At 38.9% G+C, this 132857-nt stretch overlaps 2 protein-coding genes across 6 annotated transcripts in view; one reads left to right on the top strand and one right to left on the bottom strand.

Moving 5' to 3' along the window:
- bmp1a (bone morphogenetic protein 1a) overlaps positions 1 to 15567 on the top strand; it is a 129854-nt gene extending 114287 nt beyond the window's left edge. Inside the window, exons 16-20 of one of the 3 annotated variants that reach the window (XR_012383809.1) lie at positions 1 to 937; positions 1104 to 2231; positions 5160 to 5373; positions 6904 to 7154; positions 14563 to 15512. The exon at positions 1 to 937 is cut by the window's left edge and continues 81 nt beyond it. Coding sequence is in view for 2 of the 3 variants with exons in the window: in XM_017357365.4 (XP_017212854.1) it covers positions 1 to 45; positions 2104 to 2231; positions 5160 to 5373; positions 6904 to 7154; positions 14563 to 14700 (776 nt within the window). In the remaining variant the exon portion in view is untranslated. 3 annotated transcript variants of the gene reach the window in all.
- A 12952-nt stretch (positions 15568 to 28519) lies between these two features.
- Positions 28520 to 130791, bottom strand: disp3 (dispatched RND transporter family member 3). Of its 3 annotated transcripts, XR_012384797.1 has the most exons (22): positions 130527 to 130791; positions 95275 to 96234; positions 93341 to 93560; positions 90870 to 91006; positions 86844 to 86978; positions 84472 to 84632; positions 83231 to 83370; positions 78159 to 78247; positions 75225 to 75389; positions 71789 to 71950; positions 69867 to 69998; positions 59374 to 59510; positions 54363 to 54532; positions 50811 to 50941; positions 47885 to 48060; positions 46260 to 46386; positions 44928 to 45073; positions 42087 to 42246; positions 41778 to 41891; positions 36465 to 36625; positions 31163 to 32580; positions 28520 to 30618 (listed from the first exon to the last, which is right to left on the bottom strand). XR_012384797.1 is itself a non-coding variant. In XM_073911235.1 (21 exons), the coding sequence occupies exons 2-21, from the start codon at positions 96224 to 96226 to the stop codon at positions 32236 to 32238; spliced, it is 3960 nt and encodes a 1319-aa protein (XP_073767336.1). In that variant the 5' UTR covers positions 96227 to 96234; positions 130527 to 130791; the 3' UTR covers positions 28520 to 32235. The 3 variants fall into 3 exon arrangements, 2 of the variants coding, with proteins under 2 accessions (XP_073767336.1, XP_073767337.1); XM_073911235.1 differs by having other exon boundaries at positions 28520 to 32580; XM_073911236.1 differs by having other exon boundaries at positions 28520 to 32580; positions 75225 to 75341.
- Positions 130792 to 132857: the final 2066 nt, after the last annotated feature.

The following is a 132857-nucleotide window of genomic DNA, read 5'->3' as shown; positions in this document are numbered from 1 at the left end:
GGAGCGGCTTCGTCCTGCATGAGAACAAACACGACTGCAAAGAGGGTGACACACACACACGCGCACACACACACACAAACACAGATAGATAGACAAAAAGATACACACACACACACACACATAGACACACACAGACAAAAAGGCAATATAGTTGATGTTAATTAATGCATTCACCAATTGATAGGAATCTGTGTGTGTGTGTGTGCGTGCGTGTGTGTGTGTGTGCTCGCTGTGTGTTCAGTCTTGTTTTATTTGATCAGTGTATGAGTGCTCAGAAAGCTTCTCTATTGATTTCAGCTCACTGACATTAACCAGCGTCTGGATATTTTTAGAGACGCCTTCCTCTTGTGCGCAGGAATAGAACCAGTGTGATGTGTGTGTGTGTGTGTGTGTGATGTGTGTGTGAGAATGAGTATTATGAGGAACGGGTGTTGGAGAAGCAGAAGCAGCAGTGGATCTCAGCGTCTGTGTGTGTGCGTGTGCCTGCTTCTGTGTGTGCACATACATATGTGTGTGCATGCATATGTATGTGTGTTCGTGTGAGTGTGCAATCGCATGTGTGTGTGTGTGTGTTTGACAGTGTATGGGTGTGTATATATGTGTGTGCATGTGCCTATGTAAGTGTGTGTGTGTGCATTTGAGAGTGTATGTGTGTGTTTATGCGTGTGTCCATGTGTGTTTGTGCAGGTGCAAGTGTGTTAGAGTGCACAGGTGTGTGTGTGTGTGTGTGTGTGTGTGTTTGTGTGTGTGTGTGTGTTTGACAGTGTATGGGTGTGTATATATGTGTGTGCATGTGCCTATGTAAGTGTGTGTGTGTGTGTGTGTGTGTGCATTTGAGAGTGTGTGTGTGTTTGTTTATGCGTGTGTCCATGTGTGTTTGTGCAGGTGTAAGTGTGTGTGAGAGTGCACAGGTGTGTGTGTGTGTGTGTGTGTGTGTGTGTGTGTGTGTGTGTGTGTGTTTGACAGTGTATGAGTGTGTATATATGTGTGTGCATGTGCCTATGTAAGTGTGTGTGTGTGTGTGCATTTGAGAGTGTATGTGTGTGTTTATGCGTGTGTCCATGTGTGTTTGTGCAGGTGTAAGTGTGTGTGAGAGTGCACAGGTGTGTGTGTGTTTGACATTGTATGAGTGTGTATATATGTGTGTGCATGTGCCTATGCAAGTGTGTGTGTGTGTGCATTTGAGAGTGTATGTGTGTGTTTATGCGTGTGTCCATGTGTGTTTGTGCAGGTGTGCGTGTGTGTGAGAGTGCACAGGTGTGCGTGTGTGTGTTTGTGTATGTATGTGCATGTGGGTAGTGTGTGGGTGCATATGTGAGTGTGTTTGGGAGTAAAAAGGATGTGCAGGTGTGTGTGTGCGCATATGTGAGTGTGTTTCTGAGTGTAAAGGTGTGTATGTGTGTGTATGCGCCTGTGTCTGTGCATATGTGTGTGCATGTGCACGTGCACGCATGTGAGTGTGTTTTAAGAGTGTAAGGGTGTGTATGTGTGTCTGTGTGTGCATGTTTAAGAGTGTGTCTGAATGTGTGTGCGTGTGTCTGTCTGTGTGTGCGCACCTAAGTGTGTGTGTGTGTGTGCGTGCATGCATGCATACATACATGTGCATGTGTGCCTGTTTGTGTGTGTGTGAGCATGTGTGTACATGTGCATACAGATGTGTGTGTGTAGCTGTGTGAACATATATAAGTGCATGTGTGTGCATGTGCATGAGTGTGTTTAAGAGTGTAAGGGTGTGTATGTGTGTTTGTGTGTGCATGTTTAAGAGTGTGTCTGAATGTGTGTGCGTGTGTCTGTCTGTGTGTGCGCACCTAAGTGTGTGTGTGTGTGTGCGTGCATGCATGCATACATACATGTGCATGTGTGCCTGTTTGTGTGTGTGTGAGCATGTATGTACATACAGGTGTGTGTGTGTAGCTGTGTGTACATATATAAGTGCATGTGTGTGCATGTGCACGAGTGTGTTTAAGAGTGTAAGGGTGTATATGTGTGTGCGCGTGTCTGTAATTGTGTCTCAGAGTATAAAGGTGTGTGTGTGTTTGTTTGAGAGTGTGAGGATGTGTGTGTGCGTCATGTGTGATCACGTGTTGTTGGTGTCTCTTGCAGCCGGCTGTGATCATGTTGTGAACAGTGTGAGTGGGACCATCACCAGCCCCAACTGGCCAGATAAATACCCCAGTAAGAAGGCCTGCACCTGGGCTCTCTCCACCACGCCAGGACACCGCATCAAAATAGTACGTAGTGTTCAGAGCAGAGTCTGCTTCCATATTCATCACAGTACAGCCTGTTATTACACTGTAGAGCCAGCACGACCTTCAGCTGACCCTCAACAGCTTTAGGTAGTGCTCCAGACCAGCTGAGTGGACACACTGCGTGCATTACAGCAACACTGAACACAGATAAATAAAGGAAAGGATGACCTTTGGAAGGAAAAGAGACCATCAGAGTTTCATCCATCTGTCCAATTTTCTGTTCATTTCTCCACTCATTCCATTCATCTGTCCATCCTTAATTCATCCATATATGTCCACTTTACTTCAACCTTTCAGTTTATCTCTCCATTTATCTTTCTATCTATCCATCATTTGTTTGTCCATCAATTCATTCATCCATCCCCCCATCATCCATCTTTCTGTTGTTACATCCATCCGTCCATCCATCCATCCATCCATCCATCCATCCATCCGTGTGTCCGTCCGTCCATCCATCCGTCCGTCGATTCGTCTATCCATCCATAAATCCATCCATCCATCATCCATCTTTTAGTTCTATCCATCCATCTGTCCGTCCGTCCATCAATCCATCTATTTGTCCATCCATCCATCCATCCATCATCTATCTTTCTGTTGTTCTATCCATCCGTCCATCCATCCATCCATCCATCCGTCAATCCATCCATCCATCCATCATCATCTTTCTGTTGTTCCTTCCATCCATCCATCCATCCATCCGTGCATTCATCCATCATCCATCTTTCTGTTGTTCCATCCATATATCCATCCATCCATCCCTCCATCATCTATCTTTCTGTTGTTCTATCCATCCATCTGTCCATCTATCCGTCCATCCATCCATCCATCCATCCATCCATCCATCATCATCTTTCTGTTGTTACTTCCATCCATCCATCCATCATCCATCTTTCTGTTGTTCCATCCATATATCCATCCATCCATTTATCCATCCGTGCATCCATCCATCCATCCATCCATCCATCCATCCATCTATCCATCTTTCTGTTGTTCCATCATCCATCCATCCATTCATCCCTCATTTTGTCTATCCATCAATTTGTCTGTCTATCTTTCCATCCTTCATTATTTTTCTGCTCAGTCGTCATCCTTTTACCCATCCATTCCCACCCTCATCTATCTAAATATCAATTTAATTTTGAATTTTCTTTTCATGTTTGTTTATTCATCCATCAATTTATTTATTCATCTGTGCGTTCATTTGTCCATTTTTCTATGTATTTATAAGTGCATGCATCCATCCATCGGTCCGTGTGTTCATCCATCCATCCATCCATTCATCCATTTATCCATCCATCTGTCCATCCATCCATCAATTCATCCATCCATGTTTTCTTGTATTTATCAGTGCAGCCATCATCCATCCATCCATCCATCCATTCATCCATTTTTCTATGTATTTTTCATTGCAGCCATCTATCCATCCAACCAACCATCCATCCATCTTTCCAGATATTTTTTAGTACAGCCACTCATCCATCCATGTTCCAACCTTCCATCCATCCATCCATCTATCTGTTTGTCCACCCATCCATCCATTCGTCTGTCTGTTCGTCCATTTGTCCATCCATCCATCCATCTGTCCATCCATCCATCAATTCATCCATCCATGTTTTCTTGTATTTATCAATGCAGGCATCATCCATCCATCCATTCATCCATCCATCTATTCTTCCATTCATTCATTTTTCTATATATTTTTCATTGCAGCCATCTATCCATCCATCCATCCATCTTTCCAGATATTTTTTAGTCCAGCCATTCATCCATCCCTCTTCCATCCTTCAGTCCATTCATCCATCTGTCTGTCCATTTGTCCATCCATCCATCCATCCATCCATCCATCCATCCATCCATCCATCCATCCATCCATCCATCCGTCTGTTTATTCATCCATCCATCCATTCATCTATCCATCCATCTGTTTTTTTCATCCGTCCATCCATCTGTCTGTTTGTCACTTTGTCTATGCAGCCGTCCGTCCATCCGTCCAGCCATCCATCCATCCTTCCATCTATCCGCCCACCCATCCATCCACTAACCCACCCACCAATCCATCCATCCATCCATCCATCCATTTATCCATCTATCCATTTTCCTGTTCATCCATCTGCAGTCCATCATTCAGATACCCTATAGACTTCAAAAACTCCAAATGTAAACATTCAGAACTTTCATCTCTAGTTTCATCTCTAGACTTAGCTTTCCCCCATTGCACTGCCCCGTGTCTTGTCTTATTATTAAAAAAGAAAAAGTAGCCGAGTGTAAACCAGAAGACAGTGATGATTGCTTATTGAGCTTTTCTCTCATAAATGACATTTCGTCCTCGAGTTAAATGAAGTTCAGCCATTTGCTCTCTCTCCTCCACTGCTCTTTCCAATGCGTTTCTACACAAAAACAGATTCTGTGTGCGCAATCTTTTTGCATTCTGCTGTGCAATTGTTCCATGCTTTCAATTTTCAATATCCTCACTTATATTTCCACACATCTATAGCTGCGTTCCAAATAACACTTAAGCTTTTAAAAATCTGTAGATCTTGCATTTGTCTTTTTCTGAATCAAGCTTTTTTTTTCTCAGTTTAAAGGGCTAGTTCACCAAAAAAATGTATAAATGGCTTAGGTGGTTGAACACAAAAGAAGATATTACATTGGAAACCTGTAACTATTGACTTCCATAGTATTTATTTCCATAGTCTTATGGAAGTCAATGGTTACAGGTTTTCAACTTTTTTCAAAATATCTTCTTTTGTGTTTAACAGAAGAAACTCACACTCACTTGAGGAGGAGTAAACAGTGAGTAAATTTTCATTTTGAGTGAACAAACCCTTTAAACCGGTGCTAAGCAACTTCATCAATTATGCTAAACTGCTCGTCTGAGGTTCAGACTTTGACTTGAATCATTCATTTCAGGCTTTTAATGAAATCGACATGGAGCCTCATCTGGAATGTGCTTACGACCACATCGAGATTTATGACGGCCGGGATAGTAAAGCACAGAGTCTCGGACGCTACTGCGGCACCAAGAAACCTCAACCCATCATATCCACCGGAAACAAGATGTTCATCCGCTTCTTCTCGGATAACTCGGTGCAGAAGAAAGGCTTCGAGGCTTCCCATACTGCAGGTCAGCACACCAGTATAACCTGAATGTACACTACTAATACATACTGGAATAATGTGGCATTTCTTATAATGTGAAAGTATAAATCAATAAGCTATAAATGCAGTGAAATGTCTCATTCATAACAACAGACTGTAGTAAAATCGCTGAACAAGATGCATGAGGAAGTCATTTGAGACAATTAATAAGTTAATAATGACTTTTGATAATATTAATAACTACACTCACCGGCCACTTTATTAGGTACACGTGTCCAACTGCTAGTTAATGCAAATTTGTAATCAGCCAATCACATGGCAGCAACTCAATGCATTTAGGCGTGCAGACATGATCAAGATGATCTGCCGCAGTTCAAACCGAGCATCAGAAGAGAGGTGATTTAAGTGACTTTGAACATGGTTGTTGGTGTCAGACAGGCTGGTCTGAGTATTTCAGAAACTGCTGATCTACTGGGATTTTCACGCACAACCATCTCTAGGGTTTACAGAGAATGGTCTGAGAAAGAGAAAATATCTAATGAGCGGCAGTTCTGTGGGCGCAGATGCCTTGTTGACGCCAGAGGTCAGAGGAGAATGGCCAGACTGGTTCCAGCTGATAGAAAAACAATAGCTCAAATAAGCACTCATTACAACCGAGTACTCACCAAAACTGAACAATAAAAGAATGGAGAAACATTACCTGGTCTCCATTTCTACTGCCACATTTGGATGGTCGGGTCAGAATTTGGAGTCAGCAACATGAAAGCATGGATCCATCCTGCCTTGTATGAATGGTTCAGGCTGGTGGTGGTGGTGTAATGGTGTAGGAGATAATTTCTTGGTACACTTTGGGCTTAATAGTAGACAATGAGTTCACTGTACTCAAATGGCCTCCACAGTCACCAGAGCTCAATCCAATAGAGCACATTTGGGATGTGGTGGAACAGGAGATTCACATCATGGATGTGCAGCCGACAAATCTGCAGCCAACTGCGCGATGCTATCATGTCAATATGGAGCAAAATCTCTGAGGAATATTTCTAGTACCCTTTTGAATCTATGCCACTAAGGGTTAAGGCAGTTCTGAGGGCAAAAGTGGGTCCAACCCAGTGCCAGTAAAGTGTACCTAATAAAGTGGCCGGTGAGTGTATAAACCGCATACTTCTGATTATGTCACTATGCTGATACACAGGCATTTGTAGCTCCGCCCTCGTTTAAAATATGCATCTCATTTGAATTTAAAGCGAGAGTCACCAAAACGACACAATTAGGATCGAAGCCTAAAAGGATCAGTTTCAGAGAGTTGTAAAATGTTATTTGTGTGTATTTTGAGCTGAATCTTCATACACTCCAGGGACATCAGAGACCTATTTTACAGCTTATAAAAATAGACATAATAGGTCCCCTTTAAATCCATTACAATTGCCATTGAAAGTATTCTTTACCCCTGCACATTCTAGCAGCAGCTAGCTGTGGTTTTTATATTTGATGTGCGGTGCAATTCATTGTGAGGCACGATTTACCTCACGCCTTGATTTCCCTGTGTGTTCTGCAGAGTGCGGAGGGCGTCTGAAAGCGGAGGTGAAGACTAAAGACCTCTATTCTCATGCCCAGTTTGGTGATAATAACTACCCCGGGGCATCGGACTGTCAGTGGGTGATCACAGCAGAGAAGGGCTACGGCGTGGAGCTCATCTTCCAGACCTTTGAAATCGAGGAGGAGGCCGACTGTGGCTACGATTACATGGAGCTGTTCGACGGAGCCGACACCAAATCACCCAGACTCGGACGCTACTGCGGATCAGGGGTAAAGCACATGTATACATTCGCTACAGGAAAATCAGCACAAAAACCTCAAGGGACAGGTTTAAATGTGTGTGCCATATTGAGCAAAATTGGAACTTTTGGATATTAGGTGTAAGGGGTGGAGCTATAATCCATTACGCGGATGGGGTGGAGCTATTGAGCGCTAAGGTTGGATTACTTAATTTATTTTCAATTGTTGAACCAAAATTCTCCTATGTAAGTGATTATGTCACCTTCCGAGGGTGAATGCTGTTGTTAATACTGCCAGTAGGTGGCAGCAATTGAGTGAATCGTTCATTCCAATGATTTGGTCAAAAGGGCTGATTGATTAGAAACAAAGCAAGTGGCAAGTTGCGTCCTAAATCACTCACTATACACTAGGGTTATCACGATACTGGATTTCGTTACCAATCAATACTGAATTTTTTTTAATTTCCTGCTAACATTTGAACGTGTTCTTAAACATCGCTGATTTGCCGTTGTGTTCATGTGCTCAGCAGAAATGACTGTGATTGGTTGGTGAAGGTCATCAGTTCACTGCTGTTTACTGAGTGTAACCACAGAGACAGAAACACTGGAGCGTTTTAAAGTCACGTCGATCAGCTGGTCTGTTTATAAGCTGACATATGAGCTATCCGCTGATGAATCGACTGATTTTTGCGGCTTTAAAATGCTCCAGTGTCCTTGTATATGTAGTATCAAACAAACCCTGTAGAAAGCAAACAGACAATATGTGTCTAAAGAGTAACTTACTTAATATGAACTTGTTTGTTGAATTTTTGTATAAAATGTATATCACATTTATAATCATACTTCATATTATTTACTATGATTGTTTTTATTATTATTTATTTTGTTTTATTCATTATTTTGACTCATTAATTTATTTAATTACATAACGTTTACTTGGTATGGAGCCAAATCAGTCTTAAAAATAATACATTTACAATTCACAATTCACATTTACAAAATGTAATATGTTAATTCCAAACGCTATTTGTAAATATGCAAAACTAATTGGTAAATTCAAAACACAATTTATTCATGCCAAATCGAATTCGTTAATTCAATACACAATTCATAATTGCGCAAATCCCATTCGTAAATTTAAAAGACAATTTTTTAATGCAAAATCAAATTCGTAGATTTAAAACACAATTCATAAATGCGCAAATCCAATTCATAAATTCAAAACACAATTCATAAATACGCAAATCCAATTCGTAAATTCAAAACGCAATTTATAAATGAGCAAATCCAATTCGTAAATTCAAAACACAATTCATAAATGCGCAAATCCAATTCATAAATTCAAAAATCAATTCATAAATGAGCAAATCCAATTCATAAATTCAAAACACAACTCATAAATGCGCAAATCCAATTCATAAATTCAAAACACGATTCATAAATGCGCAAATCCAATTCGTAAATTCAAAACGCAATTCATAAATGAACAAATCCAATTCGTAAATTCAAAACGCTATTCATAAATGAGCAAATCCAATTCATAAATTCAAAACAATTCATAAATGCGCAAATCCAATTCGTAAATTCAAAACACAAATCATAAAAACGCAAATCGAATTCTCAAATGCGAAACACAATTCATAATGCGCAGATCCCATTCGTAAATTCAAAACAGAATTCATAATGCGCAAATCCAATTTGTTAATTCAAAGCGCAAATCATAAATACGCAAATCCAATTCGTAATTCAAAACACAATTCATAATGGACAAATCCAATTCGTAAATTCAAAACGCAATTCATAAATATGCAAATAGAATTCGTAAATTCAAAACATCATTTAAAATGCGCAAATCCAATTCGTAAATTCAAAACACAATTCATTGCAGCTGTTTCCGCCCCTAACTTTACTTGAGTAAAAGTACACATATTTAAATGTACTCAAAAAGCACTCGTTACCCAATCATTTTACTCAAGTAAATGTAACTCGATACTACCCACCTCTGGTAAACGGGGCCTATGACTTTTGCCCAGTATTGTGTATCAGCTGTTATTGTGATACTGCCGATGGCCTTCTTATCGACTGAGAGATTAGTTTGACTTAAATGGAGAGGACAGTGCACATTTGTCTCTATCGAGTTTTGGTAACTTGCCATTTAATGCACACTTTGAATCCGACGCAACTGATAATTTACTAACAGCAGGAGAAAGTGTCCCCCGAGCGACATGAGCTTAAGTGTGCTGCCGCATTAGGCCGTCACAGCCCAAAATAACCCATTAGGCTTGAACGGAGAAGAAACACACTCTCAAGCTCTTAACATCTTCCAGACTGTTTGCCGCACAATGCCAAATACTCTGAAATTGTATCCAATCCTTTGAGAGACTGCATTTAATTGTGCTTCTCTATATGCCTATTTTATTTAGTTCGTCCAAATGATGAAAACAGTGTCCAAATCCGATTTTTTTTTTTTTTTTTTTTTTTTTTTTTTTTTTTTTAGTATGTAAGAAGATGGTGATAAAACAAAATACTGTTAACTATCAACAACAACAGATGACCATGTCCAAAAGCGTTTGGGTTAAAGGGATAGTTCACGCAAAAATGACAAAATGTTTTTTACTCAAGCTTTACTTGAGTCAAACCTTGAGAACACAATAGAAGATATTTCGAAACATGCTAAAACCCTGTAACCATTGACTTCTATTGTATTGGATTTTCCTACTGTGGAAGTCAATGGTTACAGGTTTTCAGCATGTTTCAAAATATCTTCTTTTGTGTTCTCATAAAGAAACTCATATAGGTTTATATCAAGTAAAGCTCAAGTAAATGACAGACTTCCTTTTTGGGTGAACTATCCCTTTAACGCAAACACTTTTCGACATGGTCATCTGTTGTTGTTGAAGTTACGAGTACTTTGTTTTATCTCCAGCTTCTTACGTACTGAAAAATGGATTTGGACACTGTTTAACTAAATAAAATGGGTATTGGATCTCAAAGTCTGTCATTTACTCGAGCTTTACTTGATTAAAGCTTTTATGAGAACACAAAAGAAATTATTTTGAAACATGCTGAAAACTGGTAACCATTGACTTCCATTGTATTTGTTTTAAGTCAAGTGGATGTCGATGGTTGTCAGCTTTCTTTTTTGTGTTCAACAAACTTGGAACCACTCGAGTAAGAGTAAATATAGTGAGTAAATGTTAATTTGTGGGTATACTGTCCTTTTAAAAGAATACATTTATGCTACTATAAATATAAAAACTTTTTTTTTTGTTAGAACTAGGAGTAGCAGAGTCTATATAAACTTTGTAGCACACAAGTGTCTAAACGTTTGCATTATTTCACAGTTGCTATAACTATTATAGATGGGAATTGAGTAGTTTGCGCTTTAAAACGTGCCACATATTCTCTATAGGAGACGGATCGGGACTGCAGGCAGGCCAGTCAATTACCTGTATCCTCGTCCTCCGCAGCCAGAATGTGGTTTTGCGTTCACTTGTTGAATTTAGAAATCACTTATTTCTGAGTTTATTTGTGTTTTCAATTATCTCCCAACTTTTTCTGATTTGGGGTTGTATATTAGGAAATATTTTTTTAAACAAACAAAAATATTGCCTTGTTATTAGAAATAATAACCCAAAATTTAGTGAGTTTTGCCTTAAATCAAGGTAAATAATCTGCCAATGGTGTAAGCAAAATAATATTGTTTTTAATTTTGATGTGAGATGATTTTGCTTACCCCATTGGCAGATTATTTTACATGTTTTAAGCAAAAAACTCACTTAATTTTGGCTTATTATTTCTATAAACAAGACAATTTGTTTAGCTTGTCTGGAAAGTCTTCCTTGATTTTAGAATTTTTAGATAATTAGACTAGAATATTTACATATGTAAAATATATTAAATATTAAATCATATTAAATAATATTAAATAATAAATATTTACAGTGTAGGAACTAAGCCTGGTGGCTTGTACCTATGGTTGAGGTCCTAAAACCTACTAATTCAATAGCCCTGAATAAACTGAAGCTGCATATAAATGTCCGATTTGGCAGAAAATGTTCAGTCAATTGCAATGGATTTTGTGATCAGCCTAAACCACAAATCCAATAAAGAAGCAGCATTTTTGTTCAGCCTTCGTTGTTGGGAGCACACTTATTATTTATATCAACTTAAAATATTGACTTTGGATGCTAGCTCACTATAACTGACGCAAAAGACAACAATCAAGGCTGGAATACGCCACACGACACATTTATTTTCATAATGGACGGGACGAGGCTTTTGTATTGCAATGCTGAATGATAAAATACTGTAACCTTACAAATTTAAAGGGATAGTTCACCCTAAAATGTACTCACTAAATACCCACCCTCAAGTCGTTACAAACCGTTAAATGTTTATAATACACAAAAGAAAATATGAAGAGTTTAGATGCAAAAACCCTTAGTACCGTCTGACATTATTAGCTAAGATAAGCATTTTCCTCAGGAATGTAATTTTCATTGTCTTTAGAGTAAAATAGCTGAACGTAAACATAGGAGGTTAAGAAAAATGCAAGGTTTAGAGGACATTTTTAGACGGCATTTACAAGTTTTTGCATCTGAACTATTCATAAACAGTTGAGGTCTGAATTATCAGCCACCCCCCCCCCCCCCCTGTTTATTTTTCCCCCAGTTTTTGTTTAACAGAAAGAAGATTTTTTTTCAACACATTTCTAAACATAATAGTTTTAATAACTGGTTCAAGTGTGTTTAATATGCATAGCAACTGAAATCTGCAGGAAGGTGGCTCTCTAGGAACAGGGTTGGCCACCCCTGCTGTAGGCTATCGAAAAATGTATAGCTTAGGGGGCTAATAATTTTGACAATTGAAAAAAAAATGTAAAAACTGCTTTTATTCTAGCCGAAATAAAACAAATAAGACTTTCCCCAGAGGAAAAAATATTATCATACATACTGTGAAAATGTCCTTGCTCTGTTTAACGTCATTTGGGAAATATTTAAAAACTAAATAAAATTCAAAGGGGGGCTAATAATTCTGACTTTAACTGTATAAATATATTTTTATTGAATGTTTTTTTTGTGTGCAAAAACAATAATATAATATCCGTCATTCATATAATTTGAAACCTGACCCAACATGAAAAATTATTTAAAAAAATAAGTTAATTAATTAAATAAAATACAAAAAAATGGACACAAAATACTAAATTATTTTACAAAAAATGTAATTTTTTATGTCCAGGCTGAGTCTAACTGGCAAAAAGAACATATTTTGAAGAAGGCGAAAACCTGTAACCACTGACTTCCACAGTAGGATAAATGAATACTATGGAAGTCAATGGTTGCAGATTCAAAGCTGTCACTTGACTCTCTTAACCGATGTTCAGTTATGCGAAACATGAACCAAATTATCAAATATAACAACGGAGCAATCAAATAATTAAGCTATAAAATGCTTTTAAAAACAGTGTTAAATTAATGTAAGAAAAATATGTTGTTTATGAATCCCAGATTTGATGTTGAACTTATTCAACCCAAAGCGGGAAATTCAACCAAGACAGGTTCTAATGAAGCACTTAAATGAGTTTGTCAGAGCCAGTTTTTTTATAGCCAGACTTTTGTCCCAAGTTCTGGCTCTTGTTTGTGCCTCTTGGTTCACTCAGGGCACTGAATTTCAAAGAAAAGTCCATCATCTGTATGGTATTAAAAGTGATGAGCTGATCCATTTGAGAGTGTCCTTGGCTGTGTTTTGGATCATTGTCTTGCTGAAATGTCCACCCTGGTTTCATCGTCATCCTCCTGCTAATGTAGATGTTGGACTGAAGCAGTATAGTATTCATTTACACTAAAGAAGGGCAGAGGAAAGAAGTACTGAGAGATTTCAGCTGCTGTCTGGGCCTTCACTGCCTTTCTACACCTCCCTTTCTTCATGTATTCAATACGTTTTCACTGCGTCATTTAGTTTTATTACACGTAACTTAATTTGTAAGATATTTAGTTTTGTTTTCTTTGCAGAAATGGATTTCTTTGGTTGTTACCAACATCCGCTGAAAGTTAACAAATACTTTAAAAACATTGCTAAAGTAATGTAAGAAAAATATGTTGTTTATAAGTCCCAGAATTGATGTTGGACTTATGGGGACTTATTCATCACTTCACTTAAATGAGGCCCCGTTTACACTAGTGCGTTTTTGTTTTAAAACGCATAAGTTTTGCTACGGTTACGCCATCCGTCCACACAACGCCGGAGTTCTCGAGCGCCGAAAACGGAGGGTTTTGAAAACACTGAAGAGGCCGTTTTCATTCTGAAACGCTTCTGCTCCGTCTTAGTGTGGATGAGGAAAAACGAAGACATCTGAAAACGGAGGCGGGACTGCTGAGATTCACTACCTGATTGGGGCTATTGTGTCATGGCCTTAGTCACTGTATCCTTCCCTTATTCGTCAAGCCTCTATCACATGACTATAACACATGGCTTTAACGCTACCGAAAGACAGTACTGTAAACAACAACATGGGCACAGAAATGGGAGCGTTGTTTGCACTATTGTTTGTTTTAGGCGGCATTGTGTTATTCATTTGTTACGTTTAGTACAACTCGACCTCGTCGTCTGTCCACAAAAATACCTCTCTTGCTTTCTTTGCCATTGCGTTTAATGTTCAACCGGCGTTTGTTGACTAACAATAACCAAATGCCGAGCATGGTGCATGCTTTCTGTTTATACTAGAACGCGCATGCCAAGAGTGCGCGAATGGTCACGTGATATACGTTTTTGGTGGCGTAGTGTGGACGGAGATATGTTCAAAGACGCTAGGTAACACTAGTGTGGACGCGGATCGTTTTTGATCTAAAACGCCGTTTTAAAACTAAAACGCACTAGTGTAAACAGGGCCTGAGTTTGTCTGAGCCAGTTTATCATATCCAGACTTTTGTCCCAAGTTCTGGCTCTTGTTTGTGCCTCTTGGTTCACTCAGGGCACTGAATTTCAAAGAAAAGTCCATCATCTGTATGGTATTAAAAGAGATGAGCTGATCCATTTGAGAGTTTCCTGGGCTGTGGTTTGGATCATTGTCTTGCTGAAATGTCCACGCTGGTTTCATCGTCATCCTCCTGCTAATGTAGATGTTGCTAACAGTCATTTACTCTGAGGAAGGGAAAAGGGTTGCTGAAGAACTACTGAGAGATTTCAGCTGCTGTCTGGGCCTTCACTACCTTTCTGCACCTTCCTTTCTTCATGTGTTCAATACTTTTAAATTGCCTCATTTCAACTTTACTTGTAGTTTTGTTCTCTTTGCATGTATGGATTTCTTTGGTTGTTACCAACATCAAGTTTACCAATTTCAAGTCAACATCACCTTTAGAAATATGTTTTCTGAGAAAAATGCAGACATGTTCAATACTTATTTTGCTTACATCCTTCTCTGTGCATCCATGCAGCCTCCAGAAGAGATCTACTCAGCCGGCGACTCCATCGTCATCAAATTCCACTCTGACGACACCATCAACAAGAAGGGCTTCCACGTGCGCTACACCAGCACCAAGTTTCAGGACACACTCCACTCCCGTAAGAAGTGACCCCTAGTGGCCGGGAGGGGCCGTGCAGGGCCTAGGGGGAAGCGAAAGGGCCCCAGGGGGAGGTCCTCGCCCATCGCTCGGAGCCCCCCGGCCGCCAGGAACACCCAGACTCGACGGACCAGCCGCAAGAACTCCAACCGCACCTCAGTAGTTCACAGGGGCTCTGGCATCCCCTACTGACTGTGAGGAGTAAAGCCATTTCGCAGTAGACCTTGTTTTTACCTTCTTTTTTTAAACGATTACATTCGTGGGCAAGATGTGGATTAGGGGAGGGGGGGTGGAAAGTATTCAGTCGCTGGATACCAACATAGGGGCGAAATCAAAAGGGAGGGTGGGAAGGGTGGGCATAGCTGATCTGGTTACTAGAATCCCACTTGTCGCCTTTTCATGAGCCGAGAGTGCATACACGAAGGAACTCCCGCAGGAGAACCAACCGGTCAACCAAACTCAAATAGTAGGAAGGGAGAAAGGGGCATTCGGGACGCAAGTTTCCAACGTTGAATGGAGAGATTCACTGCAGCGCTGTGGGGAAACAACCGTCTCTTCTTGACTCTTCATTGCCTTGTTCATGATGGCCACCGTGGGCCAGTTCCTGTGTCGTCACTTGAGCAAATGACACTGTATGTCAAAGAGATGCATGTGGTACAGCTTGAAGGAAATGTGGACGTGATGGTGGCACCAGCATTTGTAATGATAACCCGCTATTTCCCTGGCCAGTAGTCCAGAAGGTTCCCTGCCCCCCCCCAACGAAATGATCAATCTCTAGGAGGTTTTCCAGAAACAGTTATCATATTAAAAGACTTATAAACAAAGTGTGGCCCATGTCTGATGGATGTTAATTGCTTCTGCTTTAAAAAAAAACAAAAACAGAATGATATGTTGTCTATACTTCTTTTTTTAAGGTCCTGATTATGTGCTGCCTTCCTCGTCACAAATCAGGCAGGATAGGCGTTCTTTTGTCCTGAATTCCCAATGCTGTTTTCTTTTAATCCCAGCTTTTTTTTAGCATCTTTTATCGCACAATTTCTAGTTGTTTTGCAAAACAGTATGAAACCGGGCCTCAGTCAGGGTAGACTCCTAAAAAAGTAGAATTACCTGTAGACCTATTCAAGAGTTCACACTTAGCTGATAATCAATAAATCGTATTTGGCATGCTGTCCCGGGAGAGAGCCCTGAGCTCGTAATATCCTCGAGCCCGGGGCTCCCTCCCGTTAGAAGGGCGAGAGGGGAATTCGAGGTCAGGTAGGTCTTGAGAACTCCCCTGCTTGTCAACGTGAGAAGTTTAAACTAAGGTTGTATTGGGTGATAATTTGTTTTAGTCGATTGGCTGTGGTTTATGTTTTTGGACGGTGGGAGGAAACCGGGGAACCCGGGGAAAACCCATGCGAACACGGGGAGAACATGTAAACTCCACACAGAAACACCAGACCGCCCGATGGGGTTGGACCGGCGGTGTTCTTGCTGTGAGGCAACAGTGCTAGCCACTGGACCACCGTGTCGCCCGATCAGAAAAAGGGGGAGGATGTAGGGGTAGAAAGGGGTGGAGCTTCAAGACGAAGATAACTGGAGTGAAAAACTCAGGCTATTTATAATGCTTCCCTAATCATCTAATAGGGCTGATTACGGAGCTAACAAGGAGCCAGCCGTGTTGATTATAAGCACGTGATCCTCTCGAAATTAGTTTATGAATAAACCACACAAAGAGTTGCTTTGACCATGAAATGAAGATTCAGTCATGGTTTACCTCCCCCTCGTGTCATTCCAGACCTGCATGACTTACTTATCTTCGCAAATCACAAAAGAAGCTATGTTGCCCTTGTAGTCAAAGTCAAGAGGGGTCCGAAACGACATAATGATCGACCCTGGTGACTTTCATTGTGTGGGCAAAACAAATCTCTGGAAGTATTTTTCAGAGAGGGAATGAAGGAAAGAAAGACGTGATTTTTTTTTTAGGTGAACTACCAGATTTAGTAACACTTTTTATATTAGAATTTATTCGAATAGAGTTTATTTACTGAACTATAGGCCCTATAGTGGCAGTAAAAATAATTATCACTTGAAGGGGGTGCCATGACATGATGAATATGATTGAGATTTTAAGCATTTTTATAACAACTGTCTCATTCGCTTAGTTTTGTCATTTTAGATGTCTTTGTCATGACAACTTTAACCAAGACCTGTCATAAATCTGTCATAAACATAATCGTCATGAAGCGATTATAAGTGTGTCATGACTATTTTTCTGATCACTTTTTTTTTCCAGTGGAACTGAATGGACATCATTAAAATGTCTTATTAAACGTGTCAACACTTTGACCAAACATATGTGCCATTAACAATAATGACATTTTAATGACATTAAATTATTAACACTGTAGTTGAGGTCAAGAAAACATTAATAGCTTAATGCTGCGTTCACACCAGACACAGATGAAGCGTCAAGCGCGAGGGATTCACATGTTAGGTCATTGCAAATACACGAATAGACTTTCTATGGTGCATGATGCGAATGACGCATGAATGACGCGATTCGTGCAAATGAGATTTGCGTTTTGAAAAAGTTGTTGAAAATCTTGAAAGTCAAAAAAAGCGTAACTTTAACAGACGTTCACGCCGCATTACCCAATCACGGGCTTGCTCTTGTAGGGAAGTGATTATGATGTAGCGCCTGTTGTTGGTATCCCGAGGGGAAAATCCTTCTGCCGATACTGGACAACAGCTCAGTGTGAAGCATCATGCAGGTCCTGTTTATGGAGGAGTGGATGAACTCAGAGCTGGGTGCACCTCTGAAATCAGGATCTAGTGGACTCAGACGGCGAACGAATCTATGATGTTTTTCAGCCTTCCTAAAGCACATAAAGCCTCTACTATCTCAGTAAAATCCATGTTAGCCATTTAGCATTGAAGCTAGAGTCATCAAGCAAACAGAAGCCCCGCGTCTATTGTGAAGAGAATTTGACGCATGAATGAAGCGAGTAAACTCAAAATGTTCAAGCGTCTATTTATGTGCTAATAGCGTGATCTATTTGCGCGTGCCATGTCTGGTGTGAACTCGGCATTATAATAGCAATCATAATGGTTTCATGACAGTCATGTTTATGACAGATTTATGACATGCATTTTAACATGAAGACATCTCAAACAATGTCATCTTGCATTTCAAATGACATAACCGAGTGAATGATACAACGGCTTCTCGTTCATATTCATGACGTGTGTCATGTCATGATTATAAAGGGTTCATGACAGTCTTATCAACACCCCCTTCAAGTTACCAAAAAACCCAGCCTGATCTCACGAGGTACCTATTTTATGTTTGTTCAGTTTATTGGCTAATTCGTATGAATTCGTACAGAGTTCAGACATAAAAAAATATACGAATTTTAAAAGGAGGTGTGGCACCCAACCCCGCCTCAAAACCCAACCATCATTCGGGCATAAGCAAAACATACTAAAATTGTTTGAATGAGATTGTACGAATAAAAACGAATTAGCCACTAAATCAAAAAGTTACGAATTGCTGTACGATATCGCTGAAAAACCCGTATAAACGTTAGAATCAAAAAGCATCAATCATTTATGCGACAAAAAATTTAACCTTCCCATCAGAATTACTCTGGAGGATTATGAGGTAAACAATTAAGTACTTTTGCTAACCTCATGTCATTCGCAATTGCGAATAGTTCCGTTCATATAATGGAATCGTGCTAATAGCATGATCTTGCCGTGTCTGGTGTGAACTCGGCATTATAATAGCAATCATAATGGTTTCATGACAGTCATGTTTATGACAGATTTATGACATGCATTTTAACATGAAGACATTTCAAACAATGTCATATTGCATTTCAAATGACATAACCGAGTGAATGATACAACGGCTTCTCGTTCATATTCATGCTGTGTGTCATGTCATGATTATAAAGGGTTCATGACAGTCTTATCAACACCCCCTTCAAGTAAAGTTACCAAAAAACCCAGCCTGATCTCACGAGGTACCTATTTTATGTTTGTTCAGTTTATTGGCTAATTCGTATGAATTCGTACGAGTTCAGACATACAAAAATGTACGAATTTTAAAAGGAGGTGTGGCACCCAACCCCGCCCCAAAACCCAACCATCATTCGGGCATAAGCAAAACATACTAAAATTGTTTGAATGAGATTGTACGAATAAAAACGAATTAGCCACTAAATCAAAAAGTTACGAATTGCTGTACGATATCGCTGAAAAACCCGTATAAACGTTATAATCAAAAAGCATCAATCATTTATGCGACAAAAAATGTAAGCTTCCCATCAGAATTACTCTTTAGGATTATGAGGTAAACAATTAAGTACTTTTGCTAACCTCATGTCATTCGCAATTGCGAATAGTTCCGTTCATATAATGGAATTTGCTTTGGTCAAAAACATCACTTTGGTCCCTGTCGATTCATAGTATGTCCAAACACCAACCTTTCGTTTTACATCGAAGTAAGAATGGATGGAATGATACCATGGTGAGTACACAACTTTTCGATAAGCGAAGCCGTCAACTTATCGCATTAAATATGGCGCCAACTCTGACTGAGGTCCATTTTTACACCACCTGCTATGATATAGAGTTAACTCTAGAAGGGATTGTATTTTTTAACCAGTCTCCAGAAGCCCCATTGCTAGATAGATGTTGTTTTAACACAGTTGGCGAGGGGAAAAAAGCGCCAGTACTGTACCTCAGCATGTGGTAGAGTGGTGGGATGGTGCTATTTCAACTGCGCCCAGAGGAACTGCTCTGTCTCCATTGAAGTCCAGTTTTAGCAGGGAGAAAAACAGTGTTAGATGTGGGATAGTACCGAGTTTTGAGCTCTCCAGGGCCGATTATTAGATCTGAAGTGTTTCCAGGATCATCTTCATGAAGTTGGCATCTCTTCTAGACTTTTTAGTCCTCCTGCGTTTCATTGGTTGATATCATTTCACACCCGTTTGCCTTCGTGGGTTTACCTAAAAGCTCTTACAAATCTCAGGTTCAGCATATCTGATTGTCATGTACTCCCCAGCGAATCCTTTTAAGACGGCAGATTTGAAGATTTGGGATGCTGTTTTGACTTGGTCGGGGTTTGATTTGCTGTGATGCCTTCTTCCGTCTTTCAATCGGTTGACCTCAAGCCTCGAGTGCTGTGACCAAACGACTTGCTCAATGTACGGCCAGCAGTTTGCGCTAACTTGTATATCCTAGTTCTTCGCATCAATTCTTTGTGTGTTTGTGTGTCCGCCTATATTCAGTTTAGTATATCTGAACATTTATTTGTACATTTCGCTAATCGAATCGCATCCCATTGATGATTTTAATGCCTTGCTTGTTTCTTCCTGTTTGAAAAATGGTGTTTTGTGGGCAAAACAACAACACAGAAGAGAAGTTACCTCAGCATAATAGTGGATGCTTGATCTATTCACCCTGACCGGCCTTCCCACACAAGACTTTGGTATACATGTTTATGCATTTTATCATATGTATGTATGTAAATATGTATTCATCTAAACCATAGACAACTTGACAAGAGCTAATGTGTAACTGCAGGCAAAAAAAGATGCAATTTATTTATATTGTATAGTTAATTTTCACCTATGTACTGCACATAGTGATAAGTTCATCAAATGTTATATATATACTGTATATATATATATATATATATATATATATATATATATATATATATATATATATATATATATATATATATATATATATATATATATATATATATATATATATATATATATATTCCTTTTGAAATGCTTCATGTCACATTTGTCTTGTAGTCTCAGGAATTATGGACTGACCGTTTAATTGAATAAAAGCCCAAATATATCAATTCAAGTCCAGTAGTTAGCACGATATGTACGAAAGCTAATTAAACTCACCTTTAAATGCTTTCAGTGATGTTTTTTCTCTAATTTTAGCCGAACGCCGAAGGGAAAAGGAGTTCGTTTTATTATTTGTTGATGGTTTCTCAAGGTCTTGCGCTCACATTTAAGATTGATCGTTCTGATGACTTCTAAATAAACCGGGTATCAGTGTTGGATTTGCTCTATAACGGTTCATCAATTATGAATGGTCACCACAGTGCATTATTAATGCCTATCTACCCTTCCCAGCATTAAAAATTAAGCAGAATTGATGGGGAGAGCTAAATAAAGTTAGGTTTGAGGTGGGTTAGAGGACTAGCACGCCGAAAAAAAAAAATAAATGTAGGATGATGATGTTTGTTTTGCCTCAGAATTACTGTATATACACTGTTAAAAAATCTGTTGATCGAGTCTTTTTATTACATTTATTTACGCTCATGTGAGCTTGATCTCTGCTCTGTTGACTTCTGATGTTAAGAATTCATCTCTGCAGTTTAAAAAAGTGACTTTTATTGACATTTTAGTAGTTTGAAATAATATAAAAGACTAATATATACAGAATTAATGCTGTAATGTAACAGAAAAAAAGTATATTAGCACATTTTTGTACTGTAATTTACAAACCAGGCAATGTATGACTTTGTTAAAATCAAATTTGTCAATAAAAATCACTTTGTTTAAGTTGTTGGAGGGAAGATCGAGGTCCCATAATGCAATTCAAAAGCATATATGTGACAAAAAGTCTACAAATGGGAATATGATATTGTGTTAGCTCCATCATAAATCTTTCTGGGGTGAGTCTCGCAGAAATATGAGATGTTCAGCTCAAATTAAAAATCGATAACGGAGTGTATTTATTTTTCCACTACGGTAATATATTACGCATAAAAAACAAGCACGTTTGACCATATTCCCATCAAAAGTACAAACTGTTTTTTGGTTATTTAACTTAATAAAATGTTGTCGTTACATACTGACGCTGTCAAACCCAACAGTCAACTTTATCAAATGAAATGAGTGTAGTTAACTCAAAAATGACTGAAAGTTAATTCTACTTATTTGAAAAGAGTTTTGAACTCAGTGAAGAAGGTAATGAGTTAAATAAATGTCTCATTACATCAACTCAAATGGAGTTCACAGTACTCATTAGGATTAGTTTTTGAACCTAAATGGTTTGTTGCAATCAGTTTACTCAAACGGTTTGAGTTACCTGAACTTTTTGGGTTTTAAAGTGTAGCAAATGTTTTTAAATTATTTGCTTATCAAAATACTTTCATTGCCTTTCATAATTAATAAATTAATTATAAAGGGAAAAAAAACAATAAAGCAATAAAAATTATTGCAATTCAGATTTTTTGTTTGTTTGTTTATGAGATCATTTAAAAATGAGATAAATCCAGCTTAAAAATATTTGTTATGTTAAAATAGCAAGAAATAAAGTCAGAATTACATTTTTTGTGTGTAGAAAATGTCAGCCGATTCAAATGTTATAACTTGATGTGGGTTAGAGGACTAGCTTAGTTTACTCAAACGGTTTGAGTTACTTTTAAATGTCAGCTGATTAAAATGTTATAACTTGATGTGGGTTAGCATGCTGGAAAAAATTTAATTTTGGACAATAATGTTTGTTTTACCTCAGAATTACTGTTAAAAAATCGGTTAATTGACAGGTTTCTTTACATTTATTTACGCTCATGTGAGCTTGATCTCTACTCTGTTGACTTCTGATGTTAAAAATTCATCTCTGCAGTTTAAGAAAGTGACTTTTATTGACATTTTAGTAGTTTGAAATAATGTAAATGATTACTATATACAGAATTAATGCTGTAACGTAACAGAAAAAAAAGTATATTAGCAGATTTTTGTACTGTAATTTACAAACCAGGCAATGTATGACTTCAATAAAAACAAATTTGTCAATAAAAGTCACCTTGTTTAAGTTGTTGGAGAAAAGATCGAGGTCCCATAATGCAATTCAAAAGCATAAATACATGACGAAAAGTCTATAAATAGGATTATGATATTATGTTAGCTCCATCATTAATCCTTCTGGGGTGAGTCTTGCAGTAATATCTGTGTTCCAAATGACATCAATGTTTTCAAAGTGCACTGCGAAGGGAGCACAATTGTAAACATGAAGATCGCTAAAACTGAACTGTAAAAATAGTTTGAAAGCACATTACACCTAAGAGAGATGAGCTTAATGCTTTTTTAAGTTTTAATATTTCCAACTTTGAATGTTAGAATGTTCTAAATGAATAGGGCATAGGGGGGATAAGTGGGAATAGAACACAGCCAGGAACCATGTTTCTAACTACAGCTCCAGAGGTGTAGTTTCGAAAGCTCAAGTTTACGGCGCAGTTTGCAAATATTCGTTGGAGCAACGGTTTTGGAAAACTGCAAATCAACAAACTATGTTTGTAATGACGGAACTTGCAACCTTAGTTGGCTAACGATGATTTTGGGAAACGCCATCATCATGGCAAAGATAAAATAAATCAGTTATTAGACATGAGTTTTTAAAATTATTATGCTTAGAAATGTGTTAAAAAAATCCCTCCCTCTCTCTCTCTCTCTCTCTCTCTCTCTCTCTCTCTCTCTCTCTCTCTCTCTCTCTCTCTCTCTATATATATATATATATATATATATATATATTAATACTAATATAAATATATATATATATATATATATATATATATATATATATATATATATATATATATATATATATATATATATATTTAGCCCCCCTGTAAAAAATGTATCCTGTTTTTGTTTAAGGGAAAGGCTTTTCAACACATTTCTAGTCATATTAGTGACTCATTTTTAATAACTGATTTCTTATATCTTTGCCATGATGACAGTACATAAAATATTGCTAGAAATTTTTCAAGATACTAGTATTCTACGGGATCAAACTTAGAACTAGACTTTTGCGTGTTATAATTTCACACGCTATGTCAATTTTTTGATTTACGCACATTATTTTTCAATCCGTGACCACGATACATTTGACGGGAAATGTTTTTTTGATTTGCCGCCAAATGTATCGCGGTCACAGATCGAAAAAAAATAATGCGCGTGTATTGAAAAATTGACATTGCGTGTAAAATTATATTGCGCAAAAGCGAAAATTAAACAGAATAAGAAACAATCGCGTACCGAAATCAAAAATGAAAACACGTTTAGGCAAAATCCGTTTAACCGCTTATATATGAACATTTTGTGTGCTTACTTGACTTTTGGCCAATATAATTTTACACGCTATGTCAATTTTTCGATTTTTGCACGGTATTTTTCAATCCTTGACCATGATAAATTTGGCAGGATATGTTTTTTGATTTGCTGCCAAATGTATCGCGGTCGCAGATCAAAAAATATTGTGCGTAAATTGAAAAATGTACATTGCGTGTAAAATTATAATGCGCAAAAGCAAAAACTAATAATAGAATAAGAAACAATGAGGTTGTGTACCGAAAGATAATGGGCATGAATCAATAATTAAAACACGTTGAGACAAAATCAGTTTAACCGCTCATATTTAAATATTTTGTGTGCTTACGTTTTTTTTTCTTTTCGCTCTTGTTGCCACATTTTGAGAATGCACTTCCAAAAAAATGCAATTCGAGTTTCATTTAAACCACAGGCAGGCTTCAGCATCGTCATTAGTCCACTGGTCGAGACTGACAGTTGCTTCACTAGCCAATCAGACGAAGGGGGAGTTTGACATCCTTCCAATGCTATGCATATTTTTCGATCTGTGATCGTGATACTTTTAACGGGAATTTGATCCTGTAGTATTCAGCGAAAAGTGACATTCAAAGGCTTAACTAGGTTAAATAAAATTAAAGTTAGGGGTAATTAGGCAAGTCATTGTATAATGATGGTTTGTTCTGTAGACAATTAAAACAAATATTGCGTAGGGGGGTTATACTATTGACCTTAAAAAATGGCTTAAAAATTCTAAACTGCTTTTATTCTAGCCGAAATAAAACAAATAAGACTTTCTCCAGAAAAAAAAACAAAATTATCTGACATACTGTGAAAAATTTGTTGCTCTATTAAACATCATTTGGGAAATATTTAAAATTAAAAAAACATTCATACAGTAGCAGGGTGAATAATTTTGACCAACTGTATATGTATGTTTATAAAGACAGATAAATGGCAACGATCAGACAGGATGAAGACTCTTTAAGTGGACTCTTAAGTGGTTAAGTGGATCCACACAGTGTGCAGAATCACGAACGCAAACAAGTGGTTTCACTGGGAATCTTTTAACAAACCACATCAGAAGCACAGCGTTTCACCTCAGGGCTCGGTGTTGGGTCTGTCACAATCGGACGAAAAAAAAAAACAGAATAAAGATTCACCACAGGTTTACACGTTTTATCTTACAAAAGTCCAAGACAATTCCCCTTAACATTTCACAGACACAAAACAAAGCTCTTTTCATCATGTTTACTTGACGGCTAAGTGCTCTAAGCAGCACGATCTGTGCTGAAAGACTCCTTGTTGGCTTTGGACGAATACAAAACAACGTAACCTCTCACAGTAAGGTAGGAAAATGCTTGCTGATAAGAAACAGAGTCTGTTTCTGTTCCTTAAAGTCAACATGAAACCAGAGTGGAGGCTATTTAGCGCACACCCCTGGCTGGACTGAGAGATGTTTGAGATTTTGGACAATTGGTGGTAACCTTGACTCAAAGTGAAGTTTTAATTTATAAAATAATTTCAAGAAGAGCACGTGCTTACAGTGCATCCGGAAAGTATTCATAGCGCTTCACTTTTTCCACATTCTTTGTCCTTGAGTGGCCCAGCCAGAGCCCAGACCTAAATCCTATTGAACATCTCTGGACAGTTCTGAAAATGTCTGTACTCCGTCACTTCACATCCAACCTGATAGAGCTTGAGAGGTACTGTAAAGAGGAATGGGCAAAAATTCCCAAAGACAGGTGTGCCAAGCTTGTAGCATCATATTTAAAAAGACTCGAGGCTGTAATCGCTGCCAAAGGAGCATCAACAAAGTATTGAGCAAAGGCTGTGAACACTGATGTACATGAGATTTTTCAGCGTTTTTATTTGTAATAAATTTGCAACAATTTCAAAAACTCTTCACATTGTCATTATGGAGGATTGTGTGTAGAATGTTAAGGAAATTAATTCATTTAATCCATTTTGGAATAAGTCTGTAACATAAATAATGTGGAAAAAGTGAAGCGCTATCAATGCTTTCCTGATGCACTGTATTGACATTCTTGATGTACAAGCAGATGTTCCACTGTCATTTATTCCACTGATATTTAGACATTAATAACAGCTAAGTAAGCTGCTAGATGTTGCAAAGCAATATTTTTTTTATTATTTTTTTTACCTCTATTGTATAGTCACACTTGTTTGTAGAGCAAAGCACTTTCACCGTTTTCTGCCATTTACTATATTATTCATAGTCCTTTCTGTCATAGGTGACTGAATCGAAAATTTTCAAAAAAATCTCAAAAATCGAGCACACGCTGCACTGCACAGTGCACTTATTTCATGCGGTCGCCATTTTAAAACAGGAAAGCGAGGCTGTGGTGGAAAGAAACACGGGATGTTTAGGACCAGCATTGTAAACATTGCAGCTGGACATGCTGTGGACTAGAGCAGAAGATCTTTCCCCCAACCCGACGGGTTCAGGCTTAATTTCTTTCATTAAAGATGGGGTCGGGCGTGGCTTGGGCTTGCGTGGCTTCACCAAATGCAAAAAAAGATACACGGACACTAGAGCGATTTAAAGCCGCGAAGATCAGTCGAGTCATCATTGAATTGCTCGTCTGTGTTTGCACTTGGTAAACATCGGTGAAGTGCGATGAACTGATGACATTCACGACCAATCACAGTCATTTCTGTTGAGCGTTGGTGAATACTATGGGTTAGCAAGACATTTGTTCTGTTTTTTTATATAAATTTCAGTACTGAAATTTTGTATCATGACAAGTCTAATACAGTAAAAGAATCAGTTCATTAACTTTAGCTTGATAAATGTCATCTAAAACATGTGTTCTGGAAATAAAACGTTAGCTAACTAGTGTCATTTCCCTTAACTTAGCTGAAAATGAGGTCTGATATCCCTTTTTATTTTCACTATCTATTCAGAACGGACCTTCGGGTCACTCGGAAGGTGGTGAAATGATAAATTTGTGTAACTTTCTCTTCGCTGATAACTTAGGGCTCTATTTTGACGGTCCATGCGCAGAGCGCAAAACGCAGGGCGCAAACGCTTTAAGGGCATGTCAGAATGCGTTTTTGCTAATTTAAGGACGGGAAAATGCGCTGTGGCGCATGATCTAAAAGATTTGAGTTTATTTTCTTGATGAGTTGAGGTGTGTTTTGAGAATAAACCAATTAGAGTCTCATCTCCCATTCCCTATAAGAGCCAGCTGCATCACGCCAAGAGCGCATTCGCTATTTACAGGACGCAAAGACAGTCTAAGTGGAAAAACTGAGCATTTCACTAGCAAACAGTTCACAGTTGACAGTTTTTTTTAACAGAAAACTGTTAAACAGAGCATCTACTGCGTGAGAATGAGAGATAATGGATCTACTTTCACTTTCGCTCTTTACTTGAAACCTTTACGCACAGACATCAATTAGTCTATAAATAATTAATTGTGTTTGTTAAGCGCAAATATTTGTTTCAAAACTATTTCTAAATTCAGTTCTAATTTCCAGCAAACGAATAAATGAACAATAATAACAAAATGTGCTCAAAAACCTGAGTTATATCCTAAAACACATGCTGTGCCCCATATGGTCTAAAACCTGACAGGTGGGCAAATCTAAGCTTGTTTTTAATAAAACAAATATAAATATGGATATAATAAATAATACTGCTAATAATAATAACATTATACAAAAGCAAATTGTTATGAATGAACTGAAAAAGCCTCCCGAGATGAAGAAGACATGAAAGCAGTGATTTTTCATATTTATGTAGGCTAGAAAATAATGTTTTGTAATATTTTATTCCATTATATTTATATCCTATATCTATTCTTATTATATCCTATATATATCCTTAATACTTAAATTTTTTTCATATGTAAAGATATTTGCCTATTGCTCTCTTGTGTGTATTAAGCAGTGTGTAAGCGAGGTGCAACTCTGCGCTGGAGTTTAGACCGGGTTAGTTTTGGTCTAATGAAAAATCTATTATAGTTTCTCAAAATAGCAACGCGCCAGCGGTCCGCCTCAGAACGCCTCCCTTTTTAGACCAGAACACCTATGGGCGCACAAAGGAGCGCTAATGCATTTGCTATTTAAACAGCGTAGCGCAACACCTCAAAACCACTCTTGCGCCAAGCTGAAACTACCAAAAGACTATTGCGCCGCGCCTTGCGCCACACTGTGCCGGGTGTATTATAGGGCCCATACAGTCAGGTACACAACATTACTGTGTGACTCGGGTGATACTTCCGGGTTTCTTCCCACCGCAGCCTCGATTTCGCTTTAAAAATGGCGTCCGCGTGAAATTAGTCTATAAGGTCAATAGCCTCTTTAAATGCTGCATTGGTATGGATGCAAATTGTTACCTTTCTTGGTGTGAACATGACTTTAGACCAGGGCTCACCAAACTTGTTCCTAGAGGACCGGTGTCCTGCAGATTTTAGCTCCAACCCTAATCTAACACACCTGAAGAAGCTAATCAAGGTCTTACTAGGTATACTTGAAACACCCAGGCAGGTGTGTTGAGGCAAGTTGGAGCTAAACCCTGCAGGGCAACGAACCTCCTGGAACGGGATTTGGTTGACCCCTGCTTTAGACTATCTTGCTCCTCTAGTTGCTGTCCTGCTCCTCCATGAGAGATGAATTCACAGAATTCACGTTCCTCTCCTGCCGTGCTGACACGAGTCCACTCCACAATGTGAACGAAATACAAAATACCACGAAATAATCAGCTCTTTTAGTCAAACGATAACATAAAACACCAACTCCTGACAGAGCGTACCTTTGTCCAACATCTGTCAGGACTCGCTACTTTCATGCGGACTGTTAACTATTCACATACTGGGTTTCCTAAGTTCTAACAGTGTGCAACAACACACAGTGCTCAACATAATTGTGTACACCCTGTTATGAAACATCCTGTTTTTATCCATTTCTAAGTGTATATATGTCATATATTTATGTGCAATTGAATAAAACAGACTTATTAAATGGATATATTTATTAAAATAACATTTTAGTCACTGAGTATCTTTAGAAATAGATAGATAATAAATTTAAAGGGCAAATAGTTTACCCCTTTTTATGATTTAATATTAATTATGGTTCTGATTGTGATTTTATGTATTATAATGTGTTAAAAAGTGTAATTTAGGGGCCTGTACACAGGTTGCTGTTTTAGGGGCGTGTACACAGGTTGCTGTTTTAGGGGCGTGTACACAGGTCGCTGTTTTAGGGGCGTGTACACAGGTCGCTGTTTTAGGGGCGTGTTGCTTCACATGAAGATTAGTTTCAAATTCCCGCCCGACGTAACAAGGGGGCGGAGCCAGGAGCTCCCTGGCTCTGTGTTTGGCAACAGACAGACAGACAGAGAGAAGCAGCATGAGTGAGAGGATCAGCATTCAGCCGTACATGTACGACTCGGACACAAGAACAAGCAGAGAGTACACAATCATTTGTGTTTTGTACAGTTTTACAGCCAACTGTGTGCTAGTTTCAAGTGCCGAGCTTATACACCGAGACTAATAACTATGCACACTGAATTAACTTTGACCGAGGCACTGGATGACCCTCTTAGAGCCGTGACACGGCACACCAGACACGCACATTAACATGTTATTTAAAACTGAAACCATTCAGATGCCGCTCTGTGGTGTGGCAGAAATATGAAGTGTCCTGAATTGAGGCTGGGCGCCGCAGACAGCTGCCAACTTGAAGCGCCGTTGTGTGTACCGTTTGCTACGCTCTTCTAGTGACTTTAAGAATTTTACTCTGTAAACCTGATGCGATCTGGCGGCACTTCTTTTAGCCACTATGCTCTAAAAGTTTGGAACTGTCTCCCTCTTGAAGTGAAAGAATCCCCTAGTACTCATGTTTTTAAAAAGCGTGTTAAGACATCTTTTTAAAATTGATTATGAATACACAAGCTTTAAAGGTGTATGCATTTTATCTATATTGTTGTAGGTTTATGTGTGTATGAGTGGTGTGTGCTTGCATATATAAGGACTATTGTGTGCGTGATCATGTGGATATATGCTTATATTTTATGTACATGAATGCTTTTATTTGAGTATATGTGACAAGTTTTTGTGGTTTATTTTAATGCTTTTTTGTTGTTGTTTGTGAGGCACTTTGAGTTGCGTGTATGTTGAAAAATGCTATACAAATAAAATGTATTATTATTATTATTATTACCCTGATAGAAACCTATGTTAAGAATTCTATAATGCATGACGCTGCGTGGCCGAGCGGCGCTTCTGATGTGCGACCTGCAGGCAAGTTTGTTATTTTATTTCCAATGGAGCGACACTCACGTGAGGCAACGCGCTCGCACTTTCCAGCTGCACCTAGTAAAGATCACACTCACAGGAAGCTTCTGTGACCGCGAGAAATACAAATGGCTGACGCAATGAAAAATGTACATGTTTGCAAACCTGCCTACAAACAAAGTAAGTTACAAACAATAATTCCGAAAACAATAAGCCCAATGAGCTTTACATCTAAAAATAGAGCAAGGGTGCGTCCGAACTGCCTACTACTCAGTGGGTACTGCATTTGAATTTAAACGTACTACTCAGCCGTTAGAAAAGTACATTCTATACAGGATGAATGTGAAAAGTATGAATGAAATTCGGACGTACTACATCCGCCATTTTGACATAGTCATGTGACGTACCTGCGTAATTTGTGTCGCTTTACTCCAATTCATGAATTTGCTCGCAGGGCATCATGGGATAGCATAGCGTGCATGGGATGCGCTTGCCAGAATCTCGCCGGAAGAAGTAAGTCATCCGGGTACTTCTAGCATACTGTTTTTCGAATTCTATAGCTGCGTCCCAAATGGCACACTATACACTATGCACTCATGCACTATGTACTTATGCACTTACACACTCAACAGGAAAGTATATGTATGTAGTGTTGTCCCAAATGGCACACTAATGTTTTTTTAATAAGCGGAAATTCAAACCGTTTCCCTGATGACGTTTGACGGTTGCCAAATCATTGAAATAAATGACCAAACTATCAAATAAAACCTGCCGTAAGTGTTGCCGCATTCACCATCGGGAGGCGCTATAATCACTCTCGTAGGAGAATTTTGCTTTCACCATCCAAAATAAATAAAGTTATTCAACATGTGCGCCCGATAGCTCCGCCCCTTCCGCTACATGAGCAAAGCTGCGGTCGTTGAGTGCGTGAAGTGTCCATCATTCCACACTTCATTTTAGCGGCTGAATGAGTGCATCATCCGGGTAATTGAAGTGCTCTTATAATTTTTAGTGTTTTCAGTGTGAACACACTACTTACACTATTTATACTACAAAATGGCGTAGAATAGTGCATAAGTATGCGATTTGGGACGCAGCTTATGAATTCGAACATACTACTCGGCTCACATACTGATTTTAGCGTACTATATGGTATGGAAGTATACGGTTTCGGACGCAGCCCAAGGGTGTTCCTTTAGTGACATCGCTTTGACTCGGTAAAGTCTAGATCGGATATGTGGCCGGCCGGATTTGCGATATGCACATTAATAAAGCAGCATTTTTATGACACTGTATAACAATAATTAATATTTTTACAGTACTGTGAGGGTTGGGTTTTAGGGTTGGGATGGGGGTAGGCGGAAAAAATAAATTTTATTGGGTAATTTAATAGATAACATAACTAATACTCTGTACAACAACTGATTTTACATTACTGTGACGGTTGGGTTTAGGGTTGGGGTGGGGGTAGATGTTAATAAAATACAACAAATGAGAAATTTAATAAATAATAGAAATAATTCTCGTTAACTTCCGGCCCCAAACGTATCCGCTCTAGCAACAACCCTTTGACTCACATGCTGAAAATGGCAGACCTGAAATAACTGAGGATATGGTAATGCGCGCCTGTCAATCAATATTGGTGGGCGGGGGGACCGCAATCCTGAGTCAAGTTGCGGTCGACAAATTGGTCCACCGTTTTTATGTTGTTAAATTGGAAAAAAAGGACTGCGTGTGTTTATATCGCCCTAATAAGTTGGTCTATACGGTATACCTGCACATGTGTCTGTCCAAACAACTTGAAAAGTAAATTTTTCACCATTGGTGCGCTTTAAATCCATGCGAAATATTGAGGGAAAAATTACAAGCAAAAATTACAACATTTTCCCCTAATATATTAATTTGGGTGTACTTATTTTGGACTGTTTTCATAAGTTATTTATTAGATTAACTCCGGATTTGGCTTCAGTACTGACTAGTCTAATGTATATGCACACATATAATATTATAAAGCTTCCTATAGGGAATATTTATTTAAATAAGATATTTTGTGAGGGGTGTACTCATATATGTTCAGCACTGTACATTAAATCCTTCATTTTTGTTCATGTATGTCACTTCAAGAGCACTGGGAATCCACCTTCAGGCTGAAACGGATCCGCTGTTTGCTTTTAGTCCAGCATTTCGGGAGCAAATTGTGATCCAGTCCACCACAGCAGACCTCCAGAGACCCCCATGATCAAGACCACCGCTGCAGCTTTGAGTACAGCTCTGGGATGTCGTGTGAAGTCGCTGGGTCCCATCGCTGCCAGTAGTGCGGTGGTGACTGTTAGCGTGAACGCGATGGAAATGGCCGTGTTGATAGCCACGATTTGACCGAATTTAGCGAAAGGCACGATGACACAAAAAAACAGAGGAATGGTTGAAATCACCGTGGTGACGGCACTGGAAACGATGGCGACTCCAACGTGATTGGCTGCTTCCAGGGTCCGAATCTGCCGTTTAATGGAGGGATCCTGCAAGCCATAAACAGAGCTGGATTCAGATTAACATTCACCTCATGTGAGCAAACACAATCGCCTTGCCATGTTTGTTTCTGCTTCACAACACTTTCACATGTGGTATATCCACACAGATTTTTTTAATTGTCAGTCAGTAAAATTGAATATCTGATTTCGTTAAAAATCTGTGATCTTCAATGCCTGATTGATATACGATATAAAGTGTGTGTCAGACCGGACAAAAATCACTGCAATAAGGAAATTTATTTACCCCAGTATTTTCAAATGAAGCTAAAGGAACATTATGAAGTTAAAAACAGTCACATTAACCTTTAACCGAAAGATTATAGTTGGCTGAAAAACACTAGCTGTACATACTGTATATATGCCACTGACTGATGGTAACACTACTATCCTTTAAAGAAAGCATTGTGAATAATGTTTAGCAACCCTGTCAGCAATTAAAGGCACAACACTTGAGAGATGTAAAGCTTGAGGAACCGCTGAATGTAGGATCAGATGTGTTTGTCTAATCAGTATGCTGACATTTCTGCTAGTCAGTGAGTTTGTGTTCAGAAACAGCGGGTTTTCTGCTGAACGCTGCAGTGATCGTGTTCACACTGTTTTGTTTTTTTTTCGTTGAGCCAAAGGTCTTTTGATGAAAATATCTGTAATATTCTAGCCAGTTAGTCTAGCTTGGTGTTTTTGACATAAAATGCAATACTAGAGAAAAGTTGTAAATATTTCACAACATATAGTTGGTCAGAATTATTAGCCCCCCCGTATATTTTTTTCCCCAACACATTTCTAAACATAATAGTTTTAATAACTAATTTCTCATAACTGATTTCTTTTATCTTTGCCATGAAGACATGATTTGACTAGATGTTTTAGATACTATTATTCAGCTTAAAGTGACATTTAAAGGCTAAACTACATAGGTTAATTAAGCAAGTTAGGGCAAATAATTGTATAAAAAGGGTTTGTCCTGTCGACATCAAAAAAAAATATTGCTTAAGGGGGCTAATAATATTGACCTGAAAATGTTTGTTTGTTTTTTTTAAATAGAAAGCTGATTTTATTCTAGCTGAAATAAACTAATTAAGACTTTCTCAAGAAGAAAGGATATTATAGGAAATACTGTTAAAAATTCCTTGCTGTTAAACATAATTTGGGAAATATTTGAAAAAGAAATGTACAGGAGGGCAAATAATTTTGACCAACCATATGAAAACATTTCAGAACATATGGAAAAAAACTGACCTTTTGAGATCAAATTATGCCAAAGTAAATTAATTTTAACCAATCACTGCCATACAAAAAACGACCTGCAGTTGAACTTGCTTTTGTTTGAGTTTTTTTGTCTTAGGAAGTTGCTGTTTTATCCGGGGGCAGCTTATGGTATACCAATATAAATGAGTTCCCTGGAGCATGCCATGATTCAGTGCCTTGCTCTAGGGCATAATAGTGGAAGGAAATCCCAGCGTCTGAACAGTTCAAGTGATGTGCCTAAACTGAGATCCAATCGATCCTAAGGGTTATGTGCGCAGAGTACTAATAATGAGATGCTCAGGGATGCAAACATAATGTAACAACATACAGTATAACGTAACATAAAATAACATAACACAACATAACATCATAACATAACATAACATATAACATAACAACATATAATATAACATAACATAGCATAACATAACATGAGAACGCAACATATAACAACTTATAACATGACTTATGACAACATATAACATAGCATAACACAAATAAAACATAACATAACATATAAAATATCATATAACATAAAATAACACAACATAACATCATAACATAGCATAATATAACATAACATATAACATAACACGACATAACATAACAAAAAATAACACATAACATAGCATAGCATAACATAAAACATAAGACAATACAATATAACATGACATAACAACAACATAATTACATAACAACAACATAAAATAACACAACACAACATATAACATAACATAACATATAACATAACATAGCACAACATATAACATAGCATATACCATAACATAATAGCACAACATATAACATAACATAACAAGATATAACATAATATAAGATAACATAACATAACAACATATAACATAACATCATATAACATATACCATAACATAAGATAACAAAAAATAACATATAACATAGAATAGCATAACACAACATAAAGCATAAGACAATACAATATATACAGCATATAACATAACCACACATAACATAAAATAACAAGATATAACATAACATAAGATAACATAACAACATATAAAATAACATAACATAATATATCATAACGACATATAACATAACAACATATAACATAACATAACATAACATAACGACATATAACATAGCAACATATAACATAACATAACATAACATAACATAACATAACATAACAACATATAACATAACATAACAACATATGTTATGTTATGTTATATGTTGTTATGTTATGTTATATGTTGTTATGTTATATGTTGCTATGTTATATGTCGTTATGTTATGTTATGTTATATGTTGTTATGTTATATGTTGTTATGTTATGTTATGTTATGTTATATGTTGTTATGTTATGTTACATGTTGTTATGCTATGTTATGTTATGTTATGTTGTGTTATATGTTGTTATATTATGTTATGTTATGTTATATGTTGTTATGTTGTGTTATATGTTGTTATGTTATGTTATATGTTGTTATGTTATGTTATTTTATGTTATGTTTTATGTTATTTTATGTTATGTTATGTTATATGTTGTTATGTTATGTTATATGTTGTTATGTTATGTTATGTTATGTTATGTTATATGTTGTTATGTTATGTTATGTTGTGTTATATGTTGTTATGTTATTTTATATGTTGTTATGTTATGTTATATGTTGTTATGTTATTTTATGTTATGTTATATGTTGTTATGTTATGTTATATGTTATGTTATGTTATAACAACATATAACATAACATAACATAACATAACATAACATAACATAACATAACATAACAACATATAACATAACATAACATAAAATAACATAACATAACAACATATAACATAACATAACAACATATAACATAACATAACATAAAATAACATAACATAACAACATATAACATAACATAACAACATATAACATAACATAACAACATATAACACAACATAACATAACATAACAACATATAACATAATAAAAAATAACATAACATAACAACATATAACATAACATAACAACATATAACATAACATAACATAACATAACATAACATAACAACATATAACATAACATAAAATAACATAACATAACATAACAACATATAACATAACATAAAATAACATAACATAACATAACAACATATAACATAACATAAAATAACATAACATAAAACATAACATAAAATAACATAACAACATATAACATAACATAACATAACAACATATAACATAACATAAAATAACATAACATAACAACATAACAACATATAACATAACATAAAATAACATAACATAACAACATAACAACATATAACATAACATAAGACTTTGAGGCCAACACATACAATTAATACACAAATACGCTACATTGAACATGTACATGAGGACATCACCTATATGCTACTGTATATAACTGCGGCTTAGCTTTTTTATATATGCTAACTTTAACTGTTAAAAGCTTGGTTACTAATAAACGTAACTTTTCCGAGTTTGATTGTAATGCAATAATGTGCACCTTTAGTAAAGCTGCTTTGAAACAATAATTATTGTGAATAGAGCTATACAAGTAAACTTGAATTGAATATGGTGTCAACATCACACTATTGTAAAGATAATGAATAAATGTAAATCGTAGCAAACTGATTCACCAGTCCTGAGGTTTCGGTGTCACCCGCCAGTAAATAGCCCTCCACCAGATGCAGGCAGTAGTCCACTGAAGAGCCCACCAATATGGAGAGAGAGATGGCTTCGACTGCTCCCATCTCCCACCCGAGCCAATACATCACTGCCACCACCAGACACACCATACCTGCACACACACACACACATGCAAAATAGCGCAAATTAGTGCAATCTTACGGAAATTCTATGTATCCTAAATATCTATGTTACAAAATCGTTTTGTATATTTTTGTTTCTATGCATGTATGTATGTGTGTGGATCACATATAGATAATAAATATATATAACACACACACATACATTATATCAAAACAAACTTTTATTTTGGATGTGATTAATCGTGATTAATCCTTGCCCAGTACTAGTTGTTTTCTAAATGTCGATAAAAATACATAAATAAATAAAAAAATGTAATTATTGCGCTAAGTTGTGTTTCCATGAACCAATGTTATGCAGCTAAAACATTTTAAAATGTTTAATTTTATTTTTTTTTTTAAGTCTTGACGAGGACTATTGGTAGATTTACATATATATCGCATACTCAATTCTAATTGGTCAATCATGATATTCTAAGATATGTTATTGTTAGATAACAACTTCTAAATAGCAATGGCTCAGCAGAAATTTTTTAATTAAACATGTAATGTACACCTCACAGCAAGAAGATCACTGGTTCTAGTCCTGAATGGTTCTAGTCTCCTTGTGAAGACGTGGGTGGGCCAGGTGCTTTGGTTTCCCCCACAGTACAAACACATGTGCTATTGAATAAACTAAATCGGCCATAGTGTATGAGAGTGTGAATGTAGGATGTTTCCCAGTACTGGGTTGCAGCTGGAAAGACATCCGCCGCAATAAACAAATCCCGAAATAGGTAGCGGTTCATTCCGCTGTGGCAACCCCTGATATATACAGAACTAAGCTGAAGGAAAATTAATTACTTATTGTATATGTGGTGACGCAGTGGCGCAGTAGGTAGTGCTGTCGCCTCACAGCAAGAAGGTCGCCAGTTCAAGCCTCGGCTGGGTCAGTTGGCATTTCTGTGTAGAGTTTGCATGTTCTCCCTGCATTTGCGTGGGTTTCCTCCGGTTGCTCCGGTTTCCCCCACAGTCCAAAGACATGCGGTACAGGTGAATTGGGTAAGCTAAATTGTCCGTAGTGTATGTATGTGTGCAAATGAGTGTGCATGGGTTTCCCAGTGATCGGTTGCGGCTGGAAGGGCATCCGCTGCGTAAAACATATGCTGGATAAGTTGGTGGTTCATTCCGCTGTGGCGACCCCAGATTAATAAAGGGACTAAGCCGAAAAGAAAATGAATGAATATTGTATAGGTAATGGATGTTTTTAATGGAGTGTGTCCAGCACCGTATCCCCAATACATGACGAATGGAAGAGACCCATTCTGTAGATGGTCTTTAACCTCAGACAAGCGTTCATTTTTTCTGCTTACAAAATCAGCCATGTGGATGACGAATGCACCATGGCACAGTGCAAATGACTCAAAGGGAATGGGAGATGAGACTCTGGTTGGTTTAACACATATTATGCTCAAAACACACCCATACCTCATTAAGAGAATAAGCACAACCCTTTTAGACTATGCGTTGAGTGCAACGACAGTTTTTCCCCTCCTTAAAATAGCAAATGTAAATTCTGACATGCTCTTAATACTTCTGCGCCATGCGCTTAAGCCGCCTTTCCACTGCACATGACAAACGACAAGCAGCAGACCGGAAGTCATTCATTTCCAATAGAGAGCAGTCCGGGAGCTGCGTTGAGTTCTAATCATCTCCAAATGCGGAAAATTCGGATCCGAATTGAGCTGCGGATCCTTTGAAATATTTGAACTCTTGCGACTAGACCGCATGCAACCTGCCGACCGGATATGATGTATTCCAGTGTTGTCCAAGCAGGTTTATTTGGTATTTTTTGAATTATAAAAAGTCTATATTAAAGAAAAACTTTTCTGTTCATAAATGTAAGTAAGAAAGTAATAAAAAAAAAAATATATATATATATAATGTTGTCTCCACATTCCCTCCAATATTTTAACGGTCTATGAGTTTCTAGTATTCATTCATTCATCCATGAAACTATCCAAACGCACAGAAAATAAAGGCTCTTGCTTTTGCCCTCCTTTATTTCAGACACCGTGAGAATCAGCTTCTCCCCCATGGTGCACGACCACACTGAAAATACTGTACGGCTGCCACAAGGGGGCGTATTCCGACAGTCGTGTCCTAATGTCGCGTGCAGTGGAAAGGCGGCTTTAGATTGTTCAAATACAGCCCATGATATGTTTAGCCAATCACAGCGCACTGGGTTCAGCTGACCAATCAGAGCACTCGAGGGATACTGGAAGGTGGGGCTCTGTTGAAACCATTCTCCAGTCTGAGAGTTATTACCTACAGCGTGTGGAAAAACAGTTTTTATAAGCATTAAAGATGTTAACCTTTTCTTGTACATCCAATAGGGTGGCACAGTGGCTCAGTGGTTAGCACTGTCACCACACAGCAAGAAGCTCACGGGTTTGAGTCCCACCCGAGCCAATTGGCATTTCAGTGTGGAGTTTGCATGTTCTCCCAGTGTTGCCGTTAGTTCCCTCTGGGTGCTCCGGTTTCCCCGACAGTCCAAAGACATGCGCTATATGTGAATTGGGTGTTTGAGTGTGTGTGAATGTGAGAGTGTAAGGGTGTTTTCAAGTGCTGGAAGGATATCTGCTGTGCAAAACATATGCCGGATTAGTTGGCGGTTCATTCTGCTGTGGTGACCCCTGATATATAAGCGACTAAGCTGAAAGACAAGGAATGAATAAATGTACATCCAATAACCAAAATAATAACCCTTTAAAATGGTGTCTTATACAGCATCCTCTTTAAACATTTGTTTGTGGTCCCATTTTTTCATTATTATTATCCCTTCCTTCCACTACTTGAATTCAAGAGTCGTTGCGCAATTCTGAAATCTATTTCCTCGTTAAGTTGGACACATAGAAGTGGGCTGATTTTCCCAGTCTCTTCTCATTTCACATAATTTGTATATTCGTTCAGTCTGAGTAATCACTTGTAGCGATAATATTCCCGGTTGAAAGCAAGTTAAATTATGTCATGTCTGGCATATTGTATTAACATATAAATGAGATGGGAATAGAGCTCGCATTTCAAAGGCAATGATTTTCACCATCAGTACGTATTACACGAGTCAATTAAATCCAACAGAATGGAGGAAACAGGCATCTGACGGCACCGTCCAAAGGGACATTTAAGTGTCCTCGATGAAAGTTAGTTGGCCGTGACAAATAGTGCTAAAGAGTTAAAAGGAGTGAATCTCATGCAAGCTTGTCCAGGTCACATTTCATACAGAATCGAAATCAATCGTTCTTAACTATAATAAAGTAATATGAAGGGTGGCGCGGTGGCACAGTGTGTAGCGCTGTCACCTCACAGCAAGAAGGTCTCTGGTTCGAGCCTCGGCTGAGTCTATTGGCATTTCTGTGTGGAGTTTGCATGTTCTACTGCAGAAGACCTATTGGAACCCACATGGACCCATAATTTTCACAGATATCAGTCAAGTTTGGTGAAGAAAAAATCATGGTTTGGGGTTACACTCAGTTGGGGGTGTGTGAGAGATCTGCAGAGTGGATGGCAACATCATCAGCCTGAGGTATCAAGACATTTGTGCTGCCCATTACATTACAAACCACTGGAGAGGGACAATTCTCCAGCAGGATAGCGCTCCTTCTCATACTTCAGCCTCCACATCAAAGCTCCTGAAAGCAAAGAAGGTCAAGCTGCTTCAGGATTGGCCAGCCCAGTCACCAGACAATAACATTGTTGAGCATGTCTGGGATCAAATGATAGAAGAGGCATTGAAGATGAATCCAAAGAATCTTGATGAACTCTGGGAGTCCTGCAAGAACGCTTTCTTTCAAGAACGCGACAAGACTTTTGTCAGGTAGTGTATGTGTATATATACAGTTGAAACCAGAACTTTACATACACTCTAAAAAAGGGAGCAGAACCATTTTTAAAAAAAATGTCTGATGGTAAATCATACTAAACATTTACTATTTTAGGTCCGTTAGGATTACCTAAATGATTTACATTTGCTAAATTCCAGAATAATGAGAGATTTTTTTTTGAGAATTTTTGATTAATTTCTAGAGAGTCAAAAGTTTACACACATTTCCTTGGTATTTTTAGCTTTGCTTTTAAACTGTATAACTTTGGTCAAATGTTTTGGGTCTCCTTCCACAAGCTTCTCACAATAGTTTGAAGGAATTTTGGCCCATTCCTCCTAACAGAATTGGTGTAACTGAGTCAGATTTGTTGGCACAAGCTTTTTCAACTCTGCCCACACATTTTCAATAGGATTGAGATCAGGGCTTTGTGATGGCCACTCCAAAAGATTCACTCTATTGTCCTTACAGCACATTTTAACTCATTTGGCAGTATGCTTAGGGTCATGGTCTGTTTGGAAGACCCATTTGTGGCCAAGTTTTAATTTCCTGGCTGATGTCTTGAGATGTTGCTTCAGTATTTCTACATAATGTTCTTTCTTCATGATGCCATCTATGCTGTGAAGTGGACCAGTCCCTCCTGCAGCAAAACAGCCCCACAACATGATGCTGCCGCCCCCATACTTCACAGTTGAGATGGTGTTCCCAGGCTTGTGCACTTTCCCCTTTGTCCTCCAAATGTAGCACTGGTCATTATGGCCAACCAGTTCAATCTTAGTTCCATCAGAGCACAGGACATGCCTCCAAACATTAGTATTTTTCCCAGTGAAATTTAGCAAACTGTAATCTGGCTTTTTTGTTGATTCTGGCTTGTTGATTTTCCCATGTTGTCACACAAGGAAGCAGTGTGTTTGAGGTTTTCCTTAAATACTATTCTATAGTTGTGACTCCAATTAACTCAAATGTTGTCAATTAGCCAATCAGAATCTTCCAAAACCTTGACAGCATCATCTGAGCTTTGTCAGAGGCAGAATAATCTTATTGTATGTAAACTTGACTTTCAAGAAAAGGTATAACAATTTCTCAAAAAAAATATCTCGCTTTATTCTCCTATTAATCATAACGGAAACAAATTCAATCAATCCTAACTTACCTAAAAGAGAAAATGTTTAGTCACATTAACATCTGACTTTTTTTTAAATGGTTATGTGCCCTTTAAACTGGTTTCAACTATATATACATATATATATATATATATATATATATATATATATATATATATATATATATATATATATATATATATATATATAATATGCCATACCCAGAATGCTGAGCAGGATTGGCAGTAGCAGAAGTGGATGAGCAGTAAACACAGCGACTGAAGCGATGCAGATGGCCAGAGACAGCAGAAGACTGTAGAGGGCGCTCTCCACACCTGCAGAAACATACACACACACACGAACACACACATTCACTGAGTCTGACTGCAGATTCATTTCTGTCATGTGCTGAGAGTGAGGTTAATGAGCACTCAGAGCCACAGACTAATCATGCTTCAATTGCTCATTTATTCAAGCCGAGCCATTTTTACCAGCGCTCATTTTTTCTGGGCTATTTTTTGCGCTCTTGCCTATAATTTCCATGAAGATCTGTTTCCAGTGCTGGCAGGTCTGGAAGCCTCTTCTCAAGGCGGACGAGGCAGGAAGTGATGCGAGCTGCTTCTGCAGGAAACTCTCCCATTGGAGGAAGTCAGCGTGAGTTTGAAATGAAGACTTTCCTTTGTAGGTGGTCTGAAAATAAAAAGTGCATAAATAACGAATAAACGTTAAAATTAGACGATAATGCACACCTTGAGATGGACTGGAGCTACAGTGCTCAACCTATATGAGTACACTCCTCACAAACCTCTCATTTAGATTCATATTTTTATGAATAGCTTTACAATATTACCGGCCACTTTATTAGGTACACCTGTCCAACTGCTCACACAAATTTCTTATCAGCCAATCACATGGCAGCAACTCAGTGCATTTAATCATGTAGACATGGTCAAGATCTGCTGCAGCTCAAACCGAGCAGCAGAATGGGGAAGGAAGGTGATTTAAGGGACTTTGATCGAGGCATGGTTGTTGGTGCCAAACGGGCTGGTCTGAGTATTTCAGAAACTGCTGCTCTACTGTGATTTTCACACACAACCATTTCTAGGGTTTACAGAGAGTGGTCTGAAAAAGAGAAAATATCCAGTGAGCGGCAGTTCTGTGGGTGCAAATGCCTTGTTGATGCCAGAGGTCAGAGGAGAATGGCCAGACTGGCTCCAGCTGATAGAAAGGCAACAGTAACTCAAATAAGCACTCGTTACAACCGAGGTCTGCAGAAGAGCATCTCTGAACACACAACACGGCCAACCTTGAGGCGGATGGGCTACAGCAGCAGAAGACCACACCGGATGCCACTCCTGTCAGCTAAGAACAGGAAACTGAGGCTACAATTCACACAGACTCACCAAAACTGAAGATTGGAGAAACGTTGCCTGCTCTGATGAGTCTCCATTTCTACTGCAACATTCGGATAGTCGTGTCAGAATATGGAGTCAACAACATGAAAGCATGGATCCATCCTGCCTTGTATCAGTGGTTCAGGCTGGTGGTGGTGGTGTAATGGTGTGGGGGAGATTTTCTTGGCACAGTTTGGGCCCATTAGTACCAATTAATAATCGTGTCAACGCCACAGCCTATCTGAGTATTGCTGCTGACCATGTCCATCCCTTTATGACCACAGTGTACTATCTTCTGATGGCTACTTCCAGCAGGATAACGTACTATGTCTTAAAGCGCAAATCATCTCAGACTGCTTTCTGGAATATGGTGTACCTAATAAAGTGGCCGATGAGTTTATATTTGTGCATACACATTAAATTAGTCAGTACTGAAGCCAAATCTGGAGCTAATCTAACAAAATAACTAATGATAAGTGTTGGAAAAAAATAATATATTATAATCTGTAGTCACTTAAAAAAAAAAAATAAATGTGATACATTTTAAGGATGCAATGTGAATGTATATGTGCTATGTTATTTTATTGTAATTGGCATTTTTTAACTTTTTTTAAAGAGATAAGGTAGACGTAAGATTGTAATATTTTACGTTTTACCCAACACTGCTTATGATAACAGTCCAAAATGAGTACAACCAAATTCATATGTTATATAGACCTTTTTCATGGCTGCTGCATGGAGGGCGCCATAGCGACCAGCGTCTTCCGGTAGAATGCTAAAAACTTCCGTTTACAGCGTGTTCAACTGGTAATTTGCGCTCCGAAAATGGGTTTCAATGACGTTTTTAATGGATAACAGAGTGTTTTTGTGACACACAACTTAGAAATGTGTCTGTTAAAGCCCTTATAATCTGTCACATGTGGTTCAAGCGCGTCAGAAATACGAGAAAAACGTTCTTCTAGTTCACGTGTCTGCCGTCAGAAATACAGTGTGTGCGTTCCCTGCCTGTCAGCTGTTAGCTCAGCGGCTCTTTAACACACACACACACACACACACACACACGCACACAGAGAGAGAGAGAGAGAGAGAGAGAGAGAGAGAGAGAGAGAGAGAGAGAGAGAGAGAGAGAGAGAGAGAGAGAGAGAGAGAGAGCAAACCAGAGTACTGGCATGAAACTTAACAGGTATGAAAGTCGTGCAATTTACAAAAATGACCAATAAAAGTCTGTTATTGATGCTCTGCTGCTGATTTGCTGTTCATTCTAATCGCGAGCCGTTTGTGTTTTATTTCGTGTGTTGTGTTTTTTCCACGGTTTGTGTTTCTCTGTCATTTGGAAATGACACTAGCCTATATTTTCACGTTGTCACAGTTATTAAATCAGTGTGTCAGTGGCACAGTACAGGCTACGTGTGTGTGTCAAACATTTTGGTGAACTACATTTGTTTGGGCTGGTTATATATTTGAAAGAAAGAGAAAATGTTGACTTTAGCGATGACGAGGCTTCATTTAAACTGCAGAAGATGCCGTCTGACAACGAGGGGGAAACGCCTCACAGCAGCTGTTTTCCATCCTATTAGATCGCAATTCTTTACATGATCAGTCCAGGAGATGCTGCTGATGGACAACAGTGTTAGTTCAAAGAGGATAAAAGCAGGTAAAATAGATTAAAACTATCGTTTCAAAGCTGTCCAAATGTGACTGTTTACACGCATCAGCTGCCGACCGGAAGTTCTTCGCATTCTCCTTGCGCATCATGGGTAACTTTGCGTTCCAAGAAAAAGGTCTATAATATTTAATAATATGAAATATTTTTTCTTAAAAAGAGCCAAATTCAAAAGAAACTAAATAATATTTACATTTTTGTAGTTTGCATTTTTTTTTGTTATGAAAATGCTGAAGGATGTCACAATGTCACACTCTCTTCACCATGAAAATAGTTTGTTTGACTGAACTATTGAAATGCTATAATGAACTCACGGATTCAAATGCCATAGAGATCCAGTGTACCCTGCCGCCCTGCAGGCCCACTGCACCATGGGACAGCTGTCCAGGCAAGAGATTGGGCTCAGGGAGAGAGTGACACTCGGGATGAAGTAAGGGCAGAATGGATGTGAGGCTGTTACCTGAAAGAGACAAGACAGGCTGAAACTGACCAACTATAATAGGCTAAACAGGCTTTTATTTATTATTATTATTCATTATTCTGAGTATGTTTTACTGCTGCACATTTTATATGTCTGTAAAGTGCCTTAAGATGCTACTTTTAAAGGCGCTATATAAAAATAATGGTTATTATTATTATTGGGAGCACAGTGGCGCAGTGGGTAGCACAATCGCCTCACAGCAAGAAGGTCGCTGGTTCGAGCCGTGGCTGGGTCAGTGTAAAGTTTGCATGTTCTTCCTGCGTTGGCGCGGGTTTCCTCCGGGTGCTCCGGTTTCCCCCACAAGTCACATGCGCTATAGGTGAATTGGGTAAGCTAAATTGTCTGTATTGTATGTGTGTGAATGAGTGTGTATGTATGTTTCCCAGTGATGGGTTGCAGCTGGAAGGGCATCCGCTGCGTAGAACTTATGCTGGATAAGTTGGCGGTTCATTCCACTGTGGGGACCCCAGATTAATAAAGGGACTAAGCCGAAAAGAAAATGAATTATTATTATTGTTATTATTATTTATCTGATTCTAGCTCGGGCGGCATGGTGGCTCAGCGGTCAGCAGGGTTTTAGGGACGCTCATGCATATTTCAACAAGACAAGGCAAAACCACATTCCGCACACATTACACATTATAAGTCCTGGCTGTGGAAGAAGGAGATACAGGTACTTGACTGGCCTGCCTGCAGTCCTGACCTGTCTCCAATAGAGAATGTGTGGCGCATTTTGAAGTGTAAAATGTGACAATGAAGACCCCGTACTGTTGGTCACCTGCAGACTTGTTTGCAGGAAGAATGAGACAAAATTACACCTGAAATACTTCGTCACTTGTGTCTTCAGTCCCTAAACACCTTTTAAGTGTTGTGAAAAGAAATGGCAACATTACAAATTCCTAAATTCTCAGTGGCTCAATGGGTGCTCCGGTTTCCCTCACAGTCCAAACACAAGCGCTATAGGTGAATTGGGTAAACGAAATTAACCATAGTGTTTGAGTCTGTGTGCGAATGTAAGTGTGTATGGGTGATTCCCGATACTGGGTTGCGGCTGGAAGGGCATCCGCTGCGTAAAACATATGCTGGAATAGTTGGCGGTTCATTCCGCTGTGTAAATAATGGACTAAGACAAAGGAAAAGGAATGAACGAATGATTCTTGCTCACCTGATGGCAAACACTGAGCTCCTCCAGGCTTCACCAGGTTGGTGTTGGCACTGATGACTTTGCACAGCTTGCACAAGTGGCCGATCTCATTAAAAACATCAAAGTCTTGGTCATAGATCACATTGCCCTTTGAGGAGGAGGAACGTCAACAAATCAGTGCATTAATAATTCATAAATCAGCTTCAAAAGAAAACAATCAATGTACAGTGCACAGATTGGGAGCGCATTGAAATGAGGCCTTTTCTTGCTTTAGAAGAGTCAAAAACGTACATACAGCACCTTTATTTGTTCCCAGTAAAGCATCTTAGTATAATGATATCTCATTTTATGATCAAAGATCTGTACTAATAAAAATGATTGATTATATTTGATATTCACATTATGGAATTTTACTTTTCAGAAAATTAAAGTATATGTTTATATTGAAATATTGCTGACAAAACAAAAGTAATTCGGTAACACTTTACAATAAGGTTCATTAGTTAATGCATTTACTAACATGAACTAATCATGTACAGCTTTTATTAATCATAATTGAACATTTACTAATGCATTATTAACATCCAAGTCCATGCTTGTTAACATTAGTTAATGCACCATGAGTTAACATGAACTAATAATGAACTACTGTATTTTCATTAACTAACGTTTATTAACATGAATAAATACAGTAGTAGATGTATTGTTCATGTTAATAAATGCATTAATTAACATTAACTAATGAACCTTATTGTAAAGTGTGACCAGTAATTCTTCATAAAAAATTAACAAAATGTAATAAATCCCTAGCTGTCTTTACAGTTCTACTAAATATATATTTGAGGGTATATACTAAGGGTGCTTTCACACCTACACTTTTGTTTCGGAACGTGTCTCGTTTGCCCAGTTAGCGCGGTTCGTTTGGCATATGTGAACAGGGCAATAGCGCTCTGTTCCGCGCCAAAGTAATCGCTCCGAGATCGCTTGAATGAGGTGGTCTCGGCTCGATTGAAATGAACCCTTGAGCGGATCGATTGCAGTGAGAAAGCAATCCGATTCGAGCGCGGTTATATCACAGTGTTTTATGGATATGTAATAGGCTTACGGCTATATGAAGAGAGAAATATGAGTAGGGCGGGAAGTTTCGCGAGTCTCCAGATGCCCGCAAACGAGTGATGATCTCCCGGTAATCTCGCGTCTCCCTCCTGGTCCTCAAATAGGCTACGTTGCCTTCTCCCCCCTCCCCACCACATCTCTCCTCAGACACATCGCGCGCGCACCCTGTCAATCAGCATCAAACCACCACCTCTGCTAAATAAACCCTGACACTATGACCAATGTGAGCAGAGTTTACTCGCACCTGACTTGTTTTAGCTCTTTTGGTCCGATTAGAAACTTTGCAATGTGAAAGCGAACCGCTCCAAGAACAAAGAGCAACAATGTAACAATTGTAATCTCTGTTTCGGAACAACTGAATCGATTCACAGGTGTGAAAGCTCCCTAAAATTACAGTATAAAATATAAATCAGACAATAGAGGGAATGTAGTAAATTGCATGCCTATTTTTTTCAGCAAAGTTTGATTATGAATATTCCCAAACATATTTACCAAGTGACTTTCTGAGCTCATTTTCAATTGCTTCTTACCAGGTCTCCAATAACATGGTTGTCTAAGCGTTGAGTGCGGTTCACCCCCAGTATGCCGAACACCACAAACACCATGGCTCCGGTATCCACTAGAGGGCGCACGGCTGGCTTCCCACATTTACCTCCACTGCAGGGGTTAAAGCCTGATGTCCTGGAGATCTTCACCTGGGCAGGAGCTGAGCACATATACAAGAGAATAACCTTACCAGAGAAGGGAAAAAAAAAGCTGACAATAGTTGACAATGTGGAAAACATTTGTTGTCAGATACGTTTTTCTCACACAATGTATAAAGAGATCTCTAAAAATCCAACATCAGTTACTTTAAAGTCCCTCATGGGTTGGCCCTTGTGAAAAATAAGCACACCCCTTGCTCCACCCTGCTGAAAATTCCAGCTCAAACCAGCCTAGGATGGTTGGCTGGTTTTAGTTGGTCGACCAGCCTGGTTTTAGAGGGGTTTTGGTTACTTTAAGACTGGTTTCCAGTCATTTCCAGCCTGGTCTTAGCTGGTCAGGCTGGAAAGTCCCAACTTGTCATTTCCAGCCTGGTCTAAGCTGGTCAGGCTGGAAAGTCCCAGCTTGTCCAGCTAAAACCAGGCTGGAAATGGCTGAAAACCAGTCTTAAAGTAACCAAAACCCCTCTAAAGCCAGGCTGGTCGACCAACTAAAACCAGCCAACCTTCCTAGGCTGGTTTAAGCTGGAATTTTCAGCAGGGCACCTTGTTTTTCCCCAGTTCTGCCCAGCCTAAAGCTGCCTTTCCATTACACACGACATTTGGACACGACTGACGGAATACGCCCCCTTGTGGCAGCCGTACAGTATTTTCAGTGTTGTCGTGCACCATGGGGGAGAAGCTGACGGTGTCCGAAATAAAGGAGGGCAAAAGCAAGAGCCTACATATTTTAATGGATGAATGAATGAATACTAGAAACTCATAGACCGCTAAAATATTAGAGGGAATGTGGAGAAAACATTAAAATATATATTTTTTTATTACTTTCTTACTTACATTTATAAACAGAAAAGTTTTTTATTTTAATATAGACTTTTTATAATTCAAAAAATACCAAATTAAGTCCTATTTCTCATCTCGCGTGCACGGATCTGCTTGGACAACACTGGAATACATCATATCCGGTCGGCAGGTCGCATGCGGTCTAGTCGCAAGAGTTCAAATATTTCAACGGATCCGCAGCTCAATTCGGATCCGAATTTTCCGCATACGGAGATGATTAGAACTCAACGCAGCTCCCGGACTGCTCTCCATTGGAAATGAATGACTTCCGGTCTGTCGCTTGCCGTTTGTCATGTGCAGTGGAAAGGAGGCTAAAGCATCTAGAACAGGGGTGTGCAAACTTGGTCCTGGAGGGTCGGTGTCCTGCAGAGTTTAAGGCTGGTTACCAGTCATTTCCAGCCTGGTCTTAGCTTGTCAGGCTGTAAAATGACCAGATAAAACCATCTAAAACCAGCTTGACCATCCTGGTTTAAGGCTGGACATAGCTGGTTTTAGCTGGTCATCTCCCAGCTTGTCCAGCTAAAACCAGGCTGGAAACCTGCCTGGAAGTGGCCAAAACCCCTCTAAAACCAGGTTGGTCGACCAGCGAAAACCAGTCAACCATCCTAGGCTGGTTTGAGCTGGATTTTTCAGCAGTGCAGTTTGTTTTCCCCCAGTTCTGCCCAGCCTAAGCATCTAGAACAGGGGTGTGCAAACTTAGTCCTGGAGAGTCGGTGTCCTGCAGAGTTTACCTCCAACCATACTCAAACACACCTACCTATAGCCTTATAGTGATCTTGAAGACACCGCATAGCATGTTCTGGTGTGTTTGATTAGTGTTGGAGTAAAACTCTGCATGACACCGGTCCTCCAGGACTGAGTTTACCCACCCTTGATCAAGAAAGTCTCCACAATGGCTTCGCTCCCTGTCATGTAAACTATAGGGTCTTCATATGGCTTGTCTATACTCTCTTCCTTCACCAGCTCTTCCATGGTCTCATTTCCAATCAGCTCCACCGTTGGCTCTTCCTCCACCAGCTCCTCCATTCGATCTTTTTCTACCAGCTCCTTTTTCCAGCAGCTGCTTCATTGCCTCTTTTTTTCCATCAACTCCTCCATGGTCTTCTTCTATGACCTCCACCATGGATTCTTCCTCCATTAGTAAATCAACGAGACTCTTCCTCTTCTGGCTCCTCAATGAGGCTCTTCTTTCTTAAAGTCCTCAATAGGCTCTTCTTCCGTAAACTTCTGTTCCCCTGTAAGCTTCTCAGTAACGGCCTCTACCTATCCCTCCATATATTTGTGAGTGACTCACTTATTAATAAAGTCATCTGGAATGGCAAAGAAAGCGTTCTTGCAGGACTTCCAGAGTTCAAGACTCTTTAGATTCATCTTCAATGCCTCCTCCTTCATTTGACCCCAGACATGCTTAATAATGTTCATGTCTGGTGACTGGGCTGGCCAATCCTGGAGCGCCTTGACCTTCTTAGCTTTCAGGAGCTTTGATGTGGAGGCTGAAGTATGAGGAGCGCTATCCTGCTGGAGAATTGTCCCTCTCCTGTGGTTTGTAATGTAATGGGCAGCACCAATGTCTTGATACCTCAGGCTGTTGATGTTGATCATCCACTCTGCAGATCTCTCACACACCCCCATACTGAATGTAACCCCAAACCATGATTTTCCCTTCACCAAGCTTGACTGATTTCAGTGAGAATTTTGGTCCACGCAGGTTCCAGTAGGTCTTCTGCACTATTTGTGATGATTGGGCCCAGATCAACTGATGATTCATCAGAAAAATCGACCTTCTGCCACTTTTCCACATGATCAACTAGAAGTCAAGTTATTATTTATTGCTCTTACAAATAGTTTCAACGACAAGACTTTTGTCAGGTAGTGTATAGGTTCAAATAGCTTTAAAAAGAAAAGCATATACCAGCAGGTAGCGGTGCGTAGAAACTGCCCTGAGTGGGTCCATCAGGTCCAGAGCTGAACACACAACCCGGTGGCCCTTCACACACACGACTGGGATACGGACTGATCGTGTGCTGCGCAAAATACAGCTTCCTGACACAAACAGACAAACATAAAACAATAAAGTTGTCTCCCCTTAAAGAAGCTTTTTGAGTGTGTGATGTTTGGGTTTAGAGGTAGGAGTAGAGTAAGACCATATAATAAGTGTTTTTTACAGTATAAAATGCATTTTACTTATGGACAGTCCTCGTAAACCATCAATACCAATGTGTATGTGTGTGTTGTTAGGGTCTGGCAATAACACAGATTTGGGTTGAGTGTAAATCCTTCACACACACGACTGGGATACAGACTGATTGTGTCAACCCGGGCTCATTGTGGAAACGTAGCCCCGCGGACGTTTCTGCGGACCGCGATTTACGTCCCGGGAGGTATGTATTCGAGCGTTTTTTTGTTTTCGAGGATCCGCCTCGGGAGCGTGCGGGGTTCGCGCCCGCGCCGTTCTCACGCGAAAAGCCGCCGGATCGGAAAAAAATAATAAAAAAAGCAAAAGGCCTTGTCTTCGATTTCGACTGCGTTTTCGGATCCCGCCGCGTTCTCGCCCTTATTTTTCGGATTCCGTTTTTCGTCTTACCTGATTTCCGGAACCTGCTGTTCCCCGGACTCGATGCCAGTCGTCGTGCACCGCGGCCAGCTCCTCCTCCTCCTCGTCCGGGGCCTCCACTCCGCCGACGCAACGCTGTGAGCTAGGCGGACAAACTGATTGCGTTGGGAAAGCCCTCCACTCGGAGGTGAGCCGTCGGCCGGCGAGTGCGAAGCAGCGTTCGCTCGAAAAAAAACAAACGCGGCCTTTACGTACCTCCGGCCACGTAAATCGCGGTCTCCAGAAACGTCCGCGGGGCTACGTTTCCAGAATGAGCTTGGGTTGGATCGTGTGCTGCAAAAAAATACAATGGAGCCAGATCAGTCTCAAAAATTAAACATTAACAAAACTTCATTCATTCATTTATTTCAATTCGTAAAATTAACACAATTTATAAATTTTGAACATGATTCGAAAATACACAAACCTTTCCCCTTCTACTTACTACTATTATTATTATTTATTATTATTATTATTATTATTATTACTTGTCCTCTCCCTGATTTTCCATCCTCCCCTCAGCTCGACACCTTTGTCATAAATGGTATTACTTTTACTTTTTGTTATCATTATTATTATTACTGTTCTGACTTGTCCTGTTATCTTTTCATTATCATTATTACAAGTATTTATACCATTATCATTATTAAGGTTGCAGTTGTTGTAGTTGTAGCGGTAGTAGTAGTAGTAGTAGTTGAAGTAGTAGTCATTGTAATAGTATCGATTGTTATTCAGTAATTGTTATGGAGATTATTGAAGTAGAAGTTCATGTAGTAGTAGATGTCATTGGTATAGTAGCAGAAGAAGTAGTAATGGTGTGGTTGTTACAGTAGTTGTAGTAGTCATTGTTGGTGTAGTAATATCAGTAGTAGATGTTGTTGATGTAGATGTAGTAGAAGTGATTGTGGTTGTAGTAGTAGCAGTAGACGTTGTTGTATTAGTTGTAGCAAACTCTATAGTAGTATCAGTAGTGGTAGTCGTTGTAGTAGTTTCAGTATTAGTAGACATTGTAGTAGTAATAGCCGTGGTTGTGGCTGTAGTAGAAGCAGTAGTAGTTGTAATATAAGTAACTTTCTGTAGTAGTAGTTGGTGTAGCACTTGTGATTTATTATTATTATTGTCAGTTATACTGTCAGTTAATTACTGTTGTCCTTTCTTTCTTTTTACTTTCATTTTTACTATCATACATTAATAAGCATTGTTGTTACTCCCTTTCTCTGACTGGTTTCTTTCTATATGTTTTATTATATCTGTGACACTTGCTTCATTTATTGACTGTTATTGTTCCTTATGTATGTACTCTGACCTGTCCACCAAGTTACCTTTACATGCACACACACACTCACACACGCACACGCACACTCACGCACATACCAGTACCTGACTATATTGTTGTTGTTGTTGTTTTTTTTTGTTGTTTTGTATTTGTTATTTGTTGATGTTTTCTTGTATTTGTATGATTTTTGCATATTCTAATAAAAAAACACACAAATCTATTTTTTTTTGTGAAAATATTTATGATTTTTACTTGTGAGCTGACAAAGTGTGTGTCGTATTTATGAATTGTGATTTCAATTTACAAATTGGATTTTGAGAATTTGAATTGTGCTGTGCATGTATGTGCATGTATTTCGAGAGGATCACGGGCTTAGGATTGCTTGCAGCCGGCTCCGCATTATTCAATTCATGATTCACCAATCAGATGATTCCTAAGCCACTATAAATACTCCAAGTTCCATATTTCAGCCATCTTCGTTTTGAAGAATCCCCCCTTCCACCCCTACTCCTCCTCCTTTTCTAGATGGGTGGCACGGTGGCCCAGTGGTTAGCACTGTTGCCTCACAGCAAGAACGTCACTGGTTCTAGTCCTTACCAAGCCAGCCAAGGTTTCTGTGCGGAGCTTACACGTTCTCCCCTTGCTCACGTGGCTTTCCCCCGAGTTCCCCGGCTTCCTCCCACCATCCAACCAGTTAATTGACTAATCCAAATCGGCACCATAGACATGCTCCTAGTAAGTAGTTATCTCTTAAGAGCGATCACTATCTGTTCATGAGCTACTACAGCAGGGCAGTTCTCCAGATTTACCTGAGCTCAAACTCCCATCTCGCCTTGCAAATGGGAGGGAGCCCCAAGCTCGAGGATCTTAAGAGCTCAGGGCTCTCTCACGGGACAGCATGCCAAACAAGCTTTTTAATCAATCAGCAGCTAAGTGTGAACTCTTGAAATGATGTTATGCACTGTTGAAGGTGAAATGTCCAAAATTTGAGGAACATTATGTAAACATTTGAATCTTTTTCTCACATATTTGTTTGCAAAATGGTGATCCTCGGCCATCTTTGCTCCTAAAGGACTCCTGTCTTGGGTGCTGCTTTTGTACCAAATCATAATTATAATCACCTGTTGACATCACCTGTTTCAAATCATATCGTTATTTAACCAGTTTACCTGATTACTGCCCTAAGCTGCTCCTGTCCCAGCTTGTTTTGGAGTGTGTTGCAGGTCTGAATGACAGGGATTTATTTACAAATGAAATGAGGTTGACCAGACAAAACATGAAATATGTTGTGCTCATGCTGTCTGCAATGAAATACAAGTCAAAGGACATTTCTAAATCACTACTTTCTCTTTGTATTTGCGTTTTCCATACTGTCCCAAGTTGACTTGTAGTATTTGTGAGACTGATCCGTCTCCATAAAATACAGCTTCCTGACACAAACAGCACATCAATTTCCAGCTCACTTTCAGACATCCTGATGTCAAACTCAGACACACACTGGGTTAAATGTTGCACAGTGAAGAGGCAATAAAAATGATTTCAATCAGTCACGGCTCATCAGTCTTCAGCACACACACACACACACACAAACTCGCCTGCTGCGCTGCTGCTCCACCGAAGCCACGTAAAACTCGAACTCTGCAATCCAGCGTCGGCTGCCGTCACACGAGCGCAGCGTCAGCATCCAGCGGGGCCGCGGGTGATAGGCGTGAGACACACACACGCTTATCCGCGTGCTGAAGTTGCTATGGGGACTGCTGTAGGCCTGTTACCGTGACAACACATCGATCAGCTTTTTTGTCAGCTCAGATAGAATGGGGCTATAAGGGCAACTGAAGCGTGCTGAGGTGATATGAGTAGACGCCACACACAGACACATTACACTCAGGATGATGGAATTCCACAGCTTTGCGATAGATTGTGTACATTGAAAGCTTCTTTTTTTTTCTAGGATGCATTAGCACACAGGCGGTAATGGTTTTTGTCTGTGTAGTGATAATATTAAGCAATGTGAAAAACACATTTGCCAAGCGTAATTATGTAGGCAGGAAACGGCTCATCGCAGCTGTTTGTTTGGTTTAAACTATTGTTTCTTTTTCTTTGCTTAACAAACTATATTAAAGAGCCCATATTATGGGTTTTTGAAAATTCCCCTCCATGTAGTGTGTAACACAGCTATAAGTGAAGTAAAGTATCCAGCTAAGGCTTAAATCTGTTAGTGTACAGTGTTTAAAACTGTTGATTCATCTATAAAAGAGTCGACTCATAGTGCTTCAAACGAGTCACCTTGATACCGATTCATTAGGTGTTTCGCCATGACGTACGAACGAAACCAAGTTATTCACGTGCACGCACAAACCCGGGAGATTTCAAACCTGAGGCCCCGCCCTCTGACGCAGAAACCCAGACACACACACACACACACACACACACAAACATGCCGGTCGATTGAAGTCACACTGCAGATGGATATATTGAGTCTCTACCCAAAGATGAAACATCAGCATTATAGCCAAGCAGTTGGAAACTACTGGAAACTTCTGGAAGCTACATGCTACAAAGAATACTTCATCAGCGTTTGTTAAAGGAAGGATCAGTAAAGAGTAACTTACTGATGGACGTCAGGATGGATTTTTCTTCCTCCATTTCTCAAGTGTAAGTACGTGCGATTAAAGTTGCCTCGATGACTCTAGCTTGCAAATGTATTTAGTTGTGATTTGTTACTTGTAACCGCGTGTACTGTATCAGGTTAACTGGCTATATTCTCATATCGCGTGCAAAGTCACGTTAAAAACGCGACGCGTGCTGCTTTGTTAACGGAGCTCCGTGGACGAGGAGTAGTGTGTGTGTCTGTGTGTGCGCGCGATGTCGTCCGGAGGTGTGTGTGTTTGTGTGTGTGTGTGCGCGCGTTGTCGTCCGGAGCAGGGTTAAGTGCGTGTGTGTGTGTGTGTGTGTGTGCAATATGTGTGTGTGTGTCTGTGAAAAGAGCAGGGTGAGAAGCTAGGAGATCTCCTCAACTGTTTTTGGAGTTTTTGCTCAATAAAATAGTTAGTTGTCTGTATTTTCAAGTCCATATTTACATTGACCCACTGGCAGCTAAAATCCACGCCTACACTATCGAGCGTGTATGAACTGTGATTACTTTTATATTGCTGATTAGCTGTTTGGCATTTCACTCTCTGACTGAAGGCAGTCGACCAATCGCAACAGGCTGTCATCAGTCCAATCAGCGCAGATTAGCTTCGCGCTAAGGAGGGGTTTGGGAACAAATGAATCACTGGACGATTCATACGGGAGTCGCTGGGATAATTAGGTAAAAATAAATGCAGATTATAAGACCACAAAAGTGTTTTTTGACCTTGCATGCATATTAAACTGTTGTTGGAGACCCTTACAACCAAGATATGACCCTATTTCATGTATAATATGGGCTCTTTAAACTGGCAGACGTGTGTGTGTGTGGTTTTTGGTTTAATGACATGGATATGACCTGGCTATTACAATGCTGAGGTGGTTTATGAGGACATGCCTTGTGTCCTCGTAATTCAAAACGGTTTAAAATCATGCTTAACAGGGTCTTTTCTAACCCAGGCTTATTCTGATTACGCAGCCCTATATACATTTCTGGAGAGCGCTAAATACGTTTCAGGAGCTGCGTTTTTGAGCTGCAACAGGTTGCGGTGTACGCTTTTTGAGATCTCAAATTTCCAACAAAGGCTCATTCCGAAAAGTATTCCTATATTCATTTCTGGAGAAGTGCGTCAGTTACGCCAGAAGTGCGTATGGCTGCATTTTGTCTTTAAAACAAACGCTACGGGGTGGTATGACGACGTTCCTTTTCGCGCTTACCAGCTGACCGCTTACCTCCATATTGACGGCTTTCCCGCTGTTACGTTTGTTCAGTGGACAAAGAGTGGTCAATCTGTGCTTTTGAAAACACTATTGGTTGGGTTTAGAGAAGGAGGAGGGTTGGTCAGTCGATTGGTCAGTCATTCAGTCAGTCGACAGTGGCCCCTAGTGGATTTATACGAGCAGGCGCAAATGGCACTCACGAGAGAAATTTGAGATTTCAAAAAGCGAACACAGCAGCGGCCTCTGATGGATTCACAACAAAAACTGCAAAAAAAAAAAAAAAAAAAAACGTAGCTTCTGGGATATATTTGGCGCTCTCCAGAAATGTACATAGCAGTACGTTTTCAGAATGAGCCTGAGTTGCAAATTTCTCTCGCAAGTGTCATTCGCGCCTACTCTTCCCACGTAAATTTACCAAACGCCATTGTCGACTGACTGACCGATCGACTGACCTACCCTCCTCCTTCCCTAAACCCAAACGAGTGTTTTTCAAAGCACCGATTGACCCGCCCATCGCGCTTTCCTAAACCCAACAGACCGTGTTTTCAAAAGCAATCCAGAAAAAGAAAACCTGATTTTTACCACATTTTCCGATCTCACCATATTCTCACCCTGTTAATTACTTGTTTATTTAATTATTTGGCTTTTGTTGTTCTGGAACCGCTATTCGCCGGACCCTAACCTTATCGTCATGGTCAACTTTGATCTACGTCTCAAATACTCCGACGTACACGGCGAGCCACTGAACAAACTGGTAACAGCAGAATAGCTGTCCACACAGGGGTAAGCACAAAAAAGAACGGCGCCATACCACCCCATAGCACTCGTATTAAAGATGAAATGCAGCCGTATGTTCCTCTGGCTACATAATTCCCGATCTCCAGAAATGTATGTAGGGCTACACTTTCACAATGAGCCTGTGCAGGTCTTTTCACCTTCACAATTTGCCACAGGTTTCCTGCACTGTAACAAATACTGGGTTCTACGCAATTGATTTGTGTTGGGATGACATGAAGGAATTAAGTTGGCTTATTAGTAAGTGGACTGAACATAAAACAATTAAGTCATCCCCAGAAAAGTCAAGAATCGTGTTGTTATACCTCATCTGAACTAAGCAATTTGAAGAAAAGCAGCACATGTCATTTTTGAGAGTGTGATGGTTGGGTTTAGAGTAGGGTAAGGCCATATTATAAGTGTTTTTTACAGTACAAAATAATTACGCCTAAGGAGAGTCCTCGTAAACCACCAATACCAATGTGTGTGTGTGTGTGTTTTGTTAGGGTCAGGCAATAACAATTTAGTTGGTGTAAAATCAATAATGGATATGGATAAAAAATAAAAAATAACAAAAAATAAAAATAAAATAAAATAAAATAAAATAAAATAAAATAAAATAAAATAAAATAAAATAAAATAAAAAATAAAATAAAATAAAATAAATTTGGAATAACAAAAAGTAAAAAATCTTCTGAATCTTAGTTCTTTCAGGTTACACAACTTCATTACTTGACTAAACTAAATGCTAGAAACTAAAGGGTAAATAAAAACTAATTAAAGGTAAGTAGAAATATTATACATTTTATTTAAATAATCTACTGCAGTGGTTCTCAAACTTTTTTCACCAAGTACCACCAAAAATTGTCTCTCCAAGTACCACCATAATCACCAGTATTGAAATAAAGTAGCACAGTTGGCCAAATTAAGCAGCTACATCACTGCACAGTTCGAAAACGAGGCAGAGTCATATTCAATTAACGAAATTATATTCCATACTAAATCATACAGATCAGTCGGTTCTTGTCAGGTGACTCATGGTGCGGCATTCTGAAAAGTTAAGATGTTTTCAACTGGGGACACCTGGAATACACAAGCGCGTCGTGCTGCAGTACTCATTTTGCTAGCCTGTGGGTTGAATTTTGGCACTCAAGTGACCGAGAACAAGAGAATGTGGTCATTTTTCAAAATAAATGGTTAAATCGTTCAGACTCAGATTATAAATAAAACGGAATTAATGATTTTTTTTTGTGCGGCCCCGTACCGATTGATCTATAGACCGGTGTCGGTTTATGGCTCGAGGATTGGAGACCACGTATCTGCTCTGCAGGCACCACTTACCTCTTTCTCTAGTTTTGCGTCAATTGAATTGTTTTGTCAGCTGATGACGCGGTGCACTAAAGTAAACATTCTAAGCACAGCGCTTTGATCGTAGGTTTTAGAGAACAGCCAATGCTGATCACAACGGTGTTATCGTACACATCAAGTGAGTAAAATCTTATTCATTTTTTCTTTCATTACTCAGTGATTCATCCGCGAAAACCACTGATCTACTGTAAGTAACACTGCTATGACGTTTGTCGTTCATAATGAATTTAATTCTACTTTATTAAATGCACAATATGTACGATTTTTTCATTAACATATCCAAAAACCAGTGGAACCATGTTATATATTTATATATATGTTATATATATAAAGTAAAATATATATATTCACTACTTTTGTTTTGTGCTGCGCATGTCTGCCATCAACAATTGCTTCAGCGCACTCATTTTCAGTCTTTCAACCTACTCTTTTGTTCATTGTGAATATACACCCTCTAGTGGTGATAAATAGCATACTGTCCTTTGAATCTAAGCTACCATCCTGCATCCCTTTTTCCACATATCAAATAAAATCATATTCAGGAATATAATTAAATTCAGGATGTGTCACGTGTGTTAATGAATGTGTGTAAATGAGTGTGTTAGCACAGACCTGAAAGGATGGCACGTCTCCGTGTGCAGCCGATGAAGCCTGCCAGGGTGCAGGTACACTGGCACTTAGTGAATACCGATAAAGAGGAACGGCGGAGCCCATCTCCAGTTTGAACACATAGACAGTCAGCAGCCCACCTGCAGAATCACAATCACAGCGCTGAACTCATCAGGGTCAATTCAGCACCGCAGATATACTACTGCTGCAAAGTTTGGAGTCTGGAAGATTTGGTTTGACCTACTTTTTATTGAACATCTTAGATGTGAAACAGGCAGTAGGCTACAAATAGCTTTTATTTATTTATTTATTTTTAGACAAAAAACACAACCCGTCATATACATTTAGGCTCTTTAACAGAATATAAATAATATTAAAATAAAATAAAAATAAATAATAATATCAAGTAAAATACTTATATATCCTGGATTATTAGCCCCCCTGCATATTGTGTTCACAATTTCTGTTTAACTAAAATATTTACATAAATATTTACAAAAATATTTTAACACATACAGTAACACATTTCTAAACATAACAGTTTTAATAACTCATTTCTAACAACTGATTAATGTTATCTTTACCATGATGACAGTAAATAATATTTGACTAGATAGGGGGTGGTTGGAGTGGTCTGCGAAATCAGGAGCGGTGGGTGTGTAGGGGTGGGGGGTATGGTTGTGAACTGAAGAGCGTTAGGGGGGATTTGATTCGCGAACTGAAGGACCCAGGGGGGGAATGATTCGCGAACTGAAGAGTTGGGGGGAGATGATTCGCGAAATGTACAGTGGATGGGGATTCGTAAACTGAAGAGCGGGGTATATGTGTTTGTGTGTGTGTGTGGGGGGGGGCTGATTCGCAAACTGTACATTGGGGGGTGGGGGTGTTGTGAACTGTACGTTGGGGGTGGGGGCTGTAAATTACGGGAGTTTTCCGTAAGACAGAACGGGAGATGGGTCTGAAATATGGGACACTCCCGGGAAAAACAGGAGTGTTGGCAGGTATGTCTTTAGGCCTGCATAAGCTTGATTTTTGATCACCTTAATCCGACTTAAGTCAGAAATGAACTAAACAGAAATGGAATTAAGACATGTGGAGTTTGCAGACATTAGTGGCATTATTGAAGTAAACACCGCAATCAAACTATATATCCGACAAGATCCACACAAGCGGCAGTCAGTAAAGGACAGACTCACACACACACACACGAACACACACACACACACGAACACACACACATCGCAAAATGTGGAAGATTTTATTTACATTTGGCATGCGTTAATAAATTCCATAACACTCAAACCAGTCCTTACTCCTTATTTGCGTTTAATACCAAAGTTTCTCACGGCGGCATGAATGAAATGTTCATGAGTCAAAGTCAAACTGCCGAACTGCAGTTAAAGTCAGGCATCCTGCTGATTTGATTCAGAAGGACACTTTTTTTTTCAGATGGCTCTCTTTCTGTGTATATATATATATATATATATATATATATATATATATATATATATATATATATATATATATATATATATATATTAGGGTTGGGCATCTAAGCTATAATGCCGATCCGATACGCATCTCGATTCAAAGAATACGATCCGATATATTAGCGATACATTTGTGACATACAGTATTGCGATGCAACACGATACGATTCACACCCATATCACGATACGATGCGATATTTCAGCACTAACTAATTAGATCAAGTTTATGAGATGATGTGAAAGAGGATGCTGTGCCATTGAATGAGTTTGATTATTTATTAACCAAGCAAAACCAAGACTTTTTTTTACAAACTGGCTTTTCTCTCAGAGCCAGAGTGTCATTTTACAGTAGAGGGCCATTTTAGAACCTATAGCACATATTATTTAAGTATTTTCAAGATAAACAGAATGTATAAGTGCAATAAATATTAAAAAATATGTATATATTTGCACTCTTTCAACATAAATAAATTTAGCATTGCACAACAAGAATTGTGATTTAACTTTTCAACTATGAAAACAAGTTTTACAAAGATATATTTTGCCACTGATTATTCAAAACTTAAGGTCGTGAACTAGCAGTGTTATGCTGCTTTGAAACATCACTGTCACTGTAAACAACAGGCTAATAAAAATATAACAAACCAGCAATCTTCTTGCTGTGAGGTGGTCAAACTACCCACTGTGCCACCGTGACACCCATTATTTTTATCATTATTATTATTAATATTATTATTATTATTATTAAATAAAAATTAACAGGAGGAGGTGTTTAAAACCTTCGTTCTCCGTGACACTAGGCTGAATATCTTTGCAGATGAACAATGCAATAGCATTCGTTATTGGCGTAGAGCGAGCAGAACTGTTGCGCATGGAAAAAAAACTTGCAACGCTTTTCTCACCACTTTTGGAGCTGGTTGAAGCAGTGCGAAAGCCGGGGATGCAGAAACACTGGAAGATGCTTTCACAACAACACCGTGGCGCCGCTTCAAGTGAGAAATCAGATTAGTCGTACTGCCCGCGTATTTTACAGATGCGCGGCACATTTTGCAAATTGCATCTGTCCTGTCATGTCGTCCATCCTTAAATCCATAATGTTGCTTGCCATACTTTAGATTTAAAACTCAGTGGGGAATAAAATGTTTGTTTTGCTTCTCGCGCTTTCTGAGGGCGCACCACTAGCTTCATCCGCACACCTGATACACTGAGTTGTAGTGTGTGCACATCCGCAAATCCGTTGCTAAGGCTTACTTTATGTAGGTCGATTAAATTATGCGCCAAAAACAGGTTGACAACACATGTTAATAAATAAAAAATACATTCTATATTAAAAATATAAGCTGTATCTCGGAAAAATCGATGCATCTCGCAAAACCCGATGCATCTCGATTTGCTTCCAAAATTTCATTCATCCTCTGCTGCTCAACCGATGCACTCGCATCGTGCACGCGCATGACCGCGTATCGATACATATCGGTTAATCTTCCCATCCCTAATATATATATATATATATATTAGGGATGTAACGGTATCAGAATTTCACGGTGCGGTAATACCTCGGTATGAATGTCACGGTACGGTATTTATTGAATCATTTACAGGAAAAAACAAAACTTAAATACTCCAAAAAAGTGCCAAAAGTGTCAATGACATACAAATTAGCCATCTATCTGTAAGCTTTGAAACAGGAACTTCAATTTTAATAACAAAAAAATATTAAACCATGTAAAAAAAATAAAGTTTCAATTTAGTATTGTTGAAAACTCATCACATTCAACATTTAATCACTCACTCACTTAGATAGAGATGGGTTTAAAGGAAAATTATCATATAAATATAATCTGGTAAAAGCTGGTATCTCTGGGTATTTACAATGTCCCCTGCAACAGAAAAAAACCCTCTCATTTGGGACTGAGGTTTCTGGGACAAGAGAGATATGACTTGTGCATTGTCTTTCCCCCACTTGAGAGGACAAACCATGAGTGAGATAGAGATCTCATGTCTGCATCAGTCTGAACAGTGTGCTGTGTTTCTGCAGTCCCCATGACTGATTAGTCGTATTCCCTAACTTGCAGGCACATGCACACACAGTGCTCAACCTGTGCAGTGCACATGCCCTTTTTAGTCTTGGATAGAAAGTTCCCTTCCAAAATGATCAAAAGTGCCCCCGCGACGCGACATACCCTCCGTCCCCGCTTTACAGTACGCGCGCGACAACACAGCTGATAAGAACTCGCGCGACAACACGGCTATTCAGTACGCGCGCGACAACACAGCTGATAAGAACTCGCGCGACAACACCGCTATTCAGTACGCGCGCGACAACACAGCTGATAAGAACTCGCGCGACAACACCACTATTCAGTACGCGCGCGACAACACAGCTGATAAGAACTCGCGCGACAACACCACTATTCAGTACGCGCGCGGCAACAACACCCGCTTTAGGGTTTTCCAGCTCTTTTTGATCCCCGCTTCTAGCAGCACACTCCATTTCCGCATTACTGGATCTGTAGCGACAACAGACCGCAAGGGATTATGGCCAAGCCTGGGCTGATGGGAATTGTAGTTTCCGGTACCTCCCGTTCGCTTCATTCGCCTGAGCAAATTTTCTCAGAAGACCTATAGTTTTACCGAGTCATGCGACTACGGTAATATCGAAAAAAATTAATATTGCGGTATGACGGTATTTACAATACCGTTACATCCCTAATATATATATATATATATATATATATATATATATATATATATATATATATATATATAGGAAAGAAAGAAATAAGGACAAATTCTACTCTTCTGAAAAAATTGTAGTGGTCCATTTTATTTATGTAATTTAAAACATAAAGTTTCGTCACTGTCAAGTGAAAAAAAAAACATATCAGTACAACCTCTTATAGTCTTATTTTTTCTAAGGTTAAATAGTGTAAAAGCTAGCAAAGGCGATTGTTACATTTTTCTTAGTTTTATTAAAACAGAAGGACTGTGGTGTAATACCATATACTGAAACTGCGGTGTCAGGTTCTATATAAGTATTTAATATGTCAGAGAGAAATTAATTTGATTTACGTTTTAAATAAAACCATTTAAACTTTCTTTTAAGCTGTCCTTGATAATCATGATCCCTGTACTTACTATAGAAATCACACTAAATTATACATAGTTACACTTAAGTAACTGCAAACCCAAGCACCATTCTAATGTAATTCATTCATATTAATCAGTAGTTAAATGAATAGTTACAACTGTGACGAGGACACTAAAATAAAGTGTAAACAAAACGATTATTTCATCTATTTTCAGAAAATGTGCATTATATTGATCAAACGGCACAGCAAAGATATTGCAAATGGACAAAACTCATAGATCAATGGAAAGCTTATTTATTCAGATGATAAATAATTGTAATTTCCTCACATATTCAATAACTCACATATTTTAATAATGCATTAGTAAACGTTTAACTATCATTAATAAATGCTGTACAAGTATTGTTCATTATTAGTTCATGTTAGTAAATAAATTAACCAATGAAACCTCATTGTAAACTGTTGTTCAGGGGTGGGACTGGCCATCTGGCAATTCTGGCAAATGCCAGAAGGGCCGGACCATTTTTTAAATGTGGGCCGGTATGCTATTTTAAAATTTTTAAATATATATATATGTATTGTTTTTACATGCAGGCTGCTTTTATCACTTGCAAGATGTGAATATTATGATGATGTTGATCAGTGGTCACCAAACTTGCTCCTGGAGGGCCGGTGTCCTGCAGATTTGAGCTCCAACCCTAATCAAACACACCTGAACAAGCTAATCAAGGTCTTACTAGGTATACTTGAAACATCCAGGCAAGGTGTGTTTAGGCAAGTTGGAGATAAACCCTGCAGGGACACCGGCCCTCCAGGGCCGAGATTGGTGACCCCTGATGTTGATGATGACGATGATAATAGTAATAACAATGATAAATGTTAAGCATTGGCCCATTTGGCAATGGCCGGCTGGTTTCGAGATGGACCGACCCAATCAGAGGTTATGCGGAAGTATTCACAATTGTGGTAAGAATGTTAAACAAACAGTAAGCGCAGCACGAGCTAATTGTCAGAGATGGACTGTAATAAGGAAAGACGAAAAAATTTAAAAAATTAATTTGCTCTAAAATCAGATGCTGCCAAATGCATAAAATTAACTTAAATAGTCTCGAAAGGGAGCAGCACAGTGGGTAGCGCTGTCGCCTCACAGCAAGAAAGTCGATGGTTCGAGCCTTGGCTGGGTTGGTTGGTGTTTCTGTGTGGAGTTTGCATGTTCGCGTGGGTTTCCTCCCGGTTTCCCTCACAAGTCCAAACATGTGCTTTAGGTGAAGCCTAAAACATATGCTGGAATAGTTGGTGGTTCATTTCGCCGTGGCGATCCCAGATTAATAAAGGGACTAAGCCGAAAAGAAAATGAATGAATGAACTACTTGCATGTATAAATGGGTTGTTTTTGTTCCAGTCACATACAATAAATGTTTAAATATCTATTACATGTGGTACTGCTTATATTATTTCACCATCAGAGCACCAATATAAGTAGTGAATGTGCATGTCCGTGGATGTGCATGTCGAGTCCACCTTTGCTGTTGTTTGTGAGCAAATTGAATTCAAGCCTACAGTACTGTACATGGGTTTGTGTAGGAATGATACTGAAATTACTGACATCTCATTTCAGGTAGTTGTGCATCACTTCAGTCTTTTAGGATAAAACAACTTCATCCATCTGCACTTTGATCTTTAAAACTGCACAACTTCAAAAAACAGCTCTATTAGTCACTACATTAAAGGTAATATCCAAAAAGGCCCAATAGGGGCACTTTAATATGCAGGGAAGCACAACCAGCATAGCTCTTACTCGATGGGGGCGGTAAAGGACCTGGATGATGGATAAGAGCTGCTGGTCAAAAACTGAACTGAGAACCACTTTGCTAGACTATATCCACAGTCACAATTATTATTAGCCTTCCTGTGAATTTCATCTCATCTCATCTCATCTCATCTCATGTCATTTTTGTCCACTTTTCTGGGGCTGGTTCGCGGAGGCAGCAGTCTTAGAGAGAACTCCAGACTCCCCTCTCCCCAGACACATCCTCCAGCTCCTCCAGGTAGATCCCGAGGTGTTCCCAGGCCAGCCAAGAGACTTAGGGCTCTATTTTGATGGTCCATGCGCAGAGCGCAAAACGCAGGGCGCAAACGCTTTCAGGGCATGCCAGAACGCAACTTTGCTAATTTACGGATGGAAAAATGCGCTTTGCGCCGCGGCGCATGGTCTAAAAGGGTTGAGTTTATTTTCTTAATGAGTTATAGGTGTGTTTTGAGGATAAACCAATCAGAGTCTCATCTCCCATTCCCTTTAAGAGCCAGCTGCGTCGCGCCATAAGCGCATTTGCTATTTACAGGATGCAAAGTAAGTCTGAGTGGAAAAACTGAGCATTTCACTAGCAAACAGTTCACAGTTTTTTTTTAACAGAAAACTGTAAACAGAACATCTACTGCGTGAGAATGAGAGATAATAGAACTACTTTCACTTTTGGATAGGGAAACCTTTACGCACAGACATCAATTAGTCTATAAATAATTAATTGCGTTTGTTAAGCGCAAATATTAGTTTCAAAACTATTTCTAAATTCAGCTCTAATCTCCAGCAAACGATTAAATGAAGAATAATAACGAAGTGTGCTCAAAAACCTGACTTCTATCCAAATACACATGCTGTGCCCCATATGGTCTAAAACCTGCAGGTGGGCAAATCTAAGCTTGTTTTTTATAAAACAAATATAAATATGGATATAATAAATAATACTGCTAATAATAATAACATTATACAAAAGCAAACTGTTATGAATGAACTGAAAAAGCCTCCCGAGATGAAGAAGACATAAAAGCAGGGATTTTTTATATTTATGTAGGCTAGAAAATAATATGTTTTGCAATATTTTATTCATTTATATTTATATCCTATATCTATTCTTATTATATCCTATATATATCCTTAATATTTAATTTTGTTCATATGTAAAGATATTTGCCTATTGCTCTCTTGTGTGTATTAAGCAGTGTGTAAGCGAGGTGCAACTCTGCGCTGGAGTTTAGACCGGGTTTGTTTTGGTCTAATGAAAAATCTATTTTAGTTTCTCAAAATAGCAACGCGCCAGCGGTCCGCCTCAGAACGCCTTCGTTTTTAGACCAGAACGCCTATGGGCGCACAAATGAGCGCTAATGCATTTGCTATTTAAACAGCGTAGCGCAACGCCTCAAAACGTCTCTTGCGCCAAGCTGAAACTAGCAAAAGACTATTGCACCGCACCTTGCGCCACACTGTGCCGGGTGTATTATAGGGCCCATAATCCCTCCAGCATGTCCTGGGTCTTCCCCGATCTGCCGACTATAGGGGGATCACACTCCTTAGTCTCTCTGGGAAAGTCTATTTCAGGGTACTGGAGAGGAGGATCCGGCTGATAGTTGAACCTAGGATACAGGAGGAACAATGTGGTTTTTGTCCAGGCCGTGGTACACTGGACTAGCTCTATACTCTTAGCAGGGTGCTCTAGAGTTCATGGAAGTATGCCCAACCAGTCCACTTGTGTTTTGTGGACTTGGAGAAAGCAGTCGACCGTGTCCCTTGTGGCACTCTGTGGACTTAGCTCTGGGAGTATGAGGTCAGAGTCACTCTGCTAAGGGCTGTCTCGTTCCTGTATGAACAGAGTAGGAGTCTGGTTCGCATTGCCGGCAATAAGTCAGCCTTGTTTCCAGTGCGTGTCCGGCAGGGCTGCCCTTTGTCACAATTTCTGTTCATAATTTTATGGACAGAATTTCAAAGTGCTGCCTTGGGCTGAAGGAGATCTATTTCTGCGACCACAGGATATCATCTCTTATTCGCAGACGATGTTGTTCTGTTGGCTTCATCAAACATGGACCTTCAGCATGTACTGGGGTGGTTTGCTGCCCAGTGTGACGTGGCTGGGAGTAAAAATCAGCACCTCCAAGTCCGAGGCCATGGTGCTCCACCGGAAAAAGGTGGTTTGCCATTTCCTGGTTGGAGTAAAGTGTTTACTCCTGGTGGAGAAATTCAAGTATCTTGGGGTTTTGTTCTCTAGTGAGGGAAGGATGGAACGTAAGATTGAAAGGCGGATTGGTACAGTGGCAGCAGTTATGCGGTCGATGTACCGGCTCGTTGTGGTAAAGAAAGAGCTGAGCTGAAAGGCAAAGCTCTCGATTTACCGGTCAATCTATGTTCCTACTGTCCCCTATGGTCACCTTGGGATCCCCCCGGAGGAGCTTAAAGAAGTGTCTGGGCAAGAGGAAGCCTGGGGATTCTCTCCTAAGACTGCTGCCCTCATGACTTGACCCCAGAAAAGTGGAAGAAAATTAGATGAGATGACATTATATTATTATCCCCCTTAAGCAATATTTGTTTTCAATAGTCTACAGAACAAACCATCGGTATACAATGACTTGCCTAATTACTAGGGATGTAACGGTATTGTAAATACCGTCATACCGCAATATTAATTTTTTTCGATATTACCGTAGTCGCATGACTCGGTAAAACTATAGGTCTTCGGAGAAAATTTGCTCAGGCGAATGAAGCGAACGGGAGGTACCGGAAACTACAATTCCCATCAGCCCATGCTTGACCATCATCCCTTGCGGTCTGTTGTTGCTACAGATCCAGTAATGCGGAAATGGAGTGTGCTGCTAGAAGCGGGGATCAAAAAGAGCTGGAAAACCCTAAAGCGGGTGTTGTTGCCGCGCGCGTACTGAATAGTGGTGTTGTCGCGCGAGTTCTTATCAGCTGTGTTGTCGCGCTCGTTCTGAATAGCCGTGTTGTCGCGCGAGTTCTTATCAGCTGTGTTGTCGCGCGCGTACTGTAAAGCTGGGACGGAGGGTATGTCGCGTCGCGGGGGCACTTTTGATCATTTTGGAAGGGAACTTTCTATCCAAGACTAAAAGGGCATGTGCACTGCACAGGTTGAGCACTGTGTGTGCACGTGCCTGCAAGTTGGGGAATACGACTAATCAGTCATGGGGACTGCAGAAACACAGCACACTGTTCAGATTGATGCAGACATGAGATCTCTATCTTACTCATGGTTTGTCCTCTCAAGTGGGGGAAAGACAATGCACAACGTTCCCCACTGCTGTCAACCTGGGCCAAGTCATATCTCTCTTGTCCCAGAAACCTCAGTCCCAAATGAGAGGGTTTTTTTCTGTTGCAGGGGACATTGTAAATACCCAGAGATACCAGCTTTTACCAGATTATAGTTATATGATAATTTTCCTTTAAACCCATTTCTATCTAAGTGAGTGAGTGATTAAATGTTGAATGTGATGAGTTTTCAACAATACTAAATTGAAACTTTATTTTTTTACATGGTTTAATATTTTTTTGTTATTAAAATTGAAGTTCCTGTTTCAAAGCTTACAGATAGATGGCTAATTTGTATGTCATTGACACTTTTGGCACTTTTTTGGAGTATTTAAGTTTTGTTTTTTCCTGTAAATGATTCAATAAATACCGTACCGTGACATTCATACCGAGGTATTACCGTACCGTGAAATTCTGATACCGTTACATCCCTACTAATTACACTAACTTTAACCTAGTTAAGCCTTTAAATGTCACTTTAAGCTGAACACTAGTATCTTGAAAACTATCTAGTCAAATATTATGTATGTAATACTAAAACTATTATGTTTAGAAATGTGTTGAAACAAATCTTCTTTCCATTAAACAGAAATTGGGGGAAAATATACACATAAGGGCTAATAGTTCTGCCTTTACCTGCATATGGGCTGACCTGCTTACAGCTACACCTGGGCGAGCAGATTAACCATATACTGAAACTGGTTGACAACCCGTACTCTGGTATGACCTGCTTTCTCCAGCAGTAAGCATCAAAGCTATGATAAAACAGGTGTCAGTGTTTTTCCAGCCCCGTTCCTCCCGGCTGAGCAGAAAAAAACAAACCTGCGAGCGTCTGTGCGCTGCTGTTGGATGCTGGTTTGGACTGGTTGGAGGGAATTGTGGGATGGTTCCCTGAGGTAGAGCTTGTGAAGTCTGCAGTGCTGTGCAGATTATGAGGTCGCTCCATAAAAACACCTGTGAGACATAGAGAGGTGGGACAAATTTAGAGCTAAGGCAATAGCTGAATACACTTAATAGGCAATACACTGAATAAATGATTCATTGGATTTACTGAATTCTTTAAGGCAGGGGTCTCAAACTCAATTTACCTGGGGGCCGCAGGAGGCAAAGTCTGGGTGAGGCTGGGCCGCATAAGGGATTTCACACAAAAAAAGTCCTCAAATGTCATTATTAACAGTTTTAATTATTTCTTCTGAACATGAAGTGTCCTGAACATTAATAGAACATTGAGTGAAGATTATGAACAGTTCTTCTGAACATGGCATCTTTTGCCTACTTCTTGCTGCCAGAGACTTGACAGCGCTTCTTCTCACAAATCTGAACCACATTTGGCTTTAGAGCGGAAGCAGTTGAGACCCTCAGTATGGCTTGAAGATGATCATCATTAAGTCTAGACCTGTACTTTGACTTATTGAAGTCTTAGGGAAAAAAGTGGGGGAACTCACTCAAAACTTCCATTCCCTCACCTAATAAAAAAGGCGTATATATGTATAAATAAAACACCCCCACCCCACTCCAGTCACATCAGTCGGTACCAGTCTGTATCTACCTATAATATCAATATATATAAGATGCAGGGCAGGCACGTGCACACATAGGGGTCAACCTGTGCAGAGCACATGCCCTTTTTAGTCTTGCATAGAAAGTGCCCTTCCAAAATAATCAAAAGTGCCCCCGCAACGCGACACACCCTCGGTCCTGCCCTTCAGTAGGCGCGCGATAACACCGCTCTTGAGTACGCGCACGACAACACAGCTGATCAGAACGCGCATTGAGTGACAAGCGCGCTGTGTACGGATAGAATCAGCGGAGCGGGGAGCGCTCTCTCTCACCGCTCCGCTGATTCTGTCAGTGTACAGCGGTCGGCGCGGGCCACAAAATAATTGCACTGAGGGCCGCAAATGGCCCGCGGGCCGCGAGTTTGAGACCCCTGCTTTAAGGTAAGTGGTTGCCCAATATTTATGGGCTGAATTTAAAGGTACAAATTAAATTGTTTGTTTAAATTAAGCCTATATCAAGTGTTTGCAACCACTTACAGTTGAAGTCAGAATTATTAGCCCCCCTGACTTATTAGCGCCCCTGTTTATTTTTTTCCCTAATTTCTGTTTAATGGAGGGAAGATTGTTTCAGCACATTTCTAAACATAATAGTTTTAATAACTCATTTCTAATAACTGATTTATTTCATCTTTGTCATGATGACAGTAAATAATATTTTACTAGATATTTTTCAAGACACTTCTGTACAGTTTAAAGTGACATTTAAAGGCTTAACTAGGTTAATTAGGTTAACTAGGCAGGTTAGGGTAATTAGGTAAGTTATTGTATAACGATGGTTTGTTCTGGAGACTATGGAAAAAATAGCTTAAAGGGGCTAATTATTTTGTTCCAAAATTGTTTATTAAAATATTAAAAACTGCTTTTATTCTAGCCGAAATAAAACAAATAAGACTTTCTCCAGAAGAAAAAATATTATCAGACATACTGTGAAAATTTCCTTGCTCTGTTAAACATCATTTGGGAAATATTTGAAATTGAATACAAAAAATTCGCAGGAGGGCTAATCACTTTGACTGTATAATCAACGCCCAGTCATTGACACTTCTTATGTTTCGACTCATCTCTCTCAGCCTTCGTCGACTGTATCATGCCACGAGCAGAACCTCTAGTGTGTAATTGAATGAAGCAGTGCAAATGAGTCAAGTGATTGTTCTGAATGAGCCCCGGGAGAAGAGTGAGGCTGACCTGAGCACATATGGCAGGAGATCCCCTGAGCGCTCAGGTTACTGCGCATGTCTAGAAGTCTCTGCAGGTTTGTGTCTCTGTGGAACAGCACAGGAGCGTGACTGGCCGGACGCAGGAGACAGCAGCACCACACCGAGCCCAGCAGAACCACCGCATACACACCTGAAAAACAATGAACAAACTCTTATATCCAGCCAAGGCTTACTGTAAGTTCAGGGGTTACATGTAAGTTACCATTTGATAAAAGAGCGACTTGTTTGATGAGGAACAATGTGCACAAATTTTGATATCGCACAGATTTTAAAATCTGCAATAACTTCCCAAATAAAGTGTTTTATAACTATAATCCTGACCCAACAGATGTGCATGTTAACGTTGATGTTGTAATGATATACCGTGCCGCCCATTATGATTGCATGTGAACCGAGGAGGATGATACTTTATAAAGCTAACGCTTGGATTTAAATGCATCCTGCTACATTATGCATGGCTGTATTGTAACTGTCAGTAAATCTATAATTACAGTGGCACTGTATCAACACCGCTCACGCTATTCACCTAATAAGAAGAAAGAGCAGCGGTGGCCTGGGACAAACCTGGCTCTAATTTAGCTTATTGGCATGCATGCAGCTGCGTGAATATGCATTTAAACAATGGGCGTTTTGTCTGAATTTTTTGCCACGCTCCACCATGTTAATACAAGCTTAATTGTATTGTTGCAGGCGCATAAGGGAAGCAGTTCAGAGCTCTTTTGTTTGAACTGTGAATAGACTGACCTTGAGAGTAAGAACCAAATTACAGTTTGAAACAAAACAGCTCGGCATTTTTATTCATCTTACTCCAGCACAACCTGTGTGCAGATTAGCAGAAAAACCTTAATCTGGCTTTATTTTTGTTTTTTGGTATTAATTTATCAGACCTTCACACCTCTTAATCATTTAGAGTTATAAAAGGAACATTTTTATAATAAATTGAAATGCCAATATTTATAATACTGCACGTTACCCTGACTTACATAGTGAATATCTGTAATGGTCATATGGACAGCACTATGTCATACAGATTTTCATATTTGACTGGCTTTTATATCTGTCTGTCTGTCAGTCTTCATCCATCCATCCATCCATCCATCCATTGACCCACCCACCCATCCGTCCATCCATCCATCCATCCATCCATCCATCCATCCATCCATCCATCCATCCATCCATCCATCCATCCATCCATCCATCCATCCATCCATCCACATTCCCGCCCACTCACTTATCCATATACCAACTCACCCATCAATCCATCCATTCACATTCAAACTCACCCACACATTCATCTATCCATCCATCCATCCATCCATCCATCCATCCATGCATCCATCCATCCATCCATCCATCCATCCATCCATCCATCCATCCATCCATCCATCCATCCATCCATCCATCCATCCATCCATCCATCCATCTATCTATCTATCTATCTATCTATCTATCTATCTATCTATCTATCTATCTATCTATCTATCTATCTATCTATCTATCTATCTATCTATCTGTCTGTCTGTCTGTCTGTCTGTCTGTCTGTCTGTCTGTCTGTCTGTCTTCATCCATCCGTCCATCCACATTCCCGCCCACCCACTTATCCATATACCAACTCACCCATCAATCCATCCATCCATTCACATTCAAACTCACCCACACATTCATCCATTCATCCATTCATCCATCCAGCCATCTATCTATCTATCTATCTATCTATCTATCTATCTATCTATCTATCTATCTATCTATCTATCTATCTATCTATCTATCTATCTATCTATCTATCTATCTATCTATCTATCTATCTATCTGTCTGTCTGTCTGTCTGTCTGTCTGTCTGTCTGTCTGTCTGTCTGTCTGTCTGTCTGTCTGTCTGTCTGTCTGTCTTCATCCATCCATCCATCCATCCATTGACCCACCCACCCATCCGTCCATCCATCCATCCACATTCCCGCCCACCCACTTATCCATATACTAACTCACCCATCAATCCATCCATCCATTCACATTCAAACTCACCCACCCATTCATCCATCCAGCCATCTATCCATCCATCTATCCATCCATCCATCCGTCCGTCCGTCCGTCCGTTCGTCTGTCTTCATCCATCCATCCATCCATCCATCCATCCATCCATCCATCCATCCATCCATCCATCCATCCATCCATCCATCCATCATCTATCTATCTATCTATCTATCTATCTATCTATCTATCTATCTATCTATCTATCTATCTATCTATCTATCTATCTATCTATCTATCTATCTATCTATCTATCTATCTATCTATCTATCTATCATCTATCTATCAATCTATTTATCTATCTATCTATCTATCTATCTATCTATCTATCTATCTATCTATCTATCTATCTATCTATCTATCTATCTATCTATCTATCTATCTATCTATCTATCTATCTATCTATCTATCTATCTATCTATCTATCTAATGTCCATCCATCCATTCATCCATCCATCCATCAATCCTTATTTTATTTATTTTCTTTTTTACCTTTATTTCTAGTTTTAGTTAACACATACTACAATCAATTAGAGCGGTTTTATTACAAGCCTCTGTATTATTATTATAATTCTCAGAAATTCTCGATTGTGATTGGTCGATTGTGACACTCCAAGCTATGCTATAAGTTCTTTAGCTGAAACACTTATTATACATAAATGTACACTTTGGATCGTGAAAGAAGTTAAAAAGCCCGTTCACCACAACCTTGAGAAGGCAACACAAACAGTGTACAGTTGAAGTCACAAATCATCCGCCCTTATGGGAACTTTATTCTCTTTTTCAAATATCTCCCAAAAGATGTTTAACAGAGCAAGGAAATTTTCACAGTATGTCTGATAATATTTTTTCTTCTGGAGAAAGTCTTATTTGTTTTATTTCGACTAGAAAAAAAGCAGTTTTAAATTTTTTAAACTCCTTTTAAGGTCAATATTATTAACCCATTTAAGAAATATTTGTTTTTGATTGTCTACAGAACAAACCATCGTTATACAACGACTTGCCTAATTAACCTAGTTAAGCCTTTAAATGTTACTTTAAGCTGAATAGTAGTATCTTGAAAAATATCAAGTCAAATGCTGTCATCATGGCAAAGAAAAAATAAATCAGTTATTAGAAATGAGTTAGTAAAACTATCATGTTTAGAAATGTGTTGAAATTAATCTTCTCTCCGTTAAACAGAAATTGGGGAATTTTTTTCAGGAGGGCTAATAAATCAGACTTCAACTGTAAGTCATCCAGCTCTTGGCAGTTTTGAGCGTGACACACACACATCAGACAGACAGTGAATGCTCTGTGGGCGTCTGTGAGCATTATGAAACCACATCACACTCTGCAAGACCACAGAAACATCTCTTAACATCAGATCCCCTGCTCACCTATGATAGTTTTGCGTTTCTCCACTACGGGCTCCGCCACCCAGCATCTCAGGAGCCTCTGGATATGAGCGCTGACCACTCCGACATTGCCTTCAGTGGACGCGGACAGAGGAGCTTCTGTAGAGAGAGACAGAAGGGCTGCGTCCGGTTCAGAGTCATACACACCTGCACACAGATTCAGCTGATGGTTATTATGATATGACACACGTGATCAAGGGTTTGCCGAGCGTTAAAGGATTTAAAAAACGCACAACCTAAAAGCAAATAAGAAAGAAAAGCGGTTGCTTTCATGAAGTGCACATACAATTCTTTAATAGTCGGCTGGGTCAGTTGGCATTTCTGTGTGGAGTTTGCATGTTCTCCACGTGTTGGCGTGGGTTTCTTCTGGGTGCTCCGATTTCCCCCACAGTCCAAACACATGGGCTATAGGCTAAATTGTAAGCTAAAGAAAATTCATTCATATTCTTTTCAGCTTAGTCCTTTTATTAGTCTGGGGTCGCCACAGTGGAATGAACCGCCAACTATTCCAGCCTTTGTTTTACATTTACATTTTACATTTAGTCATTTAGCAGACGCTTTTATCCAAAGCGACTTACAAATGAGGACAAGGAAGCAATTTAACACAGTTTTTAACGCAGTTTTACGCAGCGGATGCCCTTCCAGCCTCAACCCACCTCTGGGAAACACCCATACACACTCATTCACACTCATACATTATGGACAATTTTGCCTACCCAATTCCCCTGTACCACGTCTTTGGACTTGTGGCCGGAGAACCCGAAGGAAACCCTCGCCAACACGGGCAGAACATGCAAACTCCAAACAGAAACGCCAACTGACCCAGCCGAGGCTTGAACCAACAACCTTCTTGTTGTGAGGCAAACATATTACCCACTGCATCACCGTAAATTACTTCACCCAAAAATCAAAACCTTGTTACTGTCACAGTTTAGCCAGTCGTCCAATCACAATAGAGGAGGAGCTGGGCAACACGTCACCAACCAATTGTCAAACATTTCCTGTTTGAATGTTGTGCAATCAAGTCAATATATTAAAAATAAATACATAAAAAACACCCACAGCTAAGTGTCGGCATCTCCAGCTGACTAAAACACTTTCCTGGACACACGGCCTACTTACAGTTTTTCTCAGTGGCTTTGGTGCGTTTCTCACAACACCAGTGCATTTCTGCACAACAGTTAATGCATTTCTCAAATCAATAAGTGCAAACTACAAAACCTAGATGATAACCTGCAAAAGCGCTTCACATGCTCAAAATGGAGAGTTCAATCCTCAAAAGCAAGTATTCATGTCAATTAAAGTGTCAGTGTCATCAAAATGAAAAATCCTGACACCACTGTTTATGAACAAGACAGTCAGATGGCCATCATGTTTTCATTATGACAGTTTACTCTGGACATTTTTTTCTATTCAAAAAAAGTCAGATTGTGGTGACCCTTCCTGAAAATGCTCAAGACAGCACTATATACTATTAGCACAGCCATTTGAAAACTACAGTAAAGTTAGACATCACTGCATTTAGTGAGCTATCTGAGTACAAGACACTGAATATGTATGTTTCACATTTTTACTCTGCATTTGCTCTTTGCAATTCTAATTCATTCACAGCACTGTGCAAAAGAATAAACACAGACTTATTTACAACAAACATAAGCTTCGTTTGGGTAGAGCTGTGCACATCTGTACACAATATTGCAGTACATATTGGAACTGAACCTTCAACACACACAGGTCTGTAAATCATTCATCAAATTGTTCAATTTAGTAGACATTTTTCAGAAAAATAAAGATTTAATTTTTTTTTATATAAAATTTGCTAGACAGATTTTGACAACTAGTTCAACATTTGTGTGTGTAATGACTCGAGTAATGAAATGAGGGCTATTAGTTTTATATGGAATGACTATTCAGCATTTACAAGTTTAGTTCATTTTGACTGACATGACGTAAGCAACTGATAATGTTATAAACAGCAGAGAGTTGTATGAAAGCAATTGATGCATGTCCAAAACCATCTGCAATTTGCTGGAAGGAATGAGAAACTGCTACTAGGATGTGCACAAATGACTAATTGTTTAGAGAAATGCATTAACTTTTGTCCAAATGAAATAGTGTTGTGAGAAATGCACCAAAGCCACTGAGAAAAACTGTATCATCATAAATGATTCATGCACCCATTATTATTATTATTATTATTATTATTATTATTATTGTTGTTATTATTATTATTATTATTATTATTATTATTATTATTATTATTATTATTATTATTATTATTATTATTGTTATTATTATTATTATTATTATTATTATTATTATTATTATTAATGCAAATAAGACATTTGTTTTTGTCATTTTTTATCAGGATGGTTTAAATTTGTATCCTTTTTTGTCTTTGTCAGAATCATCATCAGTACATTGCTTTTCTGCAAAATTGCTAGTTAATTTCACGAATATTACCAAAGAAATGCACATAGTGAATTAAACATGACATCCGGCATGCGTTCTGAAACAGTATTTTCTTGTAAATACATTAATCTATTTTCCTTCAGCTTAGTCTCTTATTTATCAGTGGTCGCCACAGTGAAATGAACCACCAACAGCGGATGCTCTTCCAGCCGCAACCCAGTACTGGAAAACACCCATACACTCTCACATTCAAACACACACGTACACTGCGACCAATTTTGTTCATTCAATTTCACTATAGTGCATGTGTTTGGACTGTGGGGGAAACCGGAGCACCCAAAGGGAACCCACACCTACATGGGGAGAACTCCACACAGAAATGCCATCTGGCTCAAATCAGCGACCTTCTTGCTGTAAGGTGACAGCGCTAACCACTGAGCCACCGTGTCACCCTTATAAAAACACTCCTGCATAATTTGTTGTGCAATGTTTTATACAGTGTACCTGGTTCCATTTCGACAGTTATCAGAGCCACGTCATCATCATCTGAGAGTGGACCTGGGCTGCTGGACAGTTTCGTTAAAGTGGTCCACCTGCAAGGGTCAAGAATATCAGCGTTAATAGGATAATCCACCCAAAACTACCAGTTCTGTCATTATTCCAGTCTCAGGAATCTGAATCTAAAGTGTCTCCAAGCTATTTTGTCGTTATTTTTGTAAGTGTAATGCTGGGTTTCAACTACATTTTTGTCACTGATTATTTAAACACCATCAGTTGAAGTCTAAAATGATTCGCCTCCCTTTGATTTTCTTTTTCTTTTTTTTTTTTTTTAAATATTTCTCAAATGATGTTTAACAGAGCAGGGAATTTTTTTTACAGTATGTCTGATAATATTTTTTTCTTCTGGAGAAAGGCTTATTTGCTTTATTTTGGTTAGAATAAAAACTGTTTTATTTTTTTTAAATCATTTTAAGGACAAAATTATTAGCCTCTTCTCTAGTCTACTGAACAATCTCATCATACAATAACTTGCCTAAATACCCTAACCTGCCTAGTTAACCTAATTAACCTAGTTAAGCCTTTAAATGTCACTTTAAGCTGTATAGAAGTGTCTTGATATATCTAGTCTAATATTATTTGCTGTCATCATGGCAAAGATAAAATAAATCAGTAATTACAGATAAGTTATTAAAACTATTATGATTAGAAATGTGTTGAAAAAATCTCTACGTTAAATAGAAATTGGTGAAAAAAATAAACAGGGTGGCTAATAATTCAACTGTACATTTTGGGTTCTATAAACAGGTAATTCTTTCAATATCTGTCATCGTTTGCCTTTACAGGGTATATACAGAGTTCAGAGAGTGAAATTCAATGGGGAGAGTGGGGACAGTTGCAACACTTTTTGCATTTCCTTCAGTTTCTCAGAGTTCTTTGTGGAAACTCAAAATTTGAACCTAATAAACCCACATCTATTAGATACCCACCCATATTGCTATGACGTGTACAAATAATAACATATGCAGAATTTAAACTTCAACACACAAAGTCGAATATTGCAACTGACCCCGAGCATGGGGACGGCTGCAACATTCATTGAAATGAAATAATAATAAAAAAATTCTAAAACATTAAATTGAATATTTTTTTGGTTAACACACTAAATGTTACATGGTTAAAATGTTACATTAGTTAAATTGGCCATATAAATACAGACTATTAAAAGAAGCAACATCCAACTTTAAAATTAATTAATTAATCAAGTAATGTCTTACAAAAACAAATTAGACAGTATGAGAAATGTTCTGACCATTAGTAAATACATTTTTTTTTTTACCTCAAAATAAGTTTTATACAAAAGGAATGGTCACATCATGTCTTCCGTACTGAAGGAGGGTCTAACTGAGAATATGTAGTAAAAATATCATCACTCTAGCTCATGCCTAAATAGAGGAATAAGTCTTGTTGCAACCATCTCCACTCTCCCCTACCTTTTTAAAAGACTCTTTCCATACATTTTAAGACCTCATCGCCACTTTATGGTTTCAACCAGTAACATTGGCGACATTTTAACTTACAGCATATTTACTAATTAATGGTGATTGAAAGAAATTAATCTAATCTACTGAATCCTAAACTAAAACATTATTCATATACAGATCAAAATGCTAATCCAGCAAGTGGTGCCTAAAGAAGCAGGAATAACAGTGCATTAAACAAACCAGAGTGATGTCAAACCTAGTAGGATTTTATCAGTTTTAAAAACTCAGCCCAGGCTCATTCTGAAAACGTACCCCTGTATACAATTCTGGAGAGCATCAAATACTTCCCAGGAGCTACATTTTTTGCAGTTTTTGTTTTCGCAAATCCACCAGAGGCCGCTGTGTACGCTTTTTCAAATCTCAAATTTTTCGCCAGTGCCATTTGTGCCTGCTGTTTTCGAGTAAATCCACCAGAGGTCGCTGTCGACTGACTGAATCGACTGACTGACCCACCCTCCTCCTTCCCTAAACCCAACCAGTAGTGTTTTTAAAATCAGCAATTGACCAGCGCCCACCCACTTACCTAAACCCAACCGAAAGTTTTCAGAAGCAATCAAGAAAAGCAAAAGCCCTCGTCTGATTTTTACCATGTTTCAGATTTTACCACATTCTCACCCTGGTAATTACTCGGTTATTTCATTTTTTGGCTTCTGTTTTTGTCTTATCCGCTTTTTGGAACCGTTCTTCACCAAACTCAAACCCCGTCGTCATGGTCAACTCCTCTCTGCGTTTCAAGTCCGCTGACGTACATGGCGAGCTACTGGGCAAACTGGTAACAGCGGGAAAGCCGTCCATACGGAGGTAAGCAATCAGCTGGTAAATGCGAAAAGGATCGGCATCATACCTCCTCGTAGCATTGGTTTTAAAGATAAAATACAGCCATATGTACTTATGCTACATAATTCGCAATCCCCAGAAATATATATAGGGCTGCGTTTTCAGAATAAGCATGTGTTGCATAAACTACACAGCATCCCGATTTTCGCATATTAAATCCAGGCAAACTTTAGCAAAATTTAATACCTTTTAAAATGGCATTTACGACTTTTAAATACTTTTTCAGGGCCTTAAACATCTTTAAATTGACTTATCAATATTTAAGACCTTACAGACACCCTGCTTTATTGGCATGCATGATGTCATCAAGAAGGCTAAACTAGAAACTGACTACTGCAAATAAAAAAATGTAAACAAACAATGTCTACTGATGCGAGCATGTCGTAAAAGCAGGAATATAGCTGCTCTAGCTCCACTATAGACTTTCCTCCATTGCACAACTGCATCTTAAGTAGAAGTACGAATGACATTAGAAATTGTAGAGCCATATAGCGCCTTGATTCAATAAGTTAAAGTGTTTTCTAGTATCGACACAGTAGGTATGTTGCTTACACACGCTATGATATCGATGATATTGCGCAGCCCTAACAAACAGTATAAGGGCGTACTCACACTATGTACAGTTGCCTTAAACTGAGCCGAGGCACACTTGTCCCCCCTCCCTTCCCTCGACGGCCCGCACTCAGCCATCGCATTTGGGCCTGAGCACGCTTACGTCATCGATGATGCGCTGTTTAGTTTAAGAAGCACTCGCTCAGCACAGTAGGGATTTCTTTAGTTATATCGTTTTAGATGCGATGACAGGCAGTCAATTATTTCGCCGAACAGATCCGCCACTTTTGACGCTCGTAAACAATCATTAAGTCCTCGTGCTGCAGGAATTAGGAGGTTTGCTGAAGGTGCAGCTGTCGTGCAGTGAGGGGTTTGCATCTTTAATAAACTACGACAGTTTGCGTTCATTAGACAGTAAGAATGATTAATAAATCCAATCAAACTTTCCCCTTAAAAGTCACGTCTCGTCTTCAGTTTAGGGCTCAGGCACGGTACGCTTGTAGTGTGAGTGCAAAGCTCTTTTTACTGAGCAAGGTTATGATAGTTTTGGATTTTTCATTAGTTTAAGTTTCTTTTTCGTTTTGACTTTTTGTTTTCAAATTCACTTAGTTTAATTTAGTTTTTAGAGAGAAATTTACTAGTTTTTATTAGTTTCTATATTTTTTAATTATTTCGTTTTAGTTTAATTTTTATTACTTTCAGTATTAGTTTTATATATATTTTTTTTCTTCTAAATGAAGATATTTGTTAGATGCAAGATTCAAAATCAACAGAATAAATATTGTAGAATAAAAAATCAACCACACATTTTTTTGAAACCTGTGTTCAGAGGACACAGGAACACTTTCATCTACCACTACCATCCTCAAATTCAAATACAACAGCCCACAAGATAACAGCCTTATGTACAATATGTGTGCAAGGCTGCTCTGAGGTTAGATACACAGTAGTGATGGGAAGTACTAATCTTTAACGCAGATGTTGGGACTCAACGTTATGTAGTCAGCAATAGTCATTTCAGTCAGTTAAAACATCACCATGATCTAAAAAATGTCTTACAGTAAAGTTTTGCAACCCAACTGAAGCATAATTTACTTATTTAAACTCCATTATGATTTTCTGTTATGTAATAAACTTCCGTTTTTCACCAGATCCTCTCATTTAAGCCCTGGGTTACCCCCGCTGCTGTTGTTCAAGTTTATTTCAGTCTCAGAAGGCTGTCATGCACTGTTTGTGTTCGGTTCATTGAATCATGCATGCACAGTATTATCGGATCACCGTTTCTCAAATTTGATTTCAATGTAACGTTACTGTTCTAATAACTGAATTGAGAGTATATATTGGATTATTTCGAATCAGAGGGGGTATCAGCAGTTGGTGGATAAGTGCTTACTGGAGACGCGAATCGTTTCAAATGATTCAGTTCGATTCGGTGAACTAGTTCAACGAGTTCACTTGGAAGATTCGGTTATAAAGATTCGTTCGCGATCGCGTTACAGAAATAAAACCCATTATTGGGCACAAACGTGTTAAAGGAAAAGTTTAAAGTGTCTGTTTTTAATGCTGTTACCGTGCTGCTGTCATGTCCACTCGTTGTTTTTGTCAGCGAGGATGGCTGGAGGAGAATTGGCTCGATGTGGCCAATGGCAGCAGGACTACAGGTGCTGTATGGGTCAAACACCTGCAGCACGAATTATATTTACTTCTAAAAGGCTTACAGAAGGATTATGTATTAAATACATTCACAAATACAAAAATGAAGGTGGTTTTTGCTATAATTTTAGTAAGTTTCAGTTAGTTTTTTTACGTAGACAATAGTTTTAGTTAAAGTTTTTAAAAAAAACTCTCGTTTTTATTTTTATTTCAGTTAACGACAATTATTTTACATTTTAGTTTAGTTTTTTCGTTTGTTTTCGTTAACTATAATAACTTTGTGTTTGAGCCCAAGTGAACCGCGCTCTTCCAACAATGTCAGGATCGGCCAAGTGAACAGCGCCTTGGCCCAATTCAGAGCACTCACACTTCTCAAACGATCCGGGAAACGGGCCTGGGCACGGTTGGGATAGCATAGTGTGAGTATGCCCTAAGATATCAGATTCAATAGAAACAATGCTTCTCAAAGGATGCTGAAATAAAAAGCTGTACCATCTGGGGCAGGAGTTGGCGCGGGCAGCTCCACACGAGCTCCAGATGCAGAGGGCAGCAGGCATGAGGACGGACACCCAGAGCCAGCAGCAGCTCACGATCAGAGACATGAACAGACCGAAGTCATGAACCGCCGGGATCTAATGACGCATGCAAACCAGAGAAAAGGTCACGCGTCAGGTGTTGTCACCATTTTTCAACGTCTTTGCATGTTTTAATATAAATTAACCGGCGGGATTCTCATCACACCCGGTACACTACTGAATAAACATGAGCGCGTGACAGAAACATAAAAGCCCCATGGGTGCAAAAGCGACTCTGTATAAAAGAAGACCTCTCTTTACAGATAAAGAAATGTTTGACTGTCTACTTTACATGCCCTTGCAGCTTATTTCATCATTTGGCTCATCGTGTTTATTTTTTGATTGATGTTACATCCTGAGTTCTTAGCGGGAGGTCACAGATGGATCCTCCAGACTTTTGCTTTTCACCTTGTCACAGCATTTACAGCTCACAGCACTTTGATGGCAGCAAAAAGAATGAATCACGAAATAATTCACTGTATAGTCACTGGATGTGGTTGAAAGCATTATTATTATTAACATCATCATCATCAATCATTAATTTCATTCATTTTCTTGTTTCTTGTTTTCCTTTATTAATTCTGGGTCGGCACAGCGGAATGAACCGCCAACTTATCCAGCACGTTTTAACGCAACAGATGCCCTTCCAGCCGCAACCCATCTCTGAGAAACATCCACACACACACACACACACACACACACACACACACACACACACACACACACACACACTCATACACTACGGACAATTTAGCCTACCAAATTCACCTGTACCGCATGTCTTTGGACTGTGGGGAAAACCGGAGCACCCGGAGGAAACCCAAGCAAACGCAAGGAGAACATGCAAACTCCACACAGAAACGCCAACTGAGCCGAGGCTCAAACCAGCGACCTTCTTGCTGTGAGGCGACAGCACTACCTACTGTGCCACTGCGTTGCCATCATCGATTATTATTATTATTATTATTATCATTATTATTATTGGCAGTTCATTCTGCTGTGGTGACCCCAGATTAATAAAGAGACTAAGCAAAAAAAAAAAAAAAAAAAAAAGAATGAATAAATGAAAGAAAGTAGAGTTCCTTTGATAAAGTCACTGTGGTCAACATGTTAGCTCATGCTTGCGTTGACCTGAGCTGACTGAGTGTGTTTCTGCACCTGTGAGAAGGTGTTTGCAGCGTACGCGGCGGCGGTGGTGAAGGACGTGAGGAAAGTGGCTCTGCCGGCCGTCTTCATGGTGGAAATCATGCGCTGCATCGGGCAGGTCAGATGAACCGACTGTCTGAATGTACTTATGAACACAAACACATCATCCACACCTAAGAGAAAAGAGGAAAGAGGAGAAAATGTTAAAGGGGTGGTCCACAGTGTATTTATAAGGCTTGGTGTTCATGCTTCACTTGTAGAAAATCATGTTATTTTTTCACAAATCTTGCTTTGATTATATACAGCTACTCGGCTAACATGAAAATGACTGTCATATTTTCTAGTTCCCCTAAAAGGTCCGCCCTCAAGAGGCTGTGATTGGTCAACTAACATAACGTGCTGTGATTCACGGATTGGCTACGTCACACCCCTACAAGCACGCGCTTTAGTGCTGTGTAAACAGTCCAGTAGGAGCAGCTGTCAACAGCGTTAGCTGCCTGAATCAGACAGAAAAAAAAAGAGCACACATCGGAACCTCACGCCTGCTAACTAAAATAAAACCTGACAAGTGTCTTTTATATATATTGGAAATAAGCATGTGTAAGTAATGTGAAACGTTCACATATTTTTTACGAGTTTGAGATGTAGAACGCAGGGAAAGCAGAGACACTGCAGCACTGGTGAAGATTGTGGGTGTTTACAGCGGTTTGGCTGATAAATATGAATTTATAGCTAAATTGTTAGCGGTGCCAAACAGCATTTCCTGTTGTTTACGTCCTTGTTTACGTCCTTGCTACAACATACCAATAACGCTAGAAACTGTGCCTGTAGTTGATCAATTTTAACAAATAAATACACTTATGTAAGGCTCACAATCCACAGCTTCATCTGTTGGAGGAGTTTTTAGCTGAATCCAGCACTGAACTGGGAGAGATTTTGAAAGTTCTCCTTTGTCAAATGCTAGCGCTAAATCTTATTTTTTTGTAATTCTCTGGAATATAATTAAATTGTGCGCACTTCTCTCTTTGTGTCTTGTCATTTGGAAGCCCAAATACAGAAACAGAAGAAGCTCTGTGGAAATAGCAGCGTTTGGAGGCATTTTAGCTTTCTCTGCTTTAACATTACAGCACCTCTGGCCACGCCCCTTCGCTGCACAGGTGTGCGTGTGGGGAATGCGGGTAACCGTAAGGCCTTGTGATCTCACTAGCCTGGATGTATTTTTTGTAGTCCCCAAACTTCGTTCGCTGTAGGCTTTGCTAAGCTTAAAGCCAATGTCTCCCTTTGCATTGAGCTTTGAGCGTCTTACATTCAGACATGTTGTTAATGTTCACAAAGCTACATTACACATCAACTAAAGTTTCAAATATGATATCATAGTGGACCACCACTCCTTTAAGTTTCAGACAGAGGGCTCAGAGAACATGTTAATTTATAGATTTGGTATTTTATGGACCCTCTTTTACATGACATCTTAAATGCTTGATAGTTTTATACACTTAGATTTTTTTAAACATATGAACATTTATATCTATTTATGCATGTATTATATCATTTTTGCATCAAATGACAAAAAAAAAAAACAACCACTAAATGTGCGAGGTGTTTCTGAAGGCTGATTTATACTTCTGCGTCAAACGCCGGCGTATGCTACGGCGCTGACGCATAGCCCTTCGCCATGGCCGTCGCCGTCACTGACGTGCATCTCTCAAAAAATGTAACTAAACGTCGCAATGACGCGTAGCGTAAGCTCTGTGATTGGTCGGCTTGGTAGCGCTGACGAGTCTGAGCGAATGGCGCAAGCGATTGTTTACAAGTGTGAAGTCCCGTGAAGGAGCTCCGGATGGAAAGTTTTGTTTTGTGTTTACCTCATAGTTAAAGTTGTTGCACGTCCGCCGGTTCCTGCCTCAAAATGAGCGAGTTTGAGCCACTTGTACATCCAGGAAGTGTTCAGGAAATGCAAAAAAGTAGCGAAGAAACTCGACACAGAGGAACATTTACACCTCACTACCAACTAGCGTTTCGGAAGTGTTAATGCAGACCAACAGAGACAGCGCGCAGAAGTATAAATGCACAGCCACGCGCGTTGCATGCGCCGTGGGTTAAGCCGGTTACTTGACGCAGAAGTATAAATCAGGCTTAATGCAGCGTCTATGGTGGTGGGACAGTAAATCTGTCACTATTCTCTCTTCTGCCTGCCGTCTTACACAATTTTTTCCCTTTCTTTGAAAGTCCTGATAACATCATGCCAGTGTTTCTTTCATTATTTTAGCAAATGGGATTGTAAAAATTGAACTCTCCCATTCACTGGCACTTTAGTTTACCCAGATATGATGACTTCTGCTACTGAGAAACCTGGAAATGTGAAAAGGCTTCATTATTCTCACCGATGCCGATGATGACGAAAGCTGCCACTCCGTTGAGAATGCCGAGATATTTCACTCCAAACACCACGTGATACAAGAAGAGAGCCACGAGGCAACTAAGACCAATGCTGGCCAAGCCGAAGAACGTCAGAAACACTGCGGAGGAAAGAAATGGTTGTGAAGCATATTACCAAATCCAGAAAGTACAACGGAGACTACAGTAATCTATACTAACAAGTGATTAGTTGACTTTAGTTAAATGGGTAAACTGATTTTTTTAAATGCCCCCTGTATAATTTTTTCACAATTTCTGTTAAACGGAAAGAAAGGTTTTTTCAACATATTTCTATACATATTAGTTTTAAAAACTCATTTCTCATAACTCAGTTGCATTTACATGAATGGTGACACACACTCACTGGCCACTTTATTAGGTACACCTTACTGGTCCCGGGTTGGACCCCCTTTTGCCTTCAGAACTGCTTCAATCCTGTGTGGCGTAGATTCAACAACTGGAAATATTCCTCAGAGATTTTGCTCCATATTGACATGATAGCATCACGCAGTTGCTGCAGATTTGTCGGCTTTCTATCAGCTGGAACCAGTCTGGACATTCTCCTCTGACCTCTGGCATCGACAAGGCATTTTTGGCCCACAGATCTTCCGCTCACTGGATATTTCCTCTTATTCAGACCATTCTCTGAAAACCCTAGAGAAGGCTGTGCGTGAAAATCCCAGTAGATCAGCAGTTTCTGAAATACTCGCCGGCACCAAACACCATGCCACGTTCAAAGTCACTTAAATCACCTTTCTTTCCCATTCTGATTTAAACTGTCTTGACCATGTCTACATGCTAAAATGCATTGGGTTGCTGATTAGAAATTTGTGTCAACAAGCAGTGGGGCAAGGTGTCCCTAATAAAGTGGCCGGCGAGAGTATAATGCGTCTAGTGTTCCTGATAGTGTGAATGCAGATCATTTTTCTAAAACCCAGTAAAAACGCCGTCCATACATTAAGCATTTCCATTCTAAATCCTCAATTTAAGATGAAAATGCACGGGTGTAAATGGCACCGAGCAAGCACAACAACAAACAATAGCTTCTTAACATATGATCTAAGCTATGTCTACCTCCAGTCTCACTTTAAAAATGCATCAATGCTACTTAAATGGCTTCATTTAATTGCAAGACAGCTAATGGGATATCCTTCAGCATTACTCAGCTCTTCAGATTAGCATTAGCACATCACAAAACTGCCAGGATATTTTTGGCCCACATCCTTCACCGCAACCAGGAGATGTTTTCAAGCTTTTATCCCTGAATTAACTCCAAGTGCCGTGTCGAACAGAGAGCGCTAAAGGCTTCCTAACAAATTGCGGAGAGGAACAACGGCGTTGGAGAGCTCTTTAACAAGTATAGCTGACATGTAAATGGATTCAGGTTTTGGGAAGGTTATATTACACAGAGATAAGGCGCTGAGGTCATGTTATGTAATGTAAAAGAGAGGGGTTTTGATGAAAATGTCAAATGTTGTTCCATTTCCCATTATCCAGAAGGTTGTTGTTGCAGCAGCTCGGAGAAAATAAGCCTCATTTTAGCAACAGAAATAGGATAACGACCTGAATATACTAAGAAAAGCAGCTGAACAGGTCCAAATCAATAAGATTCATTAGATGAATTGCGCAGCAGCCGAAGTCGCAGTCGGTACATCTTCCCAATCGGCATCATCGTGTGCTTTTAATAGGCTGGAATGAGTGTTTACTGCTGTGCTAATTAAGTCGTACGGTACACAGTTGTAAACTCGTGCTGCTGCTGTGTGTGCGTGTGCGTAGGCTGCGCAGGTTCAAGGCGTCAGTCGGATTTCATTTCAGAAATCATTTCAGGCTTATCTTTTGACAATAAATGTTGACACAAAAGCTAACCGAGGCCTTTTGTAGATGAAAAATCCAACCCAGTTGCGATTCCGGCAACAACAAGTCCTCAGAGCAAGGTTAAAGGGGCTGTATGTAAGTTTTTGACTCTTCTAAAGCATAAAAATACCATAAGATGTTTGCAATATTTAAGAAACATGCTAATTCCATTCTTGTTTATCTGGAAAAACAATGCTAAAGTCAGATATTCTGCTTTGAAAATGTGAGTTATGTCTTTGTTTTGGGTTTTTTAACCTGTCCAATGCTAGTTTAGGCAATTAAATTTCAGCACTCCGTGTTGCCTTTGAATACATTGTATTGCATCTATTCAGTCAAGAAGGCTCTCGAAGTGTGCGTCTGTGACTGAAATGCGACCTCTGGTGGGCAGTAGCAGACTCTGAAATGAGATTCAGATTCAGAGTTCCACATGAGGTGGTTATTACTTAGCAAATAATATACATATTATGAACATAAACATTAGGTGAGCAGGTTGCATTGTAACCTCGTGTCCTAACAAATTTGCAGTGATAAGCAATTGGGCTGTTTGCACCAGGCAAACAACAGAAACACAACAGAAATGTAAATACAGTCATTCAGAAGCACAGAATATATTTGAGGTTTATATATAAATATATATATGGTTTGAATGAGCATTTATACAAACATTTTAGAAAAAATGTCAAACAGGTGGGCCTTTAAAAATTGATCAGAGAAAGAAGTGAGCCCCGAAGTGAAAAAGGTTGAGAACCCCTGATCTAATTAACACATATTAATTCTCTATAACATGATTAAATGTAGATGCTGAATCACTAATAGGTGTAAGTTTTCACTGAGTCACAGTTCTAAAGTTCAATTTCAAACAGTCTATTTTATTTTCCAGATCTGAGGTGAACTATCTGCTGCTGCTTTCAGTAGTATGGCAATAAAAGTCAAGTAAAATGACATTCAAACTCACATTGTTAGCATTTTACATTGAATAAAGCACATGAGCTGTACCTGAGCTGATTATTGTCAGTTTTCTGTTTTTCAGCTGCAAGAAATAGAAGCCATTTCTAATATAGAAATTTTAGGTGTTGGTTAGGAAAAATAACTTTTTTTAATATGGAAAATATTCCTTCTATCGTGTGCCGTTGCTTTTATGTAGAACACGCAAATCTGTTTTTAGGCTTGACAGTCAGGCACACTGCAGTTGGTGTCATCGATCTGGCAACCTGCGCTTGCGTATGTTTTGAACCAGGTGTGCAATACCTAGTTCAACCACTGGGTGTCAGTGATTAGCTTGTTGTAATGAAAACAATATATTAATTAAAATTAAATTTAAATGTAGAATTGTTTATTATTTATATTGCAACTTAAGTACACCCCAACAACATAGTTCACCCAAAAATGAAAATTACTTTTAATTAACTCATTTTTTAATTGACTCATCCCCAAGCCATCCACAGTGTAATAACTTTTAATTACATGTCGGATAGGGGCTTTTGACAAAAGCCAGCAGATAGCTTTCTGCAATTCTCACATAGACACCCACTGAAACTAAGCAGGGCTGTGCCTGGTCAGCACCTGGATGGGAGACCACATGGAAAAGCTAGGTTGCTGCTACAAGTGGTGTTAGTGAGATCAGCAGAGGGCGCTCAACCTGCGGTCTGTGTGGGTCCTAATGCCCCAGTATAGAGAAGGGGACACTATATTGCTCAGTGAGCACCGTCATTCGGATAAGATGAGGTCCTGACTCTCTGTTGTTGTTAAAAATTCCAGGATGTCTAACCCTGATCAAATTTGCCAACATGGTCGCCTAATCACCCCCATATCATATTTGGCTTCATCACGTCTCTTCTCCACCAATCAGCTGGTGTGCGGTCTGGAACAATATGGCTGCAAAAAATCTTTTCAAACCAAACTATTAGTGAAATATATGTGTCCTAATAGTGTTTTTAGTAATGTGGGACATATATATGACTGTAAACATCTAAAAAAAATGTGTTTTGGTGTTTTTTGTAACCCTTTAAACTTAGTTTTTGATTTTTCAATGTAATGAACCGCTATTTACAACAACAACAACACAAACTAAGCTAAAACCACTGTAAATCATGGTGTCTCAGGGTTTAATTGATTCGAATGCTAGTTAAATGTCTTACCAGAAAAAGAAGTCAGAACATACACAAGGACAGTGATGCATCCACCACTGAACAACGCCAGCAACATGTCACTGTTGAAGGTCTTGCGCACCTCATCGTCGAATAACTCTGTTCCACCATACAACACCTTCACTTTACTGAGAGACAGAATGAAAGGGAATAAAGAGAAATAGTCACGATGAACATGGTTAGATGGGAGGGATTACATTAGCAGATGGAAAAAGATTATCCTAATTACATCGGGAGCTCTTAAAGGAGTCATTAGAGTATGTGAATGTCTATTCTGCATCTGGACACTGGCTCATTTCTAGACCTCCTACAGTCCAGGATTTAATGATTTGAAGAGCATCCGCTTGCATTGACAGCAGAAAGTACATTAAGGGTGTTTTGTAGTTTAACAAAGCTTTGGCCCATTGATTCATACATGTTTTTTGTTTGGTAATCATCCTGCTGGAGTCTGATTTGCAAAAAGGACGAATTGCAAAATCTGACAAACTCTCTTTTGTCTCTGCCACTAAAGAACACTTACCGGCTTAATAGACTCCCATTTGGTGTTTGATCATTTTATATATAACTCGTTAGTTCTGCATTAGTAAAGTGAACAGTACTGTATCTACGGCGGCCACACAGAAGAGCAGCAGGACTGAGCAATGATTCATCACCATTGTGCCACTGAGGTCCTCCTCATAAATTCATTGCTCTGTTAAATGGACGTCAAATTTGGGAAAGCTAATTCTGCCTTATGGCAGTCCTCATGCACACTTACATTTTTATGCAACACAGTGTATCACTTTTAGAATAAAATGCCATCGTTGAGTAAAGAGTTGAGCACTAAAATGAAGTAAACAGTACATTTTACTTAAGGGATTGCGTTTGGAAGATGTTTTCTATGGCAGGGAGGGCTTATGTTTTCAACCCAGGCTCATTATTGATACATACCCCTTCATACATTTCTGGACAGAGGAGGTACTTTTTTTTGCAGTTTTAGCTTTCGTGAATCCACCAGAGACCGCTGTGTACGCTTTTTCAGATCTGCTCTTCTCGCGTAAATCCACCAGAGGGCACTGTCGACTGACTGACTGACTGACCGACCAACTGATACCTCCACCAACCCCCTTCCCTAAACCCAACCGATAGTCTTTTCAAAAGCATCGATTGACCCGCCCACCCACTTCTCTAACCCCAACTAATAGTATTTTCGAAAGCACCGATTGACCCTCCCACTCACTTCTGTAACCCCAACCAATAGGGTTTTTAAAAGCACTGATTGACCTGCCCTCCACTTCTCTAACCCCAACCAATAGGGTTTTTAAAAGCACCGATTGACCCGCCCAACCACTTCTCTAACCCCAACCAATAGTGTTTTTAAAAGCACCGATTGACCTGCCCCCCACTTCTCTAACCCCAACCAATAGTGTTTTCAAAAGCACCAATTGACCTGCCCCCCACTTCTCTAACCCCAACTAATAGTGTTTTGAAAAGCACCGATTGACCCACCCCCCAGTTCTCTAACCCCAACTAATAGTGTTTTCAAACACTCCGATTTACCCATCCACCCCACTTCTCTAACCCCAACCAATAGTTTTCGAAAGCACCGATTGACCCGCCCCCCACTTTTCTAACCCCAACCAATAGTATTTTCAAAAGCACAGACTGACCTGCTCCCCACTTCTCTAACCCCAACCAATAGTATTTTCAAAAGCACAGACCGACCCGCCCCCACTTCTCTAACCCCAACCAATAGTGTTTTCAAAAGCACCGATTGACCCGCCCACCGCCTTCCCTAAACCCAACCGACAGTGTTTTCTAAAGCAATCCAAAAAAAGAAAATCCCCCGCGGATGCCTGATTTTTACCCCTTTTTCAGATTTTACCTTGTTCTCACCTTGTTATTTACTTGTTTATTTTTTTTAACTTTGTTTTTGTTTTACCTGCTTTCTGGAACTGTTCTTCAGACTCGAGCCCTGTCATCATGGTCAACTCCGCTCTGTGTCTAAAATCATCTAACATACGTGGCGAGCCAATGGACAAACTGGTAACACCGGAAAAGCCGTCTATATGGAGGTAAGCGGTCAGCTGGTAAGCATGAAGAGGAACGGCATTATACCGCCCCGTATCGTTCATTTTAAAGACGAAATGCAGCCATACATTCATCTGGCTACGCAATCTCCAGAAATGTATAAAGGGCTACGTTTTCAGAATGAGCCTACGCAGATTTATTTTCCTAGTATGGAAGTTGATGTTTACATTTTTTCAGCTTTCTATAGAATATCTTCTTTAGTGTTCAGCAGAAGAAAGAAACCTATAAAGGTTTAACAAACATTCGACAGTAAGTAGATAGTCAATTTTAAGTTTTTGAATGCACTGTACCCTTTAAATGTGAATAACTGAACATGAATTAAACATAGAAACAGACAAATAAGTACCGAGGCCCCTTCGTTTAACACAATCCGCTGTAATCTCAGCTCTCACCTGGTGGATTGCTGTGCGAGGATGCCTGCATACTGCACCACAAAGTCTCTGAAGAGCCGTCTCTGTTCTAATGGTCTGTCTTGAAGAGAGTAAAAGGAGGGGAGAGGAGCTCCAAAATGGATCTCGCTGCGAAGAAGAGATGACTGAAGCTTGTCTGGTGTGAGAGACTCATCCACGTACCAGTAAAACTGCGGATGGGTGATCGCCAAGCTCAGGGCACCTAAAAAAAGAGGATACTAAATAAGTCAAATCAAGTTGAGCATTATTAGAGAAACTCTGATATGTATACTGTGGTCCTGCTGTGATTTGAAAGAATATTGGAAAGCGGTTTTAGAGATTATTGCTATATTATATACTACTGTGCCTAGAGAAGTGTTTCCCAACCCTGTTCCTGAAGGCACACCAACAGTATGTATTTTGGATGTGGTATATTATTGAGTAAATGTTATTGAGTCCTTGAAGATAAAGCTTATTTATAGGGAACGCATCAAAAAGATTTCAGTTTTCTGTTGGACTAAATTGTGAAGGAAACTTTGAACACCGAAAAGCCTTTTATCCAGTCGTGCTTCTGAAAAGCCATGCTAGGTTTAGTTTGAACTCTAATTAAACAAAAAATAATTTACCCTTCTACTTATTTGTTGGAGCTAACCTCCACAATATGCTGATCTTCCAGGATCTGGATTGAATATCAATCATGTTTGTCAAGCAGGACTGTGCTGCCCAAAAAGCTATGGATACAACTACATATAAGGTTATACTTCAGCACTTCGGAAATAGACATCGACTCCTAAGTCTCTGATATAAACCAGCAAGATCTACATCAGGGAATCACTGAACTTGATACTTGAGAGTTTCGATACACCAGTATGAAAGTTTTATGTATTCTTAGGGACGAGATGTATACGAGCGACGAGATGATCCGAAGGTTTCCATATTTGGGACCAGGCCATATCCTGAGCTGCTGCTGCGCTGATGGTCATGGGGAGTGGAGAACATGAGTCTGATTCCAGTGACGCTCCAGGGACAGACGAGTCTTCGCTGAGGCCAGCTTCCAGCCTCCACCGCGGTGACTGAAGCTCTGCACAAGACTTTTGGCCAGCGGAGAAATTAAAATGGTCGTGCCCAACTGAGTCTGGTTCTCTCAAGGTTTTTTTTCTTCACTCTCCTATCAGGTGAAGTTTTTTTTCCCTCTCCGCTGTCGCCACTGCCTTGCATGGTTCAGGATTGGTAGAGCTACGCATCGATGAATTTGCTCTTCAGTGTTTGAACTCTCAGTAATGATTTTAAATCACACTGAACTGAGCTAAACTGAACTGAACTTAAACACTAAAAAACTGAACTACACTGTTCCAGTTACTATGACCATTTATGTGAAGCTGCTTGGACACAATCTACATTGTAAAAGCGCTATACAAATAAAGCTGAATTGAATTGAACTTAGGGAAACCTTGAATAGCTTCTATAACACGGCGCGCACATGACAGTTTAAACTATCACACACCAAACGCGCACGTTCGCATGATATTTAACATGAAACTAATCAGATGGCGATCTGTGGCGCGGCTGAAATATGAATTGCGTCCTGAATCGTGGCTGGGCGGCGCCGGTGTGTGTATAGAACCTGTTTAGAATTCTAAAATCCTTGGTGCTGCGTGGTGCTGCGTGGTACATCGCCGATATTTAATCCATTATTATGTATTAAATATATATATATTTTTTTAAAAGTCACAATTTAACATAACATAACATATAACATAAAATTAAATCGTCGTCAAAACGTAAATTCGAATTAATCGAAAAAATCATATAAATCGCCCAGCCCTACCCCAGAGTGGATGAAAACATTCTCAACAGCACACAAGGGTAAAGAGAGTTTAGCTCAGCTTATTGACAACAAAGACAGTGGGATAAACAGCCCCCACCTCGCAACTCACCATGTATATCAGCAAGATCAGGCCCCATTCCATCATAGTAGATCTTCCCTGCTCGCTCACTGGGAAAGAGGTAGGACAGGACGGAGCTCGGAGGGGAGCAGAAGGAGGGTCCCAGAGGCAAATCCTGCAACGCCTCCAATGGCTTCCAGCAGAACTGCTGAAACTGAGGGTGCTGCATTAGTACTCTCTCCACATGGTGTATGGTGTGAAGACGGTCGGGGGTGAAGATGTTGTTATCCTTGTCACCCTGGGCCACAAACACTAGCTCGATCCTCCAAAGGGCTTGGGTCTGGAGATAGGGGTAGCCCGCAAACCTACGGGTTCTCATTAAGGGCGAGTCTGGTTTCTTGTGATCTTCGGCATCACTGGAATTGAGGGTTGCGGATATGCTCGAGTCTTTTTCCCTCTCTTTCATCTCCTTGTTTTTCTCATTTCCAAACTGCCTGTTGTCATTGTATGCTCCCGCCTCAGCTTTTCCCAAAATCCCTGTAGGTTCCGTGACATTCGCTATGCCAGAGACGTCCTTTCCTTTCCTGTTTACCATGAGCAACAAAAGGTCCCTCAGAGCATTGGCTTCCAGGTCAAATCCCTCGGCGTCCCGCCTGTGCCTGTCCCAAGATCCCAACTGGCTTTTGAGGGCAATAGTGAGAGCATCGAAACGCTCCGCCGAGGCATGACTCCTGACCTCGAATGCACTGTAGGAAAGGTCAATGTCTAGTGGCTCACAGCGAAGGAACATGTAAGCCGAGAGAGCAAAGGGCACCAGAAATCCCACAGCCAGAACTATCCCACTCGCCCAGGGCTGCGTGTAGACCCATCCCAAAGTCCACCACAACCCTTTACAGACCTGCTCGTCTCCATTTGTTTGCTCTGCCTCTCCTTCATCCTCCTCTTCAAACTCACTCAAATTCCATGTACCTTGCATCAACAAGGGTTCGTCCTCCGAATCCATGGCTGCTCCTGCAACAAAGACACAAAACACATACAGTAATGCCTTTTGGCCTTCTAGGTGCGTCCTGACAGGTGAACGCTGAAATAAAGTACAGCTGATTTAGCGGGCATCTGTAAGAGACAGGCAGGTTATTCTCAGATGGCCAGTGCTAAGACAAGGACACAGCCGTTAAGCCTGTCATTCAGTAAGTGTAATAGTGGAACGCTTTGGCCTCTGGGTAGTGAGTGGTGAAAGGAAATGAAGGAAACAGTGAACCGAGTCTCAGAGGCCAGCGATCAGGCTGGCAGATGGTTTGGCCTCTGGTATAAGATGCTGAACCCAGAGGAAGGATGTGTGTGTGTGTGCGGGTGTTAATATATTCTTCACACCAAACTGTGAGGGGATTTCATAGCAGGAAGGCCTTGTGAATATTATATGTATCTGAGGGAATCTTTTGGAAGCATTCAAAGTTTTTCTAATTTCTAATAAGTGATTTCTTCTATGACTGATTTTTCTTTAATAACAATTTAGAAGGAATTGATCGTTTTCCTGTGCTGTTTATGACTCTTCTCAGAACGCTCTGTTTGAATGAGCATGGATTATTGTGGACTTCTACCATAAACAGCCACAGCTGTGATTGGCTAACAGTTTTGCATATTAAGCAGGCTAACCAGTATTGATCTTCCGATGAGGCGGGGCTTGTCCATTTTTAATGAATACAAAATTACAACCTAAAATTGGAAATATTCATAAAACATCTTAAGGGTCTTACTACTCTTCCATCCATTAAAATAAAAGATACTGACAAAATAAAATCAAAGTACACACTGCAATTCATTCATTCGTTTTCCTTCAGTTTAGTCCCTTTATTAATCAGGGGGCGCCACAGAGCCAATTAATCCAGCATATGTTTTACACAGTGGATGCCCTTCCAGCTGCAACCCAGTAATGGAAAACACTAGGGATGTAACGGTATTGTAAATACCGTCATACCGCAATATCAATTTTTTTCGATATTACCGTAGTCGCATGACTCGGTAAAACTATAGGTCTTCGGAGAAAATTTGCCCAGGCGAATGAAGCAAACGGGAGGTAGCGAAAACTACAATTCCCATCAGCCCATGCTTGATCATCATCCCTTGCGGTCTGTTGTCGCTACAGATCCAGTAATGCGGAAATGGAGTGTGCTGCTAGAAGCGGGGATCAAAAAGAGCTGGAAAACCCTAAAGCGGGTGTTGTCACCGCTTGCGTTCTGAATAGTGGTGTTGTCGCGCGAGTTCTTATCAGCTGTGTTGTCGCGCGCGTACTGAATAGCGGTGTTGTCGCGTGAGTTCTTATCAGCTGTGTTGTCGCACGAGTTTTTATCAGCTGTGTTGTCGCGCGCGTACTGAATAGCGGTGTTGTCGCGCAAGTTCTTATCAGCTGTGTTGTCGCGCGCGTACTGAATAGCGGTGTTGTCGCGCGAGTTCTTATCAGCTGTGTTGTCGCGCGAGTTCTTATCAGCTGTGTTGTCAGCACACTGTTCAGATTGATGCAGACATGAGACCTCTATCTTACTCATGGTTTGTCCTCTCAAGTGGGGGAAAGACGATGCACAACGTTACCCACTGCTGTCAACCTGGGCCAAGTCATATCTCTCTTGTCCCAGAAACCTCAGTCCCAAATGAGAGGGTTTTTTTTCTGTTGCAGGGGACATTGTAAATGCCCAGAGATACCAGCTTTTACCAGATTATAGTTATATGATAATTTTCCTTTAAACCCATCTCTATCTAAGTGAGTGAGTGATTAAATGTTGATTGTGATGAGTTTTCAACAATACTAAATTGAAACTTTATTTTTTTACATGGTTTAATAATTTTTTGTTATTAAAATTGAAGTTCCTGTTTCAAAGCTTACAGATAGATGGCTAATTTGTATGTCATTGACACTTTTGGCACTTTTTTGGAGTATTTTCCTAAGTTTTGTTTTTTCCTGTAAATGATTCAATAAATACCGTACCGTGACATCCATACCGAGGTATTACCGTACCGTGAAATTCTGATACCGTTACATCCCTAGAAAACACCCATACACACTTTGACCCCCGTTTACACTAATATGTTTTAAAACGGCGTTTTAGAATGAAAATGATCCGCCTCCACACTGACGTTTCACCCAGAGTTTCTAAACAGCTCTCTGTCCACACTATACTGCTAAAATCACGTGACCACACACACTCTGGCATGCGATGCAGCGTATGTGGATGTCTGACCAGATGAGAGCTGTGCACGTCAGACTCGTAGACCGCTGGATCTAATCTTACTATATTTGCTAAACGTGATATTAATTCATCTTGTTGTCTATATGTAATGACATATTCCCCGACTTTGGTCTTTTGAATCTACTACTTGTTCTCAGGTAACGTGTTTTGACTGAGTGCTAGGATAAGTCAATAATGTAACCACGTACACAGATTGTGCATTTTGACTGATCGCTTGGCTTTATTTTCTATAATGTATTGTACGTTATATTTTTATATAATGGCCATTATTGATTATGAAAACTGATATTCAGCAAAAGAAAGGGTATGTTTTGTATTTTCAATGAGGATGAATTGTTATAGGCTCTGTTTTGTTATGCATACAGTGAAGATGATGCTCATATAAATATGCAGCTACTTGACGCCTCAACATTTTGGTGTCGTGTTAAGATGCTAATATCAAAATAAAAATAGGCAGTTCCTCATATCATATTTTTAATTTATTGTTAAGAAAGTGAAACAACGTAGCCAGGGTGATGTGAATGAGGTTATTCAGTACACTGTTTCCTTTGAAGATTCACCCGTACGTGTCCTCGGGATTTTGTTTTCTATATCAAACTTGCGAAGTCTGAACTTTACAAGGAGAGGATGCAAGACTGAACTGTGTGTAGGCAACTTAATTTTGAGGAAAAAGCCCCAATCAGATAGGCGGATGTCTGCAGTCACGCCTCCATTTTCAGATTTCTCCGTTTTCCCACTACCACACCGACACAGAGCAGCAGCGTTTTCAAACTAATACGACCTCTTAAGCGTTTTCAAAAAGCTCCATTTTCGGCACTCGAAAACTTTGGTGTAGTGTGGACGGATGGCGTAACCATAGCAAAACTTATGCATCAAAACTAAATAGTATTAGTGTAAACGAGGCCTTATTCACACACTCATACACTATGACCTATTTAGTTTAATCAATTCACCTATAGCGCAGTGGGGGAAACCGGACCGCCTGGAAGAAACACACACCAACACGGGGAAAACATGCAAACACAGAAACGCCAGCAGGACCAGCCGTGACTCGATCGAGTGACCTTCTTGCTGTGAAGCAACAATGCTAACCACTAAGCCACTGTGACGCTCCATATAGCAATTATTACGCAATAATAAAGAAAATCACTATTGCTGGTTTTCGTCATCAGTGTCAATGGCAAGTTATATTCAACGCATTTAAGCAATTCCACGCAAAAGTTTTCACCAAAATAGCGAAACCCTTTCTAGTTTTTTTTTTTTTATTGTGTGTGTCTGTGTGTGTAGGCTTGTATTTTATAGTGTACACTGTTAAAATACTCAAAAATGTCAATTTTTTTAAACAATTGTATTTGATTTACCAATTAAATTCAGTTTAATTCACAGAATGTGTACAAAGTACACATCCTCTCAAAAGTCTTGTGTTCGATCTCAGTTACAAATAATAACTTGGCTTCTAGTTGATCATTTGGAAAAGTGGCAGAAGGTCGATTTTTCAGCTGAATCGTCTGTTGTTCTGCATCCTAATCCTCACAAATACTGCAGAAGACCTACTGGAACCAGCATGGAGCCAAGATTCTCACAGAAATCAGTCAAGCTTGGTGAAGGAAAAATCATGGTTTGGGGTTACATTCAGTATGGAGGTGTGCGAGAGATCTGCAGAGCGGATGGCAACATCAACAGCCTGAGGTATCAAGACATTTGTGCTGCCCATTACATTTAAATGTAAATTACATTTAAATTACAGTGCTGCCCACTTCTGATATCAAATGATCAACTAGAAGTCAAGTTATTATTTGTTGATCCTAAAACTTCGATAGGTGGCAAGACTTTTGTCAGGTAGCGTATGTTGTACTGTAAACTCGCAGACGTCTTGGGTCACATCCATAACTCATGTTTTTTTCCTCATTTGACATTTTAAAAATGTTTACAGATTGATCTCATAACTCTGTGGTGAGTTGTTTTGGAAAACATAAACAGATGTTTTTATATCTTTAACACATTCTTTCTCTGTAAATTTATGCTTCAAGTTTTTACTGAAAAAGTCACATTGCTCTTTTACATTACTAAATGATAAGCACATATGCTGATATTGTCAAAAGCTCCGCCTTGCCTAGAGCACTCCTAAACTTAAACACACATTGACACAAAGCCAGACGGAGCGAACTAGTGTGAGAAAGAAGAGGGACAGAGAGCCAGAGATAACATGCTATCAGCGGCTGACACACAGTTGGCAGAGCCGCTGAAAATTAAATCATTCAACTCGCCTAAGCCTGCCTAATTGCTGACTGAGAGAGACAGGAGTCCAATGTAAGTCCTGCCTAATGTACAATACAGCCCGAGGCAGCGTGAAAACTGAGCTTGTACCATTTCATTTTCAACACAGATTGCCCCCAACGTCCCTTGTGCACGGGCAAGGCTGTGGAAGTCATTGACTTTCTGCAATGTGGAGTCCAGAGGCTGAGAGAGAGAGAGAGAGAGTAAACTAATTCTAATACTAATTCAAAGATTTTTATTGTCATGACTGTGAAATAAGGCACAATGTTGCCAAAGCAATAACAATAATCAAAGTACAAAACATATATACAAGATGTGTTTGGCGTGGTTTGTTGCTATTTTCAGACCAGTGCAACTCTAATTTTCACGTTTTGCGTCACATGCAACTTATGAGTGAAGCCCGGTGGGGGGGTTGTCGTGAATGAAACTGAGTAGCCGGGGGAGGGGGGTTGTTGGGGGTGGGTGGGTTGTCGTGGATGTTAGTGAATAGTATCGGGGGTAGGGTGGAATTGTAGTTTAAGACCTAGATGTTTAAGACGAATTTTAAATAATAATAAATAAACATCTACACATTTTTGGTTAGAATTTGGTAATAAAGTATTCATTCATTGATTCATTCATTTTCTTTTTTGGCTTAGTCACTTTATTAATCAGGGGTCGCCACAGCGGAATGAAACGCCAACTTATCAAGCATATGTTTTACGTGGCGAATGTCCTTCAAGCCGCAACCCAACCCTGGGACTGTCAGCCAATGGACAAACCTAAACCATGGGCATTTCTTATACTGTTTTACATAAAATTTTAATAATTATTATTATTACCATAATTTAATTAATTTAAATGTTTTTTAATTCATTTATTTTTTACTTTTTATGTCTGAAATATTTTTTATTTATTATTACTGTAATTTTATTTACTTATATTTATTTACTTTGTGTATAATATAAACTGCATGTACCTGTTTACTTAATTATTTTACAGATTTATTCTGGTTCTCTTTTTATGCATTGTATAATTGCTTCAGCGGTACTGTGCAAGTCATGAGAATAAAGCTAATTTGAATTTGAATTAAACATACTGGTTATTATTATTATTATTATTACTGTTTTATCCTAAATATTGATTGTTAAATGTACAGAGAGATAGAGAGGGAGGGAGAGAGAGAGAGAGATTTCAAAGCACTATCCCTGTATCTCCATAGAGAATCCACCGATTTTCCTCCTGGGATCAGATGGTGGATCGATGGCTGATTTAGGCATTAAATAAACCCTCCTGGAAAACTGATAAGCTGCTGAGGTAGTAATTAGCATTCTGAGATAGGAGCCACTTAAAAGTCACCTTTCAATGCGCAAACACCGCAGGCTAAGCTCAGGTGTGCGCTCTAGTGTAAAAGCTCGATACGCTCTTACGAGATGAATGCTGCTCTTTCAAGTGTGCATTTTTTGCCATCTTTCTGCCAATTTTGCCATCTTAAAAGATTTCTACAGCTTCCTCTGTGACAAAAAAAAGTCAAATATACATCAACAGCTGTGGAGAAAATAAATGAAAGGCCACTTGAAAATACTTAAGTTTCTCTGGATTTATGAGTTATAGTTGTGTTTGAGTGAAACATGGCATTTAGTCCAAATCGAAGATAAAATGTTTCATAAAATACCAACAAACAAACATGTCGGGTGTTAAGAGATGTTTACATTCATTTTGGACAACATGATACTGATGTCTAAAGGGATCCAAATTTAGTGAAAGAAAAATTTATTTTCATAACAAATGTTATTCTGTTTGTTATTCTGGCCATCTGTAATTTCCAGAAAAACAAAATTAAAGAGTTTTTCCCTCAAATCGCATAAATCCACTAAATTTAATGTGAATTTGTAAGATTCTTTAGGTGGTCTCTTATTTTTTTCATTAGTTTTATAAATGTATTTATGTATTTTTGGATGAATGGATTTTGAATGAATTATTGAATGAAAAAAATTATAATTGAATGAATGAATGAACAAATGAAAAAATTAATGAATGAAAGAATATAGGAAAAAAAGGAACAAACAAACAAATTAAAAAATGAATGAATGAATGAATTAATTAATTAATGAATGAATGAATGAACTAATGAATAAATGAACAAATCAAAAAATGAATAATTGAATGAATGAATGAATGAACGAATTAAAAAATGAATAAATGAAAAAACAAAGGAAAAAGGAATGAACCAACAAATGAAAAAAGAATGAATGAATGAATGAACAAATCAAAAAGTTTATAATTGAATGAATGAACGAATGAAAAATGAATGAATGAAAGAACAAAGGAAAAAAGGAACGAACAAACAAATGAAAAAATGAATGAATGAATGAATAAATGAACAAATAAAAAATAAATGAATGAATGAATAAATGAATGAATGAATGAATAAAAAATTAACAAATGAACAAACAAATAAAAATGAATGAATGAAAAAAGGAATGAATAAATAAAGAAACGAACGACCAAATGAATGAAAAAAATCAATGAATGAATGGACAAATGAACGAAAAAAATGACTGAATTAACAAAAAATAAATGAATGAATGAATGAACAAATGAACGAAAATATGAATGAATTAATGCAAAAATGAATGAATATATAAACAAATTAATAAAAAATGAATGAATGAGTGAATAAAAATGAATGAATGAATAAATTAACAAACATAGGAAAAATGAATGAATTAACATTTTAAAAAATTATGAAAGAATAAACAAACAAACTAACAAAATATGAATGAATGAATGAATGAATGAATGAATGAATGAATGAATGAATGAACGAATGAGTGATTTAATAAATGATAACATGAATGAAAATGAAGGAACAAAAAACAAATAAAAAATTAATAAATGAATAAAAAGAAGGAATGGAAAACTCATGAATGAATTAATCATCATGAAACATGAAAAGTTTTATGAATCAATGAACGAATAAACAAATTAATGAAAAATCAGAATGAATAAAAAAATGAACGAATGAATAAATGAAAAAATAAATGAATGAACAACCAAAAATGAATGAATGAATGAATGAATGAATGAATGAATAAATGAATGAATGGAAAATGAATGAGTGAATGAATGAATGAATAAATTTATAAAAAATGAAAAAAAAGAATTAATAAACAAACAAACGTGAATGAATGAATGAATGAATAAATAAATGAAAAAATGAATAAACAAAAAACGAATTAACAAATGAATTAAAAATCTGAATGAATTGAAATAACAAATGAACAAATGAAAAATGAATGAATGAACATGAAAAAAAATGAATGAATGAATGAATGAATGAATGAATGAATGAATGAATGAAAAAGCAGAACTTCATTCATTAAGTTTATGATGTCTAAAATATTTATCTATATTTACATTTACATTTACAAATATATATATGAAATATTAATCAGTGATTCATATGTGTGACAAGTAATCTTTTGGTGACTGTCAGTCTGTAAAAAAAGACAAAAAAGTTTTATATTATATATTTATTTAATTATGTTTTTCACATCATCTTATTTCAAACAAAAACAAATAACAATAATTACCAATAAAACAAACATAAATCCAGAAAGGACAGAATGTAATTAAGCAAATTCATCAATGACACGCTTGAATCTCGACTCTTTTTGAATTCATCAAAGTAAAAGTTTTAATTGGGTTTTTTGTTGAAGTTTTCGCTTCAGTTCTGACAGCACATTGTGTTTCTCCTGTATTTGAGGGGATTTAGGATTGTTGGCATCTCAAGAGAAAGAGAGCCAACATCTGTGTTCACAATAGGCAAACAGAGCTCAACATCTGCACAGCACACATTTCTCAGGCTCAGAGACTCATTTCTAGCTGGTGTATTTTTAAGATCATTCAGAATGCGTAAGTAAATGATTAATAAACTATTCAAATTAACATTTATATGTTGAATTATTCAGTCTGCAGAAACACTGAGATTGACATTCCCCCTTTGTACGTGTCATCAGAGAGGGCATTGGTGACCGTCTCTCCCTCATTAGTGTAGGACGTTAGTTTTGTTTTTGTATCTCCCACTATGCTGACTCACAGGCAGGGGCCGCCACGCGCCCTCTGACAAGCGAATTGTAGTGGATGAAAATGAAGAGCTGGGGGGGCGGGATTGGGGGGGTGTCCGCGCATAAAAGTGAAAAGCACTGGTGGGGGGGGGGGGGTGGGTGGGTCATGATTGTCACGGATATAAGTGAACAGCTTGATGTTTGTGTGTGTGTGTGTGTGTGTGTGTGGGGGGGGGGGGTTAGTGGATGAAAGTGGCTTGATAATGTGTCCGGGGGATGAAAGTGAAGAGTGGGGTGGCGGGGGATCTCGGTTGAAAGTGAAGAGTGGGGGGAAGGGGGGTTTGGATTGCGGATGGAAAGTGAAGAGGGGGGGCTTCGCAGATGAAACTTAACAGGGGGGGGGGGGGGGCGGGTTGCGGATGAAAGTGAAGAGTGTGGGGGTGGGGGATTGCAGTTAAAAGTGAAGAGTGGGGGGAGGGGCGTTGGATTTTGGATGGAAAGTGAGGAGGGCGGGGAGGGGGTCGCCAATGAAAGTGAATAGTGGGGTGGTAGGATGGGGTTTTATAATGTCTCTGGGGGCCCCCTAAATGTATGGGCCCTTAGAATCATCCCCCCTAATGGCGCCACTGCTGATAGGTATTTGTAGCTCCGCCCTCTTTTAAAAAGAGCACAATCTCATTTGAATTTAAAGCGACAGTCACCAAAATAGCACAATTAGGATCAAAACAAAACTTCACACACACTTATTTAGTAAAAAAACAGCACATTAGGACCTCTTTAAGAATATTTTTCACAAGTGTAACCAAAACAGCTGCCAAACTGGACTGAACTACATTCTTCAGCTGCTGCCTGAACATATCCAGTGTTCAATACTATCCTCAAATAAGAACAGCCACAAAACATAAAGGGGTTTTTCCACCATGTTGGCTGTCCTCCAGATGATTACAGGTGGTTTCAGAGAGCAAAATCTTCCTCACAGTCACCATCCTACTTTCTCACTGTCAAAACTACAGGCTCATTCTGTTTCTTCCGACCAAAGACTGAGCACCGTGACTTTTTATAACCCCAAAAATGAGCAACTGCGAATCTTACAGCTTTATGTAAGTGCCACAAACAGTGTCCTGCTTATAAAATCCCTCATCCTATTCCAGATCTGTCATGCAATGATTTGTGAATCTATCTTACCGTGTAAAATGTGGTTGCGCCACTTTCTGAGATATATAGCTAAAGGCTGTTGAGAAAATCCTAGCCAATGCGAGTCGCCGTGATTAATTCAGTACTCCCAGATGACCTGCAATTCGTTTGTTGAATCGGCCATGATACTAAACAGCTTAAGATACAATATAAGACGTTGCATTTTGACACCTCGGGTAATGAGGCTCATTATTTACAGCGCGGTGCCATTATGCATGCTTTGCACATTCTCCATAGCGCTTAAATAAACATTAGCTGTCCTCGGATCAGTGGGGGTAATATCTCTGATGCTGTCAGATCCAGCAATTTATCATTCGCGGGAGAATAAACACTGACCAGAGTAACGTCCTTTCTGACAGAGCAGACACTTGGTCACAATAAAATATTCTCAAATGTCAACATGTCTGCTCTAATTAGTTTTAATTTATAGTGGAATTCAAATTAATTAGGTGCAATTTTTCCAAACGCGATGACAGAAGACCATCAGAAACCATATACTCTCCATATATTCTCTTATACCGTCACTTTAAGAGGCATTAAGAGTTTATACATTTAAAGGAGACCTATCATGCCCCTTATAACAAGATGTAAAACAAGTCACTGACATCCCCTAGAGCAGGGGTGTCCACAAAGTCCAGTGTCCAACAGATTTTAGCTCCAACCCTAATCAAACACACCTGAACCAGCTAATCATGCTCTTAGTAGGTATACTTGAAGCTTCCAGGCAGGTGTGTTGAAGCAAGTTGGAACTAAAGTCAGCAGGACACCGGCCCCCCAGGACCGACTTTGGTTTAGCTTCAGCTCATTATTCCCCACAAATAATGCTTTATAGATTTTTGAATCGCCCGCTTTTAGGCTTTAAACCTAATTGTGGCGTTTTGGTGACTGTCGCTTTAAATGCAAATGAGATTGTGCTGTTTTCAAAAGAGGGCGGAGCTACAAATGTGTCAGCATAGTGGCAGATTCTAAAACAAGAGAGTTTTTCTGAAGTAAATCAGTGATTTTCACATTATGAAAGTGATTTTGGCATAATGGTTCCCCTTTAAAAAACACTTTGCACATAAATAAATTGACTTTTACTTTTGTCAGATATTTTAAGTGATACAAGTGGCCAAACAAATACTATACTCTCCATAATGACTGAGAAAATATGTGCGAGTATTTTAAATCAAATGTCCTTTCTGACTCGGCAGACACTTGGTCATAATTAAATATTCTTAAATGTCAACATGTCTGCTATAATTACTTTTAACTTATAGTTAAGTTATAGTTATGTGGTGCAATTTTTGCAAAAGCGATTACAGAAGGCGTGGTCAGAAACATTCTCTTATATCGCCAATTTAAGAGGCATTAAATGTTTATACATTTAAAGGGGACCTATTATGTCCTTTTTACAAGATGTAAAACAAGTCACTGACATTCTTAAAAAATGTGGGTGAAGTTTTGACTCAAAATACCACACAATTACTGTTTTAAAACTCTCTGAAACTGACCCTTTTAGACGGTAATGCTAATTGTGGCGTTTTGGTGACTGTCGCTTTAAATTCAAATGAGATTATGCTGTTTTCAAAAGAGGGCGGAGCTACAAATGTGTCAGCATAATGGCAGGTTAAAAAACGAGAGAGTTTTTCTGAAGTAAATCAGTGATTTCCACATTATGAAAGTGATTTTGGCATAATGGTTCCCCTTTAAATAACACTTTGCACATAAATAAATTGACTTTTACTTTTGTCAGATATTTTAAGTGACACAAGTGGCCAAAAAAATCTATATTCTCCATAATGACTGAGAAAAGTATGTGTGAGTAGTTCAAATCAAATGTCCTTTCTGACTCGGCAGACACTTGGTCATAATTAAATATTCTCAAATGTCCAACATGTCTGATTTAATTACTTTGAATTTATAGTTGAATTAGTAATGTGGTGCAATTTTTGTAAAAGCAATTACATAAGGCGTGGTCAGAAACACTCTTATGCTGTCACTTTAAGGATCATTAAGAGTTTATACATTTAAAGGGGACCTATCATGCCCCACTTTACAAGATGTAAAACAAGTCACTGACATCTCTAGAGTGTGCATATGTTTGAGCTCATTATTCCCCACAAAAAATGCTTCATAGATTTTTTCTCTTCTCAAATTTCTCAAATTTGATTATAAATTTCGTGGTTCGTGGCAAACAAAGTAGACACTGCATCATGTAAGAGCCATTCTGTATATCGGCAAATATAAACATTTCTTTCAGATAAGGCTATGGATGGTCGTCAGTGCTGGCACTGCTTGATGTGCCGGCTTCGGCTTCATCATTTGCTGCAGCCATGTCGCTAATTAAACACCTGGTATTAGGCAAGCTGCTAATTCACGTTCATGTGATTAAGCTCATAAATAGCATACAGTACCTTCAGCAACCTGCAGATGGCGATATTGCCTCGTGCCGGCTGCGTCCGGAATTGCCTACTACTCAGTAGGTACTGCATTTGAATTTAAATGTACTACTCAACCGTTAGAAAAGTACGTTCTATACAGTATGAATGTAAAAAGTATGAATGGAATTCTGACGTACTACATCCGCCATTTTGTCATGGTCACGTGACCTACTTCCGTCAGTTGCGTCGCATCACTTCCATTCAAGAATTCTCTCACGGGGCATTATAGGATAGCGCAGCATGCATGGGATGCGCACTCCAGAGATTTGCCGGAAGTTGTAAGTCATCCGGGTACTTCACGCATACTGATTTTCGAATTCTATGAATTCGGACATACTACTCGGCTCGCATACTGATTTTAGCGTACTATATAGTATGGAAGTATGCAGTTTCGGACGCAGCCGCTGACTTGTCGCACACAATCACAATGTAACGAGTAACAATAAGCATCCGTTCAAATGTAGTGGAGTAAAGAGTACATAGATTCAATCAAAAATGTAGTCAAGTTGAGAGTAAAAGTTGCTTATATTTTTAATACTCCGTATAAGTACAAAGTAGCCCAAAAAAAATACCTAAATAAAGTAGCGAAGTCCATTTACTTAAGTACTTTACACCACTGGTTTCCAAGTACTGGGTTGCAGCAAGCAGGCACTATCCAGGTACAGAGGGAGAAAATGTGGCTGTATTTTGTGACAATGATAAAACAAAAGAAAAAGGGTAAAACTCTTCAAAGGGAGCGGATTAACATGTCACTAAACTAAAAGATGTGAATGTTTATTGTTTTATGTTAAGATGTTCAGGCTGTCGTTCTAAGATATACATGCCCAGATGCTGTCAATAAATATGTAAGTTGGCTCTTTATTGTATGATAATTCTTCATTAATAAACAATAAACAAGAATAGCCTGTAATATGTCTCGTATTCAGTATAAAGTGACACTTTTTAGTACATTACTTGTTACTTTAATTTTCCAAACTGTAATTTTTGGGCAAAGTATCGGTATCGAATCGGTAGCGCCGATACTCGCCTTTATTTTTACTAGGTATCGGATCGGATAGGAAACCAGTGGTATTGCACATCACTAACTTACACTTCTAAAACAATTGTGATTTCCTTTTCTAACACACAACCTGTGCTACGTTTATGCGGTTACAGTTGCAAATAGACCAATCATTTCTTTGACATCTCTGACACGCGTGCTGTCAACAAGAAGCCAAATAAATTACAAATCTAGCACATCAGAATGTCACATCAGTCTCTCTAAATGTCTGTTGATGGTTTTACAGAGACAACAGTTTCCCCATATAGGCTACAGTATGTGTGTGTGTGTGTGTGTGTCTTGAATGAAAACAGTAGATAAGTAGATTCATTCTGTGCCAGCAGAGCTGCAGAATCAGTTTCCCAGCAACGACAGTAAACAAAGCAGCTCTGAGCTCTACAGTTACTTCAATTTAAAATGTCAACAAAACTTTCTGTAGACAATGAGTTACCTTCAAAGATGCATTCATATGAAATATCCTGCACTGTCACAAATAAATCAATGTGTGGGAAACCCGGTGTTGCTATCGTGAATGAAAACATTAGGAGTGGTTTGTTAGCTTACATGCTAATTTCAGTACTCCAAGCTGCTGAAGCCTTGGCTATCTCTCTGGCTTATTTTCGGATTTATGAGGGGCTGCCACAGTGGAATGAACCACCAATTACTCCAGCATAGGTTTTAAGTGCCTCGGCTATCTATTAATTTAAATCATATAATTTATATGCAGGGCGTCACGGTGGCGCAGTGGGTAGCACAATCGCCTCACAGCAGGAAGATCACTGGTTCGAGCCCCGGCTGGGTCAGTTAGGATTTCTGTGTGGAGTTTGCATGTTCTCCCCGTGTTGGTGTGGGTTTCCTCCTGGTGCTCCGGTTTCCCCCACATTTCAAACACATGCGCTATGGGGAAATTGAACTGGCTGTAGTGTATGTGTGTGAATGAGAGTGTATAAATTTCTCCTAGTGATGGGTTGTAGCTGGAAGGGCATCCGCTGCGTAGTTTGGACACCCTTGCTTTAGACACTACGCTAGAGAATCATTCTAAAGTGACTTAGTAATTTAGCAATGGTCTGCTGCAGATGTGAATGAATGACGAAAGAAAGTAGTTCCTCATATAAAGAGATTTTTGAGACTCTCTGTGTTTGATCGTTTATTTTTTATATTCACGATTATGTCATCGACATTGTATTAACGCCACCACCCACCAGTGTCAATATACAGCCATATCGAACTGCTACTCATGTGATATTGCTCATATACAGTATGTTACAATTCATGTGCTGTCTGTAAGTGGTGTCCCTGCTAAAAAATCCAGCTTAAACCAGCCTAGGCTGGTTGGCTGGTTTTAGCTGGTCGACCAGGCTGGTTTTAGAGGGGTTTTGGCCACTTCCAGGCTGGTTTCCAGCCATTTCCAGCCTGGATTTAGCTGGTCAGGCTGGAAAATGACCAGCTAAATCCAGCTTGACCAGCCTGGTTTAAGCTGGACATAGCTGGTTTTGGCTGGGCTCCCAGCCTGGCTAGGTGTGTGTGTGTGCTATTGTATTACCCATCTGTAGAATTGACTTTGTGGTTTTAAGATATATACAATAAGAGTAATATGTTATTTAATTATTGACAGGGCGTCTTTTTCTTGGAATGCAAAATTACCCATGATGCTTTGCGTGTATGCGCAAGGAGAATGCGATGAACTTCCGGTCGGCAGCTGATGCATGTAAACAGTCACATTTGGACAGCTTTGAAACGATAGTTTTAATCTCTTTTACCTGCTTTTATCCTCTTTGAACTAATACTGTTGTCCATCAGCAGCATCTCCTGGACTGATCATTTAAAGAAATGCGATCTAATAGGATGGAAAACAGCTGCTGTGAGGCGTTTCCCCCTCATTGTCAGACGGCATCTTCTGCAGTTTAAATGAAGCCTCGTCATCGCTAAAGTCAACAGTTTCTCTTTATTTCAAATATATAACCAGCCCAAACAAATGTAGTTCACCAAAATGTTTGACACACACACGTAGCCTGTACTGTGCCGCTGACACAGTCATTTTGAAATGACAGAAAAACACAAACCGTGGAAAAAACACAACACACAAAATAAAACACAAACGGCTCGCGATTAGAATGAACAGCAAATCAGCAGCAGAGGATCAATAACAGACTTTTATTGGTCATTTTTGTAAATTCCATGACTTTCATACCTGTTAAGTTTCATGCCAGTACTCTGGTTTGCTCTCTCTCTCTCTCTCTCTCTCTCTCTCTGTGTGTGTGTGTGTTAAAGAGCTGCTGAGCTAACAGCTGACAGGCCGGGAACACACTGTATTTCTGACGGCAAACACGTGAACTAGGAGAACGTTTTTCTCGTATTTCTGACGTGCTTGAACCACATGTGACAAATTATAATGGCTTTAACAGACACATTTCTAAGTTGTGTGTCACAAAAACACTCTGTTATCCATTAAAAACGTTATTGAAACCCATTTTCGGAGCGCAAATTACCAGTTGAACACGCTGTAAACGGAAGTTTTTAGCATTCTACCGGAAGACGCTGGTCGCTATGGCGCCCTCCATGCAGCAGCCATGAAAAAGGTCTATACTTTCCTACGGTCCTCACTTTCATCCACGACAACCTCCACCCACCCCGGTCCTCACTTTTGCCCCCCAACCACCACCACCAACCCTTTTTTCCACTTTGTGAATGAGTACCGCTTTTACTTGTGGGTTGAGGGCGGCGTGATCGTCATTTTCCTAGAGCGCCAGTTCAGCTTGCTCCAGCCCTTATTATTGATATTTTTAAATGTCATGCTTGACATTAGTTCAGGTTTTTTGGGGGCTTTTGGAATATTTTTAAATCAAGTTTTAATGGCTCATATTGAAAATGTACAGTGCACATAAGAAATATAAAACTCTAATATTATTTTGTTAGTGTTATGTTATTTATTATATAAGAGTGATGCATGCTGGTTGGAGGATCTCCTGTGAATTTCTGCCTAGGGCCACAAAAGACTGTAGATTCACCTCTGCAGAATCCACAATATTCTAATGTTTTTGAGCATTAAATAAACCCAGTCGACGAGAAACATTCTCGTTTTCGAAATGCAGCGTTAAAACAAACTTGCTGTAATGTTAAGGTAGCCTTTCTGTCTGCAAGCAGACGTGAAGTGATGTAACAGTGTGCCTGTTGAGCGTGTCTGTCTGCACTGGACTCTTCAAAGAAACGAAGCGGGAAGTCGGTTTACTGTCAGCGACTTGTCACACTGCAGACATTCGGAGAATACAGATGCAGACGCTAATCATTATTCCACTGATGCAAATGCAGATACAAATACCTACTTTTCTGCATTGCACCTATTAATAATCACAAGTGTGTTTCTCTAAACCATCGTTCGACAACTCAGATTGCAAGTTTTATCATTGCAAATATAGTTTGGTGATTCAGTGATTCCCGAATCCATCGTTACAATCGAACATTGCCAAACAGCATCGCAATCTTGTGTGTTTGGAACTATACCTCTGCTGTATGGAGCCAGATCAGTCTCAAAAATAATACATTTACAAAATTTAATTTATACATCCACAACACAGTTCACATGCACATAATCTTACATTCAAAACACAATTCGTAAATACACAAATACAATTCGTAAATACACAAATACAGTTCGTAAATACACAAATACAATTCGTAAATTCAAAACACAAGTCATAATATACACAAATCCGATTAGTTTAAAATATTTATGATTTTTACTTGTGAATTCACAAATTGCATGTTATATTTATAAATTGTGTTTTGAATTTACAAATTGGATTTTTAAAATGGGAATTGTGTTCTGCTTGTATGAATTTTATTTCGTAAATGTATTTGTAGCTCTGGTTATTAAAACAGTCTACGCCTCTCAAATACTGATGTCCATGCGTTTAGTTTATTGAACACCGTGAAAACTAAAAGATAAACAAACAAACAAACCGAACGTTTTACACAAACATGGATGGATGGATGGATGGATGGATGGATGGATGGATGGATGGATGGTTGGATGGATGGATGGATGGATGGATGGATGGATGAATGAATGATTGGATGGATGGATGGATGGATGGATGGATGGATGGATGGATGGATGGATGGATGGATGGATGGATGGTTGGATGGATGGATGGATGGATGGATGGATGGATGGTTGGATGGATGGATGGATGGATGAATGATTGGATGGATGGATGGATGGATGGATGGATGGATGGATGGATGGTTGGATGGATGGATGGATGGATGGATGAATAACATGTTAAAACAGCATCACAGAGGGAAAAGAAAATAAATCAAGACAAAGATAAGAATGGATGGATGGAATGAAGTTTTGCATCTTAACTAACTTGGTTTCTCTTTTAACTAATGTGGTTTAAACTATAAAAGTCCAACAGAGTTCAGGAAACATTAGTCATTACATTGATTGTAATAATATAGTTCATCCACGCGTTATGTCGCTGTTCGGGAAACACACTCCAAGTCTGTTTTGATAGTATATGTTTATTTAAAAACTACCTTCTCGTTGCTCTGCTATGACTGTGGCTGGTTAAAAGGGTTAATAGCTTAATTCTTCGCCCTGAATCAGGTGGAAAACAGTCCCAGTAATGCCTCCTCCACTTACCGTAAGCATGGAGAATCGAATCACTGGCAGATTTAGCATATCATGAGCACATTAATTATGGCTGCTTCTTGTGCTGTTGCTGTGCTGTCACTGCCGGTCCCCATGCGTGAAAGACACCGGGACTGTAGAAGCAGCTGAGAAATGGGCCAGACCTGTTCATTTCTACCTATTTGGGTTTTTTTCCTGCCCTCTCTCCCTCGAGAAAATGAAATAAATGGGAAATGACAAACCAGAAGGCTGTCTAAAGCAAAAGCACCTATAAAAAATTATAATTGGTGTTTAGTTTAGTTGATATGCTTTTAAATCATATCACATATGCATGAATGTATCTTAGTAAAAAGCTGTAATTCTGTGAAATGCTAGACGTAGACGTTATGATTTTTATACTGTGCGGACTTTATCCACCTACCCCAGCCATACCCCTAAAACCAATCATTAAAAAGATTCAGCTTAGTCGGCTTCGGCCTAGTCTCTATTTCAGAGGTCGCCACAGAAGAATGAACCACCAACTATTCCGTCATATGTTTTATGAAGCAGATGCCATTCCAGCCACAAACACCTATACACACTCATTCACACACTACAGACAATTTAGTTTATTAAATTCATCAGTGTTGGGCAGTAGCAACGTTGCTGCTAGCTTAACTACATTTCTCAGTAGCGTGGCGGTAGCGTCGCTACTTTCCAAATCAAATAGCTTTTCAATAGGAACGCTATTGTATTAGTCAAGCAGCGCAGTAGCATAGCCTAAACACAAGCTACATTTACCGATTGCGCATCAATAAGTGACGGCACTAACATTCACGGAGCTGTGAGGCCGGTGTCTAGCCGATGAAAGTAAATCCATATGATGGCGAGAATGACGATTTCTTCTTTCTGTTTTACTGTGTTCGACAACAAAGTTTTTGGTGCCACCTTTGGCGAAACTTGCTTGATGGAAAGATGACTGAGGGAGAGGAGTTGTTTCTGAAGCAGGATTCTTCGTGAAGTACCTATACCTTGAGAAGTACATGTTACGATGCAATAACTTAATTTCTGATGCTGTGCTCAAAAAATAAAAATACTTTAGTATATATAACACAATAAAGCTTAATCCAAAATATTTCCCTTTACTATAAATTACTATAGTATTTTAAATGTGTAACACCTGGTCAGTGTTGGGCAAGCTACTTGACAAATGTCGTGAGCTAAGCTATTAGCTATTCTACTTAAAATGTAGCTTAACTACACTAAAAGCTACCCCATGGGAAATGTAGCAAGCTAAGCTCAAAGCTACATGGCAAAAGCAGCTTAGCTACATCTGAGCTATTTTTACAATTTAAATTTTTAAATCGAAGCAACTTAAATCCAAGTCAATCATATCTTAGTGATCAATAAAACTGTCAATGAAACATACGAGGCGTAATAGTTCAGTTCAGTTATTTACTGTAAGTAATATGCTGTACTAAACAGAAACAAATTATAGTATATAATTGCTAAAACAGAAAAATCCAAAAAAAAAAAACAGTTGTTACCAACGCAATCTCACGGCAATTCGTACCTTTTTGATTTAGTGGCTAATTCTTTAAATTCGTATAATCTAATTCGTACAATTTAGTACAATTTGCTCATCACCCAATGACAGTTGGGGTTAGGGGTGGGGTTAGGTGCCACGCCTCTTTTATAATATCGTACATTTTAGTGCGACTAAACTCGACGGAATTAGGCACTAAACTGACAAAAGGTAAAAATACTTACGTTTCCTTGTGAGATCAGGCTGGTGTTACACATTTAAAATATTATAGTAATTTATAGTAAAGGCAAATATTTTGAAATAAGCAGTATAGTTATTTCAAAATATTTGCCTTTACTATAAATTACTATAATATTTTAAATGTGTAACACCAGCCTGATACATACATAATAACTCCTCTCCCTCAATCATCTTTCCATCAAGCAAGTTTCATCAGAGGTGGCAGTAAAGCACCGAAAACTTTGCTGTCGAACACAGTAAAACAGGAAGAAGAAGAAATCGTCATTCTCGCCATCATTTGGATTTACTTTTATTGGCTAGACACCGGCCTCACAGCTCCGTGAATGTCGGTGCCGTCACTTATTGATGCGCGATCGGTAAATGTAGCTTGTGTGGACGCTACTGCGCTACTTGACTAATAAAATAGCTTCACTACTGAAAAGCTATTTGATTTAGAAAGTAGCGACGCTACCGCCACGCTACTGAGAAATGTAGTTAAGCTAGTGGCGTTACTACTTGTAGCGATGCTACTGCCAAACACTGCACCTGGTTTTATTGGATGTTTTTGTTTTAGCTGTTATATACTAAAATGTGTTTCTGTTTAGTACAGCATATCACTTACAGTAAATAACTGAACTGAACTCGTATGTTTCATTGACAGTTTTAGTGATCACTAAGATATGATTGACGATGGATTGATTGGTGATGAGCAAATCGTACTAAATTGTACGAATTAGATTGTACGAATTCAAACGAATTAGCCACTAAATCAAAAAGTTACGAATTGCCGTGAGATTGCGTCGGTAACAACTGGTTTTATTGGATTTTTTGTTTTAGCTGTTATATACTATAATTTGTTTCTGTTTAGTATAGCATATTATACTAATATAGCATATAGCATATACAGTTTTATTGATCACTAAGATATGATTAACTTGGATTGAAGTTGCTTCGATTTAAAAATTTAAATTGTAAAAATAGCTCAGATGTAGCTAAGCTGCTTTTGCCATGTAGCTTTTAGCTTAGCTTGCTACATTCCCCAGGGGGTATCTTTTAGTGTAGTTAAGCTACATTTTAAGTAGAGTAGCTAATAGCTTAGCTCACGACATTTGTCAAGTAGCTTGCCCAACACTGCAATTCCTTTATAGCGCATGTGTTTGAACTGTGGGAGTAACCAACGCACCGGAAGGAAACCATGCCAACAAGGTGAGAACATGCAAACTCCACACAGAAATGCCAACTGCCCCAATCGGGGCTCAAACCAGCGACCTTATTACTGTGAGGCGATTGTGCTACCCACTGCGCCACTGTGTCGCCCCTAAGTGGGCTTACTCAAAGTTAAAAGTCCTCCATTAGAATTCTAATAGACGGGGTTAACTAAAGTAAACTTACAGCAAGTGGTTCACTTTCAGCTCCGTGATCAGAGACTTCAACAGCCATCCAAAGTGAAGATCCAAAGCCGCTGTTCAATTTTCCGCTATCTGCCTTGACGTTGCCTTCGTGATCCACTTTATTGAGCTACAGAAACACTCGGCTGACCTAAATTGACCTAAAAGCACCGTTGCCAGAACTACTTCAACAAAGTACTGACTCCGTTATTTGCACTATCCATGGTTTCATCCAGAGCGCTTTAATATCTGAGAAATGGGAGAAGGCGATATTTATGGTGCTGTAGCTTACAGCTGTGGTTCAATACAGCGATAACAAGCCTTCATACTAAGTGATGTGGGGTTCTAGTTATATCTCCGTCCCAGGGTGCCGTGCAAGTGCTGATATCTAAATAGATTGAGCGTCTGATTGACGGCGCGGGGATGAGCTGTTATCTGCTGGACCACAGTGTTGTGTTTGCTGAGGTTGTGAGGTACGGTCTCCCGTGGCATCGTGTTTCATGCTACACGCCGCAAAGCCCAGCGTGCACTCTGTCTGTCACAGAACGACATTAGCATTCGTGATTGACAGGAAAGGATAGAGGCTTGGCAGATTTTGGGATGGTTCGGTAACGCGATGAACCTAGATATTTTAAGGGAGAAGCGGCTGCCTGAAAGTGTCAAGTAAGCAGTTCTACATTTCTATCATATTACTTTGCATCTTTCGGTCTGCTTTGTGGTATAGGACAATGATTTTTTAGCTGGAGGGTCATGAAAGCAGGTCACAGGTCTGCTCTGACTGTAATACTTTGTAAATGCGATGAATATAATGGCATGGATGGAGCATCTAAAGTCAAAAGTGTACATACACCTCACAGAATCTGCACTATTTTATTAAAATAAGAGGCAGCGTGTTGTTTTTATTTAGTATTGACCTGAATAATATATTTCACATGTAACAGATTTACAGTTCATCTGGAAAGTATTCATAGAGCTTCACTTTTTCCACATTTTTTATGCTGCAGTCTTATTCAAAAATAGTGATGGGTCGTTCATGAATGATTCGTTCATTTAGAACGAATCTTCAATATGACTCGGGAACTACTAGTCCTCTCAGGGAGTGATTCGTTCATCCGCGCGTGTGCACATTTGTTTAGGTATCGTTAATTTCAAGTCTTCATCACATTGGCAGAAGCCAATCATGTGTTTAGAGCCGGAAAAAGAATTGATCCGTTCATCTCTCGAGTCCTCTAATGGGTTAAGTCATTCGTTCCTCACGGGCCAATCATTTGCGTTTAGAGCCGGAAAAAGATTTGATCCGTTCATCTCTCGAGTCCTCGGGTTTGAGTCATTCTCTCACGTGATGAACGAACGATCATGGCTCCTATCGGCTTAGACTGTGCATTGATTAAGATTATATGTGACTGTCAGTGTAACGTGAATGAACCCCTGACATTTGAAGACATGAAGAGGTGAGCTGAGCAAAGAGACGACAATACCTTCATAGACAAAAGAGCAGGTAAACATTGAATGATTATTTTCTCCTTCTTATATTCTATTTATGACTTATTTGTCGTGTGATCAGTCTTTTGGGCTAGTTGTAGATGTGTTTGGAAGCAATTCGTAACATTTTAATATTATTTTGGAAAATTGAACCAAATGAACGAAATGACTCGAAAAAAGATTCGTTCATTTTGATGAACAAGACTCAAAGATCCGAGTCAGTAAAATGATCCGAACTTCCCATCACTAGTCAAAAATGGATTGAATTCTTTTTTTTTTTTTAATTTATAAATACTCAGTATTTTGGATACCCGAGCTGTGTATTGAACATTGGTTCATTTTCATATTTTTCATAGGACACATGTACAAGTTATAGCTCAAATGAAAGCTGTTGCCGGTGCTCATACGGTTCTAGCATTCTTTTTACTGACTTATATTCATATATCAAACAGTTGCCGAATGAACTGTGGTGTTTCCATAGCGGAGAAGTAAAAACAATACATTCATGATCACTAAGCAGCCCCAGATAGCACAGACAACTGTCATCTCTTACCTTATGCTGTGCGCTTTAGGGCCATTCCTCTGTTTTTGAGGTGATGTGCATAAGTAATCCTTTTATATGTCTGACGTGGTCCAAACACAGTGAATTATGTTTGATCAAACAAAAGAATAGTGAAATATGAACACAATGATTGCTCCCTGTGGCTTGTACAGCACCTCTCATCAGCTGGAATACAATAACTTTTGCATAGATTATGGTGGAGACATTTTTCTTTTTTTCTATGATTACAGACATGTGCAGGAACCACCAAAATAATTAAGTAGGCAAAATCCAGGCGGTAATCCCAAAATAACAGCAGCGTTTAACTGGTTAATTTAGTCAAAGCTCTTGTTTTTTGTCTTTCGTTTTGTACAGTATATACAACGCAATCTCAAGTCAATTCGTAACTTTTTGATTTTGTGGCTAATTAGTATGAATTTGTACATTCTAATTTGTACAATTTACTACAATTTGCTCATCATTCAATAACAGTTGGGTTTAGAGGTGGGGTTTGTTGCACATTTGTACGTTGTTGTACAAATTGTACATTTTCGTATGACTGAACGAGCACGAATTCTAAAGAATTAGCCACTAAACTGACAAAACGAAAAATACTTATGTTTTCTCTTGAGATCAGGCTAGTACATTTCAACCCAGGCTCATTCTGAGTATGTACCCCTATATACAATTTTGGAGAGTGCAAATTGTGTCCCAGGAGCTGCGTTTTTTTTTTTTTTTTGCAGTTTTTGTTTTCACAAATCCACCCGAGGCTGCTGTGTACGCTTTTTGAGATCTCAAATTTCTCTCACGAGTGCCATTCGCACCTGCTCCTCTCACGTAACTCCACCAGAGGCCATTGTCGAATGATTGACTGATTGACTGATTGACCGATCGATCGACTGACCTACACTCCTCCTTTCCTAATACCAACCATACCTGCCAACACTCACGTTTTTCTCGGGAGTCTCCCGTATTTCAGACCCATCTCCCACGCTCCTCCCGTATTGCCTGAATTCCAAGCTCCCAACCCCCCTCCCCAGCTTTTTGGTACAGTCCACGTGTGCGCCGAACACAACACGCAAGTGTCTTCATACCAGCTGTCCGCTCTTCAGTTCGCGCGCACCTTCCCCCATACCTCCCCTTGCTCTTTACTTCCCTCCCGCAAAATCTCCCGGATTTTTAGATCTGAATGTTGGTAGGTGTCATGACTGGGTCAGTGACCACCTGAGGGCGCTGTAGTTCATCGGACACCTAGTAGAAACTACAGCGCCCAAAAGAAACTCGGTATGCAAGACTTACTAGGACTGGAAACAAGAAAGACAACGACGCGATGACAAACAGTGGTGGCATGATGGAATATATAGTCCAGATTATCAACAGAAAACGGAGACAGCTGTGAATACAATCAGTGTATGTGTTCCGGTGTATGCGCGTGGTATGTATGGATTTGTAGTCTCTTTTGGGCGCTACAGGTGTCAGATGAACTACAGCGCCCTCAGGTGATCACTGACCCAGTCATGACAGGTAGGTATGAACCCAACCAATAGTGTTTTCAAAAGCACCGATTGACCTGCCCACCCACTTCCCTAAACCCAACCGACAGTGTTTTCAAAAACAATTCAGAAAAAGAAAAGCCCTCACGGAAGCCTGATATTTAACACGTTTTCAGACTTTACCACATTTTCACCCTGTTATTTACTTGTATATTTTATTTTTTACCTGCTTTTTGTACCCGTTCTTCATGTGAAAACAAACAGCAGCCGTCGGCAGCATCATACCGCCCCCGTAGCAATCATTTTAAAGATGAAATGCAGCCATACGCACCTCTGACTACATAATTCACGATCTTCAGATTTGTTAATAGGGCAACGTTTTCGAAATGAGCCTGGTGGTTTACAGAACAAACCATCAATATACAAGGACTTGCCTAATTACCCCAACGTGCCTAATTAACCTTTAAGCTTTTAAATGTCACTTTAAGCTGAATACTAGTATCTTGAAAAATATCTGATCAAATATTATGTGCTGTCATCACGGCATTATTAGAGATGAGTTATTAAAACTATTATGTTTAGAAATGTGTTGAAAAAAAAAATCTACTCTCCGTTAAACAGAAATGTGTTGAAAAAATATACAGGGGGGCTAATAAGCCTGATTTCAACTGTACACAATAATAGGTCTTCAGAATAATCCTCAGAAGAAAAAAAAACCGCAGCCCCCTCGATGATCTGATAAACACCTGCAAAACAACAGCTCCCGGAAATTGCACAAAGTCAGCCTATCAGACTGGAGCACCATCTCTGAATATGCATCAGACGGCAGCATGTGGGAGTGACGCCAGAGGCCGTGACTAACTGTAAGGCAGTTTTCAGAGGAGTCTGTCCCACTGCATCACATCTGAGAGCTGCAAAAGGTTAAAACGAAACTTTCAGCATTAGAGAGAGAAACCTCGGGCCACAGCAGGCTGATGGATGGTGTGAAATCAAACCTCTGTCAAGGTTGCGGCCCCGCGGAGAGCCCGACGCTGACAGACAGAGCATATTTTTTGGCTCACATCACAGAAGTCCGGCTTTTGAAGAGTCGTCTTTTTTTTTAATCCTCACGTGATAAAAGGCTGCGAAATATCTGAGGTTATCTGGGAGTTCACTGTTCACTACTGCAGTGTTTTTAATAATTAAAGCAAAGCAAAGATAACAGAGCCACTGCCAGAGTTGCTGAATCAAACATGGCGAGAGGGCAACATGATCGATGTCTGATGAAAATGTAGACCGTGCACTGCCAACCATGTGGAGGGGGGAAAAAATAAAAAGTTCGGGGATACATTATGGAGCGATATAGTAGGGCTGTATGCTACACATTTGCTGTCTTAACTATGCAGGATGTAGTGCAATCAAATAATGAGCCAAGAAATAGAAAATATTGCTGCCAAGGTCAGTCAGTGGCATTGATTTATGGGATAAAACCCAGTGTACTGTACTGTATGCAGCACGCTTTGCAAAGCATGAACTATACATGAACTATCAAGCAGAAATAAATCAATTGTTTGATATGCTGGTAGATGTATGGAATATTATGAAGGCAGTAATTTAAACTGCAGGAAGATTTTATCAGTAATGTTAGCAACTTGAGTCTTCATTCATTCATTTTACTTCAGCTTAGTCCCTATTTTTATCAGGGGTCGCCACAGTGGAATGAACCGCCAACTTATCCAGCATATGTTTTACACAGCAGATGTCCTTCCAGCCGCAACCCAGTTCTGGGAAACTCCCATACACTCTCACATTCACAGATATACACTACGACTAGTTTAGTTTATTCAATTCAACTATAGCGCATGTGTTTGGACTGTTGGGGAAACCAGAGCACCCGGAGGAAACCCATGTGAATAGAGTGAGAACATGCAAACTCCACACAGAAATGCCAACTGACTCAGTCGGGGTCTCGAACCAGTGACCTTCCTGCTGTGAACAGTGCCAACCACTGAGCCACTATAGTCAACTTGAATCTTGAATATATATAGTGCTTAGCATATATGAGTACACCCCTCACAAATCTATCTTTTAAATTAATATTTTCTTAAGGAAGAAAATAAAATATAAATATATAAAATATAATTGTAAATATACATTAGTTTAGCTGATACTGAAGCCAAAACTGTAACTGATCTAACTAAATAAATTATGAAAGGTCCACATTTAAGTGCTAGGGAAAATATTAATTTAAAAAAATACAAAATTGAAAAAAAAAAAAAAAAAACCTAGAAAATTACATATCATTTAAAAAATAGAAGAAATCAAGAGAAACCAAAAATATACACAATTTGGTTGAAATTTTGTAGTTTGTAATCAGTTTTTCAATTGGGTAAGCTAAAATTGTCCATAGTGTATGTGTGTTAGTGTGTATGGATTTTTCCATGGGTTGCAGCTGGAAGGGCATCCGCTGCGTAAAACATATACCGGATGAGTTGGCGGTTCATTCCCCTGTGGTGGCCCAAGATTAATAAAGGGACTTAGCCGAAAAGAAAATGAATGAATGAAAATAGTTGAATAAATTACATTTTTACATTTTCATTCATTTTCCTTCAACTTAGTCCCTTATTTTTCAGGGGTCACCACAGCAGAATGAACCGCCAACTATTCCTGCATATTTTTTACACAACCGTTGCCTTTCCAGCCCCAACCCAGTACTGGGAAACACCCATACACTCTAACAATCACACACACACACACACACACATTCATACACTATGACCAATTTTGTTTACCCAATTCACCTTAGCGCATGTCTTTGGACTGTGGGGGAAACCGGAGCACCTGGAGGAAACCCACGGCAACAGAGGGAGAACATGCAAACTCCACAGAAATGCTAACTAGTCCAGCCGGGACTGTCACTGTCACTTTATTTTATTTTATGGTATTTTATTTTATTTTTTTTATTTAATTATTTATTTATTCATTCATTCATTCATTTTAATTTTTTTTATTTATAATTTATTTATTTATTTATTTATTTTTATTTAATTTATTTTTTTATTTTATTTAGTTTTAATTTAATTTTAATTTATTTTTTAATTAATTTATTTATTTTTTAGTTTTTTTTATTTACTTTTATTTTATTTTGCTTATTTTTATTTCCTGATGACAAATGTTAAAAAAAAATGGTGATTTAAGGTGATTTTAAATATTTATATATTTCGAAAGATGGTTAGTTAGTATTTTTGGGCAGCACTCTCCTTTTTAGGGCAGAAGTCTTTTAATATATCATCAGAATTCTTTCCTCTTCAGTTTTGCCTTTAATATCCCACAGGATGATCGTCAATAAGCAGCTAAACAAAACACCTGAAGCAGCACTATTTCTCTGTAATTTGCTATCAGAGATGGAGCCGAAGTGCACAGCAGCAGAACTACTCTTAGGAATTAAAACAAACAAACAAACAAACAAACATGCAGATATTTAGATTAGATGCAACTATTATAGTCTGCAAACAAATATTAACCAGGGATTTTGTTGCCATTTTGGAAACAGAGGAGGGATTACTTGCTGGAATTGCTGTTAGCTCAAGAGTATTGAAACAATGTTGTTGTTTGCTTTTAATTTAAAACACTTATCCACATTAGCATAATTCCTTTATTTAAACCCCTTTTATAAAGCAGATTGCATTTCTAATTCTGGTCGAGCAGAAACAGATTAATGTGTTCATTCTCATGGGGCTATAAAAAGAGATTTAGATTCTGTCTTTGTTTACTCACCATCATTTGACTCCAAACCTCCAAATGACATTTTTAATATTCCTTTAATACATTGAAAGATTATACGCACACTACCTGACAAAGAGCTCGTCACCTATCCAAGTTTTAAAAACAACAAATAATATCTTGAATATCTAGTTGATTATTTGGTATCAGAAGTGGCTTATATGAAAGGCAAAGGCATCTAGATTACGCTTTTTTGACCAAAATAAAACATGATCATGCCTTGATTTTTAGGGTGCTTTCACACCTGTGAATCGATTCAGTTGTTTCGAAACAGAGATTACAATTGTTACATTGTTGCTCTTTGCTCTTGGAGCGGTTCGCTTTCACACTGCAAAGTTTCTAATCGGATCAAAAGAGCTAAAACAAGTCACGTGCGAGTAAACTCTGCTCACATTGATCAGTGTCAGGGTTTATTTTGCAGCGTCCCGCTAAGCTGTCAGGAGAGGTGGTGGTTTGATGCTGATTGACAGGGTGCGCGCACGCGACGTGTCTGAGGAGAGATGCGGTGAGGGGGGTGAGAAGGGTGCGCGACGATGAATATTTGAGGACTAGGAGGGAGACGCGAGATTACCAGGAGATCATCACTCGTTTGCGGGCATCCGGAGACTCGCGAAACTTCCCGCCCTACTCATAATTCTTTCTTCATATAGCCGTAAGCCTATTACATATCCATAAAACACTGTGATATAACCGCGCTCGGATCGGATTGCTTTCTCACTGCATTCGAACCGCTCCAGGGTTCAATCAAGCGATCTCGGAGCGATTACTTTGGCGCGGAACAGAGCGCTATTGCCCTGTTCACATATGCCAAACGAACCGCGCTAACTGCGCAAACGAGACACGTTCCGAAACAAAAGTGTAGGTGTGAAAGCCCCCTAATGATTTCATTAGGACAGTAAGCTCTGACTTTGCTTAGACAAAAGTCTTGTCACTGAACAGAAATAATGTCCAGTATAAAATATAAAGTCCTGCTGCAGTGGAGAAAGAATGAATATTGTGTCAGACTCAAGCGGCAACCTCCCGCTTTCCCTCGGGAGGCCAATACGGAAGTAACTGAAACTGCAACTCATCCAAAATCCGCTAGGCATGGCTCCATAATAGAGCAAATTTCAATTGAGCCCACTGTTAAAATGGCCAACTTTACAGTAGAAAAAAAGGTGTTTACAGCCTGGTACAAAGAACGATTTTGGTTCATAAAGCTAATATTACCCTTCATGACAACTGTGAGGGGGGTGAATTTTTTTATAACTCATCAGTTACTTTAATATTAGGTTATATTAAGTTTGCATAATTAGGGGCGGGGCCACTTGATGGTCTTGCTGTCGCCGTCACTTCGCCTCAGCTGACTCTGGCAGATTAGCCACTGATTTCAGCTTATTCATCATATTTTTGTGTTGTTTTATGTGGCTTTACACAGTCAGTTGCCTTTTGGGATTATTTCATACAATTATCAGATGATATGGCATGCTGTGTGCACTTAATTGTGCTCACAAACCATTCACGTGGCCTCCGTTTCCCATGCGAGTAAAGTTATATACTTGTAAACCATCTCTATTAATGCTTTTGTTTTATTTAAGATCATTTATCATTTATAATGTTCTTTAGAGCTGTAATGCACTGCAGAATCTGACAGATTGATTAGCTGTAGGCTCTAGAACAGTCGTCTGAAGTGTTATCATACAGTGTTATGCTGGATTTCATCAATAGTCTGGAAGTAATTTCGCGTTTTCCTCCTGTAGAAAAATCAAGTTATTATTTGTTGCTCTTACAACTGTGATCGATGACATGACTTTTGTCAGGTAGTGTATTTTGCATATAAATTAAACAAGTATGAATAATCAAACATTATATTAACAAACACATTAGTAAAAAAAAAATAAAATAAATATAACTAGATTAAGGCCAAATAAAATATAAATATAATAGAAAATATTCACATAAATTTAAAAAATGCTATAATGAGTGTGAATAAATATTAATATAATTTAATAGAAGCTAAATATTACAAACGGTGTTTATGAGGTTGTTTTCATATTATAAAATTGGTCTTACAAGTATATAAAAGCCTTTTACAGTTTAGGAAGGAGAAGAAAGAATAATATTTTGAGGTCACTGGTATCTAAACATTGAAAAGCCCTGATATAGACCACTATTTCATGCCGATGTCTCACTTCAGCTTAAAAACAACATGGGTATGCTTTCATGTATGACCATTCTTCTAAATATCTTCTTTCGTATTCTTGGAGAGAATGTAATGGAGCTCTGGAACGACGAGAGTCATAAATCATTGTCAATCACTTCCACTTCTGGCTGAAGTACCCTTTCAAAGGACACACTTACAGTACAAAATGATTTTGAATGGATGTGTCTTATCTTCCCGAAAGAGATGAATGCATGCCACTGCAGTCATTAATAACATTTCAGTCACAGTTTCAACTTTTGCAAATGTTCAAAAATTACAGGCCAACCTATCCATAATGCAGATATCAATATAAGTCGGAAATAACTCATTTGCTAAAACACCCTGAATATTCCACAGTGATGCTTTCTGTAATATTGCAATTGGCTAATTGCAAAAGACTGCAATAGAATAGTTTAATAGGTGCACTTGCCCAACTGCTTGTTAACACAAATTTCTAATCAGCCAATCACATGGCAGCAACACAATGAGATGGATCGGCTACCGCAGCAGAAGACCACACCGGGTGCCGCTCCTGTCAGCTAAGAACAAGAAACTGAGGCTACAATTCACACCGGCTCACCAAAACTGGACAATAGAAGATTGGAGAAATGTTGCCTGCTCTGATGAGTCTCCATTTCTGCTGCCTCACTCTTGATGTTCTGATGGTCAGGTCAGAATTTGGCAGCAACAACATGAAAGCATGGATCCATCCTGTCTTGTATCAATGGTTCAGGCTGGTGGTGGTGGTGTAATGGTGTGGGGGATATTTTCTTGGCACACTTTCTGCTCATTAGTACCAATTGAGCATCAACGCCACAGCCTACCTGAGTATTGTTGCTGACCATGTCCATCCCTTTATGAACACAGTGTACCCATCTTCTGATGGCTACTTCCAGCAGGATAATGCGCCATGTCATAAAGCGTGAATCATCTCAGACTGGTTTCTTGAACACGACAATGAGTTCACTGTACTCAAATGGCCTCCACAGTCACCAGAACTCAATCCAATAGAGCACCTTTGGAATGTGGTGGAATGGGAGATTCACATCATGGATGTGCAGCCGACAAATCTGCAGCAACTGTATGATGCTATCATGTCAATATGGAGCAAAATCTCTGAGGAATGTTTCCAGTCCCTTGTTGAATCTACGCCACGAAGGATGAAGGCAGTTCTGTAAAGGGGTCCAACACATTACAAGTAAGGTGTACCTAATAAAGTGGCCGGTGAGTGTACAGTTAAAGCATATTGTATTCATATCATTAAGTGTGTCCTTGACCTCACAAAATAAAATTACAAACCAAATTAAATCAAAACCGTGATAATATTGATAACCGTGATCATTTCTGGTTTAAAAAATCCATAAATTAACAGTTTTCAATATTTTGTGTTAAATGTTTTTTTCCTCATACATTTATGCGTTGAAATGCATTATGGGACCTTTTAATGTTGAAAAGTTCGAAAAAGTGATTTTCATGAACATTTTTAATAGTTTAAAGTGGTATAATGTAGATATAACATTGATGGCGATATAACATTTTTGATAGTTAATAGTGATATAAATAGTAGACAAGAACTATATATATATATATATATATATATATATATATATATATATATATATATATATATATATATATATATATATATATATATATATATAATATTTTAATGTGCATTATATCTGTATATTATAATATTTTACATATTGTCTGTTATATTTAATATAACATTTTATTTTATAATATACGTATTACAAAAGTGCACATTTTAATTATCCATTAATAACACATATGCAGTATAGTGCTAAGTAGCAATACTATCATGCATTGTTTTGGTATTTTTTATAATCATCCAAACATATATATATATAAACTGTGTATTGGGAGAAAGATATATATATATATATGTATATATATATATATATATATATATATATATATATATATATATATATATATATATATATATATATATATATATATTTATTTATTATATATATATATATATATATATTTATTTATTATATATATATATATATATATATATATATATATATATATATATATATATATATATATATATATATAAATTTATACATTTATAATTTTGTTTTTATATTTCAACATGACTTTGCGAACCATCTTTAAAGGTTTACAATTTTTGTTGTTGTTTGTTCATTTTCAGATACCAAACTGGCTGGAATAAGTTCGTGTGACAGGTAATTTTAACAAAACCATAATAATATTGATCATTTTTGGTTCACTACACTATAAAAAATATTCATAAATTAACAGATTTCAGTATTTTGTGATTCATGTTTTTATTTCCTCCATATATTAATGCTTTGAATTGCATTATGGGACCTTTTAACCTTGAAAAACTCGATAAAAACTGACTTTTATGAACATTTATAATAGTTTAATTGATATATTATCTGGGTTGATGTTGTATATTATGCTACAAAAGCCTTGTAATAAACTACCAGAACATGTTCTGTTATTTTACAGACTTAATTCGTTCTCTCTCTCTCTCTCTCTCTCTCTCTCTCTCTCTCTCTCTCTCTCTCTCTCTCTCTCTCTCTCTCTATATATATATATATATATATATATATATATATTATTTCTTAAACATTATATTATTTCAAACTACTAAAATCTCAATAAAAGTCACTTTTAAACTGTAAAGTTGAAATGTCATCATCAAAAGTTAACTATTATCTCCCGTAATGCAATTCACAACAGTAAATAAATGGAAAACACAAAATATGGAACCAAATCAAACATCCATTTGTACATTTTCATACATCCCTAATGCTGATTTTCAGTTTTAAACATTGATTTTTGCACAGCGGAAAGTCTCTTCATATAGGAAATTCAATAAAGCAGCACCTGCAATCAATATCAATGTAATAAGACTCATAGAGGAGGAAGAAAACAACCTGCTGCTTTGGAATAATCCTATAATATTGTCTCAGGTATGGTGTTTATATATGCACATAAACCAAATCGCACGTCTGTGTGGCAGACTATATAACCTTCTCATCAGATGGAGGCTAAAAATAGTCAGTCCCCCCCTCCCTTCCTTCCTTCTTTCTTTCTTTCTTCACCTGCTTCTGCTCACCTTTTTCCTCAGCACCTCATGTAGTGTGAATCTCCCTATCTGCTTCTTCATGAAACCGTCCATCTCGACGCAGACTGTCGTTTATGGCTGAACAACAGTGACTCACTGCACAATATAATCATGGAGGAAAAGTTGACAAGTATGAATAACCTGCAGTCTGTTTTCTAAGAGACTCAGAGGAAAATATGTCTCCTGTAGGTCTATGAAATGCAATGGGCGCGTGTGGCACCACATATATAAAGTGCCCGCGCGCGTGCCCACGGATGCGTTCACGAGCGTCTATTAGATGAGGCAGGAGGAATGATGAAGATGCTGCGGGAATGATGAGAGTTTGTGGGTGTTACATGTGTTTTAAGAGCACTTTCTGTTGACTAACTAACAGCTAGGCTAAAATCAGATTTGATAAACATTATATATATGATGTGAAGGAAAATATGAACACGTGAACAGGTTATATTTTAGGATTAGCGAATAAAAAGCATCATTACGTGCTGCAAAATAAAAGAAGTCAGTGGAAAGTGTGTGAAAAACAAACGTGTGTATTTTTTTCCAGCACATATACATTGGCGTTACCTTTGTGATTCAGGTATGCCAACAAAAATACTTTCCTCACTCTTTATCTTCTGATATAATTTCAATATTTTATTTACATGCAATTTTATCAACCAAACAATGCTGATAGCCTTTAATTTAATACTAAACAAGTGCAAAAGTAAATGTAAGAGAGTCTTACCTGAAGGTTCCGTGAAGGTGCACTTGCTCAGCGCTGCAGGGGAAGCACTTGTCTTTGTTTCTTAATGTAAACACCACAAACTACTTCATCAAATCTTAGTGTAACACAGGGCTCCTGGTATTTCAGTCACTGAAGGTTTTTTTGGGACTGTCTTTGCGTTATGTTGGCATGTGTTTGTGTGCACTGCTTCACGCGTGTGTCTACTGAATGTTGTAGTCCAGCATCACTGAGCTGTGCGCGCGCTCCTCTCTCCTCAGCGATACTCGCGCGCTCGTGCTCGGCTTTGTTCATTCCTCCATCCGAGCTGAACCACTTGAGAAAAGCTGAGAGGGGTGATTGAAAAGATGATGATGTGCAGTGTGGCAGTCATAAATGCAGAATTTCACAAAAACACGTCTGATGTAAGCAATGTGAACATAGCTGCGCGTGGAATCTTTTTTGAGCATATATGTGGAAAATATTGTGGCGAAATTAATGGTGATGTATTAAAAGAAAACGCGCGCTCCTGCACGCAGAAGAATGGTTTGGTCTTACTTTGAGAGAAAGAGAGAGAGGCAGTTCGAGGCTCTCACACTGGAGATGTAGAAGAAGACAAGAAAGCGCTATCAAGTAATAATGAGGTAATAATTGGACGAGCAACAACAGAGAACATTTCAGAACTCATTGTGATAATGATAATGCAACAGAGAGAGGCTTAGAAAGCCTGTCAGGAAATTACAGTTAAAAAATGCTGGTTTCCTCACAATCGATTAGTGCTGGGACAAAATGAAGGAATTAAGTTAGTGTATTAGCTTTTACAAATTTAAATGGCTTGAATATAAAACAATTAAGTTGTCCCAAAGAAGATCAAGAATTGTGTTGTTTCAGCTCATTCATCTTAGTTCTTCGTTGTAATTTGGTTAATTGTGACATAATTTAAATGTCGCTTTAAGCTGTATAGAAGTGTCTTAAACAATCTATCTAGTCAAATATTACTTACTGTCATCATGGCAAAGATAAAATAAGTCAGTTATTAGAAAGAAGTTATTAAAACTACTGTGTTTAGAAATGTGTTGAAAAATTTTTCTCGACATTAAGCAGAAAATGGGGGAAAAATAAACAGGGGGGGGGGCTAATAATTCTGGCTTCAACTGTATATACGGTATATGTATGTGTGTGTGTGTGTATATATATATATATATTAGAGGTGTGAACCTGTACTGGTCTCATGGTTCGGTTCGGTTATGATTATCATGCCTTCGATTCGGTTCAATTCGATATTTCGGTGCATCGCGGTGCATTGACGATGCATTCCATATACAGTGTTATATTTTAGAGGAGAGGCTATAACAAGCTGTCTGTATAAACACACAGAGACACAGCACAACACTGTCTCTCATTCAAACACAAACACATACAGCACCAAAGAAACAAACACACACACACGCACACACACACACACACACACTTAAGCCCTCGCAACAGGGAGAGCTCGCAAAGAGCGGAGCAGAAAAACGAAGAAAAATAAGCACTTTTCCGACGGTCCCTTACTGAGATCTCTCTCAGCGCGAACTATCCCGGCTAAACACATATCACGAGGGTTTAAACGGAGCAGTGCTCGTAATGTCGAGCAAATAAAAAAAAAAAGACAGCTGTGAAACATAACCAGCTTTGTCTTTTTGTAGGAAACACACTTTAGATCTTTTTAGGGTAAGAGGTTTTTGAGTTATTGCCGTCTATAACTGAATGTGTGTCAGGAAAATCGAAAACAAAACCAACTGAACCGCGCTCATTTCTGGCGCCCCTCTGGATATACAGCGCCCTTAGCATATGCCCATGGTGCCTATGCCACGGGCCAACCCTGAGTTGCCTGAGTGTTGTAAATACTCGCGCTCACCTCCCTCGCGACAGAGAGCATAGGAGATAAATGACGTCAGTACATAATAACCAGTTATGATTATTACTGAACCGATACAGAATTGTCCGCGTCTTCATCGTGGTGCACCGAAGAAACAATTAATTTTGACACCCCTAATATATTTATATATATATATATATATATATATATATATATATATATATATATATATATATATATATATATATATATATTTAAAGTATATTTTTATATATTTTAATACTTAAAGGAACATTTATCTTCCTAATGTACAATTAAAGGCTATAAATTCACAAATAATGTTTCGGCCAGACAGCAGGATAGCGAAGGAAGCCGTTTCATTGTTTGTCGTATTTAAAAAAAAAATTCCCCATATGTTCTCAAAATTCTCACTCTTGCACCTTTTTCCTGCCTCTACTCTGATCGCTGTAGTTTATCTGATGTGAATGGCTGTA

This window comes from Danio rerio, chromosome 8 (assembly GCF_049306965.1).
Source record: "Danio rerio strain Tuebingen ecotype United States chromosome 8, GRCz12tu, whole genome shotgun sequence".
Taxonomy (NCBI): Eukaryota; Metazoa; Chordata; class Actinopteri; order Cypriniformes; family Danionidae; genus Danio; species Danio rerio.
This window is presented reverse-complemented; position numbering and strand designations above follow the sequence as displayed.

Coding starts and splice junctions, on each gene's coding strand:
- disp3 (XM_073911235.1), bottom strand. CDS start 96,226: ATGGATTCGGAGGACGAACCCTTGTTGATGCAAGGTACATGGAATTTG. Junction 91,007..93,340: donor CTCGCACAGCAATCCACCAG/GTGAGAGCTGAG, acceptor TCTGTCTCTCAG/TAAAGTGAAGGTGTTGTATG. Junction 59,511..69,866: donor CAGCGCACAGACGCTCGCAG/GTTTGTTTTTTT, acceptor GTGATTCTGCAG/GTGGGCTGCTGACTGTCTAT.